Raw genomic sequence first — 108,553 nt, 5'->3', positions numbered from 1 at the left:
TATCAGCCCTTTAAATTCATCCCTTTCAAATATATATCCAGCCCTCTTTTGAAACCTCCTATGGAATCAGCCTCCCCCACTCTCCCATGCAGCACATTCCAAATCCTAACAACTTTCTCCTCATCTCACTCCTAGCTCTCTTGCTGACCATCTTGAAGTTGTGACCCCTTGTTACTGATATGATACCTCGTGCAAATAGAATATTCTTCTTACCCCTGTTAAATTGTTCATAATTTTGACCACTTAATAATGCCACCTTAATCTTCTCTGCACCAAGGAGAATAAGCCCAATTTCTCTAATCTTTCCCTGTATCTAAAATCCCTCATTCCTGATATCTTTCTAGTAGCACTCTCTCCAGAGCTTGAGCATCCATTTGTCTAACTATAAAGTTGTTTTTATCGAAAGGTGTCTGTTTAAATTGGGCAAAGCTCCCAACTGAAGGGAAAGTCGTTCAATTGTCCTGCTTCACAGGATTTGCTGAGATGATTCTTGTAAACGCCAGAACGTTGACTCACATTCTTCCTCCTCGGGATGCTTTCACTTGTTTGTAGGAGGGACAGGATGACTGGTTCATACGTAAAATAAACGGCGATGATGTTTGAATTAAAATTCACAGTCTACAGGAATTGCTGGAAAAATAAAGTGGTTTTCTTCAGACTTAAAATTGCAGAGAACAGAGATAAAGTTAGAGCCTGTGACAAGATCTGGTGGCTTCTCACTATCTTCATAGAATCCCTGCAGTGTGGAAGCAGGCCATTCAGCCCATTCCGACCCTCCACAGAGTATCCTACCCAGACCCATCCCCCATCCTTGTAACCCTGCATTTCCCATGGCTACCCCACCTCCCACCACCAAACCATCATCTCCCAGACCATCCAGAACCTCATCACCTCAGGGGATCTCCCATACACCGCCTCCAACCTCATAGTGCCACAACCCCACACCGCCTGTTTCTACCTCCTGCCCAAAATCCACAAACCTGACTGCCCTGGCCGACCCATTGTCTCAGCCTGCTCCTGCCCCACCGAACTCATCTCTGCATACCTCGACATGGTCCTGTCCCCCTTAGTCCAAGAACTCCCCACCTACGTTCGGGACACCACCCACGCCCTCCACCTCCTCCATGATTTTCGCTTCCCCGGTCCCCAATGCCTTATCTTCACCATGGACATCCAGTCCCTGTACACCTCCATCCCCCATCACGAAGGACTTAAAGCCCTCCGCTTCTTCCTCTCCCGCCGTACCAACCAGTACCCTTCTACTGACACCCTCCTTCGACTGACTGAACTGGTCCTCACCCTGAACAACTTCTCTTTCCAATCCTCCCACTTCCTCCAAACCAAAGGAGTAGCCATGGGCACTTGCATGGGCCCCAGCTATGCCTGCCTCTTCATAGGATATGTGGAACAGTCCATCTTCCGCAGCTACACTGGCACCATCCCCCACCTTTTCCTCCGCTACATCGATGACTGTATCGGCGCTGCCTTGTGCTCCCACGAGGAGGTTGAACAGTTCATTCACTTTACCAACACCTTCCACCCCGACCTCAAATTCACCTGGACCGTCTCAGACTCCTCCCTCCCCTTCCCAGACCTTTCCATTTCTATCTAGGGTGACCGAATCGACACGGACATTTACTATAAACCGACCGACTCCCACAGCTACCTAGACTACACCTCCTCCCACCCTGCCCCCTGTAAAAACGCCATCCCATATTCCCAATTCCTTCGTCTCCGCTGCATCTGCTCCCAGGAGGACCAGTTCCAAAACCGTACAACCCAGATGGCCTCCTTCTTCAAGGACTGCAATTTCCCGCCAGACGTAGTCGACGATGCCCTCCACCGCATATCTTCCACTTCCCACTCCTCCGCCCTTGAGCCCCGCCCCTCCAACCACCACCAGGACAGAACCCCACTGGTCCTCACCTACCCCCCACCAACCTCCATGTACAACGTATCATCCGCCGTCATTTCCGCCACCTCCAAACGGACCCCACCACCAGGTATATATTTCCCTCCCCTCCCCTATCAGCGTACCGAAAAGACCACTCCCTCCGTGACTCCCTCGTCAGGTCCACACCCCCCACCAACCCAACCTCCACTCCCGGCACCTTCCCCTGCAACCGCAAGAAATGCAAAACTTGCGCCCACACCTCCCCCCTTCCCTCCAAGGCCCCAAGGGACACTTCCATATCCGCCACAAATTCACCTGCACCTCCACACACATCATCTATTGCATCCGCTGCACCCGATGTGGCCTCCTCTATATTGGGGAGACAGGCCGCCTACTTGTGGAACGTTTCCGAGAACACCTCTGTGACACCCGGACCAACCAACCCAACCACCCCGTGGCTCAACACTTTAACTCCCCCTCCCACTCCACCAAGGACATGCAGGTCCTTGGACTCCTCCATCGCCAGACCATGGCAACACAACGGTTGGAGGAAGAGCGCCTCATCTTCTGCATGGGAACCCTCCAACCACAAGGGATGAACTCAGATTTCTCCAGTTTCCTCATTTCCCCTCCCCCCCACCTTGTCTCAGTCAAATCCCTCGAACTCAGCACCCCACTCCGGCCTATCTCCCTCACCTTGACCTCCCTCCACCTATCGCATGTCCAAAGCCCCTCCCCTAAGTCCCTCCTCCCTACTTTTTATCTTAGCCTGCTGGACACACTTTCCTCATTCCTGAAGAAGAGCTTATCCCCGAAACGTCGATTCTCCTGTTCCTTGGATGCTGCCTGACCTGCTGCGCTTTTCCAGCAACACATTTTCAGTTCTAATCCACCTAACCTGCACAACTTTGGACTGTGAGAGGAAACCGGAGCACCCGGGAGAAACCCACATAGACACAGGGAAAACATGCAACTTCCTCACAGACGATTGCCTGAGGCTGGATCGAACCCAGGTCCCTGCTCCTGTGAGGCAGCACTGCTAGCCACTGAGCAGCCATGCTGCCCATATACAATCCTAACTTGTTCAGCTATCTGATAATCAATCACATAGTTGTTGGCAGAGAAAAGGCCTTTGTCATTGATACCTGGTCACTAGTTGACAGACCAATTAGCTACAGCTGAATCTCCATTTGTACACAGCCTTTAGTTCCAATTTGTCTGCAAACTGTCTAGTAATGTTCGAACCAGCAGCTGTGTAAACAATACTTGCAAAGAGCAGCATGTTGCTTGCTTTCAAAACTCCAGTAATCCATTGAACATTCTTTGGTTTTTAAAAGTGATCCTATCCCATTTCAATCCACAATTAAAACCACAGAAAAATAAAAAGACACAGTCTTTACAAACAACATGAACCAGAATGCTATTGATGTGCGAATGTGTCCAGTTCCAGTCTGAAATTTTAAACAAGCTAATGGGAATTAACAGCAATTTTTCAGAGTTTATTTTTCATTTGGATGTTGCACAATTGGGTGCGAAAATTGCCTCTGGGATCAACAGTAAGTTAGAAGTTAATGTGAACACAACGGAATTTCGGGATGTTCTATATCCCTGGGCAGAGGAGAACAATAAGAAATGTGGAAGCAAGAACCGAGTCTAGTAGGTGGGCAAGACACTGGCTTTCAATCTCTAGAGCCTTGTACGCAACCCAGATTTGAGAGTTGGGGAATCTTTTCGAAGCAGTTTGTAGATTCACAAAGGTTTATCATGAATCGTTCTGATAGAGTTAAGTGAGACAGAGTTAGTATTCTGTCTCAGGTGAATGAGGGGAATAATTTATTTTGGTTCTCTGGTTCCCAGAGCTCCATCACTGTGTATCTCCCTCATCTCTTACCTGAATTTGTTGTAGACGCATTGCTGAGATAAATTACAATTCGTGATAACCTTTTTGGGGCTTAGAAACTCTTAAAACAAAATGCCAGAGTGGATATAGATAGACTGCTGAGTCTAAGAATAAAGTTAAGACATTTAAAAGTGAGATGAGATATTTCTTCACAAATGGTGGTAAATCTGGAGTTTTCAACCCCAGAGGGAGGTGGAAACTCAATCATAGAGAATATTCAAGGCAGATCATTAGATTCCTAGAGACTATTGACATCAAGGGATATGGCATAGTGGTAGATGATCAACCATGAGATAAAATTGATTGTTGGAACAGACTAAATAGGCTGAATGACCTACGTCTATTCCCTTGCTTTTATGGTCCCATCCTAGATGGGGGAAAAGCAGTGACGTAGTGATGATATCATTGGATTAGTCCCCCAGAACCTTAGGTTAATGTCTTGGGGGGGGGCGGAGCGGGGGCAGCGGTTGGAGGCTGGAGGGTAGTGAGAGTTCATAAAGCCATCCATGTACATGATACAATTTGAATTTAATAAAAATCTGAAACTAAAATGCCAGCCTAATGGTGACTGCATACCGTTGTTGTTTTAAACCAAAAGATGGTTTTCAAATGTTTGTTGGACTGTCCTTACCTGACCTGTGACTCCAGACTAGCACCAATGTCATCGACTCTAAGGTGTCCTCTGGGCAATTAGTGATGTACAATAAATGGTGGCCGAGCCAAGAAGGAATTTTTTTTAAAAGTGACTCCCTTGATACATTTGTATTTCCCCCAAATAGCAAAGTAACCACTCCCTTGTCCGTTTGATACTGATGCATTTGCCTCCTTGATGCCAGTCACCTCACTTCTTTGCTACCAAAGTCATCCTGCACAGCAGGGACCTTTCCCCTGGATTTCTGCCAGAGTGACAGACATTATTCAGCGTATTATGCCAGTGGGCCTAATTGGTTGTGATCTGATGAAGTCATCTCGAGTCAAAATGTTAGTTTGCTCTCTCTCCGTGTATGCTGGCTGACCTGCTGTGATTTCCAGCATTGGTTGTTTTCAGTACAGGCTCCAGCATCTGCAGTAATTTACTCCTAATTGGCTATGTATCTGATTTATTCAGGAAGTTCACAAATGATACAGTAGATTATTCTTTGTTTTTGAAATTCAGTTTTTCAGTTTATTGGGAAAGTCAGAAAATTTTGAACAATGACAATTTTGAACAATTCATTAATTTTGAAGCATGTGAAATATCAGTTCAGAGGAGTAATAAATCTAAGAAACAAATATTGGAACAATACATTGAAGGGATTAGTATAATAGCTGCACAAACAGACAATGTTTCAATTGAAAGTCATCTTTGTATTCCTCAGGCAATCACCCAGAGTCAATATTGTTCTTTGAAAATAACTATAGTTTTACAAACTAAATTCCATTGCCATTCTCAAACTGTGTGGACTGGATTTAAATAATCTTTGCAATTCCTCAAACTACAAGAATTATTCATTTCTTGAATGTACAAATGGGTACATTGATTTTATTAGTATAATAAATCTCTTGTATTGCTGAACAGGGCACCACTGGAAGCAGCAGTACAGGGAGAAATGGAGCTGTACAGTTAGCCAGTGACAGCAGCTGCTTGTACAGAGCCATGGGGAATTGTTTAAATAGGGAATTCTCATTATATAACACTTCTCAGTGTTCAATGTTGCCATGATTTTTGGTGCTAATGTAAGAAGTGCAACAGCTTGTGGACAGAAGCTGTGAATATACAGAATTTGGAAATGTGTAATATTTTTATTATGTTAGAGATTTGGAGTGATTCACGACAGTTGACTAGACATCAAGATTTGGTTTTTATTTGGTGCTGGGGAATTCTTGAACACAGGATATGACCTTCAAAATAGATGTCAGGAAGCACTTGTTCGCACTAAGGGAAGTGGAAATCTGGAACTCTCCTCTTAAACCTACTGTGTGGGTTCGATGAAAAGTTTCAAAACTGTGATTGATAGATTTTCTTTTTGGCTATTATGTACTATGGAATTGATGTAGGTAGATGGAATTAAGATACAGGGTGGCAGATGTTATAAAATGGAGGAGCCACCTACTGCTCTTATACATTGCCTGAGAGGGGGAGGATGCGAGAATGTGAGATGGGGATGCTCCATTGTGGCTTGGTGCAATCGAGGGAAGCATCAGCTCCATTGATGCAGTCTGTGGTATCGGTTGTGCACTGGCTACACACACAGCTGAGAATAACTGGGAACCTGTAGAAGGGGTCAACGTTTGGGGGGCATCCAGGAAGTTTAATGGAAATGTACTTGACATGTCGATAGGTGCAGACACTCTGGACCAGTGCAATCTTCGGTAGTAGTGACTTTGTGTTGACATCCTGTAAAAAGACGTTGTTCATTATCAATGGCAATGCATCGGACCATAAATAGACCTTAACATTGCTAAAAAAAATGCTTTGAAATTAGTTGCCAGCTCCACTCTTTAGATCACAATTGGCAACACTGTCAGTTTAGATGTGTATCAGCCTTGGGCTCAGTGGGTTGCATTCTCACCTTGAGATCAGAAAGTGACGGGTTTGTGTCCTGCTGCACACATTCTCGCTGAGCGAAAACTGAAATGTTTCTGTACTTAAGAAAATAGCTATTTAGATTTTTTAGATTACATTACAGTGTGGAAACAGGCCCTTCGGCCCAACAAGTCCACACCGACCTGCCGAAGCGTAATCCACCCATACCCCTACATTTACCCCTTACCTAAAACTACGGGCAATTTAGCATGGCCAATTCACCTGACCTGCACATCTTTGGACTGTGGGAGGAAACTGGAGTACCCGGAGGAAACCCACGCAGACACGGGGAGAACATACAAACTCCACACAGTCAATCGCCTGAGGCGGGAATTGAATCTAGGTCTCTGGAGCTGTGAGGCAGCAGTGCTAACCACTGTGCCGTTCACAAACTGTGTGTGGTGCAAACTGATAGTTTTTAACCAATTTCAGAAAAGAAACACGAATTGCAAAAGTTTCTAAGGTTTAAACTCGGCGGGGTGGCACGGTGCCTCAGTGCTTAGCTTTGCTGCTTCACAGAACCAGGGACCCGGGTTCAAGTCCAGCCTTGTGGATTTGATGGGCCAAATGGCCTGCTTGCACACCATAGAGATTCAATGCACCCGTTTAAAAACATCCCACGCATGTAAAATGAGACAAACGTTATGGGTGGGAAGTCAGTGAAGTACGGTTCTGGTAGCAGTCTGGGTTACAGGCAGCTGTTGCAATGTTTTCCTTCAGTTCCATTCTGGTTCCTTTCTCCTCCTCAAGGAGGACACGTGGACACATTCATTCACCAATTTAGGATTCACCCTTTCAGAATCACTGAATGCGGTCTTTCCCTTCTCTGTTTCAAGAAGGGAATTGGCAGAGATGGAAAGAAGCTGGCTACTTGGAATTGTTTCATATGGGAGAACGCGAGAGAGAGATTTTCTCCTTCATAGGCTGGATGCTTCTGCTATATTAGCTTCTCACCCAAGAACCAATCAGGAAGCTGTTACTATGCTGAGTAGGCTTAAATCCAGCAACATTGCAGGTACATCATATAACGAGTACCAATATCCCATTCTTTTTAAAGAAGCACATCTTCCACAACAGCTTTTCCCCTTTTAAAGTCCCTAGTCCAGCAAAATAAAAATGCTGTTTACACAAAAGATAACTGAAGATGGCAGATGCGATATAGAATTCAGGAGAAGGAGAGAGATTGCCATATTTTGTAAATGTCAAGGATGTGTTGACAATATGAAGCTCAAACTTAAAACAAACAAACCTCATAAGATGCTCGGTTCAATCACTCCTGTCTGCCTCAGAAACCTGGGCAATAAGAAAATATCTAGTTTTTGAAATATGAATACTAAGATGTATGTTAAAAAATTCCGTTCTCAGATCATAAGATGAACAAAAATGTTCTTGAAATTGCAAGAGTAAAATTAACTAAAACGTGACGCACAGGAAAGATAATGTCAGTACTTCAGTCATTTACCAGAGCTGCAAATCAACAGAGGTCACCCTGGAGGCAAAATGGAGGACAGCAGAAAGAGGCGTCATCCTAGGTGTGGGGTAGATGTTACAGGGCGGTTACAGGAGAGATACAGTGAGTCTGTGAGGATGCCGTGAGACAGACAAGACTGGCACATCATGACAGCACATCTGGCAGGAGGATCTATAAGAAGCTGCAGCAGAAGAATGTTTACAAATCGAATTGATTAAATGCTTGGCCAAAGATGTCGGTTTTAATGACCATGTTAGTGTTGAAGAGAGACTTGAAGAGTTTTAGAAAATGGTTAATCCTGACCACAATTTCATGATTAAACTATGACTACCGGACAAAAGGATATTGGTACAAAGTGAGGAACAACAGTTTAGACCAAGGCTCCTCTGGAATCAGTGGCTGGGAGTTGGCTGCAGAGAGGTTGGTAATGAGAACAGGCTGGAATCACTGAAGCAGAGTATCAGTTAGAGGACAAACTGTATGGAAAATTGGCTCAATGGTCCTTCTCATCTGGACTTGATACAATCGGAGAGAGATACATTGGACAGACTATGTGCACCGGGTCTATCCACAGTACCTGGCGACATTCCCTCCACCTGCCTATTGTAAATGCCTTAGCACTTGCTCCTTTGTCAAGAGCTTCCCTTTTGCAATCTGCCATCGATTCTGTTTGTAATTCTGCACTTTGGGCAGAATCTCCTGCTCCCAGCAGTGATGGGCTTGGAGAAGGGAAGGGAATGTCATTCCACAGCTTGGTGATGCCCCCGTTTCTCTGCCACCTTCTAGTCTCTGCCCGCATTCCACCTCTAATTGAAGCCCTTTTCTGAGGGTCACTGAAGGCCCTGAGACCATCGGTGCTGGGAGTTACCCCTCTTCAGGAAGGACTGTGACCAAGCAACCTCCCTGATAACAACCAAGTGTCTGTCTATTTCAGCATTGGAAACGAGCGACACATCACTGATACACACTCTCTTGGAGGCCATTACGTCCTTCCTCACAGTCTGTGGGGCTATTCACAGTTTTGCACACATTAACTCTTCAAACCAGCATCGGGATCCCTTTCATCAAAGGCACTCAATGCTCAGTCGAGGGAATGGACACTGAGTTGGAGAATGTCCACTAGAGTCACCCTCTCCCTGTTACCCCCAACCCAGAAGGACTCACAACCCAACAGTGATCCTACGCCGAAGGTGGGTGCCATTGCTATGGCAGCCATTGCCTCTCCTCCAGGATGCTGTTGTTGGCCAGGGATTTGGGCTAGACAGGGTCTAGGTATGTCCAGAGAGCAAGTAGGTGCAGAAAGTCACCTTCATCCTCAATGTAGAATGACATTAACTCCCCTTATTGTTGCACCTTACCCGGGAGATGCAGAAACCCGCGCAGCCGGTGGTATTGATGGCCAAACAGTGGCTGCATTCTTCCTTTTCCACATACGACACGAATCTGGTCAGTGAGCATTGGGAGACAACCTGATGGCAACTCAAAGACAGGACGAGAGCCAGCAGCTGCAGGGTGTTCATACTGCAACACAGAGAGAAAGAGAGAGACAGAGAGAGATCAGCACAGCCACAATGTTTACTGTGACAAAGACTGCGTTTCTGTCAATATTCAAACAACATTTTGTCTTGCACTCATCAGGATAAATGCCAAATTTTGCTCGGGGCACTCAAAGTTGCTTTCTCTGTGGCAACACTTGAGCCAATCAGAATGGAGTTGCCAACTAATCACCAGCTTTTATTGCCGGCAGTAGAAATTGTTGTGATTGAAATTTGGCATTCTTGTGTTTGTCCTGAGAAGTGTGAGGCTGAACGTTTATCAACATGCCTCCGTTTTTAGTGATATTCAATATCTGCGCTACCAAGGGGGCTGTTTGGAATTTCATTTTAAGTTCATTAGGTTCCTGCTGGGTTGCATGTAGATTACATCAGGTATCGTGGCAAAGCTTAAACATACATAACGTATGTTCATGTTGTACGTGTCAAACACAGCCCAGACCTGTAAAGATATTGCCATTGAGAGCTGCCAGCAATTCCCGTGTCTCAGAATCAATCAGTGCAGACACCACTGCACAAGGGGTAACATCAGCTGACACCATGAAAGTGGAAGACCATCTGCATTTTTCACTGTCCTTTGTGTAACAGCTACGTTGGCTGCACCATTGAAATTGTTGTGGACACTGCATTATCACTTGGGAAGTTTAGACACTGTGTTACTTCCACAAACACTTTATCTTTGGAAAAATAAAGCAAACATCAGATTTGAAGAGGAGGCACTCACCATTTGGATTAAACAATGTCAGTTCATCACACTGGAAGGTTGTTTAATGCATTAAGAATGCATAATGATATGAATCCAAATTCATCTCACAAAACTTCCAAGGTTTGCTGATATTCAGAGGCATCAAACAAATTCCTCACAGAACGCCGCTTGGTTTCTACCTACACCCTAGCTTTGACTTCAAGCAATTAAGTACAGTACTGACCTCTGTCAGACTTACAGCAAGAAAGGGGAATTATACATTCACACAATTCTAGTAGCACACTTGCAAAATCTACAAGAGAAAGATTGCCAACAGTTAATAGTGATGTGACATTACCTTGCAATCAAGTACTGCAATTGAAGGCAGCAGTCTTGCATCTGATTCACAGAACTTGCAAGTATTTTTATAATGGTTCGGGTCTAATCTCAAAGCTCCACACAGAAGCGATGTGACACGCTTCCCATCTGCTAAGTCAATCTATGGCTTTAAGCTAATTTAATTTAGCTGGAAGTACATAATTAATATCTCTAAAAGCAAGGACTCAGTGGAAAGGAAATTAGTTACTATCATCCCAAACAGACAATCATTTTAATAACTAAAAACAAGCTAACTTAATTGGTATTGATACAATTACTGCACGTGGCTTTGTGTTTACACACAGACTGATCCGACTGAGAGAACTGATCCCTGTGCGAAACGGTAATCAAGTAATAAAGATGCATATAGAAACAGACAGGAACTGGGAACACAGAAACAGTTAAAGTTTCATTCTGAGGATCTTTGAGCTAAGAAAAGGTTGGACACATGGCCATCTCCAACAAGAAAATACCTATCCATGACCCACTGACATTCAGTGGCATGACCATAGCTATATCCCCCACTATCAACATCCTCTGGGCTAATACTGAGACTCGGGAAACTGAACTGTACCAGCCACATAAACGCTGTGCCTGCAACAATAAGTCAGAATTTGGGGAAAAAGAACAGAACTTCTGTTAATAAAATACTTTCCACAGTCTCGGGATCTTGCAATAAAATATTTCCCACTTGCCTGGGTAGGGGCAGCTCCGACAACACTCAAGAAACATGTCAGCATCCAAGACATAGCCGCCTGCTTGATTGAGGCTCTATCCACCACTTTCAATGTTTAAACCATTCATTACAGAAAAATCATGGCAGCGAGAGGTACCATATATGAGATACATTTTTGTAACTCTCCAAGCACATACAGTTACAATGTTTAAAGGTCATTTGGAAGAAGTACATGAGTAGGAGAGGTTTTGGAGGCAAGTGGAACTAGTTTAGTTTGGGAACCTGGTCAGTGTGGTCCAGGTTGGATGGAAATGTCTGTTTCCATGCTGTACCACTCTAAGTCTCCTCAGACAGCACCTTCCAAATCCACAATCTAGAGGGACGAGAGTGTCAGATATACAGGAACACCACCAGCTGCAAGTTCCCCTCCAAGCCGACTCAGAAATATATCAGCCATTCTTTTAGTGCCACTGGATCAAAATCTTGGACTTCCCTCCAAAACAGCTTCCCTACAGTAGCTGTCTCTGAACCCCACAGGCTGCAGTGTTTCAAGAAGACAGCTCATCATCACCGTGTCCCAAGCTATTAACAATGGAGAATAAACACTGGCTTGAACATGAACCCATAACGTTCTTGAGCTGTGCTATGTGGATGCAAGTTGTTGTAGTTGTCTACAAAGTTTGGAGTTGGATGTATAATTTAGTTGTCTATGTGCTCTGTCCAAAGTCTGGTTTTTGTCTCATTGTTTGCTGGTGCTATATCCTGAGCCATTTTCCCAGTAGGCATTATCTGTGGTGGTTTGTCGCTACCTTTAACCCTCAGGGGCAAGAGACAAGGAGGTAATTCCCAGGTCTAACTGAGCCAGAATGGGGACTGAATCATGCTGTCACCATCATTCTGAACTATACCTTAACTGTCTATCCAACTGAGCTAACCAGGCCACAAAAACCAAGTTGCTGGAAAAGCGCAGCATGTCAGGCAGCATCCAAGGAGAAGGAGAATCGACGTTTTGGGCATGAATCCTTCTTCAAAAACCAAGTACAAAGAAATGATTGCTACAGATGGTGGGTTCAGCTGTCCCATTGCTATTTGTGGCATTTTGCAATGTATGATATCACAGAATGGTGGCAGTGTGACAGTGCAGAAGGAGGCCATTCAGCACATCATAACTACACTAGCCCTTCAAATAAGCACCATTTATCTAGCCAATCTCCCACCTTTCCCCCACATCTTTACACATTAGTTCTATCCAATATCCTCTTGAATGCTCTGGTTGGACGTGCTTCCGCTACACTATCAGACCCTAACTGCTTGCTGAGTGATTCGAATTCTGCTGTGGCAGATGGCGGAATTTGAATTCAATAAAAATGTAGTATTAAAAGTCTAAGAATGGCTGTGAAGCCACTGCAGATTATTGGGTAAAAACCCACCTGGTTCACTAATGTCCTTTAGGGAAGGAAACTGCCATCCTTGCCCAATCTGGCCTACATGTGACTCCAGACCGATAGCAATGTCATTGACTCTTAACTGTCCTCTGGGCAATAAATGCTGACCTAGCCCTGTGAAGAACAATAAGAAATCACATTTGCTTCTTTGCCAGCCATTTTAAATCTATACTCACTGGTCCTTATTCCTATCCATGGCATTCAACTTACTGAAGGTTTTGGACATCTCTATCAGATCTCCTCTTAGACCTCTTCTATCCAAAGACAACAGCTCCAACTTCTTCAATCTATCCACAAGACTGATGTTTCTCATCCCTGGAAACATATTGCAAATCATTTCTGCAACTCTCTCTCCAATGCAGTCACATCTTTCTTATAGTGTGGTGCCCAGAGCTGTACAGAACTCTCCAAGTGAACTCTGACAGGAGTCTCATTCCCTAACAAACAAAATTCACAGTTTTACCAACTCATCGTGTCTTGTATAAATCTCTGCGGATTTCTCGATCAAGACTGGATATGGAGCTGAGGAAAGTCATGGAGACTGAGATGGAAGCCGGGGGGATTTGGAAATGTAGATGAAATTTTGAATTCAATGCACTGGGGATCAGAAACGTATTCCTGAGGGGAACTTAGTGCGTCACTGAAACAGTTAACCTTGAACGGAGCCCAGAAGTGACAGAGCTGCTTAGTAAACACTGTCCCCTTGTGTCCTTCACCTATCTTGCTGTTTCCCAGAATTGTCTCAATACCTCACTCAGAAAATCACTAGATATTTAACTGTTAGTCGCTAAATGACTGCTACAGAATCAAAGAAATGTTGCAGCAGAGAAGGAGGCCATCTACCCATCAAGACAGTACTGCTTCTTCAAATGGGTATCATTACCTGGTGTCAATCTTCTGTTTATTCCCAGACCTTTCTACTCTATTTCATTTAAATAACCATCCAATGGTCTCTCAAATGCATCATTTGAACCTGTCTCCACCACATTTCCGAACAGTGTATTCCATACTCTAACAACCTAACCTGAGATTTAGTTTTTATACTCACAGCACTCTTGCTTTGTCTGCATGTCACTTTTGATCTATGCCCCTTTTGTTCTTGTCCCTTTACAAGTGGGAACTGCCTCTTCCCCTCTGCTGTAACCAGCCCACTCAAGATTTTGAAAACATTTCTCAAATCTCCTCACAGCTGCCTTCTCTCCCAGGAAAACAGTCCCAATGTCTTCAATCTGTGCTCCTAACTGAAGTTTCTCATTCCTGGAACTGTTTTTGCACTCTGTCCAATGCAGTCACATCTTTCTGATAACGTGGCACCCACGACTGTGTACAATTGTTCAGGTGAGATCTAACAAGTATCTTGCACAAGTTCAACATCACCTCCTTCTGTTTGTAAACTACTTTCCTGTTACTAAAGCTGAGAACACTGCTTTATTTCTTCTCTCTCCACCTGACCTGCCACCTTCAATGATCTGTACATGTCTGGACCCAGGTTCCTCTGCTCCTGCACTTACTTTCAAATTGAACCATCCATTTTATATTGGTCTTACAATGTTCTTCTGATCAAAATGCATCACCACACAATTCCCTGTCTTGAACTACTTCATCTGCCACCTATCCGTCCACTCCGCCCACCTGTCTGTGTTCTTCTCAAGTTCCACACTCTCCTGCTCATACCTGACAAGTTTTCTCAGCTTTATGTAATTTTGCAATTTTTGTCACTTTCCCCTTCACACCAAGATCCAGGTCATCTATATTCATCAGGAACCTTGTAATTTTATTTCTGCGCTTTTCAAAATTGCAGATTGAAATGATAATTGTTTTAAAACCAGTGTCTCCAAAAGGATGGCTGCGTAGTTTGAAAGTCAGTAACCTGACAATTATGGCAAGCATGGTCAATAACTGACTAAACAAGCAGGAATTGAAGTGGATGCAGATGAGCAGGTGTTCTGTATTCAGTTGGCAATACATTTTAATTGGTCTATGGACTAGTGACCAGTTATCAATAATGAAGGTCTTTTGTCTGCCAACTATTAAATATTAGTCTTTATACAATAAGACATAGGAGCAGAATTAGGCCATTTGGCCCAATGAGCCTGCGCTGCCATTTGATCACGGCTAGGGGGTGAGAACATGATACAGAGAAGGGTTTCCAGTTCATGCACTGTCTCACTGATCTTTGCAATCAAAGCTCACTTTAAACTTGAAAAAAACATTAACCTTTTCTTCAGCAGTTTCTGTAAGCTATGACTTTAAATTGCTAAATCAGAGACTTTTTACAAGTGAACCAGTTACCCTATGCCTCTTGCGAACCAATGGAAGCATTCAGAAAGGGAAAACGAGAATAAGCTTTCAGATCAGCAAGGGCCAACTCAACAGAATTAGTGAATAAAATCGACTAAACCGTTCTTCTCATGTTACCCCTCCCTTGTATGTTGTTTTCTCTGACTCTATGCCTGTCTGTGTGAGTGTAAGCAAAGTTTCGAAGGGATTATAGTTTTAATTTAGAATGTCACATGGCAGCAGTTTATAACTGTTTACCTCACACTTGAGTTTAATTCGTTTAATAAGTAATAATTCTTGTTAAGCACAGAAACCATGCTTTCTATCAACTGGTGACTGTCCGTCAAGGTAAATAGGGGATACATCTTATTTTGATCTTTACATTTGTGATGACTCTGGGAATAATAGGGATTATTTTTAACACACTGTCCCAATGTCACATGACAGTATTGACCCTCTGACAGTGCAGCACTCCCTCAGTTACTGACCCTCTGACAGTGTGGCACTCCCTCAGATCTGAGCATCTCACACTTTGGCTCTCCCTCAGTACTGACCCTCTGACAGTGCGGCACTCCCTCAGATCTGAGCATCTCACACTTTGGCTCTCCCTCAGTACTGACCCTCTGACAGTGCAGCACTCCCTCAGGACTGAACCTCGGACAGTGTGGCACTCCCTCAGGACTGACCCTCTGACAGTGCAGCACTCCCTCAGTATTGACCCTCTGACAATGCAGTACTCCCTCAGTACTGACCATCCTACAGTGCAGCACTCCCTCAGTACTGTAGTGTTAGCCTGAATTTTGTGCTGAATGCTTCATTATGGTCTCAAATCCACAAATTTCTGACTAAGAGGCAAGTGAGCTACCCATTGAATTACACCTTCCCCTTGTCTACAGGCTATAACTTTCTCCTGTGACTTTCAGTTCATCGCAGACCCGTGACCCGAACCCTGCAAGTGGGGATGATTTTTTAAAATTATCCATTTGTGGGACATGGGTGTCACTGGCTGACCAGCATTTAATTGCCCATTGTGACTGCCCTCTGCATTGCTCTGAGTCACTCAGTGAACTTGTTGTTGGTGTTTGACTGACAATATCCACATCCTGGATTAGTGGTGCTGGAAGAGCACAGCAGTTCAGACAGCATCCAAGGAGCAGTAAAATCGACGTTTCGGGCAAAAACCCTTTTTGCCTGAAATGTCGATTTTACTGCTCCTCGGATGCTGCCTGAACTGCTGTGCTCTTCCAGCACCACTACTCCAGGATCTGGTTTCCAGCATCTGCAGTCATTGTTTTTACACCCCTGACAACATCCACAGCAGAATGGACCTGAGCGGAGAAGTAACATCTTTAAACCACAAGAGGGAGGTGTTTGCTTCTTTATGGCACATTCGTGAAGGAGTCTGTTTATTCTGTCCAAAGGCAAGATGTTTGGGATGATGTCTCAATGTAAGATAAATGTGAGCTTTCTGTCCTGCTAAGAGAGATGAAGTGACAAAATTATTTGTAAAAGAAGATGGGGCAAAGGGAGGGAGTAAAGGGATCTGCCAACACAAATGTGCAAATCGGTCCAAATAAGAGCACAGTCAGAAAATCCATGGATAAAAGCAGGCGCAAAGTCTCATTTCTAGATGGATAGGTTGGGAAAGTTGGGGAGGGAATATCACTCAGATCGGATTTGACTCTGTTCGGAGTAATTGACTGTTCTGTAGGGGCTGCTCCCCATGATGAAGTTCATTGCTGCTGCCATCCTCTGTACAAGCTCCCATTGGAGACCAACCCCTGGCCCAATGAGAAGAAGCCTGTTAGAGTTAACAAGACCTAGTTTAATTGAATAAAGATTCGTACACCTTGTGTCTCTCACTGTGTCTCACACCTGCACACACACAACATGGGTGCTGGGGAAAAAATAAGCACTACCGCAGTTAGGTGGTAGTGTGGGGGTTAATAAAAAAAAACAAGACCTAGTTTAGCGCAGGTCTGAAGACCTCCTCGTGGGTCTGCTCCTGGGCCTGGCCAAATTGGCCATAAACAGGTCCAGGCAGTGGGCCGTGGAGGGGGTCGTTAGGGCCGACTGCCTGCCCCTCTTCCGCGGTTACATTAGAGCCCGGGTGTCCTTGGAGAAGGAGCACGCGGTCTCCACCAACACCCTGGAGTTGTTCAGGGAGAGGTGGGCGCCGCAGGGAGTGGAGTGTATTATTTCCCCCTCCAACTCTATTTTGATTTAGTCCCTACCCTCCCCTTCACTGTTTGATCACGCAGCATTGCCCTTTGATGTGAAGGGCACTGCTTGTCACTTGCCACTCGGATGTTTCCTTTCTTCGTGGTGGTGGATATTTGAATAAAGATTCGTGCACCTTGTGTCTCTCACTGTGTCTCACACCTGCACACACAGGTGCTGGGGTGCTGGGGAAAAAATAGGCGGTTAGGCAGTAGTGTGGGGGGTAAAAAAAAGAAAAAAAAAACCTAGCTTGTTGCATGTTACGAGCTCAATACAGGTGACAGGCATTGTTCACAGAGACATAGAGAGGTGCAGGTGGGGAGTGAGGGGGACTGAGTCTCAGTCTTTCGGGATCCCGTGCCATTTTGTACACAACTCCACATGGCATTGCCATCATGGGTGGCACTTAACACACTCCTCAGCATTGCCCCTTACAGATCCTTACAGGCCCATGTACAACATGGTGAGAGATCTTGTGAAGTAGTCATAGTGTCCCCATCTCTGACCCAGGAGACCTGGGTTCAAGACCCCCCTGTTCCAGTGATGAGTCACAAGATGTCCGAATGAGTTGGTTAAAACAATATTGTGTACTATTCTGGCTGCCATTTTACTAAAAGGACTCTGGAGAAAGTGCATAAAAACAATTACAAGGGTTCTGTTTGGAAAAAATACACAAACTGGGAATCTACCTGCCTGGAAAAAGGAAGACTGGAGCTGGAGGTGTCTCTTAAATAGACACAGAAAGCAGGGGAAGGATTCTGTCTCCATGTTTCTGACCCCACTCCAATGGGGAAGAAGTCAAGAATGTGAGTGAGTTGGGAATACAGGGAATGCTGATTGAGTTGGGGGATGAGGAAGGATAGGAGAAGGTTAGGGCATCAATGATGGTATGGTTAAGGGAAGGTGATGGCCTCCTGGTATTGTCATTAAACTATCAATCCAGGGACTCTGGTCATGTTCCAGGGTACCAGATCCAAATCCTGTCACAGCAGGTGATGGAATTTGAATGCATCACAAATCTGGAATTAAAAGTCTTAATGAAGACCATGAAACTGTGGCTGATTGTCAGGTTAAAAAAAAATCATTGGATTCAGTAACGGTCTAGCATATATGTGAAGTTAGAGTGGTAGACGTTGTCTACATGGACTTTAGTAAGGCCTTCAACAAGGTTCTGCATGGTAGACTGGTTAGTAAGGTTAGATCACATGGGATCCAGGGAGAGCTAGCCAATTGGATACAAAATCAGCTTGACGATAGGAGACAGAGGGTGGTAGGAAAGGTTGTTGTTCAGACTGGAGGCCTGTGACCAGTGCCGTGCCTCAAGGAGCAGTGCTGGGTCCACTGTTGTTCATCATTTATATAATTGACTTGGATGAGAACGTAGGAAGCATTGTTAGTACATTAGTGGATGACACCAAGATTGATGGTATAGTGGACAGTGAAGAAGGTGATTCCAGAGTACAACAGGCTCTTGATTGATTGGGCCAGTGGCCTGAGGAATGGCAGGTGGAGTTTAATGCAGATAAGCACGAGGTGTTGCATTTTGGTAAGACAAACCACGGCAAGACTTTATAGTTAATGGTAGGGCCCTGGGGAGAATTCAGTCGAGAGTGTGGTGCTAGAAAAGCACAGCAGGTCGGGCAGCATCCGAGGAGCAGGAGAGTCAATGTTTCAAACAAAAGCCCTTCATCAGGAATGCCCCGAAGCCCTCATTCCTGGTAAAGGGCTTTTGCCTGAAACGTTGACTCTTCTGCTCCTTGGATACTGCCTGACCTGCTGTGCTTTTCCAGCATCACACTCTCAACTCTGGTCTCCAGCATCTGCAGTCCTCACTTTCGCCCTGGAGAGAATTGTTGAACAGAGAGAGACCTGCAGGTGCAGGTACGTATTTCCTTGAAAGTGGCGTCACAGGTGGACAGGATGGTGAAGAAGGTGTTTTCACATTTACCTTCATCAGTCAGAGCGTTGAGTATGGGCGCTTAAAAATGTGTTGCTGGAAAAGCGCAGCAGGTCAGGCAGCATCAAAAGAACAGACGAATCGATGTTTCGGGCATAAGCCCTTCTTCAGGAGAATGGGAGTTGAGATTTCAGGTTACAGCTGTGTGCGACATTGGTAAGGCCACCTTTGGAGAATTTCATACAATTCCTTTTGCCCAACTATAGGAAGGATGTTACTAAACTGAAAGGGTGCAAATAATGATTTACAAAGATATTACTGAGACTGATGGATTTGAGTTATAAGGAGAGTGGTAGATGCAGGTACAGTTACACATTTAAAAGACATTTGGTTAGGTTCATGAGCGGGAAAGATTTGGAGGGTTGTGGGCCAAATGCATGCAAGTCGGAGGACTAGTCAGTGTGGACTAGTTCGACTGAAGGGTGTGTTTCCATACTATATGACTCTGTGAGAGGCTGGATAGGCTGGAACTTCTTTCCGAGGAGTATAGGAGGCTGAGGGGTGATCTTATAGAGGTTTATAAAATCATGAGGTGCTGGATGAGGTGAATAGCTAAGGTGGGGAGTCCAAAACTGAAAAGCATAAGTTTAAGGTGAGAGGACAATGATTAAGAACCTGAGAAGCAACATTTTCATAGAGAGGGTGGTGCGTATATTAGCTGTGTCATGCTGAGAGCTGAGGCCAATTGAGACTCATCGATGAAGGACATTGATAACCCTCTGCATTCACTTAGGGCTTGCCTCTGGGAGATCACAAATTCTGGGCACTGTACCTCTGGAAACGAATATTGGTCCTGGAGTAGGAACAGCTCAGATTCATCTGCTGTTTGTAGCTACTCCACAGTATGTCACATTCACACCCCGACTATAACTCACCTTCAACCACTCTGTGATTGGTTTTATGTGGGGATATTTGTAGTATTTCATTTGTAGCTGGGTTTTATGTGGCATTTTGTCAAAAACCTTTTGTCAAATCCAAATACAGTACATTTACTGGGTCTCCTTTATCTCCCCAATTAGTTACATCCTCATAAACCTGAGATGCAATTTTAGCTTTTATAAAACCGTATGTATCCTCTTCCTAATTAGTTTATGATGACTCTTGTTGACATTTCTTTAATAAGGGAAAACTGTTTGCCCTGATAGATCACAGAAGATGCAGATCCAAGGTGATGAAACAACCAGAGGTGAAAGGGAGAATATTTTCTTTAATACAGTGAAATGTTATGATCTGGAGTGTGCTGCCTGAAGCAGAATAAATAGGAACTTTCAAGAGAAATTGATTAAAAACACAAAAAAGGAAAATGACTGGGCAGATTAGGTGAATTGGGTCTGTATTATTGAAGAACAAGAGGTGATCTCATTGAAACCTACAAAATACTTAAAAGGAGAGGCCGGGTAGATGTGGGTGAGGCAGTGCCAATGGGCGGGAAGTCAGGAGACACAAATTAAAAATAAGGGCATGCCACTTCAGACTAACATGGGAATTTGGTTTTCACTCAGAGGGCTTTGAATCCTTGGAATTCTTGACTCCAGAGGAAGCTCTAACTTTGCTGTGTTTAAGATGGAGGTCAATCAATTTTTGAATACCATCGGTACAGAAAGTTTATGGGGATAAAGTGGGCAAAAGGCAGTGATGTGCTCAATCAGCCATGATTGTCCTGAATGGCAGGGCAGTCTCGATGGGCTGAATGGCCTACTCTTGTTCCTAGGCGAAAGTAAGGACTGCAGAGTCTAGATTAGAGTGGTGCTGGAGAACAGCAGGTCAGGCAGCATCCGAGGAGCAGGAGAATCGACATTTTGGGCAAAAGCCCTTCATTAGAAATTTTGTAATCCTGCTCCTATCTTGGCAAGGCCAAGGGGAAAGTGCAGGGGAGGGTAGGACTTATTGCGAATCTCTTTCAAAGAGCTGGCAGAGGTACAAAGGATTCACTGTGACATCTCATGACTCGATGGCCCGGGTATGTTAACTTTTATATCTGTCTCCACAGACGCTGCTTGACCTGCTAAGTGTTGCCAACAGTTTCTGCTTCTAATTCCAAGAAGCTTCCTGATCCAGTCTGACAGTAATACACATTGACAGCCGTCACTCAGGCTGAGCTATTAAAGAGGTGGATGTGTTTGCTACTCCCAGGTTTCAAAATGGAATAGCTCATGGTTTGATTAACAATTCGGATGCACAAGCGGTTTCACGTTTGGAATCATTTGTGGTTTATTTCAACCACCTTTGCTGTTCCAACACAACACCCTTAAGGCAAGAGCTAGGTGGAAATGGGGTGGGAACAGACTAAAAGATTTTGACAAGAGAGTGGTATAATTAATTCACTTTGACACTGAGATATGTGCCCAGGTACTGAGTGCAGTTGAGCGTGAGAGTATTAGACAATTTGCAGGCGAGTTTTTTAACGGGAGAGAATTGTGGCTGTTTTGCTGATTAGAGGGCATATTGCAAAGGGATGTGCAAATGGTGAAAGTCTATGAAATAAGGAAGGTGAGCAGAATGGGGTATTTGATAAGTATTCATTGAGAGTTTCAGCCACTGACCCAGAAGCAAGAAATGCAACTCAAGGACTTGCATAACGTTGCAAGACAGATAAATATTCAGATTAGGTTATTGTTCACATTTCATTTCTGTTTTCTGCATTGTATCTTCAAAAGGAACATGTCAAATGATAAAGGAGGTTTACCAATATGCTGCCTGCACTATGAAGAAAGATTGTACAGGCTGGAGTTATTTTCCTTGGAACAGTGAAGACAGACAGGGAACTGGTTAAGGTGGAGAAGATTAAGAGGTGCACAAATTGGAGGATAGGCACTTTTATTCCAATAGTACATGAGTGAATAATCAGAGGGGATACATTTAATAGCAATTCATTCGTGGGATGTGGGCATCGCTGGATGGACAGCATTTATTGCCCGTCCCTAGTTGCCCCTTGAGAAGGTGTGATGAGCTGCCTTCTTGAACCACTAGAGTCCACCTGCTGTTGGTTGACCCACAGTATTATTAGCGAGGAGATTCCACGATTTTGACCCAGCGACACTGAACTAACAGCGATAAATGTCTAAGTCGAGATGGTGAGTGGCTTGGAGGGGAACTTGCAGGTGATGCCGTTCCTTTTTTACGTGCTGTCCTTGGCCTTCTGGATGGAAGCAGTTGTAAGTTTGAAAGCTGCTGTCTGAGGATCTTTGGCAAATTGCTGCAGTGCCTCTGGTAAATTGTACATACTACTACTACTGAGCATTGGTGGTGGAGGGAGTGGTTGTTGGTGGTGCCTGTCAAGTGGGCACTTACATCCTGGATGCTGTCAAGCTTCATGATATACCAGAAAAATATTTCCTCTGGCTTGCGTGTCATTTATCAGAAAGAGTCAAGAGAGGTTTTGGATGTAGGTTTGCTCACTGAGCTGGAAGGTTCACTTCCAGATGTTTCATCACCCTACTAAGTAACATCTTCAGTGGGCCTCTGGGCGAAGCACTGCTGATAATTCCTGCTTTCTATTTATGTTTTGGGTTTCTTTGGATTGGTGATGTCATTTCCTGTGGTGAAGTCACTTCCTGTTCCTTTTCTCAGGGGGTGGTAGATGGAGTCTAACTCAATATGTTTGTGTCTAACACATCGAGTTATACCCCTGAGAAAAGGAACTGGAAGTGACTTTGCCACAGGAAGTGATGTCATCACAGGAAATGACATCACCAACCCAAAGAAACCCAAAATGTATAAATAGAAAGCATGGTTTATCAGCAGTGCCTCGCCAGAGGTGCACTGAAGATGTTACCCAGTAGGGCAACGAAAAGTCTGGAATGAACCTTCCAGCTCAGCGAGCAAACCTACAGTGAAACCTGGTCAAGCCATCAACTTGTCTCTGAAAGACAGGGAAGTTTACGAACTTTGTAAATTGGGACAAATCGGATGAGGAGTCAGAAGCGGCAAGATGGACTGAATGGCCTGCTTCTGGATGTAAGCTTCTATGAACATGGTGCAACGAAAGCAGCCGCTCACAGGATGGGATGTAAGCTTTAATGGAATTTGTAAAAGTTGGAATTAAATAAATCTTTAAATCTTAGTACACCTGCTGGTGAGCTTTATTGTCGTCGCACAAGATGAACCTGTCGTTTGGTGAGATTGATCAAGTTACACGCTTTGTTTTGTTAAGTCAGTTTTAAAGGATTTGAGAGGGTGGAGTCACTCTCATTGCTTCAGGTTTCATTGTCACAGATATACCAGCCTTAAGGCAGCAGGCTGGTACAATGCCAGCAGTCCTGTTAATGTGTCAGCTTTCATTTGCCAGGCATTGAACATTGAGGGTAGTGTATGCCCACATGATCCATGTTGGACTTGCTTTACCTTGATGAAAATAGAAAAGGCAATTTCCAACTGTCATCTTTGCTCAAAGCTCCCTTGTGCAGTGGGGAAAAGAGACCGTGGTATGAGTTTCAGGGCCTCTGGCTGAAATTAGCTCCATTCTGAACATTGTCTGCACCAATACCTTAGCCTTCAGGAGGAATAGGTCTATACAAGGCCTAATGCGGGCTAATTAGAAAATCTCACATTGACCAGCTGCCCTAACTCATCCCACCTCTGGGAGGGTGGGATGAGCATCTGGTACCCGCTTGACTGTGGCAGAATTCAAAACAACTGGGCAAATCAGCAACACGGCTGGGATCTTGCTGTGCACTTCCCCCAACTGAAAGGACCCAGACAAACATCTTCTGCAACTGTCCTAAAGCTGCCTGAATATGCTGTTAATTGCAACATGCAAGCAATCACGAAAATAAAGACTGAATATTTATTTGTCCGGTGGGATTACTTCTGCCGAACTGCTGACGCTCGACCTTTCCAAACCTGCTTTACAGGTTTTGGGAGGGTTCATAGGAAAACACCTCAATCGTAAACTGATCACGTGGACAGTCAGGATTGCAGGTAGGTTGCATTGAAATAACTTAGAATCCCTACAGTGTGGAAACTGGCCCTTTGGTCCAGCAAGTCCACACTGACCCTCCAAAGGATATCCCACCCAGACCCATTCCCCTATTACTCTGCATTACTCCTGATTAATGCACCCAGCCTACATATCCCTGAACACTATGGGCAATTTAGCATGGCCAATTCACCTAACTTGCACATCCTTGGACTGTGGGAGGAAACTGGAGCACCCAGAGGAAACCCACGCAGACATGGGGAGAATGTGCAAATTCCACACAGTCACCCGAGGTTGGAATCGAACCTGGCTTTGCTGCCGCTGTGAGGCAGCAGTGCTAACCACTGAGCTATCATGCTGTTCCTTATGATGACCCTTATCAGCCACAGGAACTGGTTTCTCCTTCTATCGGAATCCCTTGGTCATTCTACAGGCTTTCATTGATCAAGCCAGCTCTCAGCTCTTCAGTCAGAGCACAGACAGCTCCTCTCTCTCTAAAATACACGCCGCCTCCATCCAGCCACTGACTGCCAGCCAGAATGTGTCGAGGCGTGCAGCTCTATCCACTCAGGTGTTCCCACTTTCACAAATGCAGCATCACACATTCAGTGAACGAGGCAAGTTTTATTCAGCTGAAGAATGCAGTCGTGTCAGACCGACTGCACAGCATATAATGTCCAAAAGACTGTTTACGTTTTAGACACCAAATAAATTGAACTCACACACACCCAATTCCAGAGGCTCAATCCAAAAACACACTGGTTTTATGTTTTCTTGAGAAAAATGATCCTCTTAATCCCCTCCAAGGATCCTCCCCTAGGCTACCTTCCCCAAATAAACCCACTGGGATGTAAAATCTACACGCAGATTAATAAGCTAACGAAATCAAAGCCTTCAACTTTCAATGGATGAGCTTTCTGTTCAGAGTCAGAGAAAAGAGGGTTTTAACACCATAGTACAAAGCAGAAAATGCACTACCTAAGAAACCAAAGTGGTGGGTGCTAATGGCAGCGTCTCTCAGCACCGCTGCCAAGTTACACAAGGCTGGCTCCCCCATCACGCGCACCCAGTGGGTAATTGGCCTCTACTCCACATGCAAATATGCAGGCTCATTATCCCCTTAGGGGTCCCTTTAGAAAGTTTGCAATGTCTGTGCCCTGCGATAAAATAGGATCAGCCTGAATCCCATCAAAACTGATCCCCTGTCAAGGGACCTGAAAGGGAAGTGTTGAATGCTTTCATTTCAAAACATGTCTTGCTCCCAACTGGCTGATCAATAACGTTACATTTGACTGTCACTGCGCGCCCACACACACAGCCCCACCCCCTCCCCCTCCCCACCTGCACTAGTCACAAGTTCTAGGTCATGGAATCTTATAGAACAGAAGGAGACTGCTCAGCTTAAGCTCAAACTCTGAAAGGACAATGCAATCTGTCCCATTCTCCTGTCTGTCCCTCACATCCTAGATTTCTATGTCGCAAGCACCTTTCAAACTCACGGCCACTTCCGTCTGGAAGGACAAAGTCAGCAGATACATGGGAACACCACCCCCCCTGCAAGTTCCCCTCTGAGCCATTCACTCTCCCAACTTGAAAATGTGTTGCTGTCCCTTCACTGTCGCTGAGTCAAAATCCTGGAATTCCCTCTCTAACAGCATCGTGGGTCCATCTACAGCAGTGGTTCAGGAAGGCAGCTCACCAACACCTTCTCAAGGGCAACTAGGGATGGGCAATAAATGACACCCCTGCCATTTATTTGCATTCCAAGACCCAATTAGTGAAAAGAAATCTTTCACTTTAGAGACTGAACCCTGATAAATATAAATGAGTAATTTGCATATTCTAAAAGGCACTGTCAGACATTGAAATGCTAACCCAGTCAATGTATTTGTACAGCTAAAACAGAGCAGGTATGCTATAATTAGGTATCAAGTCTCCTTCTCAACACGGTAATGGCACAGTGGAGCCAGTGGTAGTTCAGATACAAGCTGCCCAGCACAATAATGTTCCTTTTCTTCCTGGGAATTTGAGGATTTGTAGGTGGAATGCTAATCCATTGTCATGTGTTGCCTGGAGGGTGTTAACCAGTCATCCACACTTGGAACGTTAGCTTGCTCTCTCTCCATGGATACTGCCATCTCCAGCATTTGTTGTTTTCAGTGTTTAACAGCTTGTCTGACCTTCGGGTCATGGCTATAGAGCAGCAGTAGTCCACCTGGCAGTCGGAATGAAGGAGCTGTTACTCAGCACGGAGTTGAACTCGGTAAAGCCCTGACCTGTATCACTGCCTGGATAACGCCAGCCAAGGAAATGTGGGTCCTCCCCAAAAGTAAACTCTTCCCCCTCCTCATGGGAAAGGGGCTTGTTGGCGTCATCGCTGTCTCTGTCAATCTCAGTAAAACGACTTCCGTTCACGAGCTGCATGATAGGCCTTTGTCGTTCGGTTATTGATAAAATCTGACTTGGTGAATCCAGCCTTCGAATTAAACAAAGCAAATTCTCAATAAGTAACAGAGCAGAGAAGAATGGTCCCACATTCCTATAATACTCTGTCAACCTCAGGGAATCCCAAAGAGCCAATGAACGACTTTATTTGCAAAGTGGCAACTGTTGTAGTGTGAACAACCCAGCCACCAATGTGTGCACAGCAAGCTGCCATAAACAGCAATGATGTGGAGGTGATGGTGTTGGACTGGGGTGGACAAAGTTAAAAATGACAACGCCAGGTTCTAGTCCAACAGGTTTATTTGGAAGCACTAGCTTTCTGAGCGCTGCCTCTTCATCAAGCAACCACCTGCTGAAGAGGCAGTGCCTTGAAAGCTAGTGCTTCCAAATAAACTTGTTGGACTACAACCTGGTGTTGTGTGGTTTTTAACTATAAACAGCAATGTAATAATGAGTTGGGATTCTGTTTCAATTATGCTGACTGAGGCAGGATACTGAAGAGAACACCCTTTGCCACTTTTTTTATATTGTTCATTCTGTGAAAGAGCTGATGCAAACACAGATGGGCTGAATGGCCACCTCCTGTGCCGTGACGATGTGGGCATCACTGAGAAGGCCAGAATCTGTTGGCAATCCCTATTTATTAGGGTGGTTTGCTCAGTCTTTTCAGAGGGAACTTCAGGCCCCATGTAGGCCGGACTGGCTAAAGGAGGTAGATGTCATTCCCAAAATAATATTAGTGAACCAGATGGGTTTTGACAACAATCACTGATCGTTGTCTTGGTCACCAACACAGACTAGCTTTTACTTATCAGGTTTAAATTTCACCAGTTGTTGTGAATTTGAACTAGTGACTCTGGAGCTCTAGCCTGGGCCTCTGGGTATTAATCCAGTGACTTTACCGCACCACTATAATCTAGCTTTTAAAATGGATGGAACTGAATAGTTGGCCAGGCAATGCCCGAAGCAGGGATCACATGCCCCGTGCTGTTTCTGGCCCAAGCCCTTGCTGCTGCCTCCTCAGATCCCCCTCACACCACTCCCCCTCCTGAGGCCACGCCCCGTCAGGCTGGGATCTCCGCACTACAGCCCCTCCTCCCTCCAGCTCGAGCTAGAGCCCTGACCCACAGCCCCACTCTGATCTGAGCAGAACAGCCCAGACCTCGGGCCAGGCACAGTGGGCCCCCTGTTGGCCAGTTCCTGAAGTTACACCCCCCCCCCCTCCCCCATCTTTACAAATTACCTCACCCCACCCTTTACTCAAGACCCCGATTGTGAGGCAAGGTCAGAGGGCACAAAACATCAAGCACACAGAGTGGGAGTCGAGTCACTTGTAAACTGGGACCACGCAAGGATGGAAGTTTCCCAACCCCAAAGGACATCAGTGAACCAGTTTCACTTCCCTGCCGATTGAGCAGATTGCCCAGTTGCTTTCCTAGATCAGTTAGCTCAATTGGCTGGATGGTGGGTTTGTGATATCAACACCGGGGGTTCAATTCCCACACCGGCTGAGGTGATCATGAAGGACCCTCCCTTGCCTGAGGTGTGCTGTCCCTCAGGTTAAATCACCACCAGTCATCTCTCTCTCCAATGAGAAAGCAACCCTGCACAAAGCTGAAGATGAGGTCGCTGCAGGGGTAAAGCTGAGACTTCCATGGTAACCTCTGGTATTGTGGGAATTGAACCCAGACTATTGGCATCGCTACCCAGGTAACTGACCGTCTCCATACACTACGATGAGTATCAGGCCAAAATCTTTTAAATAAATTATTTAATTCCAATTGCAAATCATTTTTACCAATGGCCCTGACCCCTCTCCTGAGGGGCTGGGGGTGAGGGGGATGGGGCAGCTAGTAGAGGATGCTGGGAATGGTTGGCGCGTAGACCAGGCAGTTTTTCTTATCTCTTGCAGCCATTCCAAGGATTCCTCCTCCACAACAGCAGCAAGAAATCCCGGATCTACTGGATTGACACGGATTCTTTGTAAAGTCAGAACTGCAATGCGCCCTTCACCCCCAGTGGAGAGTCAGGGACCAGGAAGAGGCTTTTCAGAGGGAATTCTAAAGCTCAGGACCCAGGCTGCTGCAGACCCCACCTTCAGTGACAGAGTGATTAAAATGGAGGGAACACCAGGAGTTCAGAATGAGAGCAATGCAGATGTCCCAGAGGGTAGTACGTTTGCAGGAAGTTACAGAGATAAGGAAGTGGCAAGGCCAAGGAACGATTTAAAGTCAAGATGAGGACTTTCTCAAGTATACAGCACATGAGAAATGGGTTCCATCTGCACCGATATGAAGAGTCGGTATGTAAATTAGAATCGGCCTGGGTGAGAGGAGAAGTTATTTAATTGTGATGTGACCTCGACACCCTGCTCTGGGGATTAGCACCTAGCTTGAGGCAAAACGACATCAGCAATGACGCAAAGGGAAACCAGGGGAAATAATCCCGTGGAAACAGTTCATAAAGCTCACCTTTTTGTAGATACTGTGAAGGTCCCGATGTAACCATAGGCTGTACAGCAGGTTGGAGGCAGCATTTCCAGCTGGGGTGGTAACATTACTGGAAAATAGAGGCACCAAAGTTTCAGATCGCACACTGGAATCTTATAAACCATTTACAGCACAGAAATGAGCCTTGCACTCCCACTGGTTCCCAAGCAGTGTTGTGCTGTCTCCAAACCCGCTCCTGAACGGCCTGGGGTTTATATGCACTCCCCTCCTCTCCACAATGAGCTGGGGATACCATGAATGTTGGCATTGTGGGGAAAGATGGTGGCCAGTCCACCAACCACACCCACTTCTTGTCCACCCCCAAACTGACCTCACACAATCATATGGCTTTATGGGAAACATACAAAATTCTTAGGGGACTTGACAAGGTGGATGTTGAAAGGCTGCTTTCCCCTGTGGGGCAGTCTAGGACCAGAGGGCATAATCCCAGAGCGAGGGCCCACCCAGTGAAGACAGAGTTGAGGAGGACTTTGTTTCTCTCAGATGGTAGTGAATCTGTAAATTCTTAGAGGTTGTTCAGGTTGGGTCATCAAGCATATTCAAGGTCAGGGTAGGGAGATTTCTAATTATCAGATCAGCCATTATCTCATTGAATGGGGATTCTGGCTCAATGGGCTGAATGGCCTCCTTCAGTTCCCACTAATAGAAAAGGTCGTCAAAAGATAGCACAAAATTATCAGGCTGAACAGCCTCCCTCTCTATTATTTCATTTTCGTAGATTAGCAGTGTCCAACAAAATGAACCCAAATGATACCAGTCCCAGCTGCAATATGGCAGCAACTTGATTAAAGGACTCAATGAGTTATGTTGTGCAAATATCAACAGGATGGGCCTGGTAGATGCTAATGGGCATACATTTCCATCTCAGAATCTTACCAAGAGCCACCCATACAGAAATAAAACATTGAGAGAGATGCAAAGATGTAAAGAAATTGAAATATGGATTAGCTATTGTCCATTTTACACAATTGCTCATAGCCAAAGCCACCCCAGTACCTGGTGCCACATTGATCACATGCTCAATATTAAGACAACCCCCCCGCCACCCCGTACACTGCTGTATCGTCCTGGGTGTCAGTCCCACTTACCGGTCATCGTTGCTAATGCTTACGACTTTCTTTAGGCCTCCATTCTGCACAAAGTTGCGAGTATTCTGCGGGTTATTCTGAATGAGGTTGTTCAGCACATGGCAGATAAAAGAGATCGTCTCATTAGGCATCGGAGAGACAGTGTCTGGTTCCGGGAGAACAGATAGCAGGTCGGGCATGATCAGACTGGCTGGAGGTACAGAAGAGGAGGAGAACAAATACTAAAATTTCCATTAAGTGTAAATATAAAGTCACCATGTTGTCACAGGACCATAGGGCTGCTGTCTCATTCGAGAGAGACAACTGTTGATGGTTTAACCTGAGGGTCACCATGCCTCAGGAAGTTAATGAGAGACCTTCATGGTAACCTCAATCAGTGCAGGAATTGAACCTGTACTGCTGGTGTCACTTTGTATCGCAAACCAGCTGTCCGGCAAACTGAGCTAACCGACTCTCAACTGCAGGCACAGCCGCTCAGAAAAGTCACTGCTGAGTGAGTGCTTCTCTCATGTGGTGAGTTCTGACTCCCGTGTGACCCTGGTGTTAGTGTCTGAAGCCTGTGGGGATCAATTCTACCCTCACTGACAGATAAATTGTTGACTTTAGCCACTGGGGATCCCACTTTCCCCCATAAGGTTCAATATAGTGTGCATAGTGTTCATTCCATGCAGGCTGCCATATTGTTGATGGCTGCTTCCTATGCATCCAGAGGGATAGGCCTGAAATATGCTACTGGAGAGGTCTGACATTAATTCCAGGCCCCTCCACCAGACTGCATTGCACACACATCACTTCCAGCAGATTTTTGTTTTAAATGCTGCACCCGCTTCCTTGAATTGAGATCACGAGTGAAAACTGCTTATTCACTTAAGAAGTTGCTTACAGCGATCACTCTTGCCCCACTTTGTAAAAGACCAGACACTGAGAACTGCCTGTGCTGACATTGGTTCTGGCAATTCCTGTCCCAGGCTTCAGCTGCAGCCCAAAGTCACACTTCTGTTTGTGACGCGATTTCAAAAAATACATTTTCCACAAGCTATTTTCTATTTAGTAAACTACATTCGACTCACTCAGTTCCTCGTGGACCTTTGGGTTTCGTGACATGTTTCTCAATAAAGAGACTGCGGCTTTCTGTACACTCGACTCCTTCGAGTACAACATCCGTCTGATGTGCTGAAGTCCATTCTCTTTCGACGTGATAATCTCAGAAATGGTGAATCCCATCTAACAATGGCCAAACATGCAAGATTGAACCCTAGATCTTATTTCACATTGTTTAATCGGCTTCCCGTCACCGGCAGGGACAGTACAATACAAGCAAACTTCAGTGATTCATTAAAGTTAAAAGGAATTGGAATCAGCAAAACACGTTGCAGCAAATTTCATCTGTCAAACCGACCACATACTGAACAATCCATTTTAAGGTCTGCACCTCAGTATCTCTTGGGAATTGGTAAGAATTGATAGTGAGAGCCAGGAAGTTTGGGTCCACGTTCCACTCCAGGAGGTATGAGGAAAGCGTGTTCAAGTAAGTAGAATATCAACCAGCACAAATCTTTTAACACAAACCAAGGGCAGGTGGTAAGAGTGGGAACAGGCATGTGATAGAAAGAACATCGGAGATGCTACCATAATTACCCATAGCTCCAGAATATAATGTGTGGTAAATAGCATGTTACTGCAGTGATTCGGACTCCTGGAGTGGTCTACCACACAAGACCATCTTTCTCAGTACTATGCCATTGACTGACCACAGTTTAAGATCAGAACTGCTGCCACTACGTTGCATTAATTTGTTAAAATGTAATGTCCTAATTACACTCAAACATTAGTGAAAGAATCATGTGGTTTCTTTATCTGCATATAGCTGTGTCTGGATGTAGGTTGCTCACTGAGCTGGGAGGTTCATTTCCAGACGTTTTGTCACCCTACTAGGCAACATCTTCAGTGGGCCTCAGGTGAAGCAGTGTACATGATTCCTGCTTTCTATTTATAGATTTGGGTTTCTTTGAGTTAGTGATGTTATTTCCTGTGGTGATGTCATTTCCTGTTCTTTTTCTCAGAGGGTGGTAGATGGGGTGTAACTTGATGTGTTTGTTGATAGAATTCTGGTTGGAATGCCATGCTTCTAGGAATTCTCGTGCGTGTCTCTGTTTGGCTTGTCCTAAGATGGATGTGTTGTCCCAATCGAAGTGGTGTCCTTCCTTATCCGTATGTAAGGATACCAGTGAGAGAGGGTCATGTCGTTTTGTGGCTAGTTGGTGTTCATGTATCCTGGTGGCTAGTTTTCTGCCTGTTTGTCCAATGTAGTGTTTGTTACCATTCTTGCACGGTATTTTATAAATGACATTAGTTTTGCTTGTTGTCTGTGTAGAGTCTTTCAAGTTCATTAGCTGCTGTTTTAGCATGTTGATGGGTTTGTGGGCTACCATGATGCCAAGGGGTCTGAGTAGTCTGGCAGTTGGTTCCTGAGGCCCACTGAAGATGTTACCTAGTAGGGTGATGAAATATCTGGAAATGAACCTCCCAGCTCAGCGAGCAAACCTACATCCAGAACCTCAACCTGAGCTACAAATCTTCTCAAAACTCGCTAATATAGCTGTGTCTTCAAATAACATCTTTTGGGAATCTATGTGCAATTTGTAACCAATTAGAGAGGCAGATAACTGGGGAAGTGATGAATTTAGACCCGTATGTGGCATAGGTTTAAAGGTTGTTCCTGTGCTGTTATACCTCAATGACTCTAATACACCCCAAATAACAGCAAAATAATGCGGATGCTGGAAATATAAAACAAACACAGAGAATGCTGGAGAAACTCAGCAGGTCTGGCAGCATCTATGGAGATAGAAAGAGAGTTAACATTTTGAGTCCGGTATGACTCATAATATTTTGAGTCCCTTCACCAGGAAGGAATTATGAGTCATACTGGACTCAAAATTGCTATCAATCATTACCTCAGTAAGATATGATACATTGCTAGGGAGACAGTTAGAAGCAGCAGTGATATATGTGGTCTGGCAGCATCAGTGGAGAGAGAAACAATGTTAATTCCATCCTGGTGAAGGGACTCAAAATATTAACATTGTTTCTCTCTCCGCAGATGCTGCCAGACCACATATATCACTGCTGCTTCTAACTGTCTCCCTAGCAATGTGTCATATCTTACTGAGGTAATGATTGATAGCAATTTAAGATATGCCTCCTTAAAAGATACATGCATTTAATATCAAGACAGTAACATCCATACTAACGAATGTCAGTGATGTACAGAACTGATTTCACTAGGAGTGAGCACACCAAGTACATGTTGTGTCACTGGGTGATGGTTCTGTTTTGGAGTTGTATAGGCACCAGGGATAGACACACGACAGGATGGGGCTTCACAGAAACCAACATGGAGCCCAGTGTTCTCAGGTCAGGAGCAGGACTGGGATCTGTGATTTCTCTAGGCAGAAGTGGGTACTGCAGATGCTGGAGATCAGAGTCAAGATTAGAGTGGTGCCGGACAAGCACAGCAGGTCAGGCAGCATCTGAGGAGCAGGAAAATCGACGTTTCTGGCAAAATTCCTGATGAAGGGCTTTTGCCCAAAACGTCGATTTTCCTGCTCCTCAGATGCTGCCTGACCTGCTGTGCTTTTCCAGCACCACTCTAATCTTGACTCTGATCTCCAGCATCTGCAGTACCCACTTCTGCCTAGTTGATTATAACCTTACTGAGAATCCTCTTCCAAGGATGCCTAGCTTGAAGAAGTTCTCCTCCTTTGTGATTTCTCTCCCTGCCTCTGGTAAACACTAATTCATTTTGATTTGTGACCTAACTCCTGCAGTCGGGGCTTTGAATTCTGAGCTGCGGACCGTACCTGTTCACCTCAAAGAAAATCTAGCTGGATCTCACCTTGCCAGTTGCAGTAATAAAACACTGTGTGTGCATCTGCAAGAGACGGGCTGATGCCATTCTGAACATTATTTCCTGGGATTCTTTCTTACCGGTCCATTACTGGCGGAGAGATTTTGGAGAGCTCCTAGAGAAGCCTCCTGGGTGCAGTTCCTGGTACTCCTCGCGACGAGAGAAAGGTACATCCTCACCACCAAACTATGCCAAAGCCACTCAATACCCTTGGGATTCCTCTTCTCTTCCAAAGTTGGAATATTGGCCAGGTCCTCCTGATGGGATAGATTCAGAATCTATCAATAACTGGAAAAGAATCAACATGTACCTCGGGTGTAAACCATGAAATTTCTATTGTGAATCTTGCTTTATGTCAGGTTCAAGAACAGCTTCTTCCCTGCTGTTATCAGACTTATAAACTGACCTCTCAAAGAAGAATTGATCTTTCTCTGTCCCTTCTCTGTACTGTATAGTGTAACGCTATATCCTGCATTCTGTTCCCCTGATGTAGAAATGTAAGGTATGATTTGCCTGGATAGCACACAAAACAATACTTTTCACTATATCTCGGTCCATGTAACAATAATAAATCAAATCGAATCAAGGATTAACATCACCTCAGAAGGCTCAGTATTTACTGGTACAATTGTACACAGAAAGAGATCTATGCCTGTTTGATCTGATTTATCTGAAATTTCCAATTTCTGGATGATCCTATCAGTTCTGGTGTACTGGGGCTAACATTCATTTGGTAACCAACAAAACTAAAACAGATTATTTGGTCATTAACTCTTTCCTTTCTGGATCTTGTTTTTCCTACATTACACCCAGTGATTACACTGAAGTAATTCATTGGTTGTAAAGCACGTTGGGACTGAGTTTCTGGAAGAAGTGACACAAAAGTCATTTATATTCTCACAATCAAGCCTGGCTGATTTAATCCAATGCTCCTCACAGTTATATTTTCCTGAAATTAAACATTAAGAGATTTCTGCACATGTAATTGTTCCTCAGGGTTGATTTTGGATTGATATGGTGTTGAGCCCTAGGCGAGGTAGATTGTGAGCACCTACCTCCTTCAGCCGTGAACTTCGTGCTCCAAAGCACCCTCCTGACTTCTTCTGTGATGAGGCAGCATTTTTCCAGGCCAGATTCTCACAGTAGGCACTTGGCAGCTCACTCTCCAGTTGGAAAGACAGGTTATGTAAGATGCACATGCAGTTCTCTGTTGACTGAGGAGAGAGCAAGGAGACTTATTCCAACCTGTCACAGACAGAACTGATTGCTAGAGAGTTCAACTCCTCAGAACTAGACACTCAAGCCTTAGACCACAGTGGGCTATCTCAAGGGGCGACTGGAAGGACAGTCTTTTTTATAAAAAGACATTCTTTCAGGGGATTGGCAGGGCCAACATTTAAAGCCCATTTCCCAATTTCCTTGGAGAAGGTGGTGGTGAGCTGCATTCTTGTATTGATGCAGTCCATGTGGCGTGCAGACACCCACACTCTTGTTAGGGAGGGGTTTCCAGGATTTGAACCCAGCCACAGTGAAGGAATGGTGTGCGATATGGTACCAGATAGGATGGTGTATGGTTTGAAGGGATCTCACTGGTGGGGTTGTTCCAGTCTGCATGGAAGATGGAGGCAACAAGACAGGACAGATTGAAGTAGGGGTCGAGAGTGTGGTGCTGGAAAAGTGCAGCTCCTGCTCCTTGGATGCTGCCTGACCTGCTGTGCTTTTCCAGCACTACACTCTTGACTCTGATCTCCAGTGTCTGCAGTCCTCACTCTCTCCAGATTGAAGTAGGTCCAGCAATATGGAGACTCACCAGCCTGGTCTCTAACATAGGCTCAAGGACATTCAAGCCCTTGAGGAGCTGTCTGCAGCTTATTGTTCTCAGGAGCAGATTAAAACTCTCCACTACCTTTCACACAAAGGTGCATTTTCAACTGGCTAGCTACTTCAGAGAGGTGGAATTCCATCATGGAAAAAAATATTATATTGTAACAGGTGCTGTTATACTGCGGATGTGGTGACAATGTCACTGGGTTGGAAATCCAGAATCACGAAGTTGAAGGATAACTAATTATAACTACTTTTTTCAAAAAAAAGAGGGACAGAAAGCAGGTAAACTCAAACCAGTTAGCCTAATATCTGCCAGAGGAAAAAAGGTTCAAAGTTCTTATGAAAGATGTTTAGCAGGTTTTTCAAGGCAATCAGGCAAAGTCAACATGTTTTAGTGAAAAGAAAATCATTTCCAACCAATCTGTTGAAGTGTTTTGAGGAAGAAATGCATGCTGTAGAAGGGGAAATTGGTGGATGTATGGACTTAAATTTCCAGAAGGCATTTGATTAGGTATGACATCAAAGGTTATTGTGGAAAATAAAAGTTCATGGTCCAGAAGAATAGTTGGCAAACAGGAAGCAGAAAGTGAGGGCAAATGGGTCTTTTTCAAGTTTGGCAAGTGGTTTGGCACAGAACTGATGCTGGGACCTCAACTGTTTGTAATTTACATAAATAATTTAGTTAAAGTGACAGAAGATGTGTTTTGCTAAATTTGTTCATGGCGCAAAGCTAGGTAAGACAGTAAATTGCGAAAAGGGCATAAGGAGACTACAAGATAAGTGAGGTGGCAAATGGAGTATAATGTCAGAAAATGTGAAATTATCCTTTCTGGCAGGAAATATAAACAAGAAGCATTTGATCTAAATGGTGAGAGATTGCAGAGCTCTGAGATGAATCTGAACCTGAAGATCTGAAGAACAGTCACATTAGATTTAATACATTAACTCAATTCTACTCTCCATTGATGCTGCCGGACCTGCTGAGGTTCTCCAGCAGTTTCTGTTTCTATTTCATTGTAATTTCCTCATTTTTGTATTTTAAAGTGTTACTTATAAAACTCTGAACCAATGTGCCTTTTCAACTACTTTTTCAAGCTCAGTGCCAGTACTAATGGATCACCCTTGCTCTTTGTTCTTTCACCTCCTTTAGAATTGTTTTATATTTTCTCTCTTTCCAAAATGCATCACTTCACACTCTTTTGTTCAGTTCCTTTTGTTTGAAGTGGTCTTTGTGCCAGTTTTTGCTGGTTATTTATTTCCTGGAATCCACAGCTCATGTCTGCGATGGTTCAAAAGGGAATGATCAGAGGAACAGCAGGATGGGGTATGGGCTGGTTTCAAACTCTTCCAGGGATGGAACATGAGCACTGGTGGAGGGGCTTGGAGGAATCACACCATAAAGCCTTGATTTACCTTATCGTCCTCTTGATTATTGGCAATGGTGAACTGAATGAAGTGGACAAGGGAATCAATCAGCCCCTCACATTCTCTCATTTGTTTTCGGCCCTCTGGACTGGCTGAGCTCAGGTTTCTGTAGAGAGAGAGACAGTGGGAGCTCAGCAATCAATGCAAACTAACTTCAATTCTTTACAATTCTGATCAATTATTACATCAGACTTTACATGGTGGCCACTGTACATTGTAAGCGAATTAGTTAGGTTATTACAATTGTATAAAGCAGACTATTCTGCACAGAGACATTGAATTTTATTGCAAATTCTGTAATATTCAAGGTGAAACGCTTTCTGAATTCTTTGTTCTAAATTTTACAAAGCAAAGTACATTTTAAGAAAAAAAGCTATGTATGCAGACAACCAATTTCCAATTCTAAGTGGCCAAAAAGCAAATGGATAACTGGAGTCCATAAGATGCTTTATATCCACATGTTAAAGAACACAATACAAATGATCTTATTTCTGTCATGGTCTGTTAGTGTTACTGGTCAGGTCAGCATTTCTGGTTCATTCCCAAGTGTGTGGGTTGGTAGGCCATTTCAGAATAACCGTGTTGCTTTGGTTCTGGAGACATAGGTCAGATTGAGTAAGGTTGGCAGATTTCCTTCCCTAAAAGGTTACTGGCAGGTTTTAGATGATAGTCACCATCAATCAGACTGGCCTTGCATGGGTTGAAATAAATTCTTCCAACTGCCATGGTGGGATTTGAAACTGTGTCTCCAAAGCATTAGCCTCTGGATTATTATGACACACCGCCATAGCTTAGTCAGAGGAAAAGGCCCTTATATTTTTTAAAGTCTTTATGTTATTAACTGAAAGAACTGAATCTTGGTTCAGTGACCAAAGGAGAAAGTGAGGTCTGCAGATGCTGGAGATCAGAGATGGAAATGTGTTGCTGGAAAAGTGCAGCAGGTCAGGCAGCATCTAGGGAACAGGAGAATCGACGTTTCGGGCATTAGGGCTAATGCCCGAAACGTCGATTCTCCTGTTCCCTAGATGCTGCCTGACCTGCTGCGCTTTTCCAGCAACACATTTCCATCAGTGACCAAAGGCCAAGATATGACACACAGACAGCCACATTTTGGCATTGTATTGTCATTAGCTTGCATCTGGTAATGGAGTCTGATCTGAGATGATCTAACAGAGTTGATGTGCCAACAGGTGAAGGATACAGTTTGAATAATCTATGACTAAATTTGCTTGACCCCATGGGCAATGTCATTGCTGCAGCTTTTACAGAATGTTTCCTGCGGTAGAGAGATAACATTCACAGCCAAGCTAAATAAACAAGGAACAAACTGACATACTACAAGCTGAATGCACATAGTGGGTGAGGGTACATCTGTCACCTGTAATGTTACTAACCCTCCCGGACTAGTCTGGAGTATACAGGGACAGAAGATTAATTTCCAAAACAGTAAAACCTGAAAGCAAATCTTCTGAGACAATAAAAACAAGTTTTGCTTTTTATTTGTTTGAGCACTTTTGTTATATAAAGTGCACTGGTGGTGGGGAAATAAGAGACAGGAGTCATCCAATCAGGTGATGAATAACACCTTTAATGTCCAATCAGATGTGGGGAAGTTGGGTGATACAATGATGGATGGGTTAAATGACCATTTGGGGGGAAACATTGTGATGATTGATGTATCAGTCATCCAATGGCAGGAGGTGGGTGGCAGTGCAGCAGAGGGAATAATGGTGGTCATGTAATTTACTCCAGGAATATATCCCACAGGATTTGGCAACTGTTCTGGATAGCCTGGTGGAGTTGGAATCTGGATACTGTTTTATTTTGCTATCTCTTAATCAAATTTAGTTCTACAGTTTAAGGATTAGCAGAATTTCTGAAAATGTTAGTGTCTAGAATCCAGGTTTTTAGCAGGAGAAGGCATAAAACAAATCCATTTAGATTAATATTTAACAGAGAGTCAGGTGCAAAGTTTACAACACAGCTGACGCGTCTATCTATTATACTTGTGAAATATTTATACTCATGTTTCCAGGGTGATGAATAAGAGAAGAACTTTTAAACAACTACATAATTCAATGGTGATTTTTGTGTTTGTTCCCTTTGAGTAGCTCAGGAGATAAGATTGTTCAGTTTTTGACCAAAAGAAAGGAGCAATTAATGCAGTTTAATGGCACCTACATATTAATTTGGAGGCCCAGACTAATGGTCTGAAGGCATTGGTTCACTCCTCCCCCAACCAAGTGCAGCTGGTGAAATTTTAAATTGAACTACACTGCTGTAGGTTTGGAGTCACATGTAGGCCAGACCAGGTAAGGACAGCAGATTTCCCTCCTTAAATGGTATGAATGAACCAAATGGGTTTCTGCAACAATTGACAATGATTATTCTATTACTCTAGCTATTAATTACTGATTATTTTATTGAATTCAAATTTTACAATGTGCCATGGTGGGATTTGCCCACAGACAATTAGGGTCTCTAGATTATTAGCCTCATGACATAATTATCGTGACTAGTCTCATTGTGATAAATGAGAGATGGAATACAACTTCATCGTTGAAATATCATTGTGTTCTGGTGCGTGAGCCTTGAAGTGTCCTCACTTTCCTGTGATTTGATAATGACTCAACCAGAATACAAACATGTTTCAGTTTATGATGCCAAATTGGAATCACCCGTCACTCCTGTAAACTGTAGTTTACTTTGTGAATAACTATATCCACTTTTCCAATAGATGTAATTCTCTTTCCTGTTACACTGGGGCAGACCCCAACATTACCAAGTTGGCAAAGCCACGTTATCTTCATTTAGAAGGAAGTGAGAGTCACATTGTCACAATCTGCAAAGCTTTCACCTAGGCCTGGGAGAGAGGCATTGCACATGCTGCTGATCCACAGGGCCTGTGCTCGAGAGAGTCCTGAACTCATTGGCCGCACACCAGCATCAAAACACATGGGAGTGGAGGGCAAATTCACCCCAAAACACCCAGGAACATTCAATCACTGGGGCACCGTCAGTAAGAAGGGGAGATGTCCTCTTAGTATTCTGTCATTCTATGATTCTATAACTTCATCAGCCTCTGTTCAAATAGTAATAGAGTGGAGATTCCTCCTTTTCCGTGTGTTTAAATAATTCACTGATTGGCGTAAGTAAATCAAATAAAGATGTCTCTCTGGATAACATTGTTCCTTATCATCTTACATCTACCCTATCAACAAATCCCTTCGTAATCTCAATCTTTCTCGAGAAAGATTTTCAGTTTTCACAGTCATGTACTATATTTTCATCTGCTGGCGATGTTAGAAATATGAATGTCTTGCCAGAGGGAAATTAATCAAGCAGAAAATGACAGATTTTCATGTTAAGATTCAGTCCCCACCCTTGGGAAGAGTTGCTCATTGCTGCATATGCTCCAATGCCTTGCTATAGTGTCAGGTTTAAATCCATGAATTAGTGAGTGTTGTGCATGAATTCAGAGAAGGCAAGAATCTGGCTTCTTGCCCCACTGCACCCAGCAGTCATTTACCTAAAGGGATAGGCCCAGATTTGAATTTGTTGGGAGTTATTTTTCCCTGCCAAAATGAATTATTTCACCACATTGAACTTCGTCACTACTGCTTAGAATGATTAAAAAAAATTGCTGAGAAAACCCGCAGCACCTACAGAGTTAGAAACAGTGTTGACAGGCTGAATGTTATCAGGAATTCGTTAAGTGTCAAGTTTCATGAATAGGTTTCTCTCTGTGACCCTAGCGAGTTTTCTCTTACTGCCTCCCCTACGTCAAATAAAAGCAAAATGCTGCCGATGTTGGAAATCTGAACAAAACTCAGAAAGTGCTGGAGAAATTCAGCAGGTCTGGCAGCACTTGTGGAGAGGGAGCTAATGTTAAGTCCAGTGTGACTTTCTCTTCAAACTGTTTTCATCAGAACTCTCCCAGAACTCCATCATTATGAATGCTTCCAGACTCTATGGCATCCATTCATCATATTCTCCCACTTATTTCAGGCAGGATTCCCGGGATTCTTGTTTCCCAACTATGCTCAAGCAAAGACAGTTTGCAACTGCCTTGCATGGTGCCACCTTACCAGGAAATGCCAGCCAAATAGAGACTGGTTATCTTTGGGAGCTGTTGATCAGCACTGGAAGCCTACCCGATCATCATCCAACCGTGATGTTGTCAGTCCCTTGTCTCTGGGTCTTATGGGCAGATGGAGCACAAACAAGGGCAGTAGTGGGTGGCTTTCAGCTGTGACCCTCTTCCTCACCATCCGTGCCCTTGATTGCCTCAGCTAACAGCAAATAGAGTGCCCCTCCTCCTCCCCAACACAATTTAGTGGGGAGGTCACCCTGGCTTCCTAGTTAGGCAACAAACCACTTTTCTCACCTACAAGGGAGGCAGGTTATTGGTCCAATGACCATGAATCGGACACTCAAGGGCTTTAATTGCTGAGAAGGTGACCCATGGTCTCTGTGGTGCTGAGGTGACAGAGAATGGGCAAGTGCCACTCCTGAGCCAACTTGCCCACTTCCTTGCTCTTTTCACCACCTTCCTCGCCACCTCCAAGGAGGGGGAAAATTGCACCGGGAACAGCATTGCAGAGCAAAAAGGTCCTTACGCTGTTACGCTGAATAAGACCTGCCCTAATGTTATTAGTGGGCTTAATGAATGATTCAATTGCAATTTCATGAAACTGACAAGACTTGTCGAGGGGTGAGCTGCCAATTTAGTGAGGCTGATGCCACATATTGTCCAGTAAATTGTAACGATTCACAGCTCACCAAGAATCTCTCCCTCTGGACGGTCTACAAATGCTGTAGAACTCGCCATGATTTTGCCAACAAGTCCTAGGGCCAGTATATTTGTTCAGAACTCCTGTGCCCACTAATTTGAGCATGGTTTTTAAAGGAATTAGAATATCGAACCAATGAGTTCCATTCAGACATAAGATGATGTTCTTTGGTAAAAGTACCGAAAACCCATAAAGATCTCGGACTATGACTGCTTCATCTCCTTTGTGCAGTGTTTACTGTCTCCCTCCTCACCTGCTGGTTTAAGTTTGGGCTCAGTGCCATTCAGGTATTGGTGACTCGCCCTTATCATCAGCGTGTCTCAACATGGCTTGTGAGTCAGCAACCAAACAGTTGCCTGGGAGAATACAGTCAGTTGCTATTTAGCAAAGCTCAAATACAGAGTTAAAGATGGGAGACAGGGGTGTAGCTAGAGGACAAATTATGAGAAAGGTGTTTGCAGTGTGTGAGTCTCACCTGCCAGATCTTTGGGAACGCAAAACAGCGGCTGATTGTTTTGCAACACCTTTAGCATTGAGCACATGGGCAAAGCGTTTGTATTACTTTAAGGCAGAGAGAACTTAGAGCAGCTGGGATTGTTCTTCTTAGAGCAAAGAATAAAAAAGGAAGATATAATAGAGGTGTTCAGAACAATTTATAATTATGAACAGTTTTTTAAAAATTGGTTCAGGGAGTGGGGCTTGTTGACTGGACCAGCATTCGTTCCCATGAGGTGGGAGGGAACTCCATGATTTTGACTCCTATGACACTGAGGGAACAGCAATATATTTCCAAAGTCAGTGTCTTCAAGAGGATCCTGAAAATGGCGGTGTTTCCATATACCTGCTGTCCTTGTATTTAATTAATTAAGGAGAAATTATTTCCATTAGGTGGCAGATGGGTCAGTAACCAATGGTCAAAGATGTTAGATAACTGCGAAAAGAACCAGGGAGGTGATGAGAATGATTAATTGCAGCAAATTGGTTTGCCATGTACTGCCTGAAATGACATAGAAAGAAAGTCAGTAATAACTTTCAAAAGCAAATTGCATAAATACTTGAATAGGAAAACATTTGCAGGGAAGAGAGACAAAGAGATTGCAGAAGAAAGATGACCCGAATGGTCCCACGATTCAATGAAAGCTGCTTGTCCTAGAGGGAGAAATCTTTGGCCCTTGTGCTTCTCCTATTTCTAGATCTCTATTCCATCACCATTAACCCTCCCCTCTGAACACAGAACACAGAACAATACAGCACAGAACAGGCCCTTCGGCCCACGATGTTGTGCGAACTTCTAACCTAGATTAAGTACCCATCCATGTACCTATCCAAATGCCGCTTAAAGGTCGCCAATGATTCCGACTCTACCACTCCCACGGGCAGCGCATTCCATGCCCCCACCACTCTCTGGGTAAAGAACCCACCCCTGACATCTCCCCTATACCTTCCACCCTTCACCTTAAATTTATGTCCCCTTGTAACACTCTGTTGTACCCGGGGAAAAAGTTTCTGACTGTCTACTCTATCTATTCCTCTGATCATCTTATAAACCTCTATCAAGTCACCCCTCATCCTTCGCCGTTCCAACGAGAAAAGGCCGAGAACTCTCAACCTATCCTCGTACGACTTCCTCTCCATTCCAGGCAACATCCTGGTAAATCTTCTCTGCACCCTCTCCAAAGCTTCCACATCTTTCCTAAAGTGAGGCGACCAGAACTGCACACAGTACTCCAACTGTGGCCTAACCAAAGTCCTATACAGCTGCAACATCACTTCACGACTCTTGAATTCAATCCCTCTGCTAATGAACGATAATACTCCATAGGCCTTCTTACAAACTCTATCCACCTGAGTGGCAACCTTCAAAGATCTATGTACATAGACCCCAAGATCCCTCTGTTCCTCCACCTGACTAAGAACCCTACCATTAACCCTGTATTCCGCATTCTTATTTGTTCTTCCAAAATGGACAACCTCACACTTGGCAGGGTTGAACTCCATCTGCCACTCCTCAGCCCAGCTCTGCATCATATCTAAGTCCCTCTGCAGCCGACAACAGCCCTCCTCACTGTCCACAACTCCACCTATCTTCGTATCATCTGCAAATTTACTGACCCACCCTTCGACTCCCTCATCTAAGTCATTAATAAAAATTACAAACAGCAGAGGACCCAGAACTGATCCCTGCGGAACTCCACTTGTAACTGGGCTCCAGGCTGAATATTTACCATCTACCACCACTCTCTGCCTTCGACCGGTTAGCCAGTTTTCTATCCAATTGGCCAAATTTCCCTCTATCCCATGCCTCCTGACTTTCCGCATAAGCCTACCATGGGGAACCTTATCAAATGCCTTACTAAAATCCATGTACACTACATCCACTGCTCTACCCTCATCCACATGCTTTGTCACCTCCTCGAAGAATTCAATAAGACTTGTAAGGCAAGACCTACCCTTCACAAATCCGTGCTGGCTGTCCCTAATCAAGCAGTGTCTTTCCAGATACTCATAAATCCTATCCCTCAGTACCCTTTCCATTACTTTGCCTACCACAGAAGTAAGACTAACAGGCCAGTAATTCCCGGGGTTATTCCTATTCCCTTTTTTGAACAGGGGCACAACATTCGCTACTCTCCAGTCCCCTGGTACCACCCCCGTTGCCAGTGAAGACGAGAAGATCATTGCCAACGGTACTGCAATTTCCTCTCTTGCTTCCCACATAATCCTAGGATATATCCTGTCAGGCCCGGGGGACTTGTCTATCCTCAAGTTGTTCAAAATGTCCAACACATCTTCCTTCCTAACAGGTATCTCTTCTAGCTTACCAGTCCATTTCACACTCTCCTCTTCTACAATACGGTCCCTCTCGTTCGTAAATACTGAAGAGAATTACTTGTTCAAGACCTCTCCTATCTCTTCCGAAGACCTCTGTATTCTTCAGAATTGGGACAGGTATCAATTCTGTTTTATTTCCTCAGGCTCTGCTTGAGATTTTCTCGAAGGTACTTTTTGATTTCAAGGCTAATGCCTTTTCGTTATCATGGACTCATTTTTAACTGCTGCAGTTTCGTAGTAGCAGCACTTCCTGCATTTGATATATGGGGTATCTGAACTCTGACCAAAACAGAAATAGAAGAACTCTATTATCTTCAACTGTCACTACTCCATTAAATTTAGAGCCACAAGTCACAGGAAAGCATTGATTTCCCAGGCACCACGGTATTTAAATTGGCACAGACAACAGGCAGAAGGTGACAACAAATGTTTTTTTCAAAATGACTGACATGTCTACATACACAAGGCCATCACCCTAAGCCCACCTTCCACAGACAGATGAGGTCATAGCTAATGTGTTTCCATTGCACATTCATAAAGCTGATCGATTTTAACCAGCCAGTTACTACCCATTTCAAGCTATCTCTGATTTCAATCTCAGCTTTAATTTAACAATTACAATATCTACCCTCTATGTGTAGGTCTGCAGGAGATTGGTGAGGTCCTCAATGAATATTTATCCTCAGTGTTTACTGTGGAGAAAGACATGAAAGACTTGGGAACTTGGGGTAGTGGTCATGTGTTGGGGACAGTCCATGTCACAGTAGAGGAGATGTTGGATGTATGAGGATGTATGAAGGTGGATAAATCTTGTGATCCTGACCAGGTATTTCCAAGAACACTGCAAGAGGCTAGAGAACAAATTGCTGGGCCCCTGGCTGATATTTTTGCAACACTGTTAGTCATGGGCAAGGTCCTGGACGACTGGAGGATAGTAAATGTTGTGACCTTTATTCAAGAAGGGCTGCAAAAAGAAATTCCGAGGAACTATAGACCAGTAAGCTTAACATGTAGTGGGTAACTTACTTGAGAAGATTCTGAGGGATAAGATATACAGGAATTTGGAAAGATAGGGCTTGATTGAGAATGATCAGCATGACTTAGTGCAGGGGAGATCATGCCTCACAGATTTGTTAGAGTTCTTTGATGAAGTGACCAGGAAGGTTGATGAGGGCAGGGTAATAGATGTAGTCTATATGGATTTCAGTCAGGCCTTTGATAAGGTTGCACATGATAGGCTACTCTGGAAGGTTAGATCACACGGAATCCAGGGTGAGCTGGCAAATTGAATACACAATTGGCTTGATCAAGGAGGAAAGGGCAGTAGTTTAAGGTTAGAGGGGAAAGAATAAAAGTGAACCTGAAGGGCAGCTTTTTTTTATAACACAGAGGTGCATATTCCATGCAAATGGAATGAGCTGCCTGCAGAAGTGGTTGAGGTGGGTACATTAACAACATTTAAAAGGCATTTGGACAATTACATGGATAGGAAAGATTTAGAAGAATAAGGACTGAGTGCAGGGAAATAGGGTTAGCATTGATGGACATTTTGATCGGCATGGACCAGGTTGGGCCAAAAGGCCTGTCTCCGTGCCGTAGGACTCTTAACTCTAGGACTCTATGACTCTTGCAGTTTTCATTTTCCCTCCTGCCCACTCCTCCTACACTTGCAACCTTCTTACTCCCTCTAGTCTCCCTTCCACCTTTAATTCACCTCCATTTCCACCAGCCACCCCCACATCCTCCCTCTCTCATGTCCTCTGTCTGTTTTCCATTCTCCAACCCTCTAGCCTAACAACATCCACAGTGACCTCTTCTGTCTCTTTCACCATCGCAGCTTTCCTCACTCCCCTTTCTCTGACTCTGCCACCCTCTGTGTCTCACACACCTCTCAAGTCTTGTGAATCCACTCTACTACTGCACACCTTCTTCCTCCAATCACTGGCTTGTTCTGTCCAGTGGTTGCTGCTAATTGGCTCACTACTTAGCCTACCAGCAGTAAGCAATAATAAGGGAGAGTCTCTGACTGGAGGAGGTAGTCTCAGAATAAAGGGGCCTGAATTTAAGACTGAAATGGGGAGGTATTTCTCCTCTCAAAGGGTTGTAGGTCTTTGGAACTCCTTGACACAGAAAGCTGTGGAGGTAGAGTCCTTGTGTATATTTAAGGCTGGGATAGATGTATTTTTGATCAGTCATGGATGAAGGGTTACAGGGAAAAGTCAGGAAAGAGAATGTGAGGAATATCAGATCAGCCATGATCCTATTGAATGGTAGAGCAGGCTTGAGGGGCTGAATGGCCTTCTCCTGTCCCTATTTCATATGGTCTTTTTGAAGCAGCCTGTCATTCCAGTGCAGGCTCTCTGAAGGAGCTGTTGCCCAATTAGTCCCACGTCCCTGCTCATTCCCCACAGATCTGCAGTTTCTTTGTTATCATTTCAATTCTCTTTCAGAAGTTACGACCCAATCTGCTTTCACTGTTCGTTCAGGCAGTGAATTCCCGAATACCATTTACTTCCTTTATTTAAAGAGTTTCCTCAGTTCTCTGTCAGCTTGGAAAGAAGTCTTATTTGCACTGTTCAAACGGTTCACACATTTGAATACATCCATCAAATCCCTCCAGCTCTGCTCCCTCCAACCTTGCTCTCTGCTTAAAGGAGAACATGGCCTAGTTCTTCAGTCTCTCCATGTAACTGGTACTATGCTAACAAGCCAGTCAACCCCAATATTTCATTACCTATAGCAGATGCGTAGCGGACTTGACTGGGTTGTTTCCCCTGTGGGAGAGTCTAGAACCAGAAAGCATAATCTCAGATTAAAGCATCACCCATTTAAGACACAGATGAGGAGGCATTCTTCTCTCAGAACATACTGAATCTGTAGAATTCTTAATCATAGAGGGCTGTAGCGGCTGGGTTGTCAAGTTATATTCAAGGCTGAGATAGATAGATTGTTAATCAGGAAAGGAGTCAAGGGTAATGGGGAAAAGGCAGAAAAGTGGAGCTGCGGATTATCAGATCAGCCAGGATCTCACTGAATGGCAGTTCAGATACAATGGGCTGAATGGCCTAATTTTGTTCCTGCTTCATACGGTCTTTTAATATGGTTGGCATGAGCAGGCTGTATGTAGGCTGTTTCTTATACCTAACATAGCATGGTTCGGAAGGGGTACATGATACTTCAGCAGGAACACTAATACCTTCTTGAGACTGAAACCACTGGAAGACATGTGTCTTTATATTCAAGTTATTACAGCAAGAAAGGGTTGGAGCTACGCTACAGTTGGATTGCAAAATAATGGTCAGATTACACCTGGAGTGGCTGTGTTTAGGCATTGGCACCACACCACAAGGAGGAGACAGTGGTTCTGGAGAGAGGGCAGCAGAGAGTAACTAGATGGTGGTGGGGCTGAAAGAGTTAAATGGATGATAACAGAATGCACGTAGATAATTTAGGGTGATCTAATTGATGTATTTAAGATAATTAAGGGATTGGATAAGACAGATTGAGAGAAACCATTTCCTCTGCTGGGGAGTCTAAAACAAGGAGGCACATGTTTAAAATTAGAAGTTTCAAACCATAAAATCAGGAAGCACATCATCACATAGGGTGTGGTTACAAAGGATTCTGCCCACAGCTTATTATGAAGAGTTCTCTACTGTGCGAGTACTGAGTATGAACAGTTAACAGCTGAAATGCGTCAACACATTGAGGATCAGAACAGGAACCTTAACGTTTGCAAGTGAAGGAAACTTGCCTGAATTTTCCAGCTGAAACTTCTATGCACATAAACAACTCCTCACTAATTCTCAATACTGTGGTGGGGAGCCCATTGGAATCTCATTGAAATCAAAAGCTTAAGACAATTGGCCAGCCAATTGCAGTCTCCATTGTGTGGCCAGGCAGAAAACTGAAAACCTCCTTCCCCACACAGTCTCACAGCATAAAAGGAGGCTGTTTGGCCATCATGCCCATATGACTTTTTGATAGAATATTTATATACATAAATGATTTGGAGGAAGGTATAGCTAGTCTGATTAGCAAGTTTGCAGACGACACTAAGATTGGTGGACTAGCAGATAGTGTTAGAGAATACAGCAGAGTATAGATAGATTGGAGAGTTGGGCAGAGAAATGGCAGAGGGAGTTCAATCCGGGCAAATGTGAGGTGATGCATTTTGGAAGATCCAATTTGAGAGTGAACTATACAGTAAAGTCTGAGGGAAAATTGACGTACAGAGAGATCTGGGTGTTCAGGTCCATTGTTCCCTGAAGTTGGCATTGTGGGTCGATAGAGTGGTCAAGAAGGCATATGGCATGCTTTCCTCCATTGGATGGGGTTTGAGTACAAGTGTTGGCAGGTCATGTTACAGTTGTATAAGACTTTGGCTCGGCCACATTTGGAATATTGCATACAGTTCTGGTTGCCACATTACCAAAAGGATGTGGATGCTTTGGAGAGGGTGTAGTGGAGGTTCACCAGGATGTTGCCTGTTATGGAGGGCACTAGCTATGAAGAGAGGTTGAGTAGATTAGGATTATTTTTATTAGAAAGATGGAGGTTGAGGGGGGAACCTGATTGAGGTCTACAAAATCATGAGAGGATTAGACAGGGTGGATAGCAAGAGACCTTTTCCCAGAGAGGGGAAATCAATTACAAGGGGTCACAAGTTCAAAGTGAGAGGGGAAAAGTTTAGGGGAGATATGCATGGAAAGTTCTTTATGCAGAGGGTGGTGGTTGCCTGGAATGCGTTGTTAGTGGAGGTGGAAGAGGTGTGTACAATAGCGTCATTTAAGACGTATCTAGACAGATACATGAATGGGCAGGGAGCAGAGGGATATAGATCCTTAGAAAATAGGTGATAGGTTTAGACAGAGGATATGGATCAGTGCAAGCTTTGTTCTTTGCCTAATTAGTTCCACTGCCCCTGCGCCTCCCCCTTTGAATCTGATTATTACTGAATTCAAGACCATTTGCCCAGAAGTATTCCTAAGCATTTCACAAGCAATATTTGGGCTGAAATCTGCCACAAATCACATTACTTCACTTGATATTCTATTTGTTTGTTGTTGGAGAAGTGGTGATGTAGAGGTAATGTTGCTGAATTTGTGTTTTCCAGAGACCCAGGTTAAATACACTGAGAAAATGATTCAATTCCCATCATACCAGCTGGTGAAATTTAATACCAAGTTATAAAGCTGGTCTAAGCGTGACAACTATTGTCAATTGTTGCAAAAATTTCATCAGCTTCACTTTTAGGGAAGGTAATCTGCCAATCTCACCTGGTCCAGCCTTCATATGACACCAGGCATATTCAGTGATGTGGTAGACTCTTAAGTGCCCTCCAAAATGGCTGACCAAACCACTCAGTTCAAGACGGGCAACAAATGCTTTTGGAGCACTGTTCACAGAAAGAGTATCGAGGTAAAGTAGGAACCGTGCTCTGGCAATCCTATGTTTCCTACAACAAAAACTATTGAATGCTGTTGCAGCAAGAATGCCCGAACAGGCAACTGTGAAATGGTCCAGTTAATTCCATCTGCACCATCCCCCTCATAGTTCTCATCAATTCTTCCCTTTTCAAATATTTATCCAATTTCCTTTTGAAACTTGTTGTTGAAACCACTTTCCACTGCCCTCTCACAACGTGCTGGTTAAGAAAACTCTTCTCGTCACTCCCTCTGGTGCTTTTTCTACCATCTGATGCCCAGATTCCCCGGTTGCTGGGATCTGTACTATTTGACCTGGCGGTGTGTGCAGGCCAAGGGCTCAGTTGATCGTTCTTTTTGAAGTCCCCCATTGAGCCCAAAAAAATCAAGGCAGAGAACTCCAGGGTCGTACCGAGGGTGTCCTGCATTGTCTTTCAGGTGAAAGGTTAAACTGAGGTCCTGACAGATGGGTGAGAAGGTCCCGCAGCACACTTTCAAAGATAAACACAAGAGGTGTCCTGACTGATGTTTAACCCGCTATCAGCTGATTGTTTGGAATTAATCATATTGCTGTTTGTGGGAGCTATCTGTGCACATATTGTCAGTGAGACTACAGCATTGGCTACAATTCATAAATATGTTGATGGCTACAAAGTGATTTGGGGCATCCAGTGGCTGCAAAAGGTGCTACATAAATGCAGGGTTTGTTTAAAAGGTGGGCTCCATGCTGCACTCATACTTGCAATGATACAACAAAGTTCCCAGCCTTTGATAGCACAGAAATACAGCGCTTGGTTGACAGGTTGTGGTTGGCATGCCCTCTCATATTTCACACCAGAAACTGGAAGCCAACTTTGAGACCACGCCACATGAAAGGTTTGCCTTTTATCATAGCTCTGCACCTGTGACCACTTTTTTAAAAAATAGATTGCAGAATGCAAAATGAAAGCAGAAGGTGTCTCTAGGCAAACGTTTTCATGAAAGCCAGAAGTGAAGGGAGCCACCTAGTTAGGTTCTTGATGTGGATTAAGAGAACATGTTTCTCTTTGTTATATCAGGGCGGATAAATCATATAATGTCTGACCCAAAGAAAATTCTACAGAACCATTCATAGATTAAGGACGTTTCAAAGTACTTTACAAGAAATAAAACAAAATCTTTTCATGTAGAAAACCACAGTCACCACTTTACACAGCACAAGATTCCAGGAAAAGCAATTGTGACACAATCAGATACTCTCTGCTTAGGTATTACCAAAGGGATAAATCCTGGTCTGTACACCTGGGAGAATTCCCAAACTTTGCTCTAAAATAGTGGTCCTTGGAATTTCTATACTTTCACCTGAGAGGGCACATCAAGCAAGGATTCAATATCTCACTGGAAAAAGCACATCACACAGTGTGGTGCTCCCTCAGACCTGGCGCTCCCAGAGTGTGGCACTCACTCAATACCGACCCACCAACAGAGTGCCACTACCTCTGTACTGACCTGCTAACCGTGCCGGTCTGCTTCAATACTGACCTTTCAAGAGTGCAGTGCTCTCTCAGCACTGACCCTCCGACAATGCGGGACCCCCTCATTAGTGACCCTCTGACAGCGCAGCACTCCCTCAGCACTGACCTTCCGACAGTGTGGCACTCCCTCAGTACTGACACTCTGATGGTGTGGCACTCCCTCAGTACTGACCCTCTGACAGCGCAGCACTCCCTCAGCACTGACCCTCCGACAGTGCAGCACTCCCTCAGTACTGACCCTCCCGACAGTGCGGCGCTCCCTCAGTACTGACCCTCCCGACAGTGCGGCGCTCCCTCAGTACTGACCCTCCGACAGTGTGGCACTCCCTCAGTACTGACCCTCCGACAGTGCGGCACTCCCTCAGCACTGCTCTGGGAGTGCAGGACAGCATTTTGAGCTTAAATAAAAATCGAAGGAGCTGTGGATGCAGTAAATCAGAAACAAAATCAGAAACTCCTGATGAAGCTCAGCAGGTTTGGCAGCATCTGTGGAGAGAAATCAGAGTTAACATTTTGGGTTGAGTGACTCTTCCTCAATTCTGCCAGACCTGCTGAGGAAAGGTCACTCGACACAAAACGTTAACTCTGATTTGTCTCCACAGATGCTGCCAAGCCTGCTGAGCTTTTCCAGCAACTTCTGTCTTTGTAAGCATTTTGAGCTTGAAGCTCGCGTTTGGATCTTGAACCCACAATGTTGAGATTTACGGGCATAAATGCTCATCTGTGAACCACGCTGGACACTGGTCATGCTTTCTGAGACCACGTGCATCCACCTGGGACCCTGTGGGAGCTCACCTCAAACATCCGGTGGTGTTGTAGAAGATGTCAGGGTCTATGTCAAAATTCTTCACATCTCCGTCTGGCCAGCCCGAGAATGGAATGATAATTGATGTTGTCAATGGTTTTAAAGTTCTCTTGATGAGGTCAGCCTTTAGATGTTCATTGGAAGACAAGTTCCAGAGTAAACCTGGCATTTGGGGAAAACAAGGAGAAAAGCATGAGTCAGATGATGAAAGCCTGGCAATCTGGGGAGGGCAGAGAGGCAGGGGGGGGGTGGAGGGATCTGGTTTGTTCCTTAAAGTGAGACAAAATTCTCAGTAGACTAGCCCAGCTTCCCAAAAATGATTAAAGTCTCCACAGGAAAAAGCATTCCTATTTTTGATTATGCAACTAGACCATTCCAGTGCAGTTATCGCTGGTCTCCCACATCTAATTAGATTAGATTAGATTACTTACAGTACGGAAACAGGCCCTTCGGCCCAACAAGTCCACACCGACCCTCCAAACAGCAACTCACCCAGACCCATTCCCCTACATTTACCCCTTCACCTAACACTACGGACAATTTACAATGACCAATTCACTTAACCTGCACATCTTTGGACTGTGGGAGGAAACCGGAGCACCCGGAGGAAACCCATGCAGACACGGAGAGAATGTGCAAACTCCACACAGACAGTTGCCCGAGGCGGGAATTGAATCCGGGCCTCTGGCGCTGTGAAGCAGCAGTGCTAACCACTGTGCCACCTTGCTGCCCTATGAGCTCCTCCTCATGAGGTCATCCAAACGTTTATTGTTCATTCCCTGACCCACATCAAATTCCATTCAGGTGTCACCCTTTGTGCTCACTGACCTATATTGGCTCTCAGTCGAGCAACACTTTGATCTTAAAATTCCCATCCATGTTTTCGAATCCCTCAATGGCCTCATCTTCCCTGTTAGTGTGACCACTTCCAGCCCTACACCTCTCCAAGATCTCTGTGTTCCTCCAATTCCGGCCTCCAGCACATTGTTAGCACATCGTTGCTGTACCTTCAAGTGCCCAAACCTAAACTCTCGGACTCCCTTCCAAGATTCTAACCTCAAGTCACTCTCTATGTGGAGTTTGCACATTCTCCCCGTGTCTGCGTGGGTTTCCTCCGAGTGCTCCGGTTTCCTCCCACATTCCAAAGATGTACAGGTCAGGTGGACGGGCCATGGTTAATGCAGGGTCACTGGGATAGGGTGGGGGTCCTGGGTCTGGGTGGGATGCTCTTCAGAGGTCTTGATGGGCCAAATGGCCTCTATCTGGACTGTAGGGATTCTAGATTTCTCCAGCACTATCTCCTTACAGAAGATGCTCCTTACAGTCCTTATGTCCAATTTTGTTTGATAATAAAATCAGCGATACTGCTTTTTCTGGGGAGGCTGTATTTGCACATATCCTGCAAATGACAGCCTATGTTTGGTGATGCTGATAGCCATGTAGATACAGCCTATGTTATCCATTTTCCCTTTGAGAAGTAACCATCATTGACCAAGACATCTTTCCCCTAAAGTCAGTCTCTGCAAAGAGCGATATGTGTCTGTGTGTCAGTGTACGATTGTGTGCGTTTGCACATGCACATGTCTGCATCTGTGCTTAAAGATGTTTGTGTGTCTGAATGTGTGTTTGTGTGTAGAAATGCATACATGTGTGTTTGTGTGTGTCTGTATTCTTGAATGTATGTGTGTGTATGTGTAAATAAATTTTTGTTTGGGTGTATACGTGTGTGTTTGTGTTTATTTGTGTGCATGTTGTCTGTGTGTTTAAATTGTGTTTGGGTGTGTTTATATACACTTGTGTGTCTGTGTATGCTTGGTTATTAGAAGGGTATGCATCCATGTTTTCATATCACAAGTTGTGTGTTAATCAGTTTTACACCTTAATTGAGTAATTCTGTTTTTTTTAATGAATCAATAATTTTGTCTCAATTAGAAAAAAACTATTTCAAGTCTAATGTTGAGAAAATAAGATTGGTCATATTGGGACCTGAGTAAATCATTAACTGATGTTGTGTCTGTGAAGTGTGGAACTGGAGAGGGACAGTGCACTCTTTGAGCTGTGGTCACTTAAATCGAATGTCAGATGGACTCACCAGTGACTTGCTTCTTTGTCTCAATGTCCTTGGTTTGTTCCAGTAGCCACACCAGCTCCTGGACTCCGTTATGTTTCTGTACTTCTAGCTTGCTGTCATTCTCCTCAAACACCGCATTGCGGATTGCCCCGCAGGCTGCAGACTGAACCTCCACATTCTCATTGCTGAGCAACGCAATCAGTTTCCCAATCCCGTCCAAAGCGTAAAGCTGCACAAAATTTGCATTTTTATTTTGAAACACTCAGCAGCACGAATAGTGGTAGACATCTTGTTAGTCAAGAATGTTCATACTGCACGTGATTCATATTATACGACATTACAAGGCATAATAGCTTGCACTTATGTAGCACCTTTATGATAGAGAAACATTCTAAGATGCTCCACAGTTGCCTGATTGGATGAAAAAAATTGACACTGAGCTATGTAATGAGATACTAGAGCATGTGACCAATCACTGGGTCAGAGAGGTAGTTTTTACAGAGGGTCTGAAATAAGGAGAGAGAGAGAGGACTGGGAGGGAATTCTGGCACTCAGGACCCAGGTAGTTGCAGCACATTCGCAGACATCACTCTGCCTCTTTCTTTAAGATCTTCCTAAAAATGTCTACCTGCAGCTATCTCTTCAGCTGTGGTTCTGCGTCAGATTTTGTAGGATTGTACTCCTTAAAAGCTCCTTGGAAACTTTTACTCGGTTAAAAGTTCTATGTAAATGCAGGTTGTTGCTGGCATGCTGTCCCCATATTTAAAAAAGTCCCAAATGCAATGAAAAAAATCATCACTGCAGTGAGTAATTTCAGTCTTTGGAGATATGCAGCCAGGGTTTCTGATCACCTCTCTGCTTTCCAAGAGACAACTGAGACTTCCAACTGCAGTCTCAAAACAAAATGAATAGGTAAAGAATTTCAACGGATTGCAGGACAGTTTCTGTGAGGTGGTATAGTGGATAGTGAAGAAGGTTACCTCAGAGTACATTGGGATCTTGGTCAGATTAAAGTGAGGTATTGCATTTTGGAAAGGCAAAGCAAGGCAAGACTTACACACTTAATGGTAAGGTCCTGGGGAGTGTTGCCAGACAAATGGACCTTGAGGTGCAGGTTGATAGTTCCTTGAAAGTGGAGTCGCAAGCAGATAGGATAGTGAAGAAGGCGTTTGGTATGCTTGCCTTTATTGGTCAGAGCACTGAATATTGAAGGTGGGAGGTCAGGTTGCGGCTGTACAGGACATTGGTTAGACCATTTTTGGAGTATTGCGTGCACTTCTGCTCTTCCTGTTATAGGAAAGATGTTGTGAAACTTGGAAGGGTTCATAAAAGATTTACAAGAATGTTGCCAGGATTGGAGCTAAAGGGAGAGGCTGAATAGGCTGAGGCTGTTTTCCCTGGAGCATCGGATGTTGAGGGGGCACCTTATGAAGGTTTGTAAAATCTTGAGGGGCATGGATAGGATAAATAGACAAGGTCTTTTCCCTGCAGTGGGGGAGTCAAAACCTAGAGACCATAAGTTTAAAGTGAGAAAGGAAAGATTTAAAAGGGACCTAAGGGACAACTTTTTCACGCAGAAGGTGTGCGTATATGGAATGAGCTGCCAGAGGAAGTGGTGGAGGCTGGTACAATTATAACATTTACAAGTCCAACAGGTTTATTTGGAAATACTAGCTTTCGAAGCACTGCTCCTTCAGGTAGCTGATAAAGGAACAGCGCTCCAAAAGCTATTGCTTCCAAATAAATCTGTTAGACTATAACCTGGTGTTGTATGATTTTTAACTTTGTCCACTCCAGTCCAACACCGGTATCTCCACAACATTTCAAAGGCATCTGGATGGGTATATGAAAAAAAAGGGTTCACTGGGATGTGGGTCAAATGCTGGCAAATGGAATTAAATCAATTTAGGATACCTGGTCAGCATGGACAAGTTGGACCAAAGGGTCTGCACACTACAATTTCAAGAGGTGTGTTCGTGCCACATCCAAACAGGTCAGTGATCAGTTTTCTCCTGAGATGTGGCCTTTACTGGCATTGTCAGCCATTGTTCCCCATCCCGAAATGCCCTTGAACTGAGTGACATGCCAAACCATTTTACAGGGTAGTTAAGAGTCAACCACATTGCTGTGAGTCTGAAGCCATATGTTGGCCAGACCAGGTAAGGATGGCAGATTTAATCTGAAACGGTTATTAATTGTTCTCTCATGCCCATAGCAGGAGCTGAGAGTGGGAGAGTCTTCTGATCAGCTATGTTTGATACAGAATGGTACCACTCAAGCCGCAAGAGCTCATTTCTCTCTAAAGGCAGTGGTTCCTCCAGTCTCTTATGAACTATGACTTCTCAGATCTTTGTGTGTTAAACTCGGCCTTATGCCTGATTGTAATCTCAAGGTGAAAGCAAACACGACATGGTGGTAGTGTCAGGATGTGAACCCATGCCTCCTCAGAAATAAAGGGACAACTGCAGGATGTCGGTGTAAAGTCACCTGGCCATCAGACTGGCTAAGAACATGAGTCACATGAGCTAGAGAAGAACATTCGGCCCTTCAAGATTCTTCTGCCATTCAACAAGATCATTGTCCTGAAGTCCACCTTCCCACACTATCTCCATCTCCATCACTGCCCCAAGGGTCTAATGATACCTCAAAGGGTAAATAACAAAAATAATCTTTTGGAAAGCATGCATTTTAAAAGCAAGTCGATAGTTTAGACAAAAATTGTTTTGTAGAAACAGGACTACTTTTACTTAGTTCAGTCCTTTTGAACCCCATCAAACTTGCACCTTTACTTTAGAAAAGGGTGAGATCTGAGTTACCTCTTTCTTTGCATCAGGTCTTTGATAACACTCGTGTTGGATGAAATTAGCCCCATACAGTATGTAATCTGTGTTATCATGTGTCAGGGCAGAGACTGCAGTTTCAATTGTCCAGTCACCATCATCATCTCCACTTGCACTGCTAAAAGGAAAGACATTGATTTGAGACTGGGGTAACATTATCCAATCATGGTGAAATTTCAGACCATCTTGTTCTGCTGCAGTAATATCTTTCCAAGGTAAGGAGATAAAGTAATCCAGCTGCAGAGTAACTAAGTTCTTACACAACTGAAGCAAGACCTCAGTACTCCTGTACTTGAATAAAGACGAACAGTCCATTAAGCTTACTAACAACTTTCTGCATATGCATGTTAGTCTGCAGTAATCTATCATCAAGGACATCTAGGTCCCATTGTACATCTACACTATTCACTTCTCACCATTTGAGAAATACTCTACATCTCTGTTCTTCCTACCGAAGTGGATAGCCTCTCTTTTTCTCGATATTATATTCCATCTGTTATGCTTGTCCAAATCCTCCTGAAAATCTTCCTAACGACACACAGTCCTGCTGAGCTTTGTATCACCTTGAAGTCTGAAATGCTAGTCAAGGTAAACTTGCCATAGCCCCATCATAGCACAAGAATTCTCTGTTATTAAACAGAGACCACTGGTGGTGGGGTTAAACCTGAGGGCCACCACGCCTCAGGCAAGGGAAGAGGTTGCTTCATAGTGCAAGAATTGAACCTACACTGTTGACATCACTCTGCATCGTAAACTATGCAATCAGCCATATATTGAGAAATACTGTGGCCTAAATACAGAGCCTTGAGATAGTCCACTTGTCAGTTTGCCAACACAAGAATATAGGATATGGCCCTCATCACACCTTCTGGTCACTCTCTGAACTGTAATTAGACAAACTAAACAAATTCACATCTCAAATTGGAATCCTTGGCATGAAGTCCCAGGTAAACTATTTTGCCAGGTTTACATTCATTATCATGGGCGCACCAAGTGTACACATGTCTGTGACTGAATGGGTAAACACTGCTGCCTGAAGTCAGAAAGATCGAGTTTCATTTTGGAGATTTGAACTGGAGATTATGGATTTAAGTCTTAATTACCTTAATGTTCCTGGAGTTAAATTAGCTTTGATTAGAGTATGTGCAGCAATAGTGTCCCTTCCTCTAAGCCAGGAGGCCCACATTCAAGGCCCACCTGCTCAGACATGTGTCTAAACATCTCCGAACAGATTGTTTAGAAAATATCTAAGATAGCATTGATTAAAGATCAGGTTGGAGATTCTCCAGGAAACATTCATCATGCTAATACTGCAAAGGGAGAAAGTTGATTTGAACAGGAATTAGAATTTCTTCCTCAAAGACAGTGCAGAGTCATTGTTTCAGTTGTTTCGAATTTGTTGTCCCTGACACTTCACTTTGCTGAGAAGAAATAACACAACCTGCAATTATTTGCTGCATTTACAAGCATTCATATTGTAACGGACAAAGTGAGGACTGCAGATGCTGGACATCAGAGTCGAGTGTGTGTTGCTGGAAAAGCACAGCAGGTCAGGCAGCATCTGAGGAGCAGGAGAATCGACATTTCAGGCATAAGCCCTTCACCAGGAATGAGGCTTGTGGGTCAGAGCTGAGAGATAAATGGTACGGGGTGGGGTTGGGGGAAGGTAGCTGGGAAAACGATGAAAGTGAGAGAGATCAGAGGGGGCAGTGATGGATGGGTCTGGAGAGAGTGCCGATTTGGAAGCTTGGGACTGGGATAATGTGGGGTGAGGGGAAATGAGGAAGCTGTTGAAATCCACATTAATTCCATGTGGTTGCAGAGTCCCAAGGTGGAATATGAGGCGTTCCTTCTCCAGGCGTCGAGTGATAACGGTTTGGCAGTGGAGGCGGCTCAGGATTTGCATGTCCTTGATGGAGTGGGAGGGGATTTGATGTGTTCAGCCACTGGGCGGTGGGGTTGGTGGGTGCGGGTATCCCAGAGATGTTCTCTGAAACGATCCGCAAGAAGGCGTCCTGTCTCCCCGATGTAGAGGATGTTGTAACAGGGACCCAATTTCCCTACATTTGCAAGGCAAAATAGTTCATTCACTGGAAAGCACTGGCATTTTCAACGTGCTTTCCATAAGATCAGGATTTACCCAAGTGCTTCTGACGGGTTGCAGGAAATGGAGGTGCTGATCTATTCAGCACAGCAAGCTCCCATGAACAGCAGTGAGATATTAATCAGATTTTAGTGAAGTTGGTTGAAGGATTAATATTTGGACATGTCTCAGAGCAGAGCTTCAAATAGTGATGGTGGCTCCTGCATATCAAACTGAGAAAACAAATAGAACTTCAGTGTAATGATTCAACTGAAATACTGTATCTCTAATACGTGCAGCATTAACATGGAATCTCTACAGCATGGGAGCAGGCCATTTAGCCCATCCATTCCATACTGACTCTCTGAGAAGCATCCTTCCCAGACCTATGCTAACTCGGTATTTTCCATGGCTAATCCACCTAACCTGCACATCTTTGTGATTGTGGGAGGAAACCGGAGCACCTGGAGTAAACCCATGCAGACACGGGGAGAATGTGGAAATTCCACACGGACAGTTGCCCGAGACTGGAATTGAACCCAGGTTCCTGGTACTGTGAGGCAATAGTGCTGACCACTGAGCCACCATGTCACCCTAAACATCTGGAACCATAAGTCAATGCTGTGTTCAAGGGAATTCCCTCATCCTTAATGTTGTTCCAGTACAGTACCTCTTGCTTAGACTTTGAAGTACTGGTTACATTATTCAGAAACAGGAGATAACAGTCAAGACTTTCCCTCCAAAACAAGTGCACTAAATAGCTGAGGTGACATCAAATTTAAACAGGAACGATTATGGGGCATCAAGTCCAGTGATTAAACTGGTCTTCCTCATCAGCTTACTGCCTCACCACTGATATTGCTTACCTTTCGGTCAGGTTTGCACGTTCTCCTTGCATTTCATAGTTTCCTTCGTAGCTTGACGCCTGGTAACTGGTTTGGGCTTGAGGTTGAGCTTGAGACTGAGGCTGGGCTTGGGCCTCAGCCTGGATCTGGGCTTCATCCTGGGCTTCCATTATCAGACTTTCCGCTGGCATTAACCCTTGAGTAACCATGGGTTTGCTGGTTATAAAACTGTTACTCTGGTGAGATGTTTGGGTCCAGTTGTATCTGTCTCCTACCTGGGCCTGCCTCTTGCATGATTCGCCGTGGTAACTGAAAGCAATTCCCTCTGCGTGCTGATCCAGGGCCCTGGTTTGGTTCCTGTCATAAATCCTCGACATGCTTTGACTGAGGCCGGGGCGAAAGTTTACAACAGGGCTGACGGGAAAACTCTCGTTGTGAACGCTTCCATAAGTTTGGGACTCTCTGCTGACGGTGACCACGTGCTTCTGGGAACTTTGAGAAGGAACCCTGCTGACAGGAAGTGGCCTGGAGGTGGGCAAAGCAACTTCCGTCTGGGTGTACCTCGTGTTGCTATGCAAAATGGACCTCATGGCGTTCAGCCGACTGCCCAAGTTCCTCTCAACATGGATGACACGCCGACTGGAGGACAAGGTGGGCTCTCTTCCGACTATCCCCTTTCTCAAAAATCTCAATTCCATCCTTGGGCGATTGCGGGACAAAACCGGGCTATTGTCAGGTGAGACCTCTATCCGGCGAGTCGGTTTAATGGTCTGGCTCTGCTGGCCTTGGGACAAGAATTGGCCAGTCCCTGAGGAAAACTGGGCAGCTCCATTCACCATTCTTTGATTAATTCTGTAACCCACTGGTTTCAGGGTCTGCCAGAAAGAAAAAGAAAGACACTTTACCAACATACAACAACAGGTGGGTTGAAACTGTACAGGTTATACCAACAACAGAGGGATGGGAACAGGAGTAAGCCATTCAGCCCTTCGAGCCTTTTAATGAGATCCTGGCTGATTTGTGGCCTATCTCCTAGCTTTGACCCATATTTCTTAAGCTCTTTAGAACACAGAACAGTACAGGCCCTTTGGCTCTTGATGTTGTACCGACCTTTGATCCTATTCTAAGATCAAACTAACCTACACACCTTTCATTTACTATCATCCATGTGCCTATCCACTCTCTTCCTCCAATCACCTTAAAATTATGTCCCCTCGTGACAGCCATTTCTGCCCTGGGGGAAAAGTATCTGACTATTCACTCTATCTATGCCTCTCATCACCTTGTACACCACTATCAAGTCACCTCTCATCCTTCATCACTCCAATGAGAAAAGCATTAGCTCCCTCAACCTTTTTTCATAAGCTTTGCTTAACAAAAACAAAATCTATCTCAGATTTTTATTAAAAAAACAGATCTAGCATCCACTCCCATTTGTGGAAGAGGGTTCCAAACATCTATCACCCTTTGTGTGTATAAGTGCTTCCTAACATCTCTCCTGAATGGTCTGGACCTAATTTTTAGACAAGCCATCTAGTTCTCGAATCTCTACACAGTGGAAATAGCTTGTCGTTATCTACTCAGTCCTTTCCTGTTAATATCTTGAAGGCAGTCCAGAGAAGGTACACTATGATGAGACTGGGTATGGAGGGAATGCCTTAAGAGGAGAGAGATTGAGTATGTTAGATCTATATTTATTGGAATATAGAATAATGGCATTTGACCTCACTGAAACATCCAAGAATCTTAGGGAATACTTGACAGAGTGGATAGGGAAAGGTTGTTTCCCCTTGGGGACAGTCTAGGACCAGAGGGCAGAATCTTAGAATAAGGAGAAGCCTATTGAAGGCAGATAAGAGGAGGAATTTCTAAGGGAATGGAAGTTGTTGAGGTTGGGTTGTTAAGTGTATTCAAGGCTGAGATAGAGAGATTTTTAATCATTAAGGGAACCAAGGGTCATCGGGAAAAGGCAAGAAAATAGAGTTGAGGATTATCAGATCAGCCATCATCTCATTGAATAGTGGAGCAGACTCGATGGGCTGAATGGTCTACTTCTGCTCCAATGTCAAATGGTTTTATAGTCAGTGCAGTTAAAGGAAGACCTTCCCAAAGGCAATTAGGGATGGACAATAAATGGCAGCCTCTCAAAGCTAATTTCCCAAGAATGATTAAAATAAAACCTCCAGAGAGTCGTAGAATCACATAGCATGGAAACAAACCATTCTTGCCTTCATAATCCCAAACTAAACTGGTCCCACTGACTGTGCTTGACCCTTATCCCTCCAAACATTTCATATTCATGTACTTACCTAAATGTCTGTCCAGCATTGTAACAGTACCAGGTCCACCTCTTTCTCTGCAAATTCATTCCACATGCGAACCACTCTCTAAAAAAGTTGCCCCTCATGTATTTTTTAAAATCTTTTTCCTCTCACATTAAAAATATGCCCCCTCAACTTGAAATCCCCACCCTAGGAAAAAAGATGCCTGCCATTCACCTTATCTATACCCCTCGTGGTTTTATAAACCTCTCTAAGTTCACTCTTCAATCTCCTAAGCTCCAGTGAATAAAAGTCCCAGCCTATCCAGCCTCTCCTTACAACTTTCCTTCCTGGCAACATTCTGATAAATCTTTTCTGAACCCTCTCCAGCTTGATAAGTCCTTCCTATGAGACGGTGTCTCGACACTATGCCTCCCATTTTGAGGTGAACTCTATTCTCTTGTTACTGAAAAACTTTTGAAGTACCATCCTTTATCATTCTGATATTCAAAGCATTGCCTGGTTTCATAGCACTTCAATCTTACTAAAATAAGAGGCATGCCATTGAGGTTTTTTGATTCACACTCATCAAGGCAATTGCAAGAATGCCTAATTTCACCACTCTTTATACTACAGCAGAAAAGAGGTGATGATTGCCTCAGAAGTCTATGTTCATTGGCAGAGGTATTGCTATGAGGGAACCATAGGTTCCTGAAGCTCCTCTCCTGAATATTCAAAAGAGCAAATGGCTGGATCACATCCCTTTTGTTTGCAGAGTACAGTTCTTTGTTAATGAATGGATGTCACTTCTAGTATGGGTAAATTAACCACGTATCAGCATGACTGATCATATTAAATTTAATGTTAGGGTATTTGTTAGCACAGGAGAATGTGAGGACTGCAGATGCTGGAGATTAGAGTCGAGAGTGTGGTGCTGGAAAAGCACAGCAGGTCAAGCAGCATCCGAGGAGCAGGAGAATCAACGTTTCGAGTATAAGCCTTTCCTGATGAAGGGTTTATACTCGAAATGTCAATTCTCCTGCTCCTTGGATGCTGCTTGACCTGCTGTGCTTTTCCAGCACCTCACTCTTGTTTTTGTTAGCGTACTCAGGGTGGTTCAGCGAGTGTGGACCAACTGCGTACTCACAACTAATAACAGACATTTTCTTTTGATTTCTTTATACCAGTTATCCTCCGTGACAATTCTTATGATCCAATTACTAGGAGAGTTTTAACTCCCTGATGTGCTGTGGAAAGGGACCATTTGAAATTCCACATGGCTAACTTCTTTCATTCTCACACTGGCACAGCTCACTAAAATTTTCAAAACACAGGAGCTGTCACCTCTGATTAGTACAGGCTGGGAGCCAAAGCAAACTTCTATAAGAGACATGCATGTCCTGAAGGGGGTTGTCTATTAGAAAATCTTGTGGCAATCGTAGATATCCATTTGATTGATAGCAATTAACTTTGGTTCATATGAAACTGCCCACAGGGTAAGTACAATGTTAAAACAAGTTAATTCAGATACAGAAACTTTGCACCATGCTTTGGTTTGAACAGTCCGTTGTCAGAACATGAAGCTATTTCTGATATTAGATTACAATCTCCGTGAGCTCTTCCACCCAGTAAAAAGCAGGACTCAGTAAATGACACCAAACACTTACAAAAGGCCCAGTTTACTGAGTCGACACCCACAGGGCAAATTAGTGCAAATATAGAGCACACAGTAAAAATCACATAACCGAGATAATCTGTGTGTCACTGACAGCTGAATCACAATGCTGTCTCATTTAAAAATGTTTGCTGAGCTAGCAAGCATGTTACAGCATCATCACAGACCATTCGGCCATCTGATTCACAGTATTGTTGGTACTCCAAATGAACCGCCTTCTACCTCTCTTTTGTCTCCCCTTATCAGCCTACCCTTCTATTCCTTTCTTTCCTGTGTATACTGAGCTACCCCCATAAACACATTCTTGCTGCTTGCCTTAACCCGCTCTCTGCAGCCACAAAAATCCAATTCTAATGAATTTCTGGGGAATAATCCTGTTGGATTATGCGTACTAACGGCCAACTCAGTTCTAGACCCTCCTGCAACAGAATCACCTTCTCTGCTGTATACCTTAATTGCATAGTTTTAAAAGATCTCTATGAGGTTGCCCTTGAGCCCTCCCTTTGTCAAAAGGAACAGGCCCAGCCTATTCAATACTACTTAATGGGTAGTGTCACATCAGGCAATAGTTCTAAAAGTGTTATTGTTCGAACTGAGCTCTGCTAAGTCGAACATTATTACACAGCCTTTGGGCGGAGAATCTGGCATATGTGTCTAACTCATCCCTTCTCTAAGATTTTACACAGCCTGCATAGGGTTACTGAGATGTGATACCTTCAGCATTGCAGTGATAAGACAGTTCACCAAATTTTATTGAAGCCTTATTGTCATGGACTCATCAGAATAATTTGCAAGAATACCAATTTAAAGGGAAGCCAGTGGCTTAGTGGTTAGCACTGATACCTCACAGCACCAGGGACCTGGGTTTGATTCCAACCTCGGGTGACTGTCTGCGTAGAGTTTGCACGTTCTCCCTGTGTCCACGTGGGTTTTCTCCAGTTTTCCCCCGCAATCCAATGATGTGCAGGTTAGGTGGATTGATCATGGGAAATGAGGGGTAGGGAGTTGATGTGGGCGGGATGTGTTTTGGAGGGTCGGTGTGGATGGGCAGAGTAGCCTACTTCCACACTGCGCGGATTCTAAACTTGATGAGACAACGTGGAAAATGCACCAGTTAATGCTGATTGACACAATGCCAGACTCTAGGCGAAAGTGAGGACTGCAGATGCTGGAGATTAGAGTCAAGATTCAGGTCAGGCAGCATCCGAAGAGCAGGAAAATCGATACTTCAGGCAGGAGTCCTTCATCAGAAAGGGTTCCTGCCCAAAATGTCGATTTTCCTGCTCCTCGGATGCTCCCTGAGCTTCTGTGCTTTTCCAGCACCACTCGAAACTTGACAATGCCAGACTCTGATTGGTCAAGGGATTGCCCTGAGAACTGAAATGGTGAGTGGCTGTCAATTATTTTATTGGGCTGAAACAGTTGCAGTGTACGCCCATTTTTCTGTCTGTAAAGAACAGAGACCTCTGTGTTAATAATATTTAACTTCCAGTATACAGGACTATCTGGGCAAATAATACATTTAGCTTCCAGTGCACGTCAAGTGCTTCACATGGCAAGTCCAACCAACAATGTCAAATGTTTTGTCAGTGTCATTCTTTGTGCCCTCAGGATAGAACAGCAAATGTTGTCCAGTTCAAGAATCACATCTGATGTTAGCCACTGTTGCAAACTGCATCCCATTAACAAAGACTAGAGTCTCTTCTGTGAAGCCTGTTTGCGGTCCATCTTCCACTGCAGACTCCTGCTCAAGCCCTTCATGGGAGGGAGGGCTCGTAACAGCACAATACCCCCACCAGAAATACTAGTGGTACCCAGATATCACATCCTGTCATGATATAGACTGTCAGAGCAGAATTAAGACATTCAGCCCATTTTGTCTGCCCTACTATTCAATCATGGGTGAATGTTTCTCAATCCCATTCTCATGCCTCCTCCCTTGATCAGTGACTATGATGAGCCTCTTGTCACTATTACAATCTGGTGAGAGGGCCAATCATTTTGAAACCCTGGTAAAAACAAAGACTGCAGATGCTGGAAACCAGAGTCTAGATTAGAGTGGTGTTGGAAAAGCACAGCAGGTCAGGCAGCATCTGAGGAGCAGGAAAATCGACATTTTGGGCAAAAGCCCTTCATCAGGAATAGAGGCAGGGTGCCTGCAAAGTGGAGAGATAAATGAGAGGGGGGTGGGGGCGGGGAGAAAGTAGCATAGAGTACAATAGGTAAATGGGGGTGGGGATGGAGGTGATAGGTCAGAGAGGAGGGTGGGGGAAGGTATCAAAGAGTACAATGGGTGAATGGGGGTGGGAATGAAGGTGATAGGTCAGAGAGGAGGGTGGAGTGGATAGGTGGAAAGGAAGATAGGCAAATAGGACAGGTCATGAGGGCTGTGCTGAGCTGGAAGGCTGGAGCTGGGGTGAGGTGGGGGAAGGGGAAATGAGGAAACTGGTGAAATCCACATTGATGCCCTGGGGATGAAGTGTTCCGAGGCGGAAGATGAGGCGTTCTTCCTCCAGGCATTGGGTGGTGAGGGAGCGGTGATGGAGGAGGCCCAGGACCTGCATGTCCTTGGCAGAGTGGGAGGGGGAGTTTAAATGTTGGGCCACAGTGTGTGAAACCCTCTCAAGCGCTGCGATACTCTTTAATTATGTTGAAGGCAGGCTGTACACAGGGTACTCCATCAAGAATCCACACAATTCTATCCCACTAGATATAAACCTCAGTATTCTGTTTTTTCTCAGATGAATTTGGTTTGTACTTCTTCTTGATTAGATGGTTGAGACTGATCTGTTCAAGGTGATTAAAATGTTAAAAGGACTCAGTGGTGGTGGGGTAGTGACAGAGAAAGATCAAGGTCTGAAATCTCTCTTCACGGACTGCCTGGAGGCTGTAGTCTTCTCCTGGTGACAGTGTTCACAGTATTTCACAGTCACAGCAGACAGTTTGCTGACCAGGTGAACAACCCAGAATGACTTACATCTCCGATTACTCTGCTGTAAGTAACTGATACATCGAAGGCAAGTTAATGGAAATGGAAGAAAGAGCCAAAGGACCAACGCCTTAAACAAATTTATTGTGAGACAGAGCAACTGAAGAAACACTTTACTTGCATTTATATAGCACCTGTAAAACATCCAACTGTGCTTCACACAAATGACTGTCAAACAAAATTGGATACTGGTTTGTATTAGGGGATAGTGAGGGAAGTGACCAAAAGATTGATCAAAGGGATAGGCTTTAGGGAGTGTATTGAAGAGAGAGAGCCAGTGAGGTGTAAGGGACAATTCTGGAGTTTGGTGCCCAGGCCAGTTGAAGGTATGACCCTCAGTGGTGCAGCAGTTAAAGTCAGAGATGATCCAGAGACGGAGTCTGAGCAGTGCAGAGTTTTAAAGATGGTAGTGCTGAAGACACTCCAGTGTAATGGACAGTCAGTGTTGCAGAAAGTTTGAAACATGACTAGCATTTTAGAAACAGCAGCTTAACTGATTTGTATAAAGTGGCTCCTAAATAATAGAACAAATGTGAGGGTAAATGATAGAACAAAATTTCAAAATGATTGTTACCCTGGAGAGTGGAGACACTTGCACTGCAGGAAAACATGGGGATAAAGTGTTTCAAGCAATCCAAAGTCAAGGCTGTGCTGGGAACACTCAGACTGAAAAACAACCAATTTATTGATCATTTGCATTGTGTTCCTGATCGTTACGGTATGTAACTGACCAGCCTATCATCAAACAAGTGACAGAATGATGTAGTTCGCGGTGAGCCGAAGAAAGCAATCTCACCCAAATGGCAGCTTCTTCGATGAGATTCCCATCCAGAGACATTCAGATCACAATCAGGATGGACACTCTTAGTATATGGGCTGAAGGAGCACTACCCTGAGGGAGCATCACCCTCAGAGAGTGCCACCCTGAGGGAGCACTGCACTCAGGGAGTATCACCCTGAGGGAATACCGCCCTGAGGGAGCGCTACCATGAGGGAATACCGCCCTAAGGAATACTACTCAGAGCAGAGCTGACTGAGGGAGCTCTGCATTCATGAAGCATCACCCAGAGGGAGCACCACACTGAGGGAGCACCGCACTGAGGGAGCACCGCATGGATGAAGCATTACCCTGAGGGAGAGCTGCACTGAGGAAGCTCTGAACTGAGGGAATGCCACACTGAGGGAGCATCACTCTGAGGGAGCACTGCACTGAATGACACCAACACTGGGTGAGCCCCACCCTGAGGGAGCACCGCATTAGGGGAGCACTGCCCTGAGGGAGCACTGCATTGAGGGAGCATCACACTGAGGGAGCCCCGCACTGAGGGAATGCTACCCTGATGGAGCGCCGCATTGAGACAGCCCTGCGAAGGGAGAGCCCACGCTGAGGGACTGCCACACTGAGGGAGCCCCGCACTGAAGTAGAGCCGCACTGAGGGAGCCCCATGCTGAGGGAGAGCCATACTGAGGGAGCCCCGCACTGAAGTAGAGCCGCACTGAGGGAGCCCCATGCTGAGGGAGAGCCATACTGAGGGAGCTCTGAGCGGAGGGAGCACCGCACTGAGGGAGCCCCACACTGGGAGTGCCCTGCCCAGGGAGTACTACACTGAGCGAGTTCCATGCTGAGACATTAAACTGCTGCCCGATGCAGTGGAGATTAAGCCTCCCATAGCACTATTTAAAAGACATGTAGGGCAGGTTTCCCATGTCCTGACAGACATTTTTCCCTGAAGCCCAACACAAAAAAAACATGATTGGGTCAATGTCCCCTTGCTGTGCTCAAATTGGCAGCTGCATTTCCTGATTACAATCTGACTACACTTTAAAAATCTTCAGTCTGTAAAGTGTTTTTTTGAATATCCTGATGTGGTGTGAGGTGCTATATAAATGCAAGTTCTTTCTTTCATTCAGGCCCATTATAGCAATAAGTTGGGGTGATTCGGTTACAGTGGAAACCATCAGAGTCTGCACTCAGTATCCGGGACTGACTATCCCCAACATGGTGCAGGAGCAAACCAGCATGTAACAAGCTGAAGGTGTCTAAGTTAACGTCTCGTAGATTCAGTGTTAGGACCATAGAATCAGGAGGAGGACAGTCAGCCCCTTTTTTGAGTTTGTTCTGTCAGATGACAACTGATCTGTGACCTAACTCTACCCACCCATCTTGATTCCATATTTCTTTGTCGCCTTGACTTAGAAAAACAAGCTGTTTTAAAATAAACTGAGCTAACATCTACTGCCTCTTGTGGGAAGGCATCACATGATCCTACCACTTGTTGCATGAAACATCATTTGCTAATTTTACTCCTGTGCGGCCCAGCTCAGATTTTCCTAGATTGCCTAACTGGAGGAATAAGATTCACGCCATGAACAGCACGCATTCACCAATGACCTACCTCAGTGTAACCATATCGAGGCCCTGGGAGTGGCAGTGTCGGATATCCAAATGGAGGGATCGCCATGGAACTAATGTAATCAGGGGCACTGAGTGTCCGCTGCACCCGGTCTACAAATACAATGGTGCAATTAGCAAATCTGTTCAATCTATCACATAGAATGACCACACACACACACCTCAATGCAAGCAAAAGAAACACCATTCTGGGATTCAACCTATGCAACGGGAGAGAGAGAGCCAGTGACTTGTTACAACATCCCAAGTCACCTCAAGGGAGTGATTATCATGAAAAATTGAACAACGAGACACATAAGTAGACCATATGACAGGAAACTCAACTGCTACTTAAAGATGTTTTTTGTAGGTAGGAGTGTCTGAAAGAAGGCGAGATGGAAAGAGGGGTTTATGGAGATAATTCTAGAGCACAGGGATCGGGAAACCAATGGAACGGTGACCAGTGGTGGGAAGGTGAAAACTGGGGTAAGCAAGAGGCCAGAATGGAGGAGCAGAGAGATCTCAGAGGTTCATGGGCTGGTGGAGGGGCAAGAACATAAAGGGTTCATTCCAAGGTGCAGTTCCTACTCTTTCAGTGCATTCCTTACAATGCTACCCTAGTTGCCCTTCTTCACAGAAATTATTTTTAACACATTTGCTAACATTCCCACTCAGAAGGACATTGCTTCAAACACCGTTCTGGAGAATTTTCAACAATGACATTTTTGCCCATTACTAGGGCTGCACAGTCAGAGGTGGTGTGTTTTGATTGTGGGAAACATAGAGGCTAATCTGCAGGATCCCGTAAGCAGTGATGTGATAAATGATGGGATCACTTGCTTCTGCTGTTGTTACAGGGATAACTGTTGATGAGTTCACTAGCTGAACTCCCCTGGCCTTCTGCAAAATCATGCCAAGCGATCTTCTATGACCACCTTCCAGGACTGGTTGACAACTGAGTTCTGGCCATTCCGCTATGAAAAGAGGCTAAATAGGCTGGGTTTGTTTTCCTTATTGCAGAGAAGGCTGAGGTGGGGGAACTGACTGAGGTATACAAACCTGGAAGGTCATAGGTTGTGTGGCTAAGGAAAAGGTTTTCCCCTTATTAGGGGGACTAATAGTCGGCATAGATTTAAGATAAAGGGGGTTTCGAGGAGATTAACAGAAGACTTATTTAACTCAGAGAGTCACGGGGGCTGGAACTCACTGCTTGAAAGAGTGTTGGAGGCAGGAACCATCACAATATTGAAGAAATAATTAGATGAATACTGCAAGTGCATTAGCATTCAAGGCCATAGGCCAAGTGCTGGAAAATGGAAACTTAGCAAATAGGTGCTTGATAATGAGTATCACCATGATAGATTGAACAGCCTCTTTCACTGCTGTAAAACTCCATGAGATCTATATTCAGCTCTCTGAACCACACTTTCTAATTCAATGGTTAAAGAACTTGAGTTTTCTGAAGGAGTGCTGGCTGAGTGGTTAGCACTGCTGTCTCACAGCGCCAGGGACCCGGGTTCGATTCCCACCTCGGGCGACTGTCTGTGTGGAGTTTGCGCATTCTCCCTGCGTCTGTGTGGGTTTCCTCCCACAATCCAAAAATGAGCAGGCCAGGTGAATTGGCCATAGTGATAGGTGCATTAGTCAGGGGTGGATATAGGTTAGATGAGTGGGTCTAGGTGGGTTGCTCTTCAGAGGGTCGGTGTGGACTTGTTGGGCCGAAGGGCTTGTTGCCATACTGTAGGGAATCTAATCTGTCTAATGAAGAGGATTGATGAGGGTGGAGTGGTGGATGTGATCTATATGGACTTTAGTAAGGCGTTTGGCAAGGTTCCTCATGGTAGACTAGTTAGCAAGGTTCGATCACGTGGAATCCAGGAAGAACTAGCCATTTGGATACAGAATTGGCTCAAAGGTAGAAGACAGAGGGTGGTAGCAGAGGGTTGCCTTTCAGACTGGAGGCCTGTGACCAGTGGTGTGCCACAAGAATTGGTGCTGGGTCCACTGCTTTTCATCATTTATATAAATAATTTGCATCTGAACATAGGAGGTATAGTTAGTAAGTTTGCAGTTGACAACAAAATTGGAGGTGTAGTGGACAGGTGAAGAAAGTTACCTCAGAGTACAACGAGATCTTGATCAAATGGGCCAATGGGCTGAGGAGTGGCAGATGGAGTTTAATTTAGATAAATGTGAGGTGTTGCACTTTGGAAAGGCAAATCAGGACATAACTCATACTCTTAACATCCTGAAGGGGTGTTGCTGAACAAAGAGACCTTGGAGTGTAGGTTCATAATTCTTTGAAAGTGGAGTCACAGGTAGATAGGATAGTGAAGAAGGCGTTTGGTATGCTTTCCTTTATTGGTCAGAGCATTGAGTAGAGGAGTTGGGAGGTCATTTTGCAGCTGTACGGGATGTTAGTTCAGCTACTTTTGGAATATTGTGTGCAATTCTGGTCTCCTTCTTATAGGAAGGATGTTGTGAAACTTGAAAGGGTTCAGCAAAGATTTACAAGCATGTTGCCAGGGTTGGAGTGTTTGAGCTATAGGGACAGGCTGAATAGGCTGGGGCTGTTATCCCTGGAGGCTGAGTGGTGATCTTTTAGAGGTTTATAAAATCATGAAGGGAATGGATAGTGTAAATAGACAATGTGGGTTGGGAGGACTAGAGGGCATAAGTTTACAGTGAGAGGGGAAAGATTGAAAAGGGACCGTAAGGGGCAACTTTTTCACACAGAGGATGGTGTGTGTATGGAAATGAGCTGCCAGAGGAAGTGGTGGAGGCTGGTACAATTACAACATTTAAAAGGCATCTGGATGGGTATATGAATAGGAAGGGTTTAGAGGAATATGGGCCGAATACTGACAAATTGGACTAGATTCATTTAGGATATCTAGTCGGCATGGCTGAGTTGGACAGAAGGGTCTGGTTTAGTGCTGTACATCTCTATGACTCTATAACTGGGGAGTACTAATGTTTTTGGATTAGTGAGCCAGACGACCAGGCTAATGCCCTGGACACATTCAAATCTCACCATGACAACTGGTAAAGTTTGATATTAGAATCTCATCCAAGTAGTGGTGACCATGTCAACTATCATTGGTCAGAGAGTCATAGAGATATACAGCATGGAAACAGACCCTTCGGTCCAACCCATCCCAACCCAATCTAGTCCCATCTGCCAGCACCCGGCCCATATCCCTCCAAATTCTTCCTATTCATATACCCTTCCAAATGCTTCTTAAACGTTTCAATTGTACCAGCCTCCACCACTTCCTCTGGCAGCTCATTCCATACACGTACCACCCTCTGTGTGAAAAAGTTGCCTTTCCTTTTTCCATGTGACTCCTGACCTACAACAATGTGGCTGACTCCTAACTGCTCTTTGAAATGGTCTTAGCACACCACTCAGTTGAAGGGTACTTGGGGGATGGTAACAAATAGCTGGCCTTGCCAGTCACATTCACATCCACCAAAGACTTTTTAAAACCATCCGATGCGTCAAAACTGACAAAAACTGAATCTTATGCAAAAACAGAGAAAAATCTCAAAATGCCGAAAGATATGTTAATATTAACCTAAACATCTGTGTGGTGGCAGAGATAGTTAAAGATTGCAGTTAAAGATGGAATTACCTGCTTTTATTTAGAGACGCTGTGGGAGGGAGACCTGCTCCCTGATTTTTATCTGCAGGCAGGAGCTAATCCCTCCAAAATTCCTCCCTGATTTGCTTGTTCGTACTAAAGACGTTAATCCGCCAATAACGCAAAATAAATTTCAGACAAATGCATCAATATTTAATTGAGCTATTCAGGGTTTCCATCTGGTGGGTTCAACTGGAGATTGAAAGTTTGGTAGGATAACCCTGAACTGGCTTCTTAATGGAGCCAGACTGATAAAGAGAGCCCGCAACTGCATAGGGAGGCATGGATTCGAGATGGAATGGGATTGATGAGTGATGAGACTGCAATGTAAAATGCAGGCACTGACACATGCAATTAACATGCAGCACAACAGGAGCTGCTGTAATGATTGTTATTAGCAACTGTTTGGAGCTAATTTATCACTGCATTAAATGATGGCATCTCTGACTTGCAACTACCACTCTTCTTTAATTATCACTAGTTCAGAATCCAGGAACTCCGTCCCTCCTCACGTTGTGAGGCTTCTACATCGCATGGACTGCAGCGGTTTCAGAAAGTAGCCCAGCACCACCTTCTCAAGGCCAGAGATGGGCGACATAGAATGTTACAGCCCAGTACAGGCCCATTGGCCTTCGATGTTACGCCGACCTGTGAAAATAATCTGATGCCCATCTAACCTATACCATTCCACTATTATCCTTATGTCCAATGTTCATTTAAATGCACTTAATGTTGGCGAGTCTACTACTGTTGCAGGCAGGCCTTTCCACGCCCTACTACTCTCGGAGTGAAGAAATGACTCCTAAATCTATCACCCCTCAATTTAAAGCTATGTCCTCTCATCTTAGCCTTCACCATCCGAGGAAAAACGCCCTCGCTGTCCACCCTATCTAACCCACGGATTATCTTATACGTTCTTGATTAAGTCACCTTTCAACTTTCTTTTCTCTAACAAAAACAGCCTCAGTTCCCTCAGCCTTTCCTTGTAAGACCTTCTTTCCGTACCAGGCAACATCCTAGTAAATCTGCTCCGAACCCTTTCAAAGCTTCCACATCCCTCTATAATGCGGTGACCAGAATTGCATGCAATACTCCAGGTGCATCTTATACAGCTGAAGCATGACCTCGTGGCTCCGAAACTTAATCCCCCTGTCAATAAACGCCAACACACCACATGCCTTCTTAACAACCCTATCAACCTAGGTGGCAACTTTCAGGGATTTATGCATTTGGACACCGAGATCTCTGGTCTTATCTATATCCAAATCTTCCAAAATTGCTGAAACCTCCTGTTTGTCAACCTCAATCCCATTTAATCTTGTAGCCTATATCTCCGTATTCTCACTAACATTGCCCTTTTCCAATGTGAATAGTGATGAAAAGTATTAATTAAGCATTTCCCCATGTCCTCAGATTCCATACACAACTTCCCACTACTATCTTTGATTGGCTCTGATCTTACTCTAGCCATTCTTGTATTCCTGATATATCTATAGAAAGTCTTAGGGTTTTCCTTGATCCTATCCACCAAAAACTTCTCATGTCCCCTCCTGGCTCTTCTTAGCCCTCTCTTTAGATCTTTTCTGGCTAACTTATAACTCTCAAACCCCTGAACTAAGCCTTCATGCCTCATCCTCATAAAAGCCTCCTTCTTCCTCTTGACAAGAGCTTCAACTTCTTTAGTAAACCCATGGCTCCTTCTCTCAACAATTACCTCCCTGCCTGATATACTTATCAAGGGGGTCAGGCAGCATCCAAGGAGCAGGAACATCGGTGCCATGTCGTGCTCTCACGAGGAGGTTGAGCAGTTCATCAACTGCACCAACACATTCCACCCCGACCTTAAATTCACCTGGACCAACTCTGACACCTCCATCCCCTTCCTGGACCTCTCCACCTCCATTAATGACGACCGACTTGACACTGACATGTTTTACAAACCCACCGACTCCCACAGCTCCTTGGATTACACCACTTCCCACCCTACCTCCTGCAAAAATGCCATCCCGTATTCCCAATTCCTCTGTCTCTGTCGTATCTGCTCCCAGGAGGACCAGTTCCACCACTGAACACACCAGATGGCCTCCTTCTTTAGAGATTGCAATTTCCCTTCCCACGTGGTTGAAGTTGCCCTCCAACGCATCTCATCCACATCCCGCACCTCCGCCCTCAATCCCCACCCCTCTAACCGTCACAAGAACAGAACATCCCTGGTCTTCACTTTCCACCCTACCAACCTTCGCATTAACCGCATCATCCACCGACATTTCCGCCACCTACAAACGGACCCCACTACCAGAGATATATTTCCGTCCCCACCCATTTCCCCTTTCTGCAAAGACCATTCCCTCCGTGACTACCTGGTCAGGTCCACACCCCTCAACAACCCACCCTCCCATCCTGGCACCTTCCCCTGCCACCGCAGGAACTGTAAAACCTGCGCCCACACCTCCTCCCTCACCTCCATCCAAGGCCCCGAAGGAGCCTTCCACATCCATCAAAGTTTCACCTGCACATCCACCAATGTCATTTATTGTATCCATTGCTCCCAATGCAGTCTCCTCTACATTGGGGAGACTGGACCCCTCCTAGCAGAGCACTTTAGGGAATATCTCTGGGATACCCGCACCAATCAACCCCACCGCCCTGTGGCCCAACATTTCAACTCCCCCTCCCACTCTGCCGAGGACATGCAGGTCCTGGGCCTCCTCCACCACCGCTCCCTCACCACCTGACGCCTGGAAGAAGAACGCCTCATCTTCCGCCTCGGAACACTTCAACCTCATGGCATCAATGTGGACTTCACCAGTTTCCTCATTTCCCTTCCCCCCACCTTATCCAGTTCCAACCTCCAGCTTAGCACTGTCCTCATGACCTGGCCTACCTGCCAATCTCCCTTCCCAAGTATTTGCTCAACCCTCCCTTCTGACCTATCACCTCCATCCCCACCCCCATTTACCTACTGTACTCTTTGCTACCTTCTCCCCAGTTTCACCCCACCCCCCCCCAATTTATCTCTCCACCCTGGAGGCTCCCTGCCTGTATTCCTGATGAAGGGCTTTTGCCTGAAACGTCAATTTTCCTGCTCCTCGGATGCTGCGTGACCTGCTGTGCTTTTCCAGCACCACTCTAATCTAAACTCTAGTTTCCAGCATCTGCAGTCCTCACTTTTGCCTGTACTTATCAAGGACCTGCAGTAGCTGTTCCTTGAATAAGCTCCACATTTCAAGTACGTCCATCCCGTGCAGTTTCCTTCCCCACCCGAAGCATCCTAAATCTTGCCTAATCGCATCATAATTGCCTTTGCCTGAGTTATAACTCCTTCCCTTCGGTAAACATAACCGAATTATGGTCGCTATCACCTACCTCCTCATTTAACACCTGGCCGGGCTCATTACCCAGTACCAAATCCAATATGGCATTGCCCCTTGTTGGCCTGTCTACATACTGTGTCAGAAAACCCTCCTGCACACACTGAACAAAACTGACCCATCTAAACTGCTTGAACTATAGTATTCCCAATCAATATTGAGGAAGTTAAAATTCCCCATAACAACTACGCTATTACTCTCGCTCCTATCAAGAATCATCTTTGCTATCCTTTCCTCTACATCCCTGGAACAATTCAGAGGCCTATAGAAAACTCCCAACAGGGTGACCTCTCCTTTTCCTGTTTCTAACCTCAGCCCAAACTACCTCAATGGATGTGTCCTCAAATATTCTCTCAGCTGCTGTAACACTATCCTTGACTAACAATGCCATACCACCTCCTCTTTTACCATCTTCTCTGTTCTTACTGAAACATCTAAATCCCGGAATCTGCAACAACCATTCCTGTCCCTCCTCTAGGCATGTCTCTGAAATGGTCACAATATCGAGTGGTGTCATGGCCAGCAATATCTGCATAACATCAAAAAACAAATGAAAATAGTTGTTTGGTCATACAGAACTTGAGTATTGTTTTAAAAAAATGACCCATTTTACCAAAGCTTTTCATTTTGCACTCATCAGGACAATTCACAAGAATACCAACTTAAAGGGAAACAACTGTATGAGAGGAGAGTGCTGATTGGTTGGCAAGTGTGCTCTGATTGGCAGAGGTGTTGCTAGAGATAAATGATGTTAATGATGATTGACAGTTAACTGTCAGGATTTGTTTACCTTTTAATGGAGATGGATTGACTCTAATTGGTCTTAGCATTGCCCAGAGAAATGAATCAGTGAATGGATGTCATCTCCTTTCTTGAGTTTAATATGGACATACACTGTGCCTGTTATCCAGAGAGTGGTGAGAATGAGGCAGCCATTACTGCAGGAAGTGATTGAAGCTAACAGTATTGACACATTCGAGGGGAAGCTGGATAAACATGAGGGAGAACGGAATGGAACTCTACACTGACAGGATGAGATGAAGCAAGGTTAGGGAAACGTGTGCGGAACATAAATACCAGCCTAGACCAGTTGTGTCAAAAGATCCATTTCTGTGTTGTAGACACAATGTAACCTGAGGCCATGTGATCTTTGACTTCTATATGAAAAGGCAGGTGGAGAGCCCTTAAGGATCACATCTGAAAGACTGCCATCAGAAAGAGAAATAATCATTCAGCAATTCCATAGTGAGGAAACTAAGTGTGTGTAAAACATCAGCAGCAGTCCTTCAGAGCGAGTTTCTCAACACTTGGTCGAAAACAAAACACAGCTGCCTCTTTGACAGCTTCAGTGTTGCCACCACATTCTCCAGCACATTCAAAACATTGTCATCGGCAACACAACATTTGACCTTCGAAAACTTTTGGACATTATGATATAGATTCTCCCATAACCTGGCTCCCATGACCTCCCCTTTCCCAGCAATACAAACTCCCCTTCCTCCACATCCCCCTCACATTTCCCCACCCAGGCGAACACAATTTACCCACCCATACAGACCCTCCACCCCCCCCCCCCCCGGGGGTTTTCAGACTCTCTCCACCCCCCCCAGGGGGCAGATTCTCCCCTCCCCACCCAGGGGGTCAGACTCTCTCCACCTCTTAGTGGACAGATTCTCCCCTCCCCACCCAGGGGGATAGACACTCTCTCCCCTCTCTCCCACCCCAGGGATCAGACTCCTCCACTTACACTTCCCCACCCAGGGGGACAGTCTCCCCCCTCCCCCACCCCTGGGGGAGGGAGATCTCCGACCTCACACTCCCCATCCAGAAGACAGAATCCAGCCTCCTCACCCAGACAGACAGACACTACCCTCCAGGAGTCTCCCCTCCTCACCAAGGGGGCAGGCTCTACCCCCCCCCCCCCCCATCTCCCCAGGGGGACAGACTCTCCCCAGCCCCCACCCAAGGGGACACACTCCCCACCCCCCAGACCCTGTGCCCTCTCCCTCTGGGGAGGGGTGGTGGTGATGGTGCTGTCTCCCCCCAGGGTGTATCCCCCCCTCCCTCCCCCCTTACCTGTGGAAGCCCTCCTGTTCTTGCGGGACATGCTGAGGCTGACCTGCTGCCGGAGTCGGAAGCTCCTGTCATCCTGGCGGGACAAGCGGAGCTTCTCGTCGGAGGGGACAGCCAGGCTGGAGTCCAGGGCAGGCAGGAGCTGCTCCTGGCTCAGCACCGTGCGGAAGAAAGGGTCGGGACTGCTCCCCATCGCGGGCTCCTGCTGCTGCTGCCGCCCGGGAGCCCACAGGCACAGGGCTCCTGTCTGAGCTGCTGAGGTGTGTCTGTGCTCCCGCCAGATCCCTCCCTCCCTCCAGTGATTGCAAAACCTCCTCCTCCTCCTTCTCCTTCTGCTGCAGACTTCCTCATGGCAAAACCCAACTCTCCCGAGCTGTTCAACTCGGCCCTTGCTGTGGAGGTGATCTTTGCAACAACCACTACCTGAAGGAGCGGGGGAAAGCAGATCGATTAACCATTTTCACAACAGGAGTGAGTAAAATTAACTGCTGGGAAATTGCAAGGGAAACTGGTTGAACAGCGTTTTCCTCATGCCTAATGAAGGGCTTTTGCCCGAAACGTCGATTCTCCTGCTGCCTGACCTGCTGTGCTTTTCCAGCAACACACTCTCGACTCCAATCTGCAGTCCTCACTTTCTCCCAGCATTTTCAAAGGGCCAGCACGCCCCACATGGACCGAGTAGACTACTGTTGAGTGAGCTTGCACTGCCCTCGATTAGGGGTTAAAGGCTCTTCTTGCTTCAGTGGACTGAAATAGTTCAAGAAAGTGGCATTGAATCTAAAGGGGCAAGGCATGGGATGGAAATATTGGACTTTCCAGAGACACACACATCTAATGAAAACTTTTAAACATTTTTTCAGCTCCCTGCTTTGGAAAGCCAGCCTTGTTATATCTGCATGCTGTGTGTAGGCTTTCTGTAGTGATCTGAATAGAGGTTACCCACAGGGGAAGCTCTCAGTGGGTATTGTGTGCAAAAATAAACAAACCGTATGGACCTGGATTTGTTATATGTTTGCAATGGTAATGAGGAATTCAGGAATGTAAATATAAACCTAGGGCGGTTCTTGATTAGTAAGGGGATCAAGGGGTACTGGGGCAAGGCAGGGGAATGGGGTTGAAGCCAAGATTGGTGCAGCAAACTCAATGGGCCCACTGGCCTAATTCTGCTCCTCTATCGTATGGCCTTCTAACTGCTGATTTCTTTTAAAAATACACCTCTTACTGTGCTCCAATGGCAAGACTAGCAAATGATTTCATCTGAATGCAGTAATCTGTCCAATAAATGGGATTTATAGCCTGACAAAGGCAGTGGATGACACGTTAGAAGGACTGGAACTAGCAATCAGCAGCTCCTCAGCAACTTTCACCTTTGACCTCCGTGTGTGGGAGATCGTGTCCTCCTTCCTCCTTTAAGAAGTGTAACAGGAGATTTCAACACATTCAAAGGCTAAAGATCACAAAGCAGGGACTGTTTATTTCACTGGCATTAGTTCATTACAAACATGATGGGAAAATAAGGTTAAACAAGGAAGTATTTACTCGAATAAAGCGTGCAGTAGAGAAATTCTTTGTCTCTCTGCTTCATCATCCCATGAGTTGTTGTGTCATTATAGTCTTACCAGACTATAGGAGCTGCTCTGTTCATTAGAGAAAAGCAACTGGTGGTGGTTTAACCTGAGGGCCACCAGACCTTGGGTGAGGGAAGAGGTTGGAAAGGAGAGTCCTTCATGGTAACCTCAAATCAGTGATGGGAATTGAACCCATGCTGTTCGTATCACACTGCTCTGTAAACCAGTGATCCAGCCAAATGAATTAAACTGATTCCCTTTCTGCAAAGCTGCTCATTTTCCAGAGAGGGTCTTTTCAACTACTGTCCCCTCACCATCGCTGCCTAGTGATAGATTTCTCTGTGTAGTTGCCAAAGTGGCTCTAATCAATGCCCTTCCTTATTGTTGGCAGCTGCTGTTGGAAGTTCTGTTACAGAAGCTCCTTAAAATCCTCCTTAATTGACCAAGCTTTTGATTGACCGCTCTCCTATATCCTCATGTGACTCGGTGTTAGACTTGTTATGGAGCAGGCCTGTTCAAAGCATTTCAAGAAAGTAGCCCAGACCCTAAATTTGCTAGTTGTTTTAAGCAGGTGTAAGGTGAGGATATTTCAGGAGTGATGCAGCTGATCAAGCCACCTAGCTTTAAACAAAACAGAATTAATTTACAAGATTACCAAACGAAACACAAACAACAGATGCAGAATACTGAATAACTTAACCGAGCCAAAAACCCAACAGATTAAGCCAACTTAATAGAACAAAGAAAATTTACAGTCCAGGAACAGGCACTTCGGCCCTCCAAGCCTGAGCCAATCCAAATCCACTGTCTAAACCTATCATCCAATTCTTAAGGATCTGTATCCCTCTGCTCCCCACCTACTCATGCATCTGTCCAGACACATCTTAAATGAATCTACTGTACCAGCGTCCCTGCCTCTACTACCTCTGCTGGCAACGTGTTCCAGGCACCTACCACCCTCTGTGTAAAATACTTTCCGAGTGTATCCCCCTTAAACGTTTCACCTCTTACCTTGAATGATGCTGTTCCAAAAACTTGCAACAATCCCCATAAACTCCTCTTGGCACAAAAGGTAAAATCAAACCCAGGGTCTTACAGGAGAGACTGGTTTAGTGAATAGCCAGATGGCTAAAAACCAAATCAAACCAGAGAAAAGCTGAGCTGGGAGAACTGGTCACTCCCTTTATTATACAAGTATTTTTTTAAACTTGAAAGCCTTTTGCCTGAGGCAGTATATGTTAGTTATAATCAAACTGGCCCCAAAACCCATCCAAGCGCAGACACTTCGGAAACTCCATTTTTAGGACCTTCTGAAGAAAAAGGCTAAGGACAACATAACCTTGTTAAAGGAGCAGCATCATCACAGACTTTGTTGAAAAATCGACCTATGAAGCTCCCTGTGATGTTTAACTGAAATAAACTAATGGCAAGTTGTTGTTACATTCAGAGATTAGTTAGAGCCCTAGTGATATGGTAAATTTTTTAAGAGCATATTTGCTCCTGAATAGGGAGGACTGCAGTGTTTCTGTTGGTAGCATGCTGCTCATAAACTATGTGAAGCAACCTTGACTTCTTTAAAAATGGTAACTGTGTTAAAAATACATAAAGGTGCCCCACAGAAACCCTGAGTCACATAAAGAGACATTTGGACAGGTGATCAATATCTTGGTTGATTGGATATGTTTAGCGGAGTGATTTAAAAGTTGAGAATGTACAAGAGACAAGATTTAGAAGAATACATTGGAGAGTTGTAGAGCTGGAGAAGATTCTAGATGTTATGACACGGGGTAAACACTTCTGCTAATTTAAACCAGACACACAGTAAAGCTAACCTCACGCCGTAAACTGTTGGATTTCGAGAGGCAAAGAACTATCCCAGATCTCACTATTGAAAGAAAAAATTAACAAGTATATTCTTTAATTCCAAAATAGAACATTAAACAACAACTGGTTACAACTCCTTTCTCTTAAACATATTTTTACCTCCCACTCTACAATACTGGTCCAATAAATTCCCTCTTAAATTAGATTACATACAGTGTGGAAACAGGCCCTTCGGCCCAACACGTCCACACCGACCCTCCGAAGAGCAACCCACCCAGACCCATTCCCTTACATTTACCCCTTCACCTAACACTACAGGCAATTTAGCATGGCCAATTCACCTAACTCGCACATCTTTGGACTGTGGGAGGAAACCCACGCAGACAGGGGGAGAATGTGCAAAATCCACGCAGTCAGTTGCTTGAGGCGGGAATTGAAGCCGGGTCTCTGGCGCTGTGAGGCAGCAGTGCTAACCACTGTGCCGCCCACTTTGGCAAACCACTTTCAAACCGAGTTGTCATCTTCGGATGTCGAACTTTCTCTGTAGATTTCTCTAGGTTGGTTTTGGTGTTCTGCTGCACAAATTTCTTCTGGACAGGTCCCTTTCAGAGAGCTACTCTGCTGGCTGTTACGTTGGTGTCTGGCAGCTTTTTGCTGTTCTCCCCCTAACTATTCAAAATGTCCGACTTTATACCCCAAAACATTGGATTATTCGATTGGATTTTGGTATCTGGGGCATAATTTAAACCAATCAGACAAATTTGAATTTGTTTGGTACCATGGTAACACAGTTCCAGTATTTGTGTCAACCAAATGTTACATTTTTAAACCTTTCAGCGCACTCTGTGCCTCTCTCAGCCCGTGCCAGCTTCCACTTTCTCTTAAAGGTACAGTACACACCTACACCTTCGTAACGTAGAGAAACGGAAGGAATGACTATATGGAAAGGATTGAACATGAGAATGAGAGTATTAACTTAGAGACACCACGGAGTCAGTGTGAGTCAAAATGATGGCTGATGTGGGATCTGCTAAGGAGGAGAGTACATCAATCGCCTGTGTATGTGTTTTGTTCAGTAGAAGTTCTATTCTACAATACATCAGGTATTGGGTGATACGTGCTAGAATAGAATGAGAATTTAGACAAGGATGGTGAAAGTCTGAAATAAAATCAGCAAGTGCTGGAGAAACTCTGCAGGTCTGACAGCACCTATGGAGAGAAAGTAGGATTAGTGATTTGAGTCCAATGGTGAGTCCTGCTCCAAAGGCAAGTCTCTTGACTCAAAACTTTAACCCTGTTTCACTCTCCATAGATGCTGCCAGACCTGCTGAGTTTCTCCAGCACTTTCTGTGAGAATTTAGCATAGCGTTTTCCACTTTTAAAAAGTAAGAGTTGGAACTGTCTGCATTTTGTGAATTTAAAATCAACTCATCTGGGCGTATTTTGATTCACCTATTGGGAAGAGGATCTTGAACTTAGAAGTAGGGGTAGGACTACTGACACTATACACTACAGGACTCTTAGACGATAAATGCTTCAGTAAAATCCTGGGAGACTTCCTGGGCAGTACAGGGATTGAAATTGCAACCCTAGTATTATTAGCACACACTCTAACCATCTGAGCTAAGTAGTGTCAGAAGTCCCTTGACAGGTAAATGCTTATTTAAAAGCATGATAGACTGCCTGGCCAAAGACCTCTTGTGGCACAATGGTGCTGTCCATACCTCTGGGTCAGAAGGTTCCGGTTCATGTCCCACCTGCTCTAAAGGTACATTGCAACATGCCTGAATAAGTTGATTGAAAATATCTAGATTCTGTGGCCAATGCAGGGATTGAGCCACAACCTGAGTCCACCTCACTCTAATAACCTGAGATACCTGGCCACCACAATATATTGAAACCTACCTGATTACACAGGTTCTGAAACATCTTCAGGACAGCTGGAAATTGCACTTTCTTGTCTAGAAGTAGGGAGGTTACAGCATCATAGAAGCCTGTACTGTTTGTTTAATCAAAAATCTGTTTGGACTTGTTAAGATACCCCTCTGTAGCCATCATGGACATAAATCAAAACTTCCTGGCCCTTGCAGTAAGGACACTACCACTGAGGCACAAGACTCTGTTTCTGGTTCTCCAACTGATGCCTTTCTTCAATGCAACTAAATTGGCCTTACTCTTAGAAATCTGCTCAATACAGTACTGCTCAACGTCTGCCTTTCAAATGATTTAACATCCAGTTAATCAGTCAATTAATGGCATTCCAGAGGGAGGCTGTAGATACTTGACTGGAGCAATGAGTTTCCACATCTGTTTCAGTTTCATTGTCATTTCCAGCTTTTGAAAACTGCTACTCAGGTCTTCAGGAGCAGGAGCTTGTGTTTAGCACATCAGTGAGTTTGAGTGCTGTTACATTTGAGGGAAGTCAAATAAATGTGAAGGAGAGAAGACTAGAAGGAAATACTGATAGGGTCAGCTGAACAGAGTGTAGGAGGAGACTCCTCTGGATTTGAAACACCAGAATAAATGGGGGCCTGCTCAGTTGTTGGACCCCCACCCCCCCACCAGTGCCTCAAGTTCATGTAAGTGCAGTCTTGTATATTTAAGAGATGTCTTCAGTTTGTTGGATAGAAGCAAACAGAAATGCTTTGTTTATTTGATATGCTACTGTGCAGAACCAAACTGCTTTTGTGATTATAGTTAAAAATCACACAACACCAGGTTATAGTCAAAAAGGTTTAATTGGAAGCACTAGCTTTCAGAGCGCTGCTCCTTCATCAAGTGGTTGTGGAGGACACAATTGTAAGACACAGAATTTATAGCAAAAGTTTACAATGTGATGTAACTGAAATTATACATTGAAAAATATCTTGATTGTTTGTTAGGTCTCTCATCTGTTAGAATGACCATGATAGTTTCACTTCTTTCATATGTAAATCACAAAACTGTTTTTAAAAGTTACATTCTCAGGTTAATTGTAACAATTGGTGTCAGCCCAGATAAGATGTTGAAGGTATTGATTCCTGAAACGTTGATTTTCCTGCTCCTCGGATGCTGCCTGACCTGTTGTGCTTTTCCAGCACCACTCTGATCTAGAAGATGTTAGCCCCCTGTGTTCTATTGTCTGTGTCATAATTAGATTCCATACAGTGTGGAAATAGGCCCTTCGGCCCAACAAGTCCACACCGACCCTCCGAAGAGTAACCGACCCAAACCCCTTTTCCCCTATGCATACTACACTGTGGGCAATTTAGCATGGCCAATTGACCTAACCTGCACATTTTTGTGATTGTGGGAGGAAACCCACGCAGACACGGGGAGAATGTGCAAACGCCACACAGACAGTTGCCCGATGTTGGAATCAACCCTGGGACCCTGGTGCTGTGAGGCAGCAGTGCCAACCACTGAGCCGCCGTGTCACCCCAAGCGTTTAGACATTCTAATCTAAAAAAAGAGTTAACAGAGTCTTACAAGAATTCGTGCAATTTTTGAGCAAATTTGTGATTATATGTATACTTCAAGATATTTTTATGAATAAATTATATTTTTGAAATTAAAAAAGAGACTATTGCTGAGTGCTCAAAACTCAAAATCATTAATCCCTGGTCTCCATTTCTGATGAAGGGCTTATGCCCGAAACATCGACTGTCCTGCTCCTCGGACACTGCCTGACTGGCTGTGCTTTTCCAGCACCACACTCTTCGATTTTGATCTGCAGCATCTGCAGTCCTCACTTTCTCCTCCTTAAAATCCAACCCAAAGTGTAACCCACAATCCTGTTGAGGATTTCCCCAGAGATCCTTCTGTCTAGCTTCTGAAGCTTTGACCAAGATGCCAGATAGACTGCAGACAGGACTTCTGTCAAACTGGCAGTAAAGTTACAGTAGCTGATCAAGTGAGAAAATGCCTCCTGCGTAGGTTCCAAACATTGACCAGATTGTCTCCTGATGTAACTTCTGTCTGAAATTTCCATCTGAATTTATTGATTTTTTTTTATGCACAGGATGTGGGCATCACTAGCTAATTTGCCATTTATTTCCCATTCTTAATTGCCTCGAGGACAATTAAAAGTCAACCACATTGTTGTGGGACTAGAGAAGCATGTTGGCTAGAACAAGTAAGGGCAGCAGGTTTCCTTTCTGAAGGTGAAATCAGGCAGATTTTTAATGATAATCAACAATAGTTACATGGTTCCAATTAGGCTAGATTTCTAATTCCAGATTTTTGTCAAATTTAAATTCCACCATATGCCATATCAGGATTTGAACACAGGTTCCCAGACTGTTATCATGGTCTCTGGAATAGCAGTCTGACAATTACACCACTAGGCCAGTATGTCCCCTGTGAACTTGGCACACTGAACTGATTTCAGACAGAAGAATGGCTGGAGACTTGTAAAAATAAAAACAAAAGAAATTGTTCAATCCATAAGAGTAATGGCATCATCTTTCATCTTTTCAGCAATTTCTAAGTCTGGCCAATTGAGTGACTTCATGATTACTCGCATGCGATCTGGTGAATATCTCCAGGATTATTTATTGTAGGTTTCTGGTATCTGCATAATTGTCTGAGAGACTTTCATTGGCTCCTGAATGTTAAGAGGATTTGTGAGTTATTGCACAGGATAAAAGGTGAGGTGTTATGCTGTGACTTCACTAACATAATACACTGTCAAAGAGATATTGTCAAACCCTGCCAATTGATGCTGAGGAATGCACATCACACGCCTCGACAGGCTTTGTATAAAATAATGACTTAAATAGACTGTCATAAGGAAAGTGAAGAGGTTTGGGTTGATTGCTGATTGATCTTTTTTTTTGGTTTTAAAAACATCAAGGAGTATAGCGAGTAAATGGGCATAGAGATAAAGGATCAGCCATAGTCGTATTGAACGGTGAGGCAGGTTTGAAGGCCAAATGGCCTACTCTGCGCCTAGTTTCTATCGTTCTACCTTTCTGTGTAGAACAGAGAGCATGTTTACAAATTCCATTCCCTTGGTTACCCTGTTGCTGGGATTGCTATGGTTAAGGGCTTGTGGGATTTCAATAAATTTATCAGTAATTCGAGAGGATGGGGAAAATAGTGGTGCTCTGGAACACTGAAAGAAACATAAAGACTAAAGAAAGAAGGAGGTCTTTCAGTCCCACAACCATGTTCTGTCATTCAGTTTGCTCATTTGTCTTAAGTCCATTGACTCACTGTGCTTCTATAATATCTCACATCCTTGGCCAACAAAAAACAGTTAGTCTCAGGTTTGATTTCCAACGTTAATATTTTTTGGAGAAGAGAGTTCTAGATTTTTACTCTTTGTATCACTGAGTGTTTCTAAATCTTTCCCCTGAAGGTCTCAGTCCTGATTGTAAGCTTCAACTCCCTTGTTTTGGACTCTCTCGATCAGAGGAAAGTCTTTCTCTCTATCTGTGCTATCTGTGCTATCAACTCCATTAATTACATTAAACACCTTGATTTAAATCATTCCTTAACCTGCTATGTTTGTAGGAATACAACTCTAGACTCTGCAACCTGTCTTCCTTATTTAACCCTTTTAGCCCCGGCATCATCGTGGTGAATCTGCTGCCCCTTCTCAGGCCAATATATTCCTGAGGTCCACATGTCCAGAACTGAACACAGTTTCTTCAGGTAGGGTCTGACTAAAGCTTTTTACGACTGAAATAGCTTCCACATTTTGTCATTCCAGCCCCCGTTCCACTGTTATGGGAGGTTGCAATTCTGATCTCCCTGCTATAGGAAGGATGTTGGGAAAGTTTAGATTTCCTACAGTGTGGAAACAGGCCTTTCGGCCCAACAAGTCCATACCAACCCAGAGCCATTTCCTTCTGACTAATGCACCTAACACTATGGCAATTTAGCATGGCTAATGCTCCTAACCTGCACATCTCTGGAGTGTGGGAGGAAACTGGAGCACCCGGAGGAAACCCACGCAGACACGGGGAAAAAGTGCAAACTCCACACAGTCGCCTGAGGCTGGAATCGAACCGGTTCCCTGGCACTGTGAGGCAGCACTGAGCCACCATGCCAAACCTAACTTGAAAGGGTTTAGAAAAGATTTCCAAGGACATTGCCAGGGTTGGAGGATTTGAGCTATAGGGAGAGGCTGAATAGACTGGGGCTACTTTCCCTGGAATGTCAGAGACTGAGAGATGACATTACGGAGGTTTATAAAATCCTGAGGAGCATGGATAGGGTAAATAGACAAGGTCTTTTTCTCTAGGGTAAGGGAGTCCAAAATTAGAGGGCATAGATTCAAGGTGAGAGGGGAAAGATTTAAAAGGGACCCATGCACAGCTTTTTCACACAGAGGATGGTGTGTGTATGGAATGAGCTGGAAGAGGAAGTGGTGGAGGCTAGTACAATTGCAACATTTAAAAGACATCTGGATGGGTATATGAATAGGAAGGGTTTAGAGAGATATGCACCAAATGCTGGCAAATGGGAATAGATTTATTTAGGACATCTGGTCAGCATGGACAAGTTGGACCGAAGGGCCTGTTTCCGTGCTGTATATCTCTATGACTCTATGTAGCTGGCTCGACCTTTGTTGAAGTATGTGTTGCACTGGTTCTGATATGGAACAAAATTCATTGGTTGAAATCATGAAATGAATTTGTGGGCTGTCACCAGGGAAAACAAATGATTAAATCTATCATCAAAACCTTTCACTCACCAAGGTTCTTCAGAGAAAGTGAAATACCCGGATTTACATGTGACTCCAGATGCAGATGATATTGCTGACACCCCAAGGTAATGAAGACAACCAGGTGTTAAACAAGATGTTATTAATAGAACAACATATCTCAAAGATAAAGACTAAACAAAATTGCGATGGAGGAAGCATCATGAATAATAGATTCCATCGCATACCACTCTGTACTGGGATGATCATTGCCCTAGCTAAAAATGTGTTGCTGGAAAAGCGCAGCAGGTCAGGCAGCATCCAAGGAGCAGGAGAATCGATGTTTCGGGCATGAGCCCTTCTTCAGGCCCGAAACATTGATTCTCCTGCTCCTTGGATGCTGCCTGACCTGCTGCGCTTTTCCAGCAACACATTTTCAGCTCTGATCTCCAGCATCTGCAGTCCTCACTTTCTCCTGGTCATTGCCCTAATCAATATGAATTTGCATTGAAATCTTCTGTCAATATGCTTAATACCATAAAGTACAATGCTGAGATCTTTTTCCAAAATCAAATCACCAGTGCCTATAAAGGCTGGAGAATTTGATGAATTTGCTGGATGTTTTTGTCATTCAAACCCTTAGGATACAGTTTCAGACACTGATGCACAAGAGGCTGGGCTTTGAAAACTGAGCCAAGATCTATATCTGTTGTTACAACTATAGAGAAGGCCTCAGAGACGGTGTCACTCACTTCACAATATTAGTTCACAGATCCTAAAAGTGTACACATTGCTCCTGTGCCTCAAACATGCTTTGCAAACTGCATCCAGCTGTGTATTAGCTGTGACTCAGTCTGGCTTGTTGCTGAGATTTGGGGTTCAGTTTGCGCTCCTAAACATGAGCATAACATTGAAGGCTGAATCTCCAAAACAGCACTGAGTGAATGTTGTACTGTCAGAGATTGCTACCTTTTGGAGGAGGCATTAAACTGAGCCTGCAGAGGGAATGGGAGCCAACTGGATTGCTCTACTAGCATTGATGGACCAAATGGCTTCCTTCTGTGTTGTAATGCTTTAAGACTATAATGTTATAGTCTGGAACTTTTTGGAAGAAAGTTAAAACTTACATTTTTATAGCATTTTTCATGCCAGTGTTGCAGTTCTGAAAGACAGAAATTACTGGAAAAACTCTTCAGGTCCGACAGCATCTGTGGAGAGAAAGCAGAGTTAATGTTTTGGGTCCAGTGACCCTTCTTTAGAACCGGATTAACAAAACGTCAGCTCTGCTTTCTCTCCACACATGATGTCAGACCTGAAGAGTTTTTCCAGCAGTTTCTGTTTTTGTTTCAGATTTCCAATATCTGCAGTTTTTTCAGTTTTTGTAATGTATTTCTGATGTGCGGGTACTGGGGAAACTGCCTGTAAAAGCACCATCAACCTACACCCTATTAAATTTTCACTCCTCTTTGCAATTGAAGTGTTTAACAGTTCTAAAGTTGTTTATTCATGTGGACATCACTGCCTATTTTTCCCTTGTTCATTTATGGAATGTGGGCATTTCTGACAAGACTAGCATTTATTACCCAGAGGGCAGTTAAGAGTCAACCACATTATTATGATTCTAGAGCCACATGTAGGCCAGAATAGGTAAGGATGACAGAATTCCTTCCACAAAGCAAATGGGTTTTTACATAAGCATCATAGTGCTAGCATTTTATTGGATTCAAGTTCCAATACCTGTTTCAGAACATTAGCCTAGGGCTCATAGCTCTATTACCAATATCCTACCACCTCCCCAGGACAGTATTTATTGCTCACCCTTGAGAAGGTGTTGGTCAACTGCCTTCTTGAATCAATGCTGTCCGCAGGATGTAGATTACTTATCACTTTGTGTTCATGACTGGCAGAGGTTATTCTTAATCCTATTATATCAGGCAGCATATGTCCCTATATATAAGGAGAATTGAGATAATTAGGTAAAATGATCCTCTAATGTTATAACCAAGTTTAACAATTCACCCAAGTTGGTCAACCAGCTACCACATAACCGCAGTAATCTGGATGGTGATATAGGAAGCATTGCTTTGATGAGATGCTAAATTCCATTTGATATGTAAATTATTTAACCAGATTATACATCATTCCTAATTAGTGAATCTCTTGCAAAATACCCAGTTAATGAATAGTCTATCCAGAGTTTAACTGCCTTATATGATTTCTTGAATCAAACCTGTATTCCTGATGAAGGGCTTTTGCCCGAAACGTCAATTTTACTGCTCCTCGGATGCTGCCTGAACTGCTGTGCTTTTCCAGCACCTCTAATCCAGAATCTGGTTTCCAGCATCTGCATTCATTGTTTTTACCCAGTATGCTATAGTGTCAATGCCTCTCTTTTTGTTATGCCCATGTAACATATATCACAAAAAATCTCTATTCTTGTTGAGACAGATATCTTGAAGTTTATTAACAACACAAACTATTTTCACTGTTACAATGTCTCAGAATTAAACATAGTCTCAGTTCTCTGCTTATTGACTATTGCTGTTACAATTGCTGTTGCTACAACAATAATAGCTGCTGAAGGTGAGATGAGTACTTTTAAACTGGAATAGCACATGGCTTAATATCATCAAAATGTCTTAACAGTACACTTCCTGGCTGGGCTGGAATTTATGCATCATGCAACCTTGCCTTATTTATCATTGTCAGGCTGAGTTGGCATTGTATTAAAAAGACAAGAAAGTTTGTTATTCCTTGTTTCTGAATTTACATGCACTCCAGCAAAAAAAATTCATTTACTTCAGTGTCAGAAATGCTGTTTCTTAGATTATATATGAAACTGAGGCCTCATTTATCCTCTCAGATGGATGTAAGGCATCCCACACCATTATTTTGTACAAGGGCAGAGGAGTCTTGCCAATGTCCTGTCCAATATTTATCCATTACCGTCACCGTAAGCGGATTGTCTGGTGATGGTCATATTGCTGGTTTGGGGAACCTTTGGTGGATAATACTGCTGCTGGGATTTTGACTTTAGAGTGGTGACTAAATGGTTTTTGGAAATCTCATGGTTGTGAAGAGCACTACAGAAATGAAAATCCTTTTTTTATATAACTCAACAGATTTGAAATTTCCTTGGAGAAGAGACAGGTGACTTTAGGAGGCAGTTCTTTGTGATGTTGATGGGAAGTTGTTTCTGAGTATGTACAAGGAGTTTGGTGTTGTGGTAGTGTCTACTCGGTCAGTAATCCTGTCGGCCCAGGTTAATGCTCTCAGTATCCTGGGTTCAAATCCGACTGTGTCACCTGGGGGAATACACATCCAACTAAAAAAATCTGCAAGGGTTAGATCAGTAGTAGTGACCATGAAGTTATTGTTGATTGCTGTATTGAACTGTTTACTAACTCCTCTGGAAAGAGACATCTGCCATCCTTACCCAATCTGACTTACATGTGATTCCAGACTCTCGGCATTGCAGTTAACTGCTGTCCAATGTGGCCCCTTCATTCAATACAAGGGTATCAATGCTGGAGAGTTTCCATGTCACAGCAGAGAGCAACAACCAGCCTGCCCAGCTATCAGTGCCCCAATACTGGGACTTGTTCATACATATCTTCTGCATTAACATGTACATGTAATTGTGTCATGGCAATGACACGTACCTCGTTTGAGCCATGACTTGACCTCATCCAGACGGGCTCTTCTTCAGCTATGAACTCCAGCAGACATTTCAACGTTTGAGAAAAAGTGAAATAGTTTCAGAGATGACTTATTCTGATGTTACCATTTTAATATATTTTGTTTGTATTTTCTAACTATTTCATGCACAGTATATTTATCTGTGAGAGGTTCCATGGATCTGGGGGCCTTTATGTTCCTTGGCTGATGGCTTGAATTCCAGGTCAATCCATCACTTAGCTTCACCAGTCTGCCATTGTCTGCAGTCCTCTGGCTCTGACACTGAGGTGTGTTTTAGTCACAATTTGCATTTCAAAATCCATTGCTGAATCCAAGGGGAAAGTTGGTAAAAGGGCATTGGAAATGAATTGTTCTGCTCCCACTGGAGCTCCACTCTGAGGTATGAAAGACCAGTTGGTCCCATTCCTACGTTTTCTGATTATTCCTTCTGTCAGAACTCATCGTTATTCACTCATCAGGACAGATGCAAGAATGCCACATTTCGAATTGTGTATCAATTTATACTGCATGAGGGAAGGAGCTGATTGGTTTTCAAGTTGAGGTTGGCATCCTGGCATGGTGAATGCACTAGGGAGCTGGAGCTGGGGAGCAGCTGGTGTTTCGAGATGAGTAACCCTGAACCCCAGGCTGAGGTTCTGGGCACATGGGCTCAAAGCCTACCATGGCAGCTGATGAATTTCAATTTCAATTAAAAAAACCTGGAGTAAAAAGCTAGCCAGTTGCAACTGTTGATTGTCATAAAACCCCATCTGGTTCACTAACGTCCTCTAGGCAAGGAAATCTGCCATCCTTACCTGGTCTGACCTCCCAGACTCACAGCAATGTGATGGATACTTAACTGGCCTCTGGGAATTTAGGGACAGGTCATAAGTATGAACCAGTGCCGCCCACATCCCATGAATGAATAAAAATAAACTACTGCACACTATTACCCCACCCCATGTTTTTATTTTATAATTAATTTCAAAGTTACTTTCAACCAATAGAACAGAGTTTTAGACAATGAGCTTGACCTTGAGATTCTTCCCTTTATTGTTTTTTGATTTCCAGTTGGTGTTACACTGACACACAATGTTTTCCCGATGTTCTCCATTTAAAAGGTTGTACCAGTGAATGTGGGCTAGGGGTGGACTCTGCTACCGGGAGGTTACTCACTTCTATCCTTTGAGAGGGCTCAGTGAAATTCACAGATGGCATGTACCCCTTTTGAAACCTTCACTCAGAGAAGGTGAACAAGTACAGTGGGAATGGGATATCAATCACCCCCCTCAAAATACTATCGCCGATCAATTGCTCAATATGCTTTGATATCCTGTGTTGGAGCTCCCTCTTCTGTCACTTCTAACAGTTGCATATTTGTATGTGATCGACATACAAATGTAGTACACCACACTAGGTTAACGTCCAACAGGTTTATTTGGAAGCACTTTCGGAATGCTGCTCCTCCATCAGGTAGCCGTGGAGCAGGACCATAAGACACAGACTTTATAGCAAAAGATTACAGTGTCGTGCAGCTGAAATGATATATTGAACAAACCTAGATTGCTGTTAAGTCTTTCATCTTTTAGAATGGGTTACAGGCTTCAGTTCATTAATATTTAAGAAGGCTGGAAAGGATAAGCCAGGGAACTATAGACCAGTGAGCCTGATGTCGGTGGTGGGCAAGTTGTTGGAGGGAATCCTGAGGGACAGGATGTACATGCATTTGGAAAGGCAAGGACTGATTAGGGATAGAGGAGAAAGTGAGGATGCAGATGCTGGAGATCAGAGCTGAAAATGTGTTGCTGGAAAAACGATTAGGGATAGTCAACATAGCTTTGTGCATGGAAATCATGTCTCACAAACTAGATTGAGTTTTCTGATGAAGTAACAGAGGATTGATGAGGGCGGAGCGATAGATGTGATCTATATGGACTTCAGTAAGGCGTTCGAAAAGGTTCCCCATGGGAGCAAGGTTAGATCTCAAGGAATACATGGAGAATTAGCCTTTGGATACAGAACTGGCTCAAAAGTAGAAGACAGAGGGTGGTGGTGGAGGGTTGTTTTTCAGACTGGAGGCCTGTGACCAGTGGAGTGCCACAAGGATCGGTGCTGTGTCCTCTACTTTTTGTCATTCACATAAATGATTTGGATGCGAGTATAAGAGGTACAATTAGTAAGTTTGGAGATGACAACAAAATTGGAGGTGTAGTGGACAGCGAAGAGGGTTACCTCAGATTACAACAGTATCTGGACCAGATGGCCAGTGGGCTGAGAAATGGCAGATGGAGTTTAATTTAGATAAATGCGAGGTGCTGCATTTTGGGAAAGCAAATCTTAGCAGGACTTATACACTTAATAATAAGGTCCTAAGGAGTGTTGCTGAACAAAGAGACCTTGGAGTGCAGGTTCATAGCTCCTTGAAAGTAAGTCGCAGATAGATAGGATAGTGAAGAAGGCATTTGGTATGCTTTCTTTTATTGGTCAGAGTATTGAGTATAGGAGTTGGGAGGTCATGCTCGGCTGTACAGGACATTGGTTAGGCCACTGTTGGAATATTGCGTGCAATTCTGGTCTCCTTCCTATCGGAAAGATGTTATGAAACTTGAAAGGGTTCAGAAAAGATTTACAAGGATGTTGTCAGGGTTGGAGGATTTGAGTTATAGGGAGAGGCTGAATAGTCTGGTGCTGTTTTCCCTGGAGTGTCAGAGGCTGAGGGGTGACCTCATAGAGGTTTACAAAATTATGAGGGGCATGGATAGGGTAAGTAGGCAAAGTCTTTTCCCTGGGGTCAGGGAGTCCAGAACTAGAGGGCATAGGTTTAGAGTGAGAGGGGAAAGATATTGAAGAGACCTAAAGGGCAATTTTTTCACACAGAGGGTGGTGCGTGTATGGAATGAGTTGCCAGAGGAAGTGGTGGAGGCTGATACAATTGCAACATTTAAGAGGCATTTTGATTGGTAAATGAATAGCAAGGGTTTGGAGGGATATGGGCCAGATGCTGGCAAATGGGACTAGTTTGGATTGGGATATCTAGTCGGCATGGACGGGTCCGTTTCCGTGCTGTACATCTCTATGACTCTGTAAATCCCAGAACTACTTTTAAGTCATATTCTTGAGATAACAAGTATTTATTGTAAAAATGTGACATTCCTGCTCAGACAATGCATTGAAGGCATGAGCTTAGAGTCTGTCTGTATCCCAATCTTGAGTCAGACTGGTTCTATTTTCAAAATAGGAATTATAAAATATTACATGGATTGACTGCCTGCAGGTTGTACACTTTTTGCGCAAAATACAATGCATCTGCAAATGTAATTCTGCAGATGCAAATTCACCCCGTAGACCTATTTATGTGAGTGTGTGTATGAGAGAGAGAGAGAGATAGAGAGAATGTGAGTGTGTGCTTGTGAGTATGAGTGTGCATGAACCTGGTGTTGTGTGATTTTTAACTTTGTCCACCCCAGTCCAACACTGGCTCCTCTACAACATGACATACGAATAAGTTACATTTGTGTAGCAACCTGTCACAAGCTCAGGATGCCTCCAGGCACCTTGCGGGTAATGAAGCAGCTGTCTGTCTCTGCAGTCATGCAGGAGACAACTTGTGCACTGCAAGCTCCCATAAATAGCGTTCATTAAAATTGATTCATAGGATGTGGGCATCACTCGCTGGTCCGGTATTTTCATTGCCTACCGGGCAATTCAAAGTCAACCATGTTGATGGAGTGGCTGTGCAGTCACATGTAGTCAGACCAAGTAAGGATTGCAATTTCCTCCCCGAAAGGACATTATTGAACCAGGTGGGCATTCCCTGAGCATTCAGTTTCCACCATGTGCCATGGCAAGATTTGAACCCAGGTCCCCAGAATGTCATTTGGGTCTCTGATTTAATAGTCCAGCATTAATACTAGGTTAGTGGTGCTGGAAAAGCACAGCAGTTCAGGCAGCATCCGAGGACCAGTAAAATTGACGTTTTGGGCAAAAGCCCTTCATCAGGAATACAGGCAGAGTGCCTGAAGGGCCTGTATTCCTGATGAAGGGCTTTTGCCCAAAACGTCGATTTTACTGCTGTGCTTTTCCAGCACCACTAATCCAGAATCTGGTTTCCAGCATCTGCAGTCATTGTTTTTACCCGGCATTAATACTACTCAGGCATTGCCTCTCCTATTAAGTTATAGTTGCTTGCTGAGCTAGGTTGAGGGATGTACAGCACAGAAACAGACCCTTTGGTCCAAATCGTCCATGCCGACCAGATATCCCAACCTAATCCAGTCCCCACCTGCCAGCACCTGGCTCATATCCCTCCAAATCCTTCCTATTCATATACCCATCCAAATGCCTTTTAAATGTTGCACTTGTACCGGCCTCCACCACTTCCTCTGGCAGCCCATTTCACACACTCACCACCCTCTATGTGAAAAAGCTACCCCTTGGGACTCTTTTATAGCTTTCCCCTCTCACCCTAAACCTATGCCCTCTAGTTCTGGGCTCGCACCCTGTTCTCTGGTGTGGTTCTTCATCATTCGGACTCCAAGGTGATACACAGTTCACTTTTGGTAAAGTTCCCAGCGCAATGTAACCAGAAAGAATCACACCACCGCCCTCTTCAATCCACTGTGGACAGCCTAGTTTTAAATTTTTTTTTAAACTCTGGAAGGGTTGCTAAATCAAAGAAATTTCTGGAGAATTGGAAATATCATTGACACAGGAAGACTGGAAAATAAACCAAGGGCTAGAGTCAGGGACAAACCATTTCCAGCCCAATAGTGTCCCAGGGGTGCAGATAAGCTGATTGGAAAAGAACAATGAAGAAGGGCTTATGCCCGAAACATCGATTCTCCTGTTCCTTGGATGCTGCTTGACCTGCTGCGCTTTTCCAGCAACACATTTCAAGGCTGATTTATTGCCTTTCACTAACTGACTTTAAACTGAGTGCCTTGCTGGGACCACTTCAGAGAGCAGTAGAGAATCTACCGCATTGCTTTGGGTCGAGAGCAGATCAGACCAGAGAAGGATGGCAGGGTTCCCTCTCCAAAGGGCGTTAGTGAAGGAGTTTTAACGACAATTGGTGATAGTCTTAATGCTCGGCATAATTGAACTTAAATCTCACATGCTGCCCTGGTGGGATTTGAACACACATCCATTCTCAGCAGCTTTATCTTGGGTCTCTGGAGTCTTAATCCAGTGACATCACCACCACACACAACAATTTTCCCTTTCCCAGTTAAGGAGAAAGATAAAATTAAAGACAAAGATTACTTTGATAGTCATATGAATTAAATCACTTGCCTATGTGAAAAGTGACTGTTCAGATCTTCAGAAAGCATATACAGGGAGGCAATGGGCTAAGTGCCATTATCGCTGGGTTGTTAATCCAGAGAGGAGAAAGTGAGGACTGCAGATGCTGAAGGTCAAAGTTAAAAAGTGTGGTGCTGGAAAAGCACAGCCGGTCAGGCAGCATCGAGGAGCAGGAGAATCGACGTTTCAAGCATAAGCTCTTCATCAGAAATTTGGGGGAGGCCCAAGGGGGCTGAGAGATGTATGGGACAGGGTGGAGCTGGGGGGAAGGTAGCTGGGAATACGATAGGTAGATGGAGGTGCTTGAAATGTCAACTCTCCTGCTCCTCAGATGCTGCCTGACTGGCTGTGCTTTTCCAGCACCACACGTTTTAACTGTTAATTCAGTGACCCAGGTAATGTTCTGGCACCCAGGTTTGAATTCCATTACAGCAGATGGTGGGATTTGAATTCAATAAATATCTGGAATTAAGAATCTGCTGATGGTCATGTCAATTGTTGTTAAAAATCCATATAGTTCGCTGGTGGCCTACATGTGACTCCAGACTCACAGCCATGTGGTTGAGTCTTAACTGTCCTCTGGGCCATTAGGGATGAGCAGTAAACGCTGCCCTGGACAGTGACAGTAAAGTATTTTAAAAACAAAACTGCTCTACAGTTTTTTAAATCATGGAGAGGGGTTAGATCAGATTCATCAGAATTGCACCAGGGAAGTGGGAGTCCTGCTGTATGGGCCAAATGGAGTAGGCTAACTCGTTCTGTTACAGCTGAAAGGCCCAAGGGGAGACATAAAGGAGGCATTTGAGATTGTATGGAGTTTTGATAAAGTAAATAAGGAGAAAGTGTTTCCAGTGGCAGTAAATTCGATGTCCAGCGGAAACAGATTTCAAGATTCTTGGCAAACAAAGACGAAAATAACATTTTTTATGCAGTGAGTCACTCTGATCTTGAATGTGCTGCCTGAAAGGGAAATAGGAGCAGCCTCTGTTGGAATTATCAAAAGATCATTCGATAAATACTTGGAAAAGAAAATAAATACAGAGTTGTGAAGAAAATTAAATTATGATAATACAGGATTATGAGAATACAGGATTGTGGGCGGCACGGTGGCACAGTGGTTAGCACTGCTGCCTCACAGCGCCAGAGACCCGGGTTCAATTCCCGCCTCAGGCGACTGACTGTGTGGAGTTTGCACGTTCTCCCCATGTCTGCGTGGGTTTCTTCCGGGTGCTCCAGTTTCCTCCCACAGTCCAAAGATGTGCAGGTCAGGTGAATTGGCCATGCTAAATTGCCCGTAGTGTTAGGTAAGGGGTAAATGTAGGGGTATGGGTGGGTTGCCCTTCGGCGGGGCGGTGTGGACTTGTTGGGCCGAAGGGCCTGTTTCCACACTTTAAGTAATCTAATCTAATCTAGGATTATAGGGAATACCGGGTAATGAGAAAATATCAGGGGATTGGATCTAATGGGATAGCTTTTCCCAATTTAATGTGGTGAACCGAATGGACAGGGAATATTTACCTGAGAATGTTGTAACTGTATCATGGATTCAGGATTGTTAAAGCACAGAGGAAGGCTATTCGACCCACTGTGTCCCTCCCTGATAGCTCTTCTGCAAACCCTAACTCCACCACATCCATGAACAATTTTCCTCTCCTCCTCCTCAAGTGTTTAGAGTATTTAGAAAATGTAGAAACATGTATAGCAAAGAAGGAGGGCACTCTGCCCACCATGTTTGTGCCAGCCAGGAAAACAAGCCACCCAGTGTAATCACAGTTTCCAGTACTTGGTTCATGCCATGCTACCCTGTCTCTGTAACATCAACCTGCTACGTTTCCATTTGTTTCCTCAGCTTGTCTGCTTTATTTGCTAAAGTCCTTGCATTGACGTTTTTTTAAATTCATTCCTGGAATGTTAATGTCACTGGTTGGACCAGCACTTATTGCAAAGAAGCATGGAACATGCTGGAGAAACTCAGCAGTTCTGGCAGCATCTGTGGAGAGAAAACAGAGTTAATGTTTCAAGTCCCATAAGTATGTTTTTCCCTCTTATTGGCTCCCTGACCCCCAACCGTAGATCCCATCCAGCAGTTACTTCTTTTAAAGATCGACCAATCTAGTCCCTAGTGGGGTTAGCAAGCCACTCTTGGTGGTGGACATTGAGGTAGATTGCGTAACCCTATCCACCCTCAGTGCTTCCTCCAACTGGTGTTCATCATGGAGGAGTACTGATTCACTAATCAAGGTGGTGCAGGCTTCGGTTATCAGCAGGAGATTTCCTTGCTCAGACTTGACTTGTTGCCATGAAATCCCATTGAGTCCACAGTCAATGTTGAGAACTCCCAGGGCAATGTCCTCCTGGATTACACCATTGTGTGCTGCCTCCTGTTCTGGACCCATCCTGCTGGTGGGACAGGACATATCATGGATAGTACGGGTGTTACCTGGGACACTGTCTGAAGGTATGATTCTGTGGGTATAACTATGTCAGGCTGCGGCTGCTCTTGGGGAAGTGGTGTCCCCACCTGGTCTAGCCTCCTTATGACCCCAGACTTGCAACGATGTACTTGATTTCAAATTGCACTCTGGTCTATTAGGAATGGTCAATAAATGGTGGCTTATCTAGCCACAGCTACATTGGATAAATGATTAAAGGCAACTCTGTGAGACAGTTCTCTAAGTTTTGGCACTACCCTGACGTGGCACAGGGACTAACATGTGGTACAACATGGGTGGTTCAGTGGTTAACACCACTGCCTCATAGCACCAGGAGCGATTCCACCCTTGGCTGACTGTCTGTGTGTAGTTTGCACATTCTCCCTGTGTCTGTGTGAGTTCCCTCTGGTGCTCCGGTTTCCTCCCACAGCCCAAAGATATCCAGGTTAGGTGAATTGACCGTGCTAAATTGCCCACAGTGTCCAGGGATGTGCATGCAAGGTGGGTTAGCCATAGAAAATTAAGGGTTAGAGGGTTAGGGTCGGGGGGAATGAGTCTGGATGGGATGCTCTTCAGTGGGTCAGTGTGACTCAATGGGCTGAATGGCCTGCTTCAACATTGTAGGGATCCAATGATAATCCAGAGATTACTATCTTTAAAGTCATGCTGTTCAATTTCTTTCCAAACTCCTTAAACCTTTTCTACAGGACCTCATCCACCTTTCATCAGTACATTTAAACACCACAATCACCTTCTGCTCCAGAACATACTGCATCTGGTCAGTGACCTCCGTGACCCTGATGTCAGGGGACAACGTATAGATTCTGGATTCATTTTGCTGTGAGAATGCCAGCCTGCTCCCCTAACTATAGAATCCCTATTAATTCCAGTGTTGTTCAGAGGACACTGAAAGTCTGCAGGGGGATATGGATCGGTTAAGTGAGTAGGCAAGGGTCTAGCAGATGGAGTACCATGTTCATAAATGTGAGGTCATCCAATTTGGCAGAAATAAGAGCAAACTGGACTATTATTAAATGGTGAAAAATTGCAGTATGCTGCTGTACTGTGTGTCCTTGTGCATGGATCACAGAACGTTGGTTTGCAGGTGCAGCAGATAATTAAGAAAGCAAATGGAATATTGTTTCTTCATTGTCAGAGGGATAGAATGCAAAAACAGGGAGGTCATACTGCATCTGTATGGGGTGTTGGTGAGGCCATACCTGGTGTACTGTGTACAATCTTGGTCTCTTTACTTGAGAAAGGATGTAGCTGGAGGGGGTACTGAGGAAGTTCACTAGGTTGACTCCGGAGTTGAGAGGGTTGTTTTGTGAGGAGAGATTGAGTAGACCGGGACTATACTCATTGGAATTTAGAAGAATGAGGAGAGATATTATAGAAACATCTAAAATTACAAAGGAAGTAGGTGAGACATAAGCAGGGAGATTGTTTCCACTGGCGGATGAAACTAAAACCAAGGGGCAGAGCCTCAAAATAAGGGGGAGCAGATTTGGGACTGAATTGGGGAGGAACTTCTTCACCCAAAGTGTTGTGAATCTGTGGAAATCCCTCAGCAAAAGTGAGGACTGCAGATGCTGGAGATCAGAGTCGAGAGTGTGGTGCTGGAAAAGCACAGCAAGTCAGGCAGCATCTGAGGAGCAGGAAAATCAACGTTTTGGGCAAAAGTCCTTCATCAGGAATTCCCTGCCCGGTGAAGCAGTTGAGGCTACCTCATTAAATGTTATGAAGGCATTAGATGGATAGATTTTTGATTAGTAAAGGAATTGAGGGTGATGGTGAGCGGGTGGGTTAAGTGGAGTTTAGTCCATGAAAAGATCCACCATGATCTTATTGAATGGTGGAGCCGGCCCATTGGATCAGATAGCCTACTCCTGCTCATATTTCTTATATTATTATATTTCTTCCTTCTATAAATATGGTATCTGTGGTACCACAGGCTTGGCTCTGGCAGTACTCCTACACTCGAACTGCCCCCGTCCCAGAACCCCTCCTCCAGATGAGCCAACACGCTCATCAGTCTTCGTAAATACTGGTTAGATAGTGGGATACGCTGCGGAGATTCCTGTACTGTTTCTTTTCCTGCTGCCAAACCCCATCTCCCTGTGTACTTTAATCTGTTGGAGAACCACACCAATAAATATGCTCACTATGTAGCTCTTAACCTCATGGGTACACCGCTGTGACATTGGCTCCCGATCAAGCTCTGAAATCTGGAGCTCAAGCTGCGGATACTTCCTGCAGAAATGGTTGTCAAGGACGTGGGAAACATCCTTAATTCATACAGTACACAGGGCATGAACCCTTGAGGCTGGAGCCACCGACATTACTTTATTTATTAACTGCTAATCTCATTGCTATTAATGAACCTTGATAACTAGTAACAAATGTGCCGGATTCCTTGATGAAATGATTCCAATATTTTGGATTATCATGTGATACTCCATGTTTGTTCAACACCAGATTGTCTAGTCGTTCACACAGGGTTCCCAACACCCATGGAATGTCCCCAGGCATTAAAGATTAATTTCTAGGAAGGCGAGAGAAAAACTCAGATGAGAGTCTTTAAAAATAGAGTCTTTCTTTTGGTTTATCTTTAGTTTATTCACCAGAAAAATTATTGGCAGTGGAAACAGTAAGTGTCACACTAGTGGGGTCTGTGAGGTGACCAAGGATAGGAGTGTTGCGGGGGAGGATAGATCATGTGATGAGAGCTCCAGGAATACATCCAACCCAAGTTATCCACTCCTCATCTCTCACTTGATTTGTTGTTCTTGTAACTTATTTAAGTGGTTGTAGATTTTTGGCTTGTCAGCGGTTCGCATGATTAAACCCTCTTTAATCAAATCCTTCAGAGTGTGAATTTTAATCTGCCTTTCGTCCTTTGTGAGCGTAGAAAATAGTAAACTGAATCTTAACAGTTTAGAGACACAATTCCTCATGACAGCAGCAGATAGATCAATGACCTTTGCTTCTTCCTGTCAAGGATGGTTGGTGGCAGTAAATAATCTCAATCAGCCTTTACCCAGTTCCACCCCCCCCACCCCCACCCCTGGGGGCAAATACCAGAAAGTGCCAGGAATGCTTGTCTGGAAAAATAGCACAGTTTGGAGAAGGAACTCCAGAGGTCAGGGGTCAGGTAGCTGAGGGCACAATGGCCGATAATGAAGAGATTCAAATCAGGCAATTAGAATCATAGAACCACAGAACCATAGAATTTATAGTACAGAAGGAGGCCATTCAACTCATCATGTCTATACCAGCTCCTGAAAGATTTGCCCAGCTAGTCCCAGCTCTCAGCTCCACCTCCCATAATGATCCAATTTCATCACTTTCAAATATATATCCAACTGTCTTTTGAAACCTCCAATGGAATCCCCCTCCCCTACTCTCCCAGGCAGCACATTGCAAATCCTAACAACTCTCTGAGTAAAGGCGTTTCTCCTCATCTCACTCCTAACTCTCTCGCTGACAATCTTGAGGCTCTGACCACTAGTTAGTGACACTGGGCCGCTGGAAAACGACACTGGAGAAGTAGTAATGGGGAACAAGGAGATGACTGAGGAACTGAATAAATACTTTGCATCAGTCTTCATGGTGGAAGACACGAGTAACATCCCAAAAATTCAAGACGGTTGCGGGGCAGAGGTGAGTATGCTGGCTTTTACCAAGGAGAAGATGCGAGAAAAACTGAAAGGTCCGCAGGTGGATAAATCACCTGGACCAGATGGACTACGCTCCAAACTTCTGAAAGAAATAACTGAAATGATAGTGAAGGCATTACTGGTGATCTTTCAGGAATCACTGGAGTCAGGGAGGGTTCCAGAGTACTAGAAAATCGCTGATGTAACACCTCTACACCCCCCCCCCCCCCGCCAACCACTATAAAAGGGAGTAAGGAAAAAGCCAGGAAATTATAGGCCGATCAGCCTGACCTTGGTCATTGGTAAGATTTTAGAGTTCATTGCGAAAGATGAGATTTCTGAATACTTGGAAGTGCATGGTAAATTAGGGTAAAGTCAGCATGGTCACGTCAAGGGGAGGTCATGCCTGACAAATCTGCTAGAATTCTTTGAGGAGGTAATAAGCAGGCTAGACAAGGGAGAGCCAATGGATGTTATTTACCTGGGTTCTCAGAAGGCCTTTAATAAAATGTCACTCAGGAAGCTGCTGAGTAAGATGTTTGTATCCTGTCTCCACTCCCAGACTGAGTGAGAGATCATGTAATGGGTGGAGCCAATTAAATATTAACGTTACCCTCTTTAGAGCCAATCTCTTATGAATTTAAGCCTCTTTGCCTCTTTCCTTCAGTAAATCATGTGACAAGTCAAGCGAAAAGTGTCCTTACTTACTGGGTGAAAACAGTAAGATTTGAAGCAACGATGTTCAAACAATTTGAGATTGAATTAGAAACTGGAAATTCAAAAGTTGACCCTGCATCAATCAGATTGAAAAACTTGGAGGCGCTTAAAATGTTAGATATCACCAAGCTATCGGGGTGACTTATGAAAGCTATTACAAAACCAATTTGTGACTGAAGTCTGATGCAGGCATAGTTTCTCCAGGAAAAGGAATTTGTTCAGAGCAGTTAAGGAAATAATTACCTCAGTGAAAGAGTGTTGTTTGTGAAACTTCGAGACCTGCAGCGTTTGGTTATTCAAGACTGAGAAAGTCTGAGATCTCAGCGATGTGAAGATTCGGCGTAAAAGCTTCACAACTGACAGGGCAGGAATGGAGGAAGAAAACAATGAAGTCAAACCTACAGAATCAATAAAGAAGGAATTTCTCTGCACTTTTCATTAAGTGTGAAGTGTTGGTGTTGTGGAGTAGATTGTTTTGACATGTGTTTTGAAATGTCTCAAACTGTGTTATATATAAATAATTCAGTTTGTTTTATTTTATTCCAATTTCTCTTGGGCAGTAATGGTCTGCTTTTTTGTTTAAACTGCTTGTGTGCTTATGTTTCATGAAAGACCACTACATTAAATATTTAAAATGTAGCAAGATCCGTCAAATCCCTACAGTGTGGAAACAGGCCATTCGATACGAGTCCACACTGACCCTCCAAAGAGCACCCAGACCCATCCCCTTACCATATCCCTGTAACGCTGCATCCATCAGGCTTGATTTCATTCTGGTGTCTGAATGTCCAGCAGTAACACCAACTGCGATTGTAACACCTCACAGTGAGTGAGCTGCTGCTTCCTGTGACTGTCACTAGGGAGAGAAAGAGAGAGAAGGAAGTCTGTCAATGACTGCATAGATGTCATGTTTATGTAGCTGAGTGATGAGGGCTGCAAAGTCTGGGTGTGAGACTAACAGCAGCGTTAGAGTTCAGTGTAGCTATTTTCATTATGAGTGCTGACTGATACACATTGTGGGTTGAGGCCTTGGCCAAGTGTGTAAGGCAGTGCTTCTCAAGTGTTGTTCCTCCATAACACTCTTGCCAGGCCTAAACAATTTGTCACTACCCCCTCCCTCAGTGAAAACTGAGAGGTGGGGTGGAGGGATGAATAAAAGGTCGATGTGAACAGAGGCCAGGATAGTGACTAGTCCTGAGTACAGCGGCAGGGGTGGTGGTGCTCTGCAATGGCCCTTGCTCCCTTGGAGCTTGCAACCCAAAATGTTCAGCTCCCAACCCCACTTGGGGTCCTGGCCCCTCATGGGATGACCTGGGGCAAAGCTGATGGCTCAGTCAGTCTGTTAAGACCTTTTCACATGCCGTCACTGATGTTGACCCCTTGATGGGGCTTGATCCCCATTATTGACCTCAACGCTATCTCTTCCTGCTGCTTCTCCCACTTCTGCACCTGCTCTGGCCAGAACGCAGCTCCCGTTTAACAGCTGAAGGCTGACTTTAAGTATTTTGCTGACATTAAGCAATGCAGGACTCATAAGAAAATAAGAACATAAGAAATAGGCCCAGGCATAAGCCATTTGGCCCCACCTGCTCCACAACCCGATAAAATGGTAATTGATTTGATCCTTGTAGTGTAAAGAGTAATTTCAATATGTGAATAAAATAGTCTACATCATTAGTAATGCAACAGGATATGACTTCTTCTTTTCCTTTCTTCTTTCATGGGATGTAGACATAACTAACAAGGCCCAGCATTTGTTGTCTATTCCTATTGCCCTTAAATTGAGTGGTTTACTCGGCCATTTCAGAGGGTAGTTAAGAGTCAATCACACTGCCATGGGTCTGAAGTCAAATGTAGGCCGGAACGGGTAAGGCAGATAGAATTTCTTCCCTAAAGGGCATTAGTGAATCAAATGGACTTTTACAACAACTGGAGATAGTTGTCATGGTCACCATCACAGAAATGAATTTTCAATTCCAGGTTTATTAATTTTATGAATTTTAATTCCTCGGTTGCTGTGATGGGATTTGAACCTGTCTCTCCATAGTATTAGCTTGACACCATCCATCTTCTATCGAATCTTACATGTTTCAGTAAGATCTCATTTCGGTCTTCTAAACCCCAAGGAGCATCACCTCAACCAGCTCAATAAGACAATCTCCTCATCCCAGGCATCAACCTAGCGAGCATTCACTGAATCATTCCCAATGCTAGTATATCCCTTCTTAAATGTACACAGTGCTCCAGACGTAGCCTCACCAATGTCCTGTATAGTTACAGTGAGATATAGCAGCCTTTATATTGCATCACCCAGGCTAATATTCCACTTGTCTTCCTAATTATTTGTTGTAGTTCATGTACAATGACACCTTGCTCCCTCTGGACCACAGCATTCTGCAGCCCCAGTTCATTTGAACAAAATTCTGCCTTTCTAGTCTTTCTGTTCAAAAATCACTTCATCTTTTCTCATATTATCTCCATCTGCCAAATTTTAGCTTACAGTAATTCCCCCATACCTGCGGTAGATAAGTTCCAGGCCCTACAGCAGAAGCCCAAAACTGCGGATAGTAGCGAAACCATTCATTTCAATGGGAAATTTACCTTCCTGGCAACACCCTGTTCCCTGGTTCTGGAATGTTCCCTGTAATATGTTTGGGCAGCGATAAACAGTGGGTAACTGAGACCATGATAACAAGACCCGGTGGTCGGCCGTACTCATTTAACCTATTGATTTCCCTCGCTTTCTTCCTCACAATTTGGTCGGTCACTTACAATTAAATTGTGCACAAATATGGCTAGAGTGCACTCAGTCCCCTCATTCCAAATTATTGTAAACAGTTAAGACCTCACAACTGCCCATGTGGCATCTCAAGAGTTGGAGTTTGACTGCCTGAAATGACAGATTTAGGTGAATAAATTTCCTTTTTTAGTCAATCCTCTATCCACTCTAATTATAAGACCTAAAACTATGAACTCTTACACAGTGAACATTTATGTGGCATCTTTTCAAATGCCTTTTGGAAATCGAAATACACCACATCTACTGTATCTCTTTCTCCACCCTATTTATTACCTCCTCACGTGATTTCACTTTTGTACAATCATGTTGACTCCGCCTAATTGTATTGTGATCTTCTCAATTTCCTCCTATCAGCTTCTCAGTTATGGAAGCTACCATTTTCCCAATGATAGATGTTAGATGAACTAGCTTATAGTTTTCTCTCACTCTCCTTTCTTGAATAGCAGCGTTACATTTGCAGTTTCCCAGTTTTCTGGCTTCAGGGAATTTTGGAAGATTGCAACTAAAATGTTCCTGTTCAGGTTTACAACTTGTCTGCCTGCACACAATTCCTGTTCCAAAGGAAGTGCCAACACAATGATTGGCGACAGGAATGGTGTGCAAATGTTGTTTTGATTTTGTCCAGCGGAGATGTTGCCTGGATTTTGGAAATGCATGGGATTAAGGACATAACTTTGAGGGTCCTCGGGCTACAGTTGACTCCAGGAAAGAAGGTACTCAACAGGGAGCAGGCTGAGAGTGGCAGCCGTGAGGGGACACTGGCTAAAGAGATGAGCATGCACCTAAGATCCATCACAGTCATTGAGGAGAGTGGGTATGAGGGGAGTTGGTGAGCGGGCAATGCCAAGCAGGAACGTACATTAGCGCAGGGAACGACCAACGTGGGAGCATTCACCAGGGGGACAGTCTTCTTGGAACCACCTGAGAGATGTCTGTATAACCTTGATAACTATATCTGTTTATTAATGGAAGTTTTAAATAAAGGGGGAGGGTATCATGTATTTAGTTGGAGATGCTGCCTCTTTAAGGATGAGTCGGGGGGGCAGAGCTCGGCTGAGGAGGTGTGAACATCATTGGTAAAGTGTTTCTGTTCAGTTTTTCCATTTGTCTACTTGGCGTATAATTCCGGGTTCCAAAAACAGCACAAGGAGCAGCTATCTTCAAGGCCAGGAGCCTTTAAA

General features: G+C 44.3%; 2 protein-coding genes and 1 long non-coding RNA gene across 7 annotated transcripts; 1 reads left to right on the top strand and 2 right to left on the bottom strand.

Moving 5' to 3' along the window:
- Positions 1-4,971: 4,971 nt before the first annotated feature.
- Positions 4,972-13,112, bottom strand: LOC122559396 (thyrotropin subunit beta-like). The gene is made up of 3 exons (XM_087996896.1): positions 13,032-13,112; positions 9,190-9,352; positions 4,972-6,171 (listed from the first exon to the last, which is right to left on the bottom strand). Exons 1-3 carry the CDS (start codon positions 13,037-13,039, stop codon positions 5,893-5,895), a joined length of 450 nt encoding a protein of 149 aa, XP_087853022.1. The 5' UTR covers positions 13,040-13,112; the 3' UTR covers positions 4,972-5,892.
- Positions 13,113-24,552: 11,440 nt separating this feature from the next.
- On the bottom strand, positions 24,553-78,991 carry LOC122559782 (plakophilin-2-like). Of its 4 annotated transcripts, none has more exons than XM_043709799.2 (13): positions 78,766-78,991; positions 69,679-69,788; positions 60,379-61,232; positions 57,406-57,544; positions 54,611-54,818; positions 52,509-52,680; positions 37,137-37,254; positions 34,952-35,110; positions 33,977-34,153; positions 31,057-31,210; positions 29,987-30,176; positions 28,860-28,947; positions 24,553-26,419 (listed from the first exon to the last, which is right to left on the bottom strand). In XM_043709799.2, exons 1-13 carry the CDS (start codon positions 78,953-78,955, stop codon positions 26,336-26,338), a joined length of 2,643 nt encoding a protein of 880 aa, XP_043565734.2. In that variant the 5' UTR covers positions 78,956-78,991; the 3' UTR covers positions 24,553-26,335. The 4 variants fall into 4 exon arrangements, with proteins under 4 accessions (XP_043565734.2, XP_043565733.2, XP_043565735.2 ...); XM_043709798.2 differs by having other exon boundaries at positions 57,406-57,547; positions 78,766-78,990; XM_043709800.2 differs by having other exon boundaries at positions 57,406-57,547; positions 78,809-78,948.
- A 123-nt stretch (positions 78,992-79,114) lies between these two features.
- On the top strand, positions 79,115-89,043 carry LOC148146727 (uncharacterized). Of its 2 annotated transcripts, none has more exons than XR_015760387.1 (3): positions 79,115-79,233; positions 86,613-86,782; positions 88,841-89,043. It is a non-coding gene; the product is annotated as an uncharacterized LOC148146727 (long non-coding RNA). The 2 variants fall into 2 exon arrangements; XR_015760386.1 differs by lacking the exon at positions 86,613-86,782 and adding an exon at positions 87,701-87,791 and having other exon boundaries at positions 79,127-79,233.
- The last annotated feature ends 19,510 nt before the right edge of the window (positions 89,044-108,553 follow it).

Source organism: Chiloscyllium plagiosum, unplaced genomic scaffold (assembly GCF_037043375.1).
Source record: "Chiloscyllium plagiosum isolate Xiang-an unplaced genomic scaffold, Cpla_swu_hap1 HiC_scaffold_19, whole genome shotgun sequence".
Taxonomy (NCBI): domain Eukaryota; kingdom Metazoa; phylum Chordata; class Chondrichthyes; order Orectolobiformes; family Hemiscylliidae; genus Chiloscyllium; species Chiloscyllium plagiosum.
This window is presented reverse-complemented; position numbering and strand designations above follow the sequence as displayed.

Bases quoted from the DNA above. Each gene is read 5' to 3' on its own strand.
- LOC122559782 (XM_043709798.2), bottom strand. From the start codon at position 78,955: ATGGGGAGCAGTCCCGACCCTTTCTTCCGCACGGTGCTGAGCCAGGAG. The intron at 69,789-78,765 runs GTAAGGGGGGAG...TTGTATTTGTAG, and splicing joins GAACAGGAGGGCTTCCACAG to ACCGGGTGCAGCGGACACTC. The intron at 37,255-52,508 runs GTGAGCTCCCAC...CTCTCTCTACAG, and splicing joins AACACCACCGGATGTTTGAG to AAACCTGAGCTCAGCCAGTC.
- LOC122559396 (XM_087996896.1), bottom strand. The intron at 6,172-9,189 runs GTAAGGTGCAAC...GTCTTTTTACAG, and splicing joins CGGGTTTCTGCATCTCCCGG to GATGTCAACACAAAGTCACT.